Source organism: Moschus berezovskii, chromosome 13, assembly GCF_049115385.1.
Source record: "Moschus berezovskii isolate FMDL1 chromosome 13, NW_MosBer_1.0, whole genome shotgun sequence".
NCBI classification, from domain to species: Eukaryota; Metazoa; Chordata; class Mammalia; order Artiodactyla; family Moschidae; genus Moschus; species Moschus berezovskii.
In genome coordinates, this window is record NC_142472.1 from 17,192,768 (window position 1) to 17,336,946 (window position 144,179).

Sequence of the window (144,179 nt, forward strand, 5' to 3'; positions counted from 1 at the left end):
CCGCAGACCTCAGCCTCTTCCAACCCTAACTCCTCCGCACATCCCCCCACACACCCCCCACCGCTGGTTCACCCCAACTAAGACCAGAGACAGCCCGGTCGGGAAGGGAACGCTACGGGAGGCGATGATCGCGCGGGAAGGTTCCGCACCACCGAGGGTTCCGGACGCGGGGGGAGGATCCTGAAAGTCCTCTGGACTCGGGGACTTCTCTTGCAGCTGGAGCCACGTGAGAAAGAGGAGTCTTTAAAAGTGCGCCGGCCTCTCCCCCCATCATATTAACTCCTGCAAGTGAAAGTCGCCCAGTCGCGTCCGACTCCTTGTGACCCCATGGACTGTAGCCAGGCTCCTCTGCCCATGCGATTCTCCAGGCAAGAATACTGGAGTGGGTAGCCCGTTCCCGTCTCCAGGGGATCTTCCCAACCCAGGGATCGAACCCGGGTTTCCCTCATCGCAGGCGGATTCATTACCGTCTGAACCACCAGGGAAGCCCAAACCCACAGCGGAAAACAGGTTTTGTGCAGCCTGAAACTTACTTAAGAAAACTGCATCACAATTAGGGTAGGACTTTAGAAGAGGAGTCGGTGCCAGCGAGGGACTGTGAAACTGAAGCTCCTTTTTCTTCCCGGGAAATCTGCCCCAATAGACTCTCAGGACTTCCAGGGGAGCTAGCTCGTTCCCAGTTCCAGCAGTGAGACGAGAGCCAGGGGCAGAAAGGAGGCCCTTAGCTCACCGCCCAATCCCCGCCTCAGCTCGTGCCCCACTCCCACGTCTCGGCGGGACACAGGCGCCGACTGCCCTGCCCCAGACCAAGGCTTCCTTGCTCTTCTGGATCCCAACTTTTTCCAGGGACTCGTTTTTCTCCTGCAAACCTAGACTCAAATAAGTAGTTAGAGCGGCCGATTAATAAGTATTCAAACGGAATGTTTAAGAGCGAGTGAAGAAACATGAGCCCGCGGCTGCTCCGGCAGCACACACCAGCTCGCGCTCGCCTCTCCTGGGCGCGCGGAGCCAGAACAGGCTAAGCTCGCATTTCTGATCCAGAAATGGGACCGAGGTCGGCGGAGCCAACCCATCATTATGCGCCCCCACGCCCGGTTCGGAACTCTCCCCACCCCCCGCCCCGGGCGCCCAATGCACGGCGGATGGCAAGGCTCTGCGCGCACCCACTCCTTGGGAGAGGGGGGTGTCTTTGCATAAGGTTCCCTTTCTTTCTAGAAAGCTGCTTCGACTTCTGTTACCGAGGAGCACGCTTTGAGAACCTGGAGGTGGGGGCCGTGAAGAGGGCTCGACTCAGTCCCCACGCTTAGCCCGTTATCCAACGCGAATCTCTGCGAAAAACTGGGGCACCCGGAACTCGCCCTCGAGCGCTCCGGAGGGAGGCCTGACCCGCCTGCAGGAAGGAAAACAGCTGCGGATTCGAGGGAGGGGACCCGTAGCCGAAGAGACTGGATTTCTGGTGTTCGAGAGCGGATGCGCGGCCTACCCAGTGCACTTCCAAAGACCCGCCACCTCCCCTCTCGGAAAAGTCGCCCTTGGCCTCGTTGTTTCCCTGTAGCCAGGGTGTCTTGCTTTGGGCAACTATAAGTGATGGAGCGGAGTCTAGGCCTCGCAGCCCCTGGCCCCACATTCATGCCCTGCACGCACGGGGCCACAGGCCTGGGCCGGGTCCGAATCAGCGCCTGCAGCCCGGGGGCTTAGGAGGAGGTGGAGGTTGGGCGTGCCCCTGACCCAACGCCCTGGAATTTAGCTGAATCCAGGCCTCGGTGGGCCTGAGACCGTCCTCCAGTCTCAGGCTCGCGCAGCGGCGGACACTCCAGCACCCCACGTCGGACCCAGGCTGCCAGCTTCGCCCCGACTCCGTGTGTAAGCAACGCAAAATTGACTTCCGCACCCCCCAGGGCCACTCGCTCCGACGGTATCGCTGCGGGGCGCAGAGAAGCGCTGGAGAGCTAGTGGCGCGCTTCGCAGGAGAAGGATGCGCAGGTGGTTTCTGTGGGTGGGGAGAGTTCTCGCCCAGGACGACGGCGCTCCTAGTAGTCTTTTCTCCCTAGAGCTTGTCCGAGGTCAAGAGTATGAGGCCCGGATCATCCTGATAAAACTTTGCGGAGATTCAGCCCCAGCTCCGACCCGATGGCAAGGCTTTTTCGAAAAGCGTTCCCTGAAGATATTGAGTTGTACACTGCTAAAGCCTTGGGACATCTAGTCACCGCTCATCTCAGACTAGGTCCTGGCCACGTTCATCAGTGAAGTGGATGTAAAAGGCCGCTCTAGTCCGCGAGTGGAAGCGCCTTTTCTAAAGGAGGAACAGGGGCTGGTAGTTCTAGGAGGTACAGCAAGACTTGGAGGAGGTCTGGGGGATTCTGGATGGTTCTATTGGCTAAGGAATGCTCCCTGCTTGGAAAATCTCAGGAGAGCGTGTGGAGTGGGCGATAAGGCCCTTGAGATCCTGGCCTAAAAGATGGGCGAAACGCATCTGGGTAAGTTTCGACTATATAATAGAAAGACTGCTGCTGCTGCTGCTTCAGTCGTGTCCGACTCTTGTGCGACCCCAGAGACGGCAGCCCACCAGGCTCCCCCATCCCTGGGATTCTCCAGGCAAGAACACTGGAGTGGGTTGCCATTTCCTTCTCCAATGCATTAAAGTGAAAGTGAAAGTGAAGTCGCTCAGTCGTGTCCGACCCTCAACTACCCCATGGACTGCAGCCTTCCAGGCTCCTTCTTCCATGGGATTTTCCAGGCAAGAGTACTGGAGTAGGGTGCCATTGCCTTCTCTAATAGCAAGGCTGCTGCTACTGCTAAGTCACTTCAGTCATGTCCGACTCTGTGTGACCCCGTAGACGGAAGCCCACCAGGCTCCCCCATCCCTGGGATTCTCCAGGCAAGAACACTGGAGTGGGTTGCCATTTCCTTCTCCAATGTGTGAAAGTGAAAAGTGAAAGTGAAGTTGCTCGGTCGTGTCTGACCCTTAGCGACCCCACGGACTGCAGCCTACCAGGCTCCTCCATCCATGGGATTTTCTAGGCAAGAGAATCCTAAATCGTTCAGGGATGGCAATGGGCCCCTCAGTTCAGTTCAGTTAGTCCTGTCTGACTCTTTGCGACCTCATGGACTACAGCACACCAGGCCTCCCTGTCCATCACCAACTCCCAGAGTTTACTCAAACTTAGTATCCTAGCAACCGGGAGATGCAAAAGACATGGTTTTGATCCCTGGTTGGGAAGATTCCCTGGAGAAGGAAATGGCAACTCACTCCAATATTCTTGCCTAGGGAATCCCATGGACAGAGAAGCCTGGCGGGCTACAGTCCATAGGGTCGCAAAGAGTCGGACACGACTGAGCAGACACAGTAACCACTAGTAACCACTGCTCTTCCTAATCTGGTTTGTATCCCTGAGCCTCTCAGATGCCGGAGGCCAGGAAGCACCATCATCTGTGTGAATGGCGCCCCCTGGAAGCCATTTGCCTCATTTCTCTCTAACTTTCCAGACAAGAACTTCCTATTTACAGAAGGGGGAGTAGGGCTTTCCCAGGGTTAAGTGGGGTTCTAGACTGTATTTGCTAGCCCCAAAGCCCAAATTCATTCATTCACCTTGCTGCTACCCACTAAGGGAGCAAAATTCCACAGTCTTAGCAGCAATCAGTTTTCCTTCCCTGATGGTCTGGAAAATCACAACTGAAGTCCCTTGATAATTTGTTCTTTCTGGTGTATTCCACTCTCCAAGCGGAAATGCACTCTATCATGACTGCAGGCAGCTGGGTCTGGGGATGCTGTTACTGAAAAGAATATGTTTGTCTCACTTTTCTGCTTTAACAAAACAAATAATCAAAAAGCCTTTTCCCTTGAACCACAAGTGTTCAATGCCAAAGACTTCTGGTTTAATATGACTTTTGAAAAGTGAGAGAAACCCATGCATGAAAACCCAGATGAGGAGCAGATTCCTCAGGCGATGCGTCACCTTTTCTTTTCTCCCCACTTTCTTGTTTCCTTCTGCTCATGGTTCCTTGTGGGTTTTCTAAGTTCAGGTAAGTAAAACTGTTCGCAAGTCCTGGTGTGATGATTTAAATGCTTCCTTGTTAACGGTGTCAGAGGGGAGAGAGCTGTGTTGTGCTGGATTTAGAATCCTCTGGCTTTGCTGGAGGACCCAACAGAGGAACAAAGGAAATGAGCCCTGGTTCCTCAGGCTATCTCCCGCCATTTTCCGAGGTCTCGGGGCTCACGAGCAGATACTTCTACCTCCACCCTCACACAGCGGCCTACTTACTAGCTTCTGTGTGCCCTGAGACACTGCCTGTTCTCCTGGGACTGTGGGTGAACAGTCCCCGTTCCCGACTAGGGCCGGCTTCTCTACTTACACACATTCCCTCCGCTCTCTGGTAGGCAGTCTCTCAAATGCCCCCAGCAGTCCCCACTTCCTGGAATTCATGCCTCTGTGTAAACCTCTCCCTCTTGAAGTGGGCCAGAGCTAGTGACTTGCTCCTAACAAATAAAATGTGGCCAACTGATGGGATGGCACTTCCTGGTTAAGTTACAGAACAATGACTTCCCCCTCTTTCTTCCTCTCAGCTCTTGTTCTGTGGGAAGCCAGCTGCCATTTTGTGAGCGTCTGCCTGGAGAGGCTGGGGGGTATGTGCAGAACTGATGTCTCTGGCCAGAACCCAACAGGGTCCTGAAATCTGCCACCTGTAGAGTTGAATGACATGGAAATGGACCCTCACTCAGTTGAGCCTTGAGATGACAGCAGCCCCATTGACAGGGTGACTATAGCCTTGGGAGAGACACTTGAGCCGGAAATTTTCAACAAGGCGCTCCTGGAACCTTAACCCACAGAAATCATGAGATAATCAGCTCGTATTATTTTAAGCCATTAGGTTTGGGGATGATTTGTTATGCAGCATGAAGTAACTAATATACCACGTGAAAATTACTAGCTATGGCTCCAGAAAATCTCTCCCCTTTCCTCTTGTCAAAAATTTCTTTCTTTACTAAATCATTCTTGTCAGTACAAAAAAAAAAAATCCTATTCTCCCAGTAAAAAAAAAAAAAGCTTCATTTTTCCTCCAGCTACCACTTCTCTGCTCCCCTTTACAGTGAATTCGTTAAAAAACAAAAGATGTCTCTCTTCCTCATCTCTAATTCCCTGTTTCCTCCTTTCTCTTAAACCCCCTCTATTTGGGAGTTTGTCCCCCTCTGCCAACACCAAAATCTGCTCTTATCCAGATCCCCAGTACTTCCACCAAAATCTGCTCTTATCCAGGTCCCCAGTGCTTCCTGAATTGAACGGTCAGTTCTCATCTACCTTGATCTACAGCGTTTGACAGAACTGGTCACTCTCTCCTCCTAAAAGCTACTTGGCCGCAAGGATACCACACTCATGTGGATTTCGTACTTCCTCACAGGATGCTCTGCCATTTTCCCTCCTTGGTTCTACATCTCTCTAACCTCTTAATCAAGTTTTTTCAGGAAAGATAGGAACACAGTCATATTCTCTGCTGTAGACTGAATGTTGTGTCCCTCCCAGATTCATATCTGGGCTTCCCTGGTGGGTTAGCTGGTAAAAAATCTGACTGTAATGCGAGAGACGTGGGTTCGATCGCGAGATTGGGAAGATGCCCTGGAGAAGGGAAAGGCTACCCACTCCAGTATTCTGGCCTGGAGAGTTCCACGGACTGTATAGTCTATGGAGTTGCAAAGAGTTGGATATGACTGAGCACCTTTCACTTTCACTTTTCTTTCAGATTCATAGGTTAAATCTTAAGGCCCAGTGATAAGTGATTAGGTCATGAGGGTGGAGTCCCATGAATGTGATTAGTGCCAAGAGATTCCAGAGAGCTCCCTTACTGCCATGTGAGGACACAGCCAGAAGCTGGCTCTCAGTGAATCAGGAAGTGGAGTCTCAGCAGATACAGAATCTGCTGGCACCTTAATCTTTGCAGACTCCAAACTTCTCTTGTTTTTGTTTGTTTTTGCCATGTGACGTGTGGGATCTTAGTTCTCCGATCAGGGGTCAAACCCATGCCCTTGCATTGGAATTGTAGAGTCTTGACAACTGGATTGCCAGGGATGTCCCCAGCCACCTGATCTGTGAGAATAAATTTGTTATTTATAAGCCACCCAGGGTATGATATTTTGTTATAGCAGCTGCACCTGATTAAGACATTCTTCAATCTTCCAACAAACTGCAATTGTCTTCTGATATTACTGTAATAGTTTCAGTAGGAGACCATTATGATGTCAATTATATATCTTCTTAACTGAATATAGATTTATCAGTCATTATGAGCAAGAGTATATTTATCCCTGGTGGCTCAGACAATAAAGAATCTGCCTGCAATGCAGGAGACCCAGGTTCGATCCCTAGGTTGGAAAGATCCCCTAGAAAAGGAAATGGCTATTCACTCCAGTATTCTTTCCTGGAGAATTCCACAGACAGAGGAGCCTGGTGGGCTATAGTCCATGGGATCAAAAAGAGTCAGATACAACTAAGCGACTAGCACACACACACACACACACATATGAGCAGCAGTAGGCTGAAACAGCTTATAAATCCTTCATCTCAATGTCTTACCACAACAGAAGTTTATTGTGAGCTGTTACAACCACCAACTCCCAAATCTCAATGGCTTAACACAAAAAAAAGTTTATTTTTCATATGTGCCACAGTCCAAGGCAAGACATGGGGCCCCTCTCTAAGTAAATGTCTAAGGACCATCACCTAACAGTCTTCTAAATTCTCTGCATCTAGCTGGCTGAAAACCAAAGACCAGGGCTCTTGCAGAGGATATACAGCCATTCCTGGGATCAATGGCCATTCTTAGTCCCTATTTCCATAGCCAGTGTGTCAACATGATTATAAAGAATGCTTGGATATATAAATTATTGCTGTGCTAAAACAAAGAAAAGAAGGCTGGTAAACATCGAACTTGGTACTTCCAAAGGATGGAGGAAGTCATTTCTTCACTTCACAATATCCAAACACTGCTCCAGCACTTTTCTGAACAGACAGATACAAATCCATACACAGAAGGGATGGTGAGTTCACCTACAACAGTTAATCCTGGAGCTTCCCAGGTGGCTCAGTGGAAAAGAAACCACCTGCCAGACCAGAAGATGCTGGAGACACAGCTTTGATCCCTGGATCGGGAAGATCCCTTGGAGGAAGAAATGACAACCCCCTCCAGCATTCTTGCCTGGAAAATCGCATGGACAGTGGAGCCTGGCAGGCTATAGTCATGAGGTCACAAAGAGTCAGATACAACTGAGCACCTACATACCTACATCTGTCTATTTCCTACAAAACTCATAATTCACTCACTCTCCAGAAAAAAAAAAAAAAGAACTAGGTAGAGAGCCTCTTCCATCTGATATTAGTCTTCTCCCCTTGAGACTAATGCTGAGTTGCTTAGTTGTGTCTGACTCTTTCGTGAACTCACGGACTACAGCCCGAAAGTCTCAAGTCTCTTCTGTCCATGGGATTTCCCAAGCAAGAATATTGGAGTGGGTTGCCGTTTCCTTCTTCAGGGGATCTTCCTGACCCAAGGATCGAAACTGCATCTCTTGTGTCTTGGCATTGGCAGATGGATTCTTTACCACTGCACCACCAAGAAATATTGTAGAAGAATGTCTCTCTGTCCTATCAGAGCATCAGAATTGATGTGAGCTTTTGAACCATCAGGGGAATTCAAGGCTATCTGAAGATTTTGTTGTTCAGTCACTCAGTTGTGACTCTTTGTGACCCATGGACTGCAGCACACCAGGCTTCCCTGTCCTTCACCAACTCCTAGAGCTTCCTCAAACTCATGTCCATCGAGTCGGTGATGCCATCCAACCATCTCATCCTCTGTCATCCCCTTCTCCTGACTCCAATCTTTCCCAGCATCAGGCTCTTTTCCAATGAGTTGGCTCTTCACATCAGGTTGCCGGAGCTTCAGCATCAGTCCTTTCAATAAATATTCAGGGTTGGTTTCCTTTAGGATTGACTGGTTGGATCTCCTTGCAGTCCAACGGACTCTCAAGAGTCTTCTCCAGCACCACAATTCAAAAGCATTAATTCTTTGGTGCTCAGCTTTCTTTATGGTCCAATGCTCATATCCATACATGAAGATCTGCTGAGTTAGAACTTCCCAGAACTAGAGCTCAGGCATGTATATCTCTAAAATTTTCCCTTGGTCATCCAGTGTACACCCAGGATTGAAAACAACTGTTCAGACTTGAGAAAGAAGTGTCAGTTAAGACCCAGAGTCAGATCATTGTAATGTTTTATCCTGGAGTAAACATCTATAAATTTGTCTTGACAAATAAATAAACGAAACCCCAAATACGTTGCCTCTCAATTCAAAAGCTTTTTTTCTTTTTAGAAAAACAATATTGATGGGGACTTATGTTGTGGTTCAGCAGCTAAAACTCTGAGCTCCAATCCATAGGGCCTGGGTTCGATTCCTCCGTTTTTCTAGTGCCCTTCATTTCACCTATTGGGAAAACTTCTGGATTTATCCAAGGTCCAAACCAAGGACTTCCCTGGTGGTCTAGTGGTTAAGAATCCACCTTCCGATTCAGGGGACACAGGTTCAATCCCTGGTCGGGGAACTGGGATGCCACCTGCTGCAGTGGCCTGCAACTAAGGTGTGACACAGTCAAATAAATATTTAAACCCTCCCCCCACCCCAATAAAAGGTCCAAGCCATCAGCATCTCTCAGGTGAATTATGGCAACAGCCCCTGCTTTAATTTCTTAATGCTGCCCAATCATATCACCACAAATGTAGCAGCTTAAGACAACATCCACTTACTGTCTCACAGCTCTAGGTCAGAGTCCTAGTCAGTTCTAGGTCTAGTCGGTCAGAGTTCTCAGGGTTTGGCTGGGTTCTCTGTTCAGGGCCCCAAGAGGCTGGAATCAAGGTGTCACCTGGCTTGGGCTCTCACCTTCCAGCTTCCTTAAGACTCTGGTAGGATTCAGCTGCGTCTCATATGTTGATTTAGTCGCTCAGTCATGTCCGACTCTTGCGACCCCATGGACTGTAGCCCTCCAGGCTCCTCTGTCCATGGGATTCTCCAGGCAAGAATACTGGAGTGGCATTTCCTTCTCTGGGGATCTTCCTGACCCAGGAATCGAACTTGGGTCTCCTGCATTGCAGGCAGATTTTTTTTTACCGACTGAGCTACGAGGGAAGCCCAGGTTTCCCATCAGCGACAGATCAAGTCCCTCTCATGCACTGTTATCTCCCTGACTTCTCTGTTGTATTTCTCTGACTCCCACTTAAGAAAACTGCTTTTAAAGGCTCATGTGTTTAGACTGGCCCCATCTGGACCATCCAGGACCCGTCTCCCTATTTACTTTATTTATTTGGCTGTGTCGGCTCTTAGTGTGGTGCTTGGAATCTTCATTGCATCATTCAGCATCCTTCATTGAGGTGCGTGGACGCTCTTGAGGCACACGGTCTCAGGAGTTGCAGTGCGTAGGCTTAGTTGCTCCGAGGCCTGTAGGATCTCAGTTTCCGGACTAGGGATTGAATCCGAGTCCTCTGCATTGCAAGGTGGATTCTTAATCACAGGACCAACAGGGGAGTCCCACAGTCTTCCTATTTTAGAGTCCGTAACCTTAATTGCATCTGCCGAGTTCCTTCAGCCATGTAATATAACAGATTCTCACGTTCCAGGGATTAGGGCGTGAATGTGGCGGGCTCCTCCTACCTGTCCTGGCTCCTCAACTTCCTGCTTCACACCCTTCTTCCCTTCCAGCCTTCCAGCGGACAGACCTGCCAGGACGACCCGTCTGACTGAGAGCAAATCCACATTTTCACATGCCCCACCCGCCCTACACCGTTTGCATCCCCATGACCTTCCTGACCTGTCTCCCTCACACCCAGCAGGCTCCCCATTACAGACAATTGCCCTGGGCCTTCCTCTGCCCCAAGTTCTCTTTCCTGCAATAGCTGTGTGGCTCACCCTTCCTCTCCTGAATGTCACTGCCGAGACTCAAACTTAGTGAGGTCCCTCCTGACCCCTCCTGACTGCAGCCTCCAAATTCCCCAGGACTCCCTTAATCCCCTTCCAAGCTTCTTCATAGTACTTTTCACTTTTGAATATAGTACATATTTTATTTATTTATATTTGTTTATGGTAAATACCAAGGCATGCCCCATAAAATAGAGCGTTTGGGGTTTTTTTTTAAGTCCATTTTGTTCACTGCTTTATCTCTAATGCCTACAACAGTGCCTGACACACAGAAACCACCCAGTAAAATTGTCCAGTTGACTGAATACTGGAGTATAAAATGAGGAGAGTAGCCTGCCCTGCATAGAGTGTTGGGGGCTAGGAAAAAGGGCTTGGATCTTACATCCCAGGGTGTGCCCTCTGTCAGACAGAACAGTCATCTCCATGAAGATCAGACTGATGTCACATCAGAGGACCTGGCATAAAGCAGATTCACAGTAAATACTGGGTGCCTCATGCCAGTGTCCGCTTCTCAGGTGGCTCAGTGGTAAAGAACCTGCCTGCCAGTTCAGGAAACACAAGATGCAAGGGTTTGATCTCTGGGTCAGGAAGATTCCCCGGAGAAGGAAATTGGCAACCTACTCTGGTATCCTTGCCTGGAGAATCCCATGGACAGAGGAGCCTGGTGGGTTACAGTCCATGGGGTCGCAAAAGAGTTGGACACGACTTAGCAGCTAAACAACAACAATTTTGATGTTGCTGTGCTAGACTACAAGTACATTATTTCAAATGCCCCGCACACCTATGGATTATTATTCATTTCATCTTACCACTCTAACCCTCCTCATGCATGCTGTGGGCTAAGTCATGTCTGACTCTGTGACGCCATGGACTCTACCTGCCAGGTTCCTCTTTTCATGGAATTCTCCAGGCAAGAATACTGGAGTGAGTTGCCATTTCCTTTTCTAGGGTATCTTCCCGGCCCAGGGATCAAACCCACATCTCTTCCGTCTCCTGAATTGACAGGCAGGTTCTTTACCACTAGCGCCACCTGGGAAGCTCAACCCTCTTCACGTGAAGTGAAGTGAAGTGAAGAAGTCACTCAGTCGTGTCCAACTCTTTGTGACCCCATGGACTGTAGCTTACCAGGCTCCTCCATCCATGGGATTTTCCAGGCAAGAGTACTGGAGTGGGGTGCCATTGCCTTCTCCTTCCTTCTCCTAGGGTGAGCCAAATGAAACAGTACAAGAGTGTGTCATGAGGGGTCATTCAGTTCACCTCTGCATCATAGGAGGCCTCCCCTTCACAAATGTGCATGTTTTAAAAAGCATTAACTGTTGGGAAGAGAGCCTGGCAAGTTGCAAGAGTGTGGAGACAGCCAGGGAAAGGTCTGACCATAGCCTCCGCTGTTGACCAGCTGTGTGACCTTGCAGAGCTTTACACAACCTTGCTAAGCCTCCATTTCCACTTCTTTAAGTGGTGCTAATCACTGCACCTTGTAGGGATACTGTAGGGATTAAATGAGATAACACGGGTGAAATACCCAGTGAAGTGCCTGCTGTTCAGGAGGTGAACCTAAGGGAGCTTTCTCCCTTCCTCTCTGAGAGCCCAAATCCCCCTCCCTGTAGCATTTACCTCTGAGCCGAGTGCTGCTTCAGGGAGCAGTGGAGAATGAAACGGCTCTCTCCTCCAAACGGCTTTTGAAGCAGTTATCATGTTCTCCCTCAATCTTCTCTTTCTAAAGGTGAAAACGCTCAGTTCATTCAACCATTCCTTATGAAAACTGTTTTTGATTTCCAAACGTGCACAGGTTTGACGACATAGCTTCCAAAATGTGCTGTCTAGGCAAGACTTACATTAGAAGCTAAGTTCCATGGAGGCAGGACTCTTTTTGCCTGTTAAATATCATGATGTAGCCCCAGCACCGGGGAAAGTGTCTGGTACATAGTAGACCCTCAATACATATTCATTTATTTAAATGATGGATCTCCAGAGGTGGCCTCTATGACCATGTTCTGGGCATCATTCTGCTTTTACCTGGTGGCTCAGATTGTAAAGAATATGTCTGCAATGCGGGAGAACCAGGTTTGATCCCTGGGGCAGGAAGATCCCCTGGAGAAGTGAATGGCAACCCATTTCAGTATTCTTGCCTGGAGAATTCCGTGGCCGGAGGAACCTGGTGGGCTACAGTCCATGGGGGTCGCAAAAAATTGGACACAACTGAGTGACCAACACTTTTTTTGTCCTTGTCAAGTCTCAGTGGGTTCTAAGTAAGTAGAAATCCACTTTCTTAGACAATACCCTCAAGATTTCTCAATTAGAAAACATGAAATTTGTACAACATGATTCTTAAGGACACTACTAATTCTAGGTTTTTGTTTGTTGCCTCTTTTTAAAAAATTGAAATATAACCTCCATGACATAGAATTAATCAATTAAAGCATACAATTCAGCAGTATTTTGTATATTGATAACGTTGTGGACCCATCACCACTATCTAATTCCAGAACATTTCCATCATCTCACAAAAACTCATACCTATTAGCAGTTGATCTCAGTTCCCTCATCCTTCCATCCCTTGGGTACCATTAGTCCACTTTCTGTTTCTCTGGATTTGTTTCTTATGTCCATTTTATATAAATGAAATCATGTAATATGTAGCCTTTTGTGTCTGGCTTACTTAATCTAGCATAATGCTTTCAAGGTTTATCCCTGTCACATGTTTTCCTTTTTATGGCTCAATAATAACCCATCATATGCATATATCATATTTTATCTGCCCACTCCTCTGTTGATGGACATTTGGGTTGTTTCCACTTTCAGGCTATTGTGAATAATGCTTGTTTGAGCATGGATGTACAAGTTTTTGTATGAATTTATGTTTTAATTATCTTGGGTATCCAGAATGGAATTGATGAGTGCTAGCCTTGAAAATCCCATGGACAGAGGAGCCTGGTAGGCTGCAGTCCATGGGGTCACTAAGAGTCGGCACGACTGAATGACTTAACTTTCACTTTTCACTATCCTGCATTGGAGAAGGAAATGGCAACCCACTCCAGTGTTCTTGCCTGAAGAATCCCAGGGACGGAGGAGCCTGGTGGGCTTCCGTCTATGGGGTCGCACAGAATCGGACACAACTGAAGCGACTTAGCAGCAGCAGCAGGGTAACTATATGTTTAACCATTTGAGAACTTCCAAAATGCTTTCCGCAGTGACTGCACCATTTTCCTTTCTTGCCATCAATGTATGAAGGTTCCAATTTCTTCACAGCCTTGTCAACACTTTGTTATTTTCAGTTTCTTTGATTCTTGCTATGCTGAAAAAAGTGAAAGTGTTAGTTGCTTGGTCATGTCTGACTCTTTGCAGCCCCATGGACTGTAGCCCGCCAGGCTTCTCTGTCAGTAGGATTCCCCACGTAAGAATACTGGAGTGGGTTGCCATTTCCCTCTCTAAGGGATCTTTCTGACCCTGTGATAGAACCTGGGTCTCCTGCATTACGGACAGATTCTTTACTGTCTGAGCCACCAGGGAAGCTCTCTTGCAATTCTAGTGAGTGTGAAATGGTATATATGGCATTTGATTTGGTTGTCTCTTCTAAGTCAGGAAGTTTTAAGATACCCCCTTCAAATGTCCATGTCAACCTCTTTATCTTAGCACTAGTCACACATTTGTTAAACAGTTCTTAAAAGTAATTTGTTTTCAACTTGCACACACTTCTTAGAGTAACAAGTTTGTTAAATGTACTCTCTGCCTAAAATAATGTTTGCTTTTGTTATTAAAAAAAAAAAATTAGTTCAGCTTTCACCAGTTATTCCTTAGTCCCAACTATCCATTAGCTGAGGGTTTCCACACTCAACGCCTTACTCGTCAAGTTTCTGTGGCTTTAATATGTGTCACTCTAGGGTTTGTCTACCAAGAAATCTGAGTTTTTCAGTGTGCAATGCGCTCTGGCTTTGCGTCTTCTGAGATGCCAAGAGGGCAGAGAGGTGCCATGGTATCGTCATCCTTACACAACTTCTCCTAGAGATAAAGGCCAAGCCTCAGCCAGATAATCCTGGGCCACACATTCACAACAGGGAAAGATCAGCCAAGGACCACACACAATTAGTGTGACACAGTGGCTTTCAACTGGAACAACTCTGCCCCCCCAGGGAGCTTTTGGCAATGTCTGGAGACATTTTTGGTTGTCTACTGGCATCTAGTGGGTAAAAAACAGGAATCATTGAACATCCTGCAATGCACAAGACAGCTTCTGACAGCAAAGAACTATCTGGCCCCCACTGTCAAGAGTGTAAGGCTGAGGAACACTGGTGTAATAGGATATCAAATAGGACTCCCCCGAGCTTTGATTAGCAGCATATTTCGAAGGCTTTGGTTGACCTCTTTGGCTCAACTTCTGTAGTTGAGGCCCCAAGATGACAGTGGAGAAAAGATTTTTATACTCCTATGAACAAATAATACTCAAAATGCCACCAGTAAAATTAAAAGAAAAGAAAAATTACCCATCAGTGATTTTGCTGAACTCTAGCCATCTATGAAATAGTATTGATAGACACTAGAGGGTAAGTGAAGAGGTTGACCTGTATGTGTGTGTATGTGTATATTCTATATAAAAATCATTATCATATAAACAAGTGTATCTAGACCAAAAAAGAATGCAGAATATAGAGGTGCATCTAGTTTTTAATTTATAAAGATGTTATTTTTCTGTATTTTGTTGTATATGGGATTTGTCAGACTTTTCAAGTTTATAACTTATAATTTCTCATTCTAAATAGATATTTACAGTCACACCTACTTTGTATGAACTCTGGATGATTTTTCTTTTTTAAAAGAAATTGGTTTTTGTTTTTGGCTGCTCTGGGTTTTCATCGCTGCGTGGCCTTCTCTCATCTTGGTGGCAGGGCGTGGGCTTCTCACTGCAGTGGTTTCCACTGTTGCAGAACACGGGCTCTAGGTGTGTGGGCTTCAGTAGTTGCAGTTCTGGGGTTCAAGAGCACCGGCTCACAGTTGTGTTATGCACGGGCTTAGTTGCCCTTTGGAAGGTGGGATCTGCCTGGATCAGGGGTCGAATCCGTGTCTCCTGCATTGGCAGGCAGATTCTTTACCACTGAGCCACCAGAGAAGCCCTGTATGATTTTTCATGAAAAGAACCCCCTGTTGTAGAGCCTTTGTTCCCACAGTGATCTTTACCAACACCACGTTCTGCTTTTCCCCACTGGCCACAGACTTGCTTACAATTAGACCCGATCCTCTGCTGCCCCGGCCCACTGCACGCTAGCAGCCGTCCTCCCCGCTGACTGATGCTTCACCAGGGATTACCCACACTTCGATGTGGCACACCCAAGCAAAGGTCAGCTCCCTGTGCTGCTCAGCCCTCGGTGGCATTCTGCACCGTTGCCCGCTCTCTCCTCTGGGCTTTCAGACTCCGGGCCCTTCTGGTTTCTTCCCGCCCTCCCTTTCCATCCGTCTCCAGGCTGCTTCTCCTCCTCCCTCCCACCTCTCCCTCCTTATCTTCTCCCTCTGCAGCCCCTGTTCAGATGACCTCGTCCAGTCCCAAGCTGCAGGATTTCCACACAGACGCCTGCAGTCCTCAAGGCACCAGCCCAGATGAGTCCCCAGAACTCAGACTTGTGTATCCAGCGTTCTGCCCGATATTTCTGTCTCTTTGCACATCTAATAGGCATCTCAAGCGTCATGTTCCAACCAAATTTTTGATCCTCTCCCACCTTGACCTGCTCTTCCCTCCAGTCCTTCTCATTGCAATGAAAGACACTACCACCTACAGTACCTGGTTGCTCAGGCCCCCAGTCCTAGAAGGCACCCTGTCTCTCAGTCTCTAGCTCCAAATCCCTAACTTCTCTTTCCCCCAGACATATCCAGCATCTCCCCACTTCTCTCCAGCTCCTCTCCCCTCTTACCTAAGTCACTGCTGCAGGGTCCACACTAGGCTCTCTGCTTCCACTCTTGTCCTGCACACAGCACAGTCAGTGAAGATCAGATCATGGTTTCTACCACATTCAGACAGAAATATCATGTCATATTCATTCAAATGCCCTGATCTGCCAGCCACTAGCCTCCTGTTCTCTGGCCTGAGTTCCTCATCTCTCGTGCTTGCCCACGTGCTCCAGGAGCACTGGCCCTTCTCTAACCTGGACACACCAAGCTCATCCTGCATCAGAGTTAGTGGCTGCTGTTTCCTCTGCCTGGAAAGCTCTTCCCCATGATCTTCTCGTGGCTGACTTCTTACTCTGGTCATCTCTTCAGAGAGGACTTTGCTAAGCAGCCATGTGACACTATCCCATAAACCAATTTTAATTCTCTTCAATGCACTTATTACTGTCTGATACATCCTCATTTATTTGTTTATTGCCTTTCTCCCTACGATAATGCAAACTCCATGAGAGCAGAGACTTCATACGTTTTATTTACCCCTGTGCCTAGAATATTGAATAGTTCGTGTTAATTGCTCAGTCATGTCTGACACTTTGCGACTCCATGGACTGTAACCCGCCAGGCTCATCTGTCCATGGAATTTCCTAGGCAAGAAAACTGGAATGGGTAGCCACTCCCTTCTTTAGGGGATCTTCCTGATCCAGGGATTAAACCTGGGTCTCCTGCATTTCAGGCAGATTCTTTACTGTCTGAGCCACCAGGAAAGAATATTGAATAAACACTTATAAAAATGAATGAATGAATGAATCTGTTTTACAGATGGGAAAACCAAAGCACAGGGTTAAGTCCCGAGGCCAAGGTGCCATGACTCTAAGTCATAGAGCCAGGGTTAGAGCCCAGGCAGGCAGTCTTCAGGGTCCATGACCTTAACCACCGTAACATCCTGCTTTTCTCCACCCACTAGGCGCTGACCTGGTTATCAGAGACTACGAGGGCAGGAAGATGCAGGGTGGCTCTTCTGTCTTGGATCTAAGGGACACCCTTCCTGGAACACAAGGCGATAAAGCAACCTAGAGGAGTCTCTTAAATACTAGAGTGGGTAGCCATTTCCTTCTCCAGGAGATCTTCCCGACCCAGGGATTGAACATGGGTCTCCTGCATTGCAGGCATATTCTTTACCTCTTTACGGTCTGAGCCAGAAGGGAATCCCCCTTAAATACTAGAAAGTGGAACAGGGTGGGGAACTTCCAGAGCCATTTGCAATCCATTCCCATCCTGCTGGAACCTTCAAGCCTGCAGCTGACTCTGACCAACCTGCTCATCAAGGCTTCCCAAGGATTCCAAGCAGACAAGAAAATCACCCTCATCTTCATCAGACTCAAAGCAAACCAGGTCCACTTCACAGCAGCAGTATCTGAGTCGCCTTCGGGAGCCAGCGGGGCACGCCCAGAGGCTGCCAGTTTGGGATTTATGAGGTCCCCTCCCAAGGTGAGTGTGAGGGAGCCGGGAAGCCAGCCACCGCTCCTTGAGAAAGCAGTTTCCTTCCCCTTCAAGCAGCACACACTCTCAGAGAGTGGTCTCAGGGTTCCTGAGTCTGAGGTAATTTGTTTTTGCTGCATTTGATGAAATATTGTGGCCTATTCTTCCCAGTCCTAAGTCACTTCCTGAAGTTAAATTTGCCTGCGGAGCAGCTTTCTGATAGAGTTAATGGATGGGGGCACCACTGGGGAATTCATTTTGTTAATTTAAGCACTTAGTAGCTCCATCCCACCCCCACCCTGCACTCTTCTCCCCTTACCCCCAGTGACTAGCTGGTTGGTCTTTCCCCCCCCCTTTTCTTGATCCCTAGTAAAACAGGATGCGTTTCATGCATTATAGACATGCCCCCTTGTGTTTTCTGTTCCACGTGTGACAGGACTAAAGAAGAATGAAAGGGTTATATAGATCTCTGGAACTGAGTATTTACAAGCTCACCACTTGGAGAAATCACTAATCGTTTTAGCAAAGGTTATTCATTTGGAATCTTTTGATTTAAAGACACATGCCTCCCTTTCAGATGTAATTTCTGTGAAATGATCATAATTCAGCAGTTGGTAGAAAGAGCAGTAAACCCATATATCAAGATCACATTCCAGCCCTCTCCCATTTCTATTTCTGACACACAAAAAAGGGCAACCTATTAATAAAAGAGAAATTCAGAATTTATTTTCATTTGTAGTCGACACAACTAAGAGCTACTGTAAAAAAGATTATTTTTTTGACCTTTGTCTTTTTTTTTTTTTGCTGATGGGGAGCTAAGACCAAACCATCAACCTTAGCAAACCTGAATTAACCATGATTAGATTTCTTTACATAACGTCTTCTTAGGAATGATTAGGAATGCTTAGGAATGACTGTTAGCAAGCAAAAACATATACAGGTGTGTGTACTTTAATGCTGGAATATAAAAGTCATTGTTTAAATATGGAGAAAGATAAATCTTAGGGATATCAGAAAATTTGAGATCATCTGAGCTAAAATTTAAATTAAATGTGTGTGTTCGTGTATGTGCCTCCCCTATTTGTTTGAAAGTTGTAGCATCCAGCAGACATTTACTGATAAGGGCTTCCCCAAATCAAGGTCTGAGGTCATTACTGGGAAGGTCAAAGGCAATGTTCAGTTGAGTAGAGATCCATGGAATCATGCAGAATGTGCAACTATATTCATCTTAATCAAAAGACAACAGAAGATCTCAGCGTTGGAAGGGCCCTTAAAGTCATCTAATCTCACCACCTTGTATTTAAAACATGGCTCTACTGATAACTCATTATCTTATGAGGGTGGAGAAGGAAGGAGTGCCTCTCGAACTGACCCAGTCTGTCTGGGGTATGTGGTAAACTTCTTGATTACTTAATATTATCTATTATCTGCCAGTGAAAAGGTCTGACCACAAATAAAGCAGAATGCCTAGATGCGATCCCTTGTTAATTGCTGAGCGACTGAACTGAGCTGAACAATGCCTAAGATTGAGAAATCTGTTGTCCAGTCACTCAATCATGTCTGACTCTTTGCGACCACATGGACTGCAGCACGCCAGACTTCCCTGTCCCTCACTATCTGCCAGAGTTTGCTCAGACTCAGGTCCACTGAGTCGGTGATGCCATCCAACCATCCCATCTTCTGTCACTCCCTTCTTCTCCTGCCTTCAATCTTTCCCAACATCAGGGTCTTTTCCATTGAGTTGGCTCTTCACATCAGGTGGCCAAAGTATTGGAGCTTCGGCTTCAGCTTCAGTCCTTGCAATGAATATTCAGGACTGATTTCGTTTAGGATGGACTGTTTTGATGTTCTTGCTATCCAAGGGACTCTCAAGAGTCTTCTCCAGCACCACAGTTTGAAAGCATCGATTCTTTGGCACTCAGACTTCCTTATTTAAAGTCTGACTCTCTCATCTGTTGGAGAAGGCAATGGCAACCCACTCCAGTGTTCTTGCCTGGAAAATCCCATGGATGGAGGAGCCTGGTGGGCTGCAGGCCATGAGGTCACAGATTCGGACACGACCGGGCGACTTCACTCACTCACACACTCACTCTCTCATCTGTACATGACTACAGGAAAGCCATAGCTTTGAATATACAGACCTTTGTCAGCAAAGTGATGTCTCTGCCTTTTAATATGCTCTCTAGGTTTGTCATAGCTTACCTTCCAAGGAGAAAGCATCTTCTAATTTCGTGGCTGCAGTCACCATCCGCCGTGATTTTGGAGCCCAAGAAAATAAAATCTGTCACTGTTTCCATTTTCTTCCCATCTATTTGCCATGAAGTGATGGGACAGGATACCAGAGAAATCTGAGTTTCTGCTAAAGTCAGATGCTTCTTGAGTAAGGAGGGGTAGGGGTGAGGAAATGGTGATGCCTAAGAAATCTCAATATCCCCTGCCAGGTTTCTGGCAGGTCCTGGGCAGCTGCTTGGGCTTCAGTTAAAAATTCGTGTCATCATTGCCATGGTCTAACTAGAAATGACTCAAAATGCTGGCAAAGTCTCCCAGCACATCAGTGGAGCGTACCTCTGCACGAGGGCAGGAACGAGCTCCGATGGTAGAATCAAGGACAGTGGACAGGAGTTAAGCTCTTTGTGGCCAGATGACAACCAGACACGGTGATTATAACTCCATGGAGTTACAACTCAGGGGTCCCGCTCATAAGTGCCCCCATCTTAAAAAGAGCACGGGGCTCACAGATGGCAGCAGAGCCTTCAAATTACCCCTTGCAAGTCTCATGAAGTCTCGTGCAAGTGCTATTCAGATGCATTTGTGAACTAAGAGGAGCCATTCTTCTGGATCTGAAAACCAATTGTTTACCACTTATCAGGTTTTAAAAAGTTTTTCCCTTGATTTACAGAGAGTGACTGATTTGATTGACTTGTTCAGTGCCTTGAATGTCATAGCAAAACTCAAACAATGACCACTAAGGTCTGAGTTGTATGGGGAGGATTTTGGCAGCTGAGTCCACATACCCAAGGATGAAGTCCAAAGCTGTTTTATTTCTGCCCTGGTCACATTTTTTTTTTTTTTTGACTGCCCTGGGTCTGTTGTGGCGAGCGGGCTTTCTCTAGCAGCGGGGCACAGCCATAGTTGTCCGCAGACATGTGGAATCTTCCCAGACCAGGGATCAAACCTGTGTCCCCTGCTCAGACAGGTGGATTCTTAACCACTGGACCATGCCCTGGTCACATTTTTATCCAGAACATCCTACTTTTTGAAGGAAAGGGCTGGCTGGCATTTAGTCTGCTGGAACTCTGGGTGGCCACCTGCGCAGGTTGCACAGCTCATCTTAAAGGGCAGGCGTGCCTCTTCTGATTCCTTTTGCTAGAAGGATGCACTTTCCTGATACATGAAACCTGGGAACCTCTCTTCTCTCTAATTTGCATGAGAGAATTAGGCAGAGGGCCTACGAGGCTTACGGGCCTCTTGTACTGTTCATCTGGCGTCACAGAGCTGCTACACAGCTCCACGCAGATAGCGCAATCGCCTCCACGTTCAACATGGAAATTACTCCATAATTGAACTCTTAGACGCTAAGGTTGAGCCTCCCTGAAGGAAGAACTGTGAACATTTGGGAATATTATCTGGGAAATTTAGCTTTAAAAAAAATATTCATTTGAAATATTTGGGTGATTTATTTAAAAAGTGCTTTCCCAGAAGTTTAAAATATTCAAAGAATGACCTAATTCTTCCTTCCTATTGATATGTAGACACACATCCTATAAGACACACTGTCTATCCTAATTGCTTAGGCATTGAATTTCTGTGCTCTCTGGAGAAAGAAGTCAGATTGAATCAATAAAAGAGAAAAGTCAGGTCCCTAGCCTGGATGCTCTCCTGAGCCACCGTGTGTTGCATCTCCACCCACTTGCTGGACACCTGAACTTGGACGTTTGTAGATACCGCCAGGCTCGGCTAACTCAGTGCTCTAACATCCCCTCTACTACTAAATGGCTCCCCCTCCTGATTCCCTGATTTGGTGCTCACAGCCACCTTCCTTCCTTTTGTCCTGAAGACTCACGAGTCCTCAAGGTGCATTGGACATTCCCTTGCACTATCTCTCACACTCCACCCTTTCTTTCAATTCCCATTGCCTCCAGACCCCTGCTGCTTCAAGCCTGGGTGATTATAATAGCTTCTTAACTAATCGCCTACTTGTTTCTCCCCCTTCAATTCACCGCTGCCACAGTAATCTCCCTAAAACACCATTTAATCATGCCAAACCCTTAATTAAAAATCTTCATTATCTCTTCATTACCACCAGGATAAAGTCCAAGCGCCTTAGTTTCCTTCCACTATCTGGCCTCAATCCACGTTTCCAGTTTCTTGCTCACTATTTCCCCACAGTCTTTGTAGACACCACTAAAACCAGTCTGGTCACACCATTCATCCACCTGGAATGATTTTTCCAGCCTGTCACTGAGATCTGTGTTCATTTTTTGAGGCTCAGGCCAAGTTCTCCTGCCTTTTGTGAGGTTTCTTACCTGGGTAACTAAGTCTTCCTCAGAATTTCTAGAATACACAGTGTCTCAAGTCATAGCCTACCACAAGTCATTATTTAGTTCTGCTTTGTGTGCATGCTCACTTGTGTCCAACTCTTTGAGACTCCATGGACTGTAGCTTGCCAGGCTCCTTTGTCCATGGGGATTTCCAAACTGGAGTGGATTGCCATTTCCTTCTCCAGGGGATCTTCCCGACCCAGGGATCAAACCTGCGTCCCCTGCATCTTCTATATTGGCAGGCAGATTATTTAGAACTGAGCCATCTGGGAAGCCCCCTACATTGACAATATGTGTCTTAAGATCAGGAATAGTTCCAGATGCATGTTTACATCTCCCTCTCATTAGAAGTGGGCTTCCCTTGTGGCTCAGCTGGTAAAGAATCTGCCTGCAATGCGAGAGACCTGGGTTCGATTCCTGGGTTGGGAAGATCCCCTAGAGAAGGGAACAGCTACCCACTCCAGTATTCTGGACTGGAGAATCCATGGTCTGTGCAGTCCATGATCACAAACAGTCGGACATGACTGAGCGACTTTCACTTCCTTCATTAAAATCACACCACCACTTACTGCCTGTCATCCCCAGCAAACACCAATTATGATGGGATTTAGTTTTAAGATATTTGCAGTTTGATGGCCAAAGGAAATAACTGTTACAGTGTATCCATTTTGATCAATCCCTATGCATGCCTGGCATATTCGATTATAAAAGGGATTCACTTGGTGTGGATGAGTGCTCGGTTAAATTCAGCCAAGCCCAGAGAGATATAACGAGCGAAGAGAAATGATGGGAAAATCATTTGCAAGGAAAGACTGCACTCCTCTCCACCTATGAGGACTAGAGAATACAATGGAGGAGACCCTCAGGAGTAGTTGGAGAATGGAAGAGGTTGAAGCAGAAGCAGGCACAGTCGTGTTCAGAACTGTGTATCTCTGCCCTTCTTTGCTGCACTTGCCCGAGGAAGGCACAGTCTACCAGGCGTGGAGAAGCATCAGGTAGTTCTTTGGATCTTCTCTTGCATTTTAGCTCGGATTACAATATTGATACTTGTCCTGAAGAGGCTTTGTTGTCGTTCAGTCGCTAAGTCATGTCCGAGTCTTTGTGACCCCATGGATTGCGGCACGCCAGGCTTCGCTGCCCTTCACCATCTCCCAGGTCTTGCTCAAACTCATGTCCATTGAGTCAGTGATGCCATCCAACCATCTCATCCTCTCCTTCTCCCTTCTCTTTTTGCCTCCAGTCTTTCCCAGCATCAGGATCTTTTCCGATGAGTTGGCTCTTCGCATCAGGTGACCAAGGTATTGGAGCTTCAGCTTCAGCATCAGTCCTTCCAATGAATATTCTTCCCTTGAGAACCCCGTGAACAGTATGAAGAGGTTTTGGTGGTTTTAAAGAAAACTACCCTATAGTATTTTCCCTGCTCTCTGCAGCGAGGAGCGCATTTCATCTCAAGGGCTTTTTCCTCCAACACTTCACCTTGACTCATGGTATCCCCCAGGGATGAAGAGCTCTCCTTGACTCCACAGAGTCCCAAGAATAGGCACTCAGATCTCACCTGCCAGCATCACTGGAGGGAAAATTTTCCTTAGAATCATTTGAGAAGAGAATGCCTCTTTCCTGTCTTCTCTCACTTTCCTCCACTTTGGGGGAAGAACCATCAAACAAACAAATAAAAAACCCCAACAACTTCATAAGGAAAGCAGTACCAGATAGTTGAGGATGTTGGGTCTTCTTTTTCTTTTCCTTCTTCTATCTCCCCAACCCCCTTACTTCCCTTTAAACACATTTCACTGGGGAACAGGAATATGGGCCACTTGAGCATTAGCGTTACTTCTAAAAGCCAGAGGTGCAAATGATCACCTCTACAGTTGGCATGACCCGGGCACTAGCCTGAAGCCTTCCTATGTCATCCGTGTCCCACTGGACAGCTGTCCCTCGAAGGAGCCCCCAAGGATGAGATGATGCCCTCTGACCCACCAGTCTCATGTTCCCCAAAGGGTCTTACCATGCGGGCTTTTGTTTGTTTTTCCTAATAAAACATCAAAAATGGTATTCCAGTCAATGAGACCTGAGGTCATACTATGTGTGCAAGAGACCCAGAAGACATCGTTTTCAAGAGCTTGAAATCATTCTGAGCAGGTGAACTGACACTCACGTGACCTATCTCCAGGTTAAGGTGACATATACACACTTTTACAAGTGACAAATGCAATAGAGTATGTGGCTTAAGGAAGTAATCTGTGTTAGAATGTGTCTTGTGCTCAGTCATGTCCAAATCTTTGTGACCCCCAAGGACTGAAGCTGCCCCGCCCACCCCTCCAGGCTTCTCTGTCCATGGAGATTCTCCAGGCAAGAATACTGGAGTGGGTTGCCATGCCCTTCTCCAAGAAATCTTCCCAATGCAGGGATGGAACCTACGTCTCCTGCATTGCAGGTAGATTCTTAGAAGGTGTCATAAAAGAGGTAAATTTGAGTGAGATTTTGATGCAGATGAGAGAAAGTGAAAGAGAGTGGTGTATAAAATGACACATGGCTGAGTCAGAGTAATTCCTGTAAGGAAGACAGGAATTTGATTAAGAAAGGATTCTGGATGAAAGTTCACTTTCTCATTAGGCTTGAAACACAGTTTTATTCTATCTTTATGTGCATGGCAACAAGCACAGTGCCAGGCACAATAAATGGGCAACAAATGGCTGATAAATTAATGCCCAAGAAACTGCTTAATTGCAGGATCAAATACATCTAATAAAAAGGTAACTAGTGTAGGACTTCCCGGTGATCGAATGGCTGAGACTCTCTGCTACCACTCTCGGGTGCCCGGGTTCCATCCCTGGTCAGGGAACTAGATCCCACATGCCACAGCTAAGAGCTTGCATGTCCCAACTAAAGATCCCACACACTGGAACTAAGACCCTGGGTAGCCAAATAAATAAACATGTTTTAAAAGTTAATGAGTGTATTTCTAGCTTTCATCTATCTTAGCATAAGTTTCTTCTTTCCTTCTTCTATTGCCTGCTGCTTGTCTTTTTGACTTTGTGACAGGATTGAATGCAAATGGAAATGCCCAGATTACTATTACTATTATACACCCATCTATAAAGTTTTACTTGACTCATGGAGGGTGTGAAATCAGAATGCTTCATGCACGTTGATCCCTCCATAGCAGAGAGGCTATATCAATGCTTAAGAGAGATAATATCAGTAAAGCATGTTTAAAAGCTTTTGGTTATTGGATGGACATTAAGATCCTTAGAGACCTACCAGTCATGTTCCAGATCATTTTTGTTCTATAGGGAACTTCTCTATAAAAAAAATTCAACTCACCCAGGGTTTTTTCCCAGATCAAAATAACAGTTGTCATGACCCTGTCTCATCTGCATACAAACTTCATATAACATAACCTCCCAGTGTAAAGAGAAGACCACAACAATTTCACTCCACTTGGAAGGTCATCCATAGCTCTTAGAGCAGAAGTATGAGCAGGACACTCATTCTTTAGAGGGGAAAAAATAAGGAGGGCTTTCCCTCTGTGTGACCTTGGAAGTCTCCATAGTAACTGTGCTAATTAGCAGACTGTGTCTGAAGATGGGGTGGGTGGAGGGTAACTGCTCCCTGACCTCCAGGCACATGAGTGCCACCTAGTGGAAATCCCACTTCAATACTTTCCAAATAAAACAAGCCCAACTTGACTTATTTCACTTCCCTCTGAAAAGGATTACTTTAAGTTCACACAGGTATATAATTTTAAATATTTTAACAAAGAATTCTAACTTAGAAGTCAAAAGACTGAGTCAGGAAATTTAAAAATCCAACCAATACTTTGTATCACAATTTAAGATATCACATATTTTCAAAGCCTGCAATGCAAGAGACCAGGGTTCAATCCCCTGGGTGGGGAAGATCCCCTGGAGGAGGGAATGGCAACCCACTTCAGTATTCTTGCCAGGAAAATCCCATGGACAGAGGAGCCTGATGGGCTACAGTCTATGGGGTCGCAAACAGTCGGACACGACTGAGAGACTAACATATTTTTGAAAGTGCTGATATATTTTTCAAATATAAGGAACTCTTTAAAAACTCGGGAAGAAAAACAAAAGAGGCATGGATGAGAGGGTGAGAATTATACACTATGTTGTTTGTTTTCAAGCCATATGAATGTATTGTTAATCACTAAATAAGATTTTTGAAAGTCAGCATCTATTCATTTTGCAAGCAGCTGTGTCATTTCAGCAAAAACAGTAACATTTTTCACATTAAATATATTTGCTAACTGGCAAAGAAAAATGTGTCCTTGTCATGAGGTTAAAGAGTTTTCTCCATGTGAAAGTACTTGTCTGCCGAACATAGATGGCATACATAGAAACTTCATCTCAATCACAAACACACACACTCCCCTCCTCTGCATTGCTTACATCTTATGTGGACACACATCTCAACCGTTGTTTTTTTAGAAAACACTTATGTCAATGGTCCTCAGCTTCCTTGAACAAGCACTACCAAGTACTTCACCTAATTTGGTCCTTGGACTTGCTAACTAAAAAAGTAAATGGATGTTAAAAGTTACGAAGCAAAGCTCAAAGAACATGTCCTTCAGGTTGCACAATGGCTGAAAGAAGACTTACATTTATCTCTTGCAACTCGGAGAGAAAAGACGTGTGGAATCCTGAGCCCAAAGCCGCTTATTGTGGTGACAAAGATGGGAACCCAGAAATGTCAGGCTGACCTTGTCAATGTTCCTGTGATACCAGGCCACCGTCAGTGTGTTCAGGGTGGCAGACAGGGTAACGCCTTCCCTCACATCCCTAAAAGTATGATGATTTGCTTTGAGGTCATTTTATAAAAAGTTGAACTGTCTGGTTTTAGAAATGTGAAAAATATCGTGTAGTCCTGAAGACTTTCTGCCTTTATGTGTGATTTAAATTTTTCTGTCTCTAGAAACAACTTTGCTGTTGCTTGCTTGTTGTGATGTCTGATTCTTTTGCGACCCCATGGACTGTAGCCCACCAGGCTCCTCTGTCCATGGGATTCTCCAGGCAAGAATACTGGACTCGGTAGCCATTCCCTTCTCTAGGGGATCTTCCCCTCCCAGGGATCAAACCTGTGTCTCATGCTTGGCAGGCGGATTCTTTACCACTGAGCCACCTTGTAATTAAGTAAAAGGCCCTGGAGATTCCACAATTGTTTCCACAAAATTGAAATAAAGCATTACACATAAGCAAACTAGACAACTTCTGCTAAGCAAGTGGGTGCAATTTTTTCAAGTTCATTTTGGAATTTTGGACCAACTTGTTCAAGTGAATTAAAAAACACAGAACCACCATATCAATGTCAATGCATTTTGGATGAATATTTGGAAAAAATGTAATTCTGTCCTATTTAAAACATAATAATAGAAAGTCCTAAAGAAAATCAGTCCTGAATATTCATTAGAAGGACTGATGCTGAAGCTGAAACTCCAATATTTTGGCCACCTGATGTGAAGACTCATCTGAAAAGACCCTGATGCTGGGAAAGATTGAAGGCAGGAGGAGAAGGGGACAACAGAGATTAGATGGTTGGATGGCATTACCAACTCCACAGAGATGAGTTTGAGTAAACTCTGGGAGTTGGTGATGGATAGGGAGGCCTGGCGTGCTTCAGTCCACAGGGTTGTAAAGAGTTGGACGTGACTGAGCAACTGAAATGAACTGAATAGAAAATAAAAATACATGTTTGGGATTCTGCATATTTTAACTAGATGGATCACAGATTGTGGCCTAAACATGATCTAACCTTTTCCTTTTTTAAAATTAATTCTTATTGGTATATAGTTGATTTACACTGTTATGTTAGTTTCTGCTGTAATGCAAAGTGGATCAGTTCATAATCCAATCTTATTAGTACTTGCTGGTATATCTTATGTGCCATATACCATATATGTTGCATGCCAAGTATAGGTGCTATCTTTTGTATATATGGGTGTTGTATGTATATATATATGTATATATATAAAACACTACATAAAAATATTCAGCAATTATTTGTGACATATGTTCACAATTTTTCCTTACTCCTATTTCCTTCAAGAATTACACTGAATAGAGGTTGATAGCTTAAAAAAAAGTAAAGTAAATGTGTTTGGAAATTTTAGATACATGCATTTCTAGCTTTTACTGTATAAGTTTGTGATATTATAAAAAAACTATAAAATGGGTAGAGTCAGTGATGAAGTCATTATCCTGTAAAAATGGATTAAAATAAGAGATTTTTATTTAACTGACAGCTGGCTGTGGTATTATTTTAAAATGGAGGAATATGTAAATGGCAACTGTTGAATGATATCCAATTTACAGTCCTAGTCACATGGCTACAAAGCTAAGAAGAAGTGAAATTGAACCATCCTCCAGTAAATTAAACTCATGCCAATATCCCATCAAAACTATTGGTCCAACCATTCTCTTCATTTCCTCTGAGTTGATCCAACCCTAACCTGTCAGTTCTGAAACTGTTCTTCAAGCAACAACCGCAATCCAAAATTTAGTAACGAGTCATTAAGAAGGAAAAAACCCCACAAAACAGTCAGAACTTGATCTTGGACTCTTAATTAGAAAATATGCATCTTGCTAGAGCTATCGGCAGTATGAGAAAATCTTTGCTGTTTTTCTGTATACGTGATTTTGAAGCTATTTTCTCTAAAAGCATGAGCCATTTTGGTTACTTAGTTCTTATAGCGGAGGAGAAGCTGAGATTTTCCATGAAACATTACGGCTATTTTCTTTTTCAAAAATTCTTGTATAAGACACATTTTGCCACTTACTAGATGGGTTTACATGTCCAACTGAACAAGCTATTTGCAGCTCACTCTCCAATGTATGTATAGAAATGGTGATGGTTTCAATTTGACCATTTTCACAACTGAATTGGAGCTAATAACCTTTCTATTCAGAATTCTACCTTAGATCAAACAGCAGATCTATTAGCAAAATTATTTGAATGAGATGAAGCCCTGGTTCATATATAAGACTTCGAACATCTACTTTCTAACATGTAATTACACACGACATGATCTGCAGTACTTCAACACTACTCTCAGCATACTCTGTGAAAATTACATTTACTTCCTGAAGAATCTCATTTTTCCCTGTAAACCTGTTTAAACCATTAGCTATTCTGTTAAACAAATCAGAAGGAAGGCAAGACAAGGGCGTTGTCTCAGTTTAACTTTCCCTTCCCCGTTCATTTATCCATTCAGCCATTCAATGATTCAATATTTATTGTCTAATAAAGGCCAGGCACTGGACATCATTACAGCAGACAAGAGGCATAAATCCCTGCCTTCGTGGCGAAGACAGATTTGAATCCAATAAACACAAAAATAAAAATCTAGTTACGGAGCAATGTAGATGAGGTGAGGGTGAATTCGGTGGTCTGGAGGAGAATAATAGAATAACCAACCTTATCTGGTGCCTGGAGGGGGTATCTCTGAGGAAGTGACATTTAAATCACCTGAAGGATGAACCTGAAGCAGCCAGGTGATGAGTGAAGTGGGTTAGGCTTTCAATAAACAAGTACTTTTTTGACTAGAAGTTTGCAATATTTGGAACACATTTCCATAAAGAAAGTATTTGTTGCTTCTCTGAAATCTGAATTTGACTGGGTCTCTTATCTGGCAATCCCAGGTGGGCACCTGAGCCCAAAGCAGGGGGTGGGGGGGGCGCGGGAAGGCCTTGAGATGGGCCAGGCTGTCACCACCTGGGAGGAGAAGGTCCGGTGGCTGACAGGAGGCGACAGAAGGGCAGTGGATGAGTTGAGACAGGAGTGCCAAGAGCCCCAGGCCCCTGCGTGACCTGTAGGTATCATATTTCACGCCTTCTATTTTGCCTAAAGCAGTTTTTGCAGTACACTAACCAGAGGCTAAAATTCAATGCAATATCATTTTTCAATTACTATTTAAAAAAAAAAAGCCCAAGAAAGATTCTCAGGAAATATATGAGCTGTTAGTTCCAGAAAGATTTGCTTATTTTTTTTGAAAGACAAGCTTAAATAAGGCTTTGGCGGATAAAGCCTGTATATGTTCAATCTCTGCTTTCCTCTTGGCTATTTCAGCCTGAATCGGCCGGGCCTGTCATGTCACACGCAGGGGGTCCTGAAAGACGCTCTCTGGGGAAACCTATTGCACTGGCTAGCGAGGTGTCCCGTGGAGGCACGTGATTCAACTCTTGCCTGTTAAATGTTGTCAATTTTAGTCCCTTTAGGTAGTCTTCCATAAACCTCTCTGAGTAGTATGTGTAATTTGGCCTTCATAGATCTCTGAGTCAAGTAAACATGCTAGCTTCTGTCTTACACTTTTCTACCTGGTGTTAGAAATTACATCACTATACAACCCCCACTGCCATCTGTCCCTTACTCCCCTAAAAACATGTACGAGTGTCAAAAAGTTGATCCTATGTTCCCAATTCTTTAATATTTAGCGGGTAGCTTTTCTCCACATATAATTAAATAATATCACAAAGTCTTTGCGTCAACCCTGAAATATTCTAGAAAATAGCAGAAAACCTCTGCAAAGAAAACAACTGTCTCTACTCTGCAAAGGACTAAATTACAGTGATGTCCTCTCTGCTGCTGCTGCTGCTAAGTCACTTCAGTCGTGTCCGACTCTGTGTGACCCCATAGACGGAAGCCCACCAGGCTCCCCCGTCCCTGGGATTCTCCAGGCAAGAACACTGGAGTGGGTGGCCATTTCCTTCTCCAATGTGTGAAAGGGAAAAGTGAAAGTGAAGTCGCTCAGTCGTGTCCAACCCTTAGCGACCCCACGGACTGCAGCCTACCAGGCTCCTCCATCCATGGGATTTTCTAGGCAATAGTACTGGAGTGGCTTGCCATTGCCTTCTCCGGATGTCCTCTCTAGCCGCCACAAAGTCTCCTGGCCTGGCCTGCGTGTGCTTGTATGCCTCTTCCGTAATCCACTCACTTAGTATTAGACAAGCTTCCTGTGTGCCACACAAAGTGTTTTCTAGCACTTTAACACAGAAGGTCAAATAGAGCCTCATTAAGTGTACTAAGTAAATCAGGCACTGACAGTCTATCAAGTTCAAAACCAAGCACAGTGACGAATCCTAGGGATACTTAATGAATCCTATTTAGAAACAAAGAGGAAGTAATACTGGAAAGTCAAAGAATCCCTGAAGAATAGAGTTTAAATAGTTACAAACTAAGGGTTACAAATCTCATTTCCTTTTAAGATCACCAAGGACTGTTGTTCAGTAGCTAAGTCCCGTCTGACTCTTTTCCATCCCACGGACTGCAGCATGTTAGGCTCCCCTGTCCTTCACTATCTCCTGGAGTTTGCTCACATTCATGCCCATTGAGTCAGTGATGCTATCTGACCATCTCATCTTCTGCCACCCCCTTCTTCTTTTGTCTTAAATTCTCCCCAGCATCAGGGTGCTTTCCAATGAGTCAGGTCTTCGAATCAGGTGGCCAAGGTATTGGAGCTCCAGAATCAGCAGCAGTCCTTCCTATGAATATTCATGGTTGATTTCTTTAGCATTGATTGGTTTAATCTCCTTGCTATCCACAGGACTCTCATGAGTCTTCTCTAGTGCCACAACTCAAAAGCATCAATTTTTCAGCGCTCAGCCTTCTTCATGGTCCAACTCTCACATCCGTACTTTCACATCACACCAAGGGTGTCTAGGGTGCTTTTTTGCAAATACATTTAAGGCCAGTAACCTCAAGACTGCCTTCAGCAAAAGAAAAGACCAAACACATAAGAAGTAACCCACAAAAAGAAATCTGCATTTCATATTTCTTTTGGGAGATATATTAACTTCCTAAAGTTGCAACAACAGAGTTACAGACTGGGTGACTTGAACAATAGAAATATATTGTCTCACAGTCTGGAGGCTGGAAGCCTGAGATCAAGTTGTCAGCAGGTTTGGTTCCTCTGAGGCTGTGAGGCAGAATCTGTCCCAGGCCTGACCCCCTGACTTCTGGTGGTTTGCCAGACATCGCTGGCTTTACTTGGCGTGTAGATGCATCGTGCCAATCCTCTGTCTTAACTTGGCATCCTCCTTGTGTCCTCACACCCTCTTCCTGCCCAAAGTTCCCCCTTTTGGCCTAGAAAATCTCATGGACAGAGAAGCCTGACTGGCTACAGTCCATGCAGTCACAAAAAAGGTTGGACATGACTTGGTGCTAGGGAATAGTTGCACATGAAGCAAAAAAAAAAAAAAAGGAATAAAGCCCACCCTAATGACCTCATCTTGATAATCTGCAAAGAACCTATTTCCAAATAAGGCTACATTCACAGGTTCTGGGGACTAGGACTTCAGCATATTTTGGGGGAACACAATTCAACTCAGATTAAGGGGTACTGGACAACCATCCAAATACGTTTGGGTTTCACAAAAGGAAGCCATGATAAGCTGGTATGATTTCCTTAGCTTCAGTTTTGATTCATGAACAGTGGATGTTTAAATGCAAAAGCCTCTTCATCTAGACAGTGAGAGGAAGGCAAGTGCCACACCACAAGATGCTGTTAGATCAGACAGCTGGACGGGAGATGATTACAACTCATTTGCCTGACCCACTGACCAAACATACATTATCAAAAGCTTCAAAAAGATTGATTTCAAAAGCTACTCGCAAGGTCTGATTTTGATCAGTCATGATTCCTTATAAAGACAGGTTGCCTAGTCAGCTGGTGAAAAGAGACCCAGACAAAGTCAGAGTCCTGTTTTTCGGTCATGATCTCCCCAGGTAGCTAGTAGCTTCGCTGTCTTTAATATTCGTTTATTTGCATTTGGCTGCGCTGGGTCTCGGTTGCGGCAGTCAGGATCTTTTTCCCCATCGCAGCATGCGGAATCTTTAGTTATGGCCTGTGAACACATAGTTGCAGCACACGGCATCTAGTTCTCTGACCAGGGATGGAACGTGGGCCCCCTGCATTGGGAGTGTGGAGAGTTGGCCACTGGACCACCAAGTAAGTCGCTGACTGGTAGCTTTAGGAAGATAACTATAGCGGCTCTTATATCTGTGAGTTCAACCAACCATGGATAGAAAATACTCGGGAAAAAAATTTCAGAAAAGTTCCAGAAAGAAAAACTTGAATTTGCCACTTGCCAGTAACTATCGACATAGTATTTATATTGTATTCAGTTTTATAAATAATCTAGACAGGATTTAAAGTGTGCATAGGTTATGAGCAAACGCTATACATTTTCTATAAGGGACCTGGGCATCCACGGATATTGGTATATCTGCGGGGGGTGGGGGTGGCAGGGTGAGCTGGAACCAATCCCCTTTGGATATGGAAGATGATTGTAGCATTTATTAGTCCCAGCATCCTCACGAGGGGTTGGGCAAATGATCCTTAAATTCCTTCCCAGACTAATGTATCCGTCACCACTGCACACTGAACGACCTGGTGAGATACACCCATCATTCCTGAGATAGGACAGGAAGTAGCTCATTCCAGTGCTCCAAGGTGCGACCCTCAGTCCCTAATTCATGCTGTCTGCACACTGTATGCTCCATTGATTCAACTCTTACCCGCCAATAAATGCTACATTCACTCCCACACCCAGTGAAAGGCTGGGGTCCCGGAAATATCAAGGCACTGATCACAGGAAATGAGAAATTTAGAGGATCTCTTACTTGTCAGCATGGCAAGGTGCTCCTCTCCTCTCTTAGTAGCTTCCTCCCCACTCATCAGCATTGGAAGTTACTCTGTGGACAGTCCCACAGGGGCAATGGGAGCTGAGGGCTTTGCCTGTGACAGGTGGGCTGACCTATGTAGAAGGCTTAACAGGCAAAGGTATCTGAGAACTAAAAGGATCATGGACACATTAAGAATCGTCCACGGAAGTGCAGAGGAAGAGCCTATCTATAGAGTGGTTGTGTCTGGGGACACCAGTCACCTTCACCAGCATGATTCAGAAACGCCTGATGGCGAGGTTGAGAGACTGACTTTTGTCTTTTCAAAACTGGGATTCTATAGAGTAGTTGTTAACACATGCATGTTTTTGTGACCATGAACTCACTGTTGGCAACCTTAGCTGAGACACCACTTCAACTGGTTTTCACAAGGACTCCAGTTCATATTGACTGGAGAATGTCTTGAGAGCCTCAGAAAAGTACTGCAAATCTGGTTCCCACTTGAATCTTTGAACACTTCTTCAAAACACACAGAAGAGAACAGAAACCATGAGTATCTATGGATAAAGACTTGGCAAGAATGTCTTTCCAACATCGTGGCTAGGGTTTTTGTAAAATTGTCCAGGAAACTGTGTCTTTTCACCTTTATATCCCTTAACATCGTTTGCCGAGGAAGGACAAATCAGGCTTCTTGGTGGCAATTACTGCAGAGAAGTGGGAATGAAGTTAGGTTCGGTTTGGTGAATTTCTTGGAATTTTCATAGAGGTAATGTGAGAGCCCTGCTTTCCATTTGGCAATGTCTACTGGAAGACAGGTTCTTTGGAGCTGTCTCATATCAGAAGCAGTAGCTGCTGTTTTCCTATCTAGTACCACACTTTTTTTTTTAATTTATTTTATTGGAGGCAAATTACCTTACATTAATATATTGGTTGGTTTTGCCATACATTGACACGAATCTGCCCCGGGTGTACATGTGTTCCCTTTCTTGAACCCCCCTCCCACCTCCCTCTTCCCTATATCCTCCCTCCAGGTCATCCCCGTGCACCAGTCCCAAGCATCCTGTATCATGCGTCGAACCTGGACTGGTCACATATGATAATATACATGCTACAATGCCATTCTTCCCAATCATCCCACCTTCACCCTCTCCCACAGAGTCCCAAAGACTGTTCTATACACCTATGTCTCTTTTGCAGTCTCGTATACAGGGTTAAGGTTACCATCTTTCTAAATTCCATATATATGCGTTAGTATACTGTATTGATGTTTTTCTTTCTGGCTTACTTCACTCTGTATAATAGGCTCCAATTTCATCCACCTCATTAAAACTGATTCAAATGCATTCTTTTTGATGGCTGAAAAATACTCCATTGTGTATATGAAGTACCACACTTTTAAGCCAGCAGTCACAAAGCTTCCAGCATTCCATGAAGGGATATGAATCTTCTTTGGCTGGAAGTTTAGACTGGCTTCTTGGTTTACAAGCATGGAGCAGAGATATTTTTCTTTTTCTGAGAACGAGTTACTGGTTCCTGTTGAGTGAGAACACCAGAATGGAATGTCACTACTCAGACCAGTTAAGACTAAGATTGTCAAGTGATTTGTCCCCTGTCACTGAGATAGAGCATCAATACCACTGTCAGGACTTCTCCGGCATATGACACAAATCAGAGTTGCAGAAATCAGAGTGGTGAGCATATGTGTATCTTCACAAAAGCACACACCATGACGCGGATGGAAAGGTACATGGTGTATCACTTCCTGGTCTTTTGGCTAAGATCAAGTGTAGTATCTGTTCTTATCTGTTTAATATCTGATACGTCTTCTATCTGAGGACAGTGTACTCTATGGATTTTTGGAGCAGGGAGTTGGAATAGGAGCTTGCTCTGTCCACTCCATGCATCGAACTAGTATTGCAGTACCTCCAGCAACGCTGCAACAAAAAAGAAAGAAAGGCACATGGTGTAAGGGGACTCAGTGCAGTTTCTTCTCCTTGAAAATCTTGATTAGATGTTGAGCAATCCTGTGTCAGGCAGGCTTTCGGATTTGCGATGCAGCTCTAGGCTTCAGGGACAAAAGAACAGCCACACTGAGATACACAGGAGTCCTTTATGAATCTCTGCAAACACCAACCCCAGTCCTTCCTTCAGACCAAGCTGGCGATGTGCCTCCTCCTTTGGTTGTTCTAAATTACTTTCAGTTACACGTGTGTGCAAGTTACCATTTACACTTCCTTCCTCCCTCAGCTTGCCACAGCAGGGACAGTGATTATAAATGCAACTGAAGCGGGTGTTCGTACACAGAGACAGCAGTATCCTAAGTGTTGCTTTAGGGAGGAAGAATTCATGACCACTAATGGCAAAGCTAATAACAGTGGGTATAAGGAAAAGTTGGGGTGTGGGAGGACATAGTCCTTTATCACCCGCTGGTTTGCCCCATCAGGGGCCCCCAACCTCCAGGATCTAACGCCTGATGATCTGAAAGAGGAACTAATGTAATAATAAAAGAAATAAAGCATGCAACAATAATATGATGTGCTTGAATCATCCTGGAACCACACCCCTGCCCATCCCCGGTCCCGGAATAAACTGTCTTACACAAAACCAGTCCCTGGTGCCAAAAAGGTTGGGGGTCACTGATAAAGGGGGTCCTTTGGACTGGACGGTTACATCTGTCATAGTCTGGGCTGCAGCTCACCCCTTTCCTGGTCCCATTTATCTTTCACCCAATATTGTCTGTGGCTCAAAGACTCCCATCCACGATAAAGACTTCACATAGGTGGGGAGGAGAATTAGGAGCTTGTAGACATCTGGTGATAGGCAACTCGGATTTAGGCTTAGACGTTACAGGATCTTCATTTTAAAACATCAAAATGCTCATTTTGTGCAGCTTGAAACATGACTTTCAAAGATGACCCTAATCTCAGGGGAGTAGATAGTCTGTCCCACAGATGTGAATTTCGCTAGACAGCCCATTTTTGCTCCCCCGTGAGGAATTAAAGTAGATATGCTAAAAGGTTGTACCTCTTTCAAAGCTGATTCTCCCTGTAAGAAAGTGTTAAACCACAGAAGGCGATGGAAATGGCTGATGAGGCGTCTGGTCGCTGCCACCACCTCCGTGGGTGGCTGCTCTTTTGACGCATCTGAATTCGAAGCGGGATGGGGGGGCTGTTGGTAACAAAGTCTTATGTTCAAAATGTCCATGGTCAGAAAGGTTTGCAATATAACGAACACCCTTATCATCACTCGAATCTTTACAACAGCTCGGATGACTTTTTAATTGTGGCTTAATATAGTTAATTATGGCAAACCTTCCCTATTTTCCAGGATGATGAATTAATATTACAGATCATTAATGTTACTAAATTGGCATAATGACATAGTAGATTTAACGTCCCAGTTACGTTAAGACCTGCTTGATAATTTGGCTCTTTTGTTATTTGCCTTAAATAGGGAAAGCATGCAAGCGAGCCTTTTAACAGCAGGCTGCATGTAACTACTTGTGTCATTTTTCCTTAATAAATTATTGATATGGAAAATCCCAAACGGAGGACTTCTTCAGACTGTATGTGAAGCCAACATTTTCTTTCTAATATCCACTTCATCAGTATAAAAGTTAGAAAGCTGCAGCTCTTCAGCCAGGTTTTATAATTAGACAAGACTGCATTTTACATCTGCAAAAGACTCATGCTTAGTGGGGGAAAAATGAGAAACGTGATATGTTCCATTCTGTTGCAATGGTTATACCATTTTAATCTCTTAAGTTCAATATATATCCTCTAGCAGGCTATACTTCTAGGATTTCATTTTTAGATCCTTAAGGCTGCATATATCTGTCAAACCGACATAATGAATTTAAAGTGCTAATGCCTAGAAGACCAGAAAAACATTGAAATATATCCTTGGTTGATTAAATTACCACCTCCAGCTACTTTACATCCTTCTGTCCAAATAGATTTTCTTTTTTACTTACCAAGTGCTGGATCTGGAAGATGCTGAAGATGTAATTTTATGGTAAAAACATGCACATGTCTTTAGACAAGAGCATTTTATTTAAGCATCTTTTTAAAGTCTGTAGAGTATTTCTGTGATAGGGCTTACAATTTGATTACGGAGTCTTTCAATTACGCTCAACCTGCAGGTTAACTGGTGACTTTCCTTTTTGGAATGGAATTTATGTTAAACATCGGGAGTACTAATATTCAAATGCTGTGATAACAGTATCTAAAATAATGTGAACTTGTTTTGCAAAAATATAAAGCAACCCTGAATACTAATCTTCATGTTAAAAGTTGTTTCTTCAGGAATTGCTTAGATTGACAGACTGACAACTCAAAGTGGCAACAATGACTCAGACACATTCCTTTCTCTTAAATAGGGTGGCTTGGTCTAACTAATTCTTAGTCTGTTACAAAAATGAACCCAGGTGCCAAATCTTATTCCTCCTTGTAAAAGGGGCAGTCAAAATAATCCTAGAAATAAAACTGTTGAGGACCTTAGTGGGGAGAAAATATTGCTTTCTGCACTCAACTTTTACTGCTGGAATTTAAGGTAGAATCAGATCTGAAATATTAGTCATGTCTTTCTATATGTTTGTATTCAAAGACTTACAGTGTACTGCCTTAAACAATCTGTACATGCTTATCACATAGTCGAGTTTCAAACACACATAGGAACACACACGTACACACCTGATTACACAATCACAGAACTCAGATCTACACATATTTTAGTAATTGCCCTCACACAAAGGAAAAGTAGCAGCAAACACAGCTGCAGGAACTGGTGGGACTCATTTTCTATTGGAAGATGGCTCATTACAAGCATAGACTGCGGGATGCCTTGTCCTGGCCACCAGCCTCTGGGAGGACCATTCTGACCACACGTTCACCGTCTGCACCCTTGTGAACCTGAGCGAGGGTGTGAGTGAAGGGCTCTGCCATTTCAAGGGGAAGGTTCTAGAACCTTGCAATACGAACATACAGTGCAGAGACAGTGAGCATCAGTGGTTAGACACTGGGGTGCTGTGACGTCTGGGGGTGAAACTAAAGACTGAAATAAACGCGAAATAGAACAAGTATCAGAGGAAACGGGCAGAGATTGAAGGCAAGAGAGCAGATTTGTAGTGCTTTGAAATGAAACGTTATAATCCCTCCGACAATCCTGTTGACTATGAGCTAGAGCGCTAGGAGTACAACACAGGAAAAAAGATACATTGTAGGATAAACAGCTTCTTAGAAGGTAAAACTGAATGGTCAAAATAGATGAATAAGGACACACAATGGAGAGAAAAAAAGAAATGAGTCCATGGCAATATGAGCAAAAGGCAGGAGTGAACAGAGGACAGAAAGGCAGAAAAGAAAAAAAATGTAAATGGGTGAGACAAAAAAGCCAAAAGACGAAAAAGAAAAAAGAGAACAAGAGGGGGAAAGAAGTAATATTTTCCTTGATAAAAATGCACAAAAGGGAAGATGAACTTTGTTCTTTTTCTCTTTCTACTCTCCTCTCTTTTTCTGCTTTTCGCCTCGCAGCACGCCAGCCTAAGCTGAGAGCTGTAATGTCATTAAATTGCAAATGCTTTTTCATTTCCGACACACACTGTTTACTTATCTGGCAAAAACATATGTTGGAAGGAATCCGTTAAATTCTGCCCATTGCCTTGGGTAAAAGTGCAATGGAAACGGACCCACCGAGCGTCCTCTTTCTTCTTCTTTAGCACTCCCCTTATCTACAAGACGGCTTCGCAGAAAACTGGCTAGTTCAATGAAAAATGAAGATACAGCGGGAGATTAGGGAAGAACACTGAGCACAAAATTCCTGGAGAGAGGTCACTCCATTGCAAATGATTTCACTCCTCTAGATCTGCATAAATTACTATTTTTAAGGCATCTCCAAAGTCTGTATATTTTTCTCACTCTGTCAAACATTTAATTTCACGCCCCGTGTTCTGAATATGCTAAAATGCATATCTCTGATGCACCTTTAAGCCAGAAAAACGAATGCAAAATTGAAGATAAAATGATGTGATTTACACTACAAGCCTATTACTTGAGGTATTTACATATAGTTTACCTCTGCAGTTCTGAGGATGATTTATTAAAAAAAATCTGGATTAAGCTCATATAAATATGTATAAATCTTTGTTTAGAAAATAGATTTTGCAGCTGTTGTGTCAAAAAAGTTCTTTAAGATTCTGTGAAGAATTTTCCTTTTAGCATGCTTTGAGAGGGGGAAAAAAGGGGACAGAATTTGACATTCTGCTTGGTGGGGAGGGGGGAGGAAAAGCGTATTCCACCATCAGGTGCTTATAAAGACTCCTTTATTGCCCTTCTTGGCCCAAAGCAGGTTGGCCCCTCCTCGATCTTTTCTTATACTTATTTAATTTTCTTTTTTCCTCCCCCCCCCCGTTTTTTTCTTTTTTTTTGCTTGAGTCCAGATAATAGTGCCCCGGATTACTGAACTGAAATTAAATATCGGTGTTTAATGACTGAAACAATCGTGAGTCTTTTGCATGTACCCCCTCGTGTCCCTTGGCGCCTTCTGGCACCTTTTCCTAATTCGCTCTCTTCCAAAACATCTTCCCAGCGTCTCCGCATTGACACCAAACCGGGGACTTGCCACCTGCCGAGAGCCACTTTCAGCTACCGATTTGAAAACGATTATTAACACGCTGCAAGCAAGATATCTTACCCTATGGGAAAGCAAGTCTAAAACCATGGTATTTCCTATAAACTATCCCCACAAGTGGGTTTTTGCCTCTTTCTGTCTCTCTCCATCTCTCTCATCTAGAGTTTTGCCTCTTTGTCTGAAAAATGCTTTCTTCAGTCCAGCCTCTTCCATACCCCCTGATCCCCATCCCTCTGTAATCATTGTGGGGGAATTACTCTCTGCTAGTTTCTTGTTAGGCTTTGGGTTTAGGAGAATTTAGATAACAAAGTTGACTAATTCAGAGCTGAACGCACACTGGACTCTGCAAATATACCTTCTGCCACATGATAAGGGCAGGGCCAGCTTCTGGGCTGCACCTGCCGAGATGCTGTGGGAACAGCTGCTTCTGGAAGCAGGTACTGGGGACAGCTATTTCTTCAAAGCCTGCATTAATCCTTTCGCAATTAAACAAGAAAGGGATGTTCACAGGCATTCGATCGCTTTCGGGGGTGGTGGTTGTGGAGTGGGGGGAGATATAAGTTTGCTTCCTGAGATTGAATTCCAGTTTTGGTGTGTGGCGCCTGCTTAAAGTTGACTAAAGACAATTTAAAAGAAACTGCCGTCATTTTCAAAAGTTAAGAGTCATTCTTTTTTGCACAAAATGGCCTAACAATCCCCCCTAGTGGTCCGTTTCCTGTTCCTGTGATTTATGAACATTCTCCTTTTCAAAACTGCCCACTTGGTGTGTTTATAGGCTCATAGCAAAGAAACTGGAAGAAAAAAATAAAAAACAAAGTCAGACTATTTAGAGTTGAGATGAGCTTTCCCTGAATTCCTCCTTTCCTATGCTCAGACAGAGCCTCATTTCTCAAAAAGTGATGGGACTAAATCCTACCATAAAGCCAGCTTTCTTTTTCAAGGATTTTCTCAAAACTGACAAATAACCAGAGAGTTCTGGTGTTTACAATTCCCCTCGCTGAAATCAAGGAATAGACCAGGGGTGTGATGCACTCAAAATACTGGATTTGGGTTTCTGAAGGAAGAGGAGTAAATCATGGAAATGGCCTGCACCCTTCTTTCAAGCAGGTTTGGCCCAAACTGGATTATTTCAATCCTTTAGGACAGAATTACTTTTATATGATGAAAGAACCCTGACTCTCAAGTGTAACCACTAAGAAAACGCCTGGTCATCTTTGCCATCCAGTGTCCAATCCTTTTCTTGACTCTGCACAAAGAATCCTCCTTCCTTCAGCGTTTGAAGGTGAGATGAATTGCCTAACATCCTCCGCAGCTTCCTTCTAGGTTCCGCCTACACAGGAAGCCTGCTCTCCCTGGGCTGAGGAAAACCAAGCATTTCAAGCCTTGAACACTGAGAGGAGACACCCTACTCCCCTGAGTGCCGGCTTCCTTCCCTCAGCTGTGTTCCCAGTCCTGCTCCTTTTACAGACCAGACAGAAATGGAATCTAGCACATCCACTGATGATGGAAGAGGCTCTACAGCATCGCCCTGGACGGCTTAGATGGGGAGAGTATCAAGATTTCTTACATTACCGGATGTCCCAGTCTGTTCAGGCTGCGACAACAAAATACTTCAGGCTGGTGCCTTAGAAACAGCAGAAATTTACTCATCATCCCTCATGGTTGGGTTCTGGCGAAGGCCCTCTTCAGACTGCTGACATCTTGCTGTGTCCTCACAGGGTGGAAGGGGAGGGAGGCCTCAAGTGTCTTTGAGAAAACTAGTCCCATTCATGGGGACAGAGCTGACCACCTCCCAAAGGCCCCAATTCCTAATACCATCACATGGTGGGGGGGGGTGGGGGCGCTGGGATTTCAACATATGCATTTGTCGGGGTTGGCAGGAGGGGCACACAAATGTTCAGAGCACAGCAGTGGAACGTGGAAGAAGAAGAATTTTAGATCTTTGCTAAACATGCATCTACCAAAAACAGCACAAAACAATTCTAAAACCCTAAGGCTTGACTCACAGGAAGCTTATGACATTAGGAAATAGTGACATCACGAATTCCTTTGGGACTTACCTGGTGGTCCCGTGGCTAAGATGCTATGCTCCTGATGCAGGGGGCACAGGTTCAGTCCCTGGTGAGGGAAGTAAGACCCTGCATGCCACACGGCATGGCCAAAAACAAGATAACCCATTGCCAAACTCCTTGCACTTTAGCCTTGAAAGCTTGGACTTAAGTCTGGGTTTCTCCCAAATGTCTAGACTATTTTTTCAATAACACTTGGACTTGGCTTCATTTCCTTCCTTTCTGTTTCTGCAGTCTTCATCCTGGTTTACGAAATCATCATTTCTTGCCAGAAACATCTCTGGGAGCCCCAGGGCCCCTTTTTATTTATTAACTAATTCATCCTAACTCCAGTGGCAAGAAAGATCTACCTAAACATGCAACTTCCCTTCTCAGAAGTGGGCTCTAGTTCCCAATGACATTACCCTGAAATTTCATCTCCTGAGCTTTGAGGCCCCCCCAAAGGTACTGTGTGACCTTTTCAATCATTCAGTAATGCAACTGTCACATTCCTCTATCTGCTAGACCATACTTGGATAAACCAGTTTGCTCTTCCTTGAACCAGGACTTCGATTTTTACATGTACACACACCCCTCCTGCACAGACAAATTCACCATCAATCTGATGAAGCCTAGACCTCAGGACCTATCGCATGGGTCATTTCTAAGAACTTACACCTAATTTTGCCTGTGTTTCTTAAAGAGGACTCCCTCTCTACCAAATTAGATAAGTTTCAGGCTCCACAAAATTGGCACCTGCCCCCAGTCTCTTCCCACTGAACCTGGATGCGAGCATTCACTCAGTCCAGAACCTTCTTAGGACCTAGGCCAGCCTCTCCTGTTTCTGAGCTATGTGTCTTCCTTCTGCACATTGCTGGTTTTAGGGGCTCAAGGGCTTTCCCTGTGATAATGTTCTCTTTTCCATCAGATGGCCCAGTGAACAACCCCACGGTAGAGACAGTCTCTTCCTTACATTCTGTACCAGAATATCAATGTGTTGGTTCGCTATTTGTAATGTGCGTGCATGCATGCTAAGTTTCTTCAGTCGTATCTGACTCTTTGCAACCCTATGGACTGTGGCCCGCCAGGCTCCTCTGTCCATGGGGATTCTCCAGGCAAGAATACTGGAGTGGGTTGCCACGCCCTCCTCCAGGGGATATTCCCAATCCAGGGATCGAACCCTGGTCTCCTGCATTGCAGGCGGATTCTTCACCATCTGAGCCATCAGAGAAGCCCATTTGTAATGTATTGAATGAATATTTGACTGTTTTTGAGGAAGTCGGCAACTGTTCATTTATAGGTATCTACATTAAAGATCATTAGAGGCTAAAACTGTAACTTTCCAATCCCAAGGTCATTCAAATCAAAATCAAAATAAGCAAACATTTATGGAGCATGTTCATTGCTGCATCTTTAAACCTAGCATGGGTGGGTAATCAATACTTCTCGATTAAGTCATTTGTAAGTCAGGACTATGGGTGAAGGTGAAGACTGTTACTCATTGGTTTATCACTGAAGAAGCCAGGGGAATTTAACTGGTTTCTGGCATGGGCTGGACCTGGACATCAACCTCTTCCTCCACTGCTTCTACTATCTTCTGTGTTGGATTCTCTCTCAGGCAGGTCTAATCCATGTGCTAGCCTTCAGAGCCTCTAAGCATATACACTGTTGGCTCAGAAGCCCTATAGTAAAAACAAAACAAGACAAAAAAAAAAAAATACAAACCAACAATGGTGAAACTCCTTTTCCCCCCAAATTGCCAGTAAAACTTGTGAAATCAAGTGTCATTGGGCCAACCTGAAGCACAGCTGAGTCACCTCTTCAGGTAGTGAGTTTTTTATGTTAACTACACACTTTAACAGCTTGTCTTTGAAGTATATGCCTAAGTTAGATCATAAATCCAAGAACCAAGTTTGCCCTCCAGTCTTGAACCTTGTTTAATTCTCAGCTTGTGCTCAAGAAATAGTAAATTATGATCATAATGTTACAGGAAACAAAGTGAACAATTCAAAATCAAAGGTCATGTTCATGTCTAGAAAAAAATTAAACTGGCCATTTATGGAAAAGCAACAGTCATTGTGATCCTAACTTTCCTAACCAAAATAGACTATAAGAAAAAAGAACAATGCTCCAAGTAGATTACACTACAGGAAGTGGACTGATTTCTGAAATCCTTACACATGTAGATGTTTAATGGTGCAAAATCTGGCCCCTGAGGTAGGGTGGGGCAATTTCATTTTAGCCTTTCAACCATAACTTTAAATTTCTCAGAATTCAAAAATATACATTTTTTAAATTAAGAAGAAAAATCTACTTCTAGGCAAACCTACTGTGCTGTGTGTGCTGTGCTAAGTCGATTCAGATTGTCTGACTCTTTGAAACCTGGTGGACTATAGCCCATAGCCCACCAGGCTCCTCTGTCCATGTGATTCTCCAGACAAGAATACTGGAGTGGGTTGTCATGCCCTCCTCCAGAGGATCTTCCCAACTGAGGGATGGAACCTTCGTCTCTTTATCTTTTGCATTGGCAGGCGAGGTTTTACCACTAATGCCAACCGTGAAGCCCTGGCAAACCTATTAGTTTTTGCAATAAATTAGACCTCACACCTAGTAAATGTGAATACTCATTTGTTACAACCAGGGAAAAGCAAATGGTATCATATTTTGTGTCTCTTGGTGGATGCAAGGAAAGTGAACTAAACTGTATGCTTCCAACGTGGCATCCCACAAATGTGGAATCCAGTGAGTGAATACAGAAAAAAATGAAATGAGACATATCCAAAAAGCAGCGGCTGTGCTTACGTGCTAATCACACCTCAAAGAGTAACACTGTTTGTTTGTTTCTTTTAAATAACAGAAGCAATAAAATCCTATTATGGATTAATCTTGTGCCAAATTTTGTTTTTTAATCAAATCTATTTTGAGCTAGAGAAAATACAAAAATGCAAATGAAGGGCCTCATCCTCCAGATCTCGTGAACATGTAAGGGCTGATACACTTCAAAGATTTTTTTTTTAAACTAAAAAATTAAAGTCATCATGCAACACAGCAAAACATGCTTATTGGTAAACATTTTAATTTTATATTCCATGTGAAGTTTCACCCTAATAAAAATCTTTAGGAGGGAGGGTTTTAAAACCCTGAAATTAGATGTTTACTAAACAAATATTGCTCTCATTTAATGTCTCATGTATGTTACCACACTTGGAGACTGCAAGTGAGAATTCAGTTGTTTCACATGGCGAATCAAGCCAAACAGCAAGAAAATCACGTTGGAAAAGAGTCAGCGCTCCTCTCCAGATACCCACACCACCTGAACACAAAGTGTGGGTGAGTTCACGGTAGGGGTGCTTGCGTGGCATTCCCCAGTGTGTTCCCTCCACTGGGGTTGAAATATTCATTAGTAGACCGAAACAAACGCTTCAGAACATTTTTATCTCAAGGTGAGAAAACGCTTTTCAAACAGGCTGCTAATGAAGCCATCCGCCATCTTGTTTGATGTTGTGCTTGTAGTTAAAAGGAGCTCTGAAAGGCCTCGGGCGGTGCCTACTCTCAGTTGGCAGCTGTTTCAAATTCTGTGGGGCCACTGTGTAGCTGTAACACAGACTCTCCCATAAAATGCCAACCCACACGCTGTAAGTGCAAAATACAACAATATTCATGGACATCAACTGTGTAATATCAGGTATCACATAAACTACATTTTATTGCATGAGATCACACCCTGCAGAAGGACATAATAACATATTATTATAAGGATGCTTCTTAGAATTCAAAGCTCAAGAGAGAATGTGTTTTGGTTTCTATCCTAAAGCCAGAGAACCCAGGAAATATTAGAAAATAAATTATACTATCGATGGAATACATGAAACAGGTGGTTTGGGTAGCCATCTTTCATAGGAATATCTCACACTGCTTAGAAGCACATATATCATGGGAAAGAACTTATGTTATTTCAAGATATGTGTGTGCAAACACGTGTGCACAAAACTAGAAAGTGTATAAAATTGAAAATTTACATCAAGGCTGTAATGACACAGTCAAAAGAAATTTTAAGGTGTTCTTATCAGTCACGCAAGTACTACTTCTGTTCCACTACTGTGTACTCTGCTTAGTCACTCAGTTGTGTCTGACTCTGCGACTCCATGAACTGTAGCCCACCAGACTCCTCTGTCCATGGGGATTCTCCAAGCAAGAACACTGGAGTGGGTTGCCATGCCCTCCTCCAGGGGATCATCCCAACCCAGGGATCGAACCTGCAGTGTCCTACATTTCCTGCATTTCAGGCAGACTCTTTACCCTCTGAGCCACCAGGGAAGCCCTCTGTCCCTTTGGATGGATACAGTTATTCAGAAGATGATTTTGCAGTATTTGTGCTGGAGTGGAATGGTTACCAAAGCCCATAGGTGCGGTGGGGAATGTCACCAAACACAGTATTCTACACCCAGGTAACACAGGCATTTCAAACTCAACCCCTCCAATATTAAACTCAACATTTAACACCAATAAAAACTGCCCATCTTCATGTATTTTCTATTTCAACTCATGACACATCATCAGTGGTAGACAGAACCCTAAGGTCACCCCAATAACCACCCCCCCTCACTGTGGCCAAGACCTATGAGGATGGTGGGACAGCCGGAGTTATGTCACACTGAGTGGCAAAGGTGAAGGGATTTTGCAGATGTAATTAAAGCCCCTAATTGGTTTACCTTGACTTCATCAAAGAGAGAGAGAGAAAAAAAAAGAGAGATGAAACTGAATGGACCTGATTGAATCAGGTGAGTCCTTTAAAAGAGGTCTAGAAGTCAGAGAGGTTCTCCTGCTAGCTCTGCAGAAGGAAGTTTCTATTTTGGGAGAGGACCTGTGGGAGGACCATATGCAGATGTCCTCTAGGAGACGAGAGTGACCCCTGGGCAGCAAGAGAATGGGGATGCAAGTCAGTCCTACAGATGCAAAGGACTGCCTGCAACCACATGAGCTTGTAAGACCTTGGGCTGCAGGAAGGAAGGCAAGCCAGCTGATTCCTAACTGTAGCTTTTTAAGACTCTGGGCAGAGGACACGGCTAAGTCACACTTGGTCTGCCAACCCATGGAAACTGACATGATAAATGTATGTTGTTTTTAGGCCACTAAGTTAATGCTAATGTGAGAACTGGAAAATTTGATACAGTATACTATGGGAGAACCCAGAAGCATGAGCATAAAGGGGGAACATCTAACACAGCCCAGGAGAAGGGTGAACCAGAGGGGCTTCCCATAGGGAAGTTGACGTCATGCTGCTGCTGCTACTGCTGCTAAGTTGCTTCAGTTGTGTCTGACTCTATGCGACCCCATAGACGGCAGCCCACCAGGCTCCGCTCTCCTCGGGATTCTCCAGGCAAGAACACTGGAGTGGGTTAGTTGACGTCATAGGAGCTGACATTTTGGCTGAGTCCCAAAGATCAAAAGTCGGGGGATTCTTCTTAATGAAAAATGTTAAAAACACCTTCCTTTATTCCATAGCTCATGAGAACTGAAATGAATGAGGATGTGTACTGGCTTAGGGGTTTCCTTTGACGGAGCCCAGATGTCCTGAGTTCTCCAGTTCAGGGCCGAGAGGGCCTCTCCACTTGCAGGTAGTTTTCCATGAGCTTGCAGGCAGCACCAACAGTGAACTTTCAAGGCTCCAGTGTCTGATCTTTGGCCGGTGCGAGCTTCTTCAATCACGAATTTCTTTCTAAAAGTCTAAACTAAATTGCTCTTATGATAGTTTTGAATTATTACATATAATGTCAGCTGTGAAATAAAAAGAGGTATTTCTTCCACATGCTCCTTTATTCACATTTGTTTGCTTTTTAAAGAGCCCTTTCTGCCTTTTTTTGAATCCTGTAACTGTCACTCATTTCAGATTTTCTCATAGAGTCTATCTCACCTTGCTTTGTCTTCTATCCTCTTCAATACATCTGTGCTGCTGCTCAGTTGCTTAGTTTGTGTCCGACTCTTTGCAACCCCAAGGACCTGTCCCACCAGGCTCCTCTGATCATGGAATTCTCCAGACAAGAATACTAGAGTGGGTTGCCATTTCCTATTCCAGGGGATCTTCCCAATCCAGGGATTAAACCTGCATTTCCTATGTCTCCCACATTGGCAGGCAGATTCTTTACCACTGAGCCACTTGGGATGCCCCAATATATCCAGTCCTCTCAAAATACTACAATCCAATCAAACCTGTTTCAGTAACAAATAACGCATTTCCAGCTCTTCCGTGTGATGTTTCTATTTAGTACATACAGGTTTTGTAGAGTAAAATATACTCCATTGCTTAGTAATATTCAGTAGCAGTCCGATACGAATTTTTCTTCTATACCCTGTGTATACTTAACTATGCCCCCATTTTATGAGAAACAATTTTGTTAGCTACCTTCATAACTATGAATACAATGGCCTCTTTTAAAAATACTTTTTGGTAAAATTTATACAGACTAGAATGCATGGATCTTAAGTGTACAATTTGGTGAATTTTGATAAACCTGCATATCCATGTAACAAACATCCAATCAAAATAAGGATATGTCTTGTGCTCAGCTGCTAAGTTGTGTCCAGCTCTTTGCAACCCCATGGACTGTAGCCTGCCATGGGGTTTTCCAGGCAAGACTACTGGAGTGGGTTTCCATTTTCTTCTCCAGGGGATCTCTCCCACCCAGAGATGGAAGCTGATTGGCAGGTGGATTCTTTACTACTGTATTTGGGAAGTACAAGGCTATGTCTGCTGCTGCTGCTGCTAAGTCACTTCAGTCGTGTCTGACTCTGTGTGACCCCATAGACGGAAGCCCACCAGGCTCCCCCGTCCCTGGGATTCTCCAGGCTAGAACACTGGAGTGGGTTGCCATTTCCTTCTCCAATGTGTGAAAGTGAAAAGTGAAAGTGAAGTCGCTCAGTCGTGTCCGACCCTTAGCGACCCCACAGACTGCAGCCTACCAGGCTCCTCCATCCATGGGATTTTCTAGGCAAGAGGACTGGAGTGGCTACGTCTAGTACCCTACAAAGTTCTCGTTGTCTCCTTCTAATCAGTTCTCACTGTTTATGTTTCCATCACCATGCATTAGCTTCGCCTGCTCTAAAACTTCATATGAATGTGGGCATACTCCTGCATCTATGGCTTCTTTTGTTTAATCTAATGCTTTAGTGATTCATCCATGTTGCTGCATATGTCATAGTCCATTCTCTTTTACTGCTGCGTGATATTTGATTACACGAATCTAGCACTATTTATTAATTCATTCGCCTATTTACAGATATTTGGGTTGTTCCCAGGATTTGGCCATTCTGAACATTCATACTTAAACCAAATGTCTTGTGGACATGTATTTTTTCTTCAAGATAAAGACCTAGGAGTGGAATTGCTGGAAGAAAGCTGATCGCTGAAGAATTGATGCTTTTGAACTGTGGTGTTGGAGAAGACTCTGGAGAGTCCCTTGGACTGCAAGGAGATCCAACCAGTCCATTCTAAAGGAGATCAGTCCTGGGTGTTCATTGGAAGGACTGATGCTAAAGCTGAAACTGCAATACTTTGGCCACCTCATGCAACGAGTTGACTCACTGGAAAAGACTCTGATGCTGGGAAAGGTTGGGGGCTGGAGGAGAAGGGGACGACAGAAAATGAGACAGCTGGATGGCATCACCGACTTGATGGACATGAGTTTGAGTGAACTCTGAGAGTGATGGACAGGGAGGCCTGGCGTGCTGTGATTCATGGGGTCGCAAAGAGTCAGACACGACTGAGCGACTGAACTAAACTGAACTGAGGATCAATGTATGTTTGTTTAACCATATAAGAAACTGGCAATAAATGTTCCAAAGTGAGTTTATCAGTTTACACTCCTAATAGTAATTTAATGTATATGAATTTGAACTGTTCCACAGCCTTATTGTTCGGAAAGAGCCTTATTAATTTCAGACATTCTAGAGGGTGTGAAGTGGTATTCAGCTTTGACTTGCATTAATATTTCTCTGATGATAATGATGTTGAACATATTTCCATGGGCTTATTAATCATTCATTTATCTTTTTTGTGTTCAAGATTTTTGCCCATTTTTACAAACTAGGTTGTGCTTTTCTTATTTGATTTTAAGGCTTCTTTAGTCTGGATAAAGTCCTTTTTTGGCTGCATGCATTGTGAATATTTTCTACTGATCTACGTCTTCCATTCATTTTCTCATGATATCTTTGGAAAAGCAAAAGTTTTGATTTTGACAAAGTCACTCTCTCTGATGCTTAGTCCTTTTTGTGTGTTAAGAAATTTTTTCCTGCCCCAAAGTCATAATGTTTTCTTCTAGAAGTTTTATAATTTTAGTTTTTATATCTTAGACCGATTATTCCTCTCAAATTAATTTTTGAGGTTTGGTATGAGGTAGGGGGTTAAAGTTTCATTAGTTCATTATTATTTACAGTCATTTTGGTATCATTTGTTGCAAAGACTTTCCTTTCCTCATTTAATTGCCTTGACATGATTGTTGTAAAACATTTGATTATGTAAGTGTGGGTCAATTTGGGGTTTTATATTCTGTTCCATTGATCTGTATCTTCACACCAAAACCAACTCATCTTGATTATTGTTAACTATATAGAAGATCTTAAAATCAAGTCATGTGAGTCTAATTTTACTCTTATTTTTCAAGAATATTTTGACTACATCCTTTTTGTTTGTGATTTTAAAAAAATATTTATTTTATTTATTTATTTATTTGGCTGCTCTGGGTCTTAGCTGCAGCATGCAGGATCTTTCTGGTCTCAGCATGTGTTTACTTAGACACTCAGTCATGTCCGACTCTTTGTGAACCCACAGAGTGCAGCCCACCAGGCTCCTCTGTTCGTGGGATTTCCCAGGCAAGAATACTGGAGTGGGTTGCCTTTTCCCTCTCCAGGGGATCTTCATGGCTTAGGGATCGAACCTGTGTATCTGGAGTCTCCCGCATTCTTTAGGTGAGCTCTTTACAACTAGCACCGCCTGGGAAGCCTTTACTTTCAATATAAGCGATCTTTAGTTGAGTAGTTGAGGCATGTGAACTTTTAGTTGTGGCATCTAGTTTCCTGACCAGGGGTCTAACCCAGGTCCCCTGCACTGGGACTGTGGAGTCTTAGCCCCTGAACCACCAGCGAAGTCCCCTCTGCCTTTTTTGTTTGTTTGTTTGTTCAAGATTTTTGATGTGTACCATTTTTAAAATCTTCATTGGAATTTGTTACAATATTGCTTCTGTTTCATGTTTTGGTTATTTGGCCATGAGGCATGTAGGATGCTAACTCCTTGTACCTTTAAAATTATATAGAGTTTAATATTAATAAATATAACTTTTGGAAAAAGTCAATTTTTTAAAAACATTTCAAGACGGATCTTTTGGTCAACAAAACAATAGCCAACACAATCCCTCTTTGTCATGAGGGTCTTGACAAGTCTGTTTAGATTGCGAGCTAAGTCACTTCACTCATGTCTGACTCTTTGCGACCCCATGGATTATAGCCCACCAAGCTCCTCTGTCCATGGGATTCTCTAAGCAAGAATACTGGAGTGGATTTCCATGCCCTCCTCCAGGGGATCTACCTGACCCAGGGATCCAACCTGCATCTCTTACATCTCCCGCATTGGCAGGTGGGTTCTTTACCACTAGCATCACCTGGGAAGCCCCTTAAATAGATTAGTAGTCTTATAGGCTATGTTGACATGTGTACATAAAATCAGTCAAGGAGACATTTCTGTATCTCCATATTCACAGCATGAACATGGCTTTATTTACAACAGCCAAGACATAGAAACAGCCTAAGTGTTCATCAATAGATGAAGGGCAATTATATATATATATAGTTCAGCTATAAAAAAGAAGGAAATCTTGCTATTTACAAAAAACAAGGATTGACCTTGAGGGCATTATGCTAAGTGAAATAAATCAGAGAAAGACAAACACTGTATGATTTTATTTATATGTGAAATCTAAAACAATAGCAAGACAATAAAACCAAAGTCACAAAAAAAAGAGATCAGATTTGTGGTTATCAGAGGTGGGGGATGGAGAGACAGGGAACTGGAGGTCAAAAGACACAAACTTGCAGTTTTAAGACAGGTAAGTACTGAGGATGTAACATACAACATGATGACCACTGTTAATACTGCTGCTGCTGTTGTTGCTGCTGCTGCTGCTAAGTCGCTTCAGTCGAGTCTGACTCTGTGTGACCCCATAGACGGCAGCCCACCAGGCTCCCCCATCCCTGGGATTCTCCAGGCAAGAACACTGGAGTGGGTTGCCATTTCCTTCTCCAATGCATGAAAGTGAAAAGTGAAAGTGAAGTCGCTCAGTTGTGTCTGACTCTTCGCGACCCCATGGACTGCAGCCTACCAGGCTCCTCCATCCATGGAATTTTCCAGGCAAGAGTACTGGAGTGGGGTGCCATTGCCTTCTCCTACTGTTAACACTGCTCTACGCTATATTTGAGAATTGTTGAGAGTACCTCCTAAGAGCTCTCTTCAACATTTTACTGTTTTCATCAGCAAAAAATGATTTTTTTCATTTGCCATCTTGCTTTTTCTTTTGTATCTATGGAGGTTAATTAAACTTATTATGACAATGATAATCATTTCACAGTATATGTAAGTCAAATTATTATGCTGTACGCCTTAAGCTTATACAGTGTTACATGTCAATTCTATCTCAATAAACCAAGAAAAAAAATCACTCAGGAATGTGTGTGAAGAGAACAAACTTGGACTCAAATTTTAGAATTTCATTAAAAAATTTTTTTTGAAGAAAACGTTGTGATGAGAGAGCAATGTGTTAATGCTACTACTATTCCTGAAGAAAGCATTTTACAGCTCTTACAAAGGACACACCTATTTTTGAGGTCATGCTTAATACTTTTTTATGGCATATATTTGCAAAGGGATAAAAAATGCTTAAAAATTACACTTAATAATGGGATAAGCAAATTTACAATTTATAATAAAAAAATAAAAGATTTTTATTTTCTTTAACACACCTCAGTAAATCCATATTATTTAATAAAAATGAGTGATAATCTGGTTGATGAGAAAGATGCTATGCTACCAATAAAAATCAGCTTATCAGTCTGATTGATCTGGGAGATCTGAAGGCCTTTTGTTTCCCCTCCCTGCAAATATAACACAACAGCATCATGAAAGTTTCCTCCCAACAGAAGCCATCCTTCCTACTCCTCTTCCAGCTGGGGCTATGAATGTTCTGGCAAATCTGTCAAAGTATCCTCTGCAAACATAAGAGGCTCAGGGTGTCCATCTTCTGTGCAGTATAAAATACTTCACTTGAAGTTTGACTTCATCAAAAGAAGGGAGTTGAGTGTAGCAGTTAATAAGCTTTAGAACCTGATACACTCTCAGTTCTGTCACTTAACTGTGTAACTTTGGGTAAATTACTTTATCTATTTGAACTCATTCCCTCTCAAGGTTGTTGAAAGGATTATATTAGACAAAGTACTTGGCCCTGCCTTGAATTCTGTGAGTGATAAATAAGTCATCACAGCCAGTTTCCTTTTTGGATTTTCCCAAAGTAGATGAAAGAAACACTTACAAAACAAAGATGCCAAAATCAGCACATAGTTTATAAATTCAGTGTGCTTAAAATTACTTAAAACCCACCATCTTCATATCCTTGAATATGGGGACTGTGTAACAGTGGAAAGGGCGTATCAGACGGGGAGCCTGGGGCCTGGATTCCAGGCTTGGCTCTGCCTCCATGTGACCATGTGATCTTGAGCAAATTATTAAAACCCCCTCGCTTCTGCCCAGAGCCTCTAGATTCCTTTCTTCAAAATGAGGGGACCATTTTAGGAGAATCTCTAAGATTCCTTTTCAAAGTTGTAACTGTAAAATTTGACTGAGTCATGTAATTGCCACTCTGCTCAGATCTAACTAGTTAAATACTTATGCATCCCCTCATTCACCTCTAGCACTTAGGGAAGATGCCAAAGCTATAGCAAAGTAGGGCCTGAATCATTTAGCTAATTAGAAAACTTGTGTAGAAGAACTCTCACTAGCCATAAGATATCACACTTCATATGGCAGAAATCCAGTGTCACTTGGATTGGTAGGAAGATGTGGTTTCTGATCCTTCTTAGGTTGACCTCCCACAATAATACTTTTATCACTTGGACTAAATACATCTCCTCAAAAAATGATCATACACATCCTTTCTTCACTAATCTGTTATAACATCTACAGATTAATTTTCTGTATGGTACAGAACATTCGAATATTAAAGTTTAAATCCTGGATGTATTGGAAAAGAAAGTCTCCTCATCTTACTGTATTCTCATTTAAAGAGAAAAATGCCTGTGTTTCGATTCTAAGATGCATATGTGTTTCAGATTTTAAGATCCTGAAATTGAGTGCATTTAATAGTCAATGTGATTGGAAAACATTTTGTTATAATTTGCTTCCTGGTAAAATTAATGGTAAATCTTAAAAGCAATGAAACCCTAGATTCGATTACACACAGTAAAATCCCACCAACTGAATACAAGAACTTTTGTAAGGCTCCAGTGAAGTAAATGGCCTTCAAACTGTCTTGTCACTTGTCAACATAAACAACAAGGACCTCTGTATAGCAAAGGGAACTCTAACCCATATCTTGTGATAACCTATAATGGAAAAGAATCTGAAAAACTCAATCACTTTGCTGTATACTTGCAGCTAACACAATATTGCAAGTCAACTACACTTCAATTTTAAAAATATTGTTTTTGTCATCAGGAGAATGGACTGAATATGGTCTAAAGTTCTTAGTTTCTAATGTCTACAGAAGTCCTACATGAATGCAAGATCTTAGTATTAAATTGAACCTCTCCTGCAGAATGAGGAAATGTGCTAACACAAGCTAAGATAAAACCATACTGGCCACTGTGATTTCCTTACTAGACAAAGAAATCAGATGCTGAACTCTACAGATTATTTTTATCAGTCTTTCCAAAATTGTGTTTTATTCTCAGAGATAAATTAATGCTAAAAAAGCAAACATTTCATAAACTAAAAATCGGTTATAATTTAAATCAGTATGTCTATAAAATAAACATGTTTTTGTTTATAAAATAAAAGCAGCAAACAGTAAAACCTAGGTATGCAAGTGCAACGTCCTCATCTTACAAGCCACAGATCTAATCTAATGAAAACTGTCACAGCCGAAACATCTCCCATACTCTTTGATGTACTGTTTAAAAAGAACGACTAGAAATTAATCTTTTAAAAAAGTAAAGTCCTTCTGCAACTGATTTTTCTTATGATAATTCTCCTCGTAGAGAATTTGGAAAATGCAGAAAAGAATAAGTAAGAACATTTGAATTCTACCACTCTGAGACAATCGTCAGAGATTTAAATCTCTGATTTAGATGTATTTAAAGATTTAAATGTATTTTCTCAGTATTTTGTATAATGTTATATACATTAGTGTAAAGTTGGAATCAGGGGGTATTGGTTTATTCGACACACATGTATAAAGTTTATGTCATTTTTTTCACTTACGCACATTTTATCATCACCATTTTCATATTTGCAAATAGTCTTCAAAAACATTTTTGTAAAGCATATTGAAACAATATGGAAAACAAGACGTTGCATCCATACCTGATTCTTTAAACAGTGTTTCTTGACCCTGGTTATAAATCACAAATCACTTGCAGAAATTCTAAGAAAATACAATGGCCAGACCCCACCCTCAGAAAGTCTAAATGAATTAGTCTGGACGGCATCTAGCTAGACACACAAATGTTTTTCTCACGTAATTCTAACGCACAGCCCCGGATGAGAACTATTGTTTTACACCAAGATAAACTCCAAGTAGATAAGAAATTGACTGCAACAAAACAAAACAAACCATGGAATTAGTGAATAAAAAATAACTGTATATATAATCCTTAGGGTACTAAAGAACACTAGAGGTAGAAACATCAAAGGGAAACTATTCACATATTTAACTATATGAAACCTACATTTCTGAATGCCAAGAAAATCACAAACTAAATGGAAAAGCAAACCACAAACAAGGAAAAATTTCCAATATGCATTATAGGCAAAGCTCTTAGAAAGTATAAAGGGAATGATGAAGAACTAAATAGAAAAGGTCAGGTATAGGTAAATCACACAGCAAAAAAAAAAAAAAAAAAAGTCACTACACATATGGAGATAAAAAGCATTTCCTTTTTAAATGAAAAATAAACTGATCTTCACTTCAGACTATATTCTTCCTCAGACTCCTCTCCTGCCACTCATAACTCAGAGGCGTTTACATTTATACCCTGAAGCTTCACCTCATTAAAAAAAATCAAACTCTAAGCAAATATATTAAAACTAAAATACGAATACATAAAGAGGAGAGTAGCACCGACACTTAAAGGTCTCATAAAATCAGATGTAAAGGAACGTAACACCGCGTTATTGCTGCCTGAGCCCGGCTCTGCACAGGTTCTACTCGCAATAAAAGGAAGTCTTTTCAATCTGCTGCGGTGACTTTACCTTCATTAGAATGCATACTCATTATTTTCTGATTACTCCTTTACATAAAACATACCATTTTTGTACCTTGGTTTCCACACCCCTTGTACAGTATTCATATTTTATCTCTAAAGACTGTAATCAATCACTTCAAACACAATAACCCATTTAAGAATGGATTTTATAGGCAAAGAGGCACACCTTTGGTGATGTGATTGCAAATCATCAGATGCTCCGACTCTCCTCAAGCACGCATTATACGGTGTGGACATAAATGATGCAGCAAGGCTAGGAGAGGCGATTACAGGAGGAATGAGTCAACTCAGCCCAATGGGTACTTCCCGGTTTCAGGGTGTATCCATAGGAACACTTTGAAATATTTTGTTTTATTAATTTGGCTCCTTTCTATTTTTCACTGGTGCCAACACTTTCAAGATAATGCGGTTTAGACATGTCACAGCTGTTGAAACTCATAGCGTGCGCTTGAGCTGACAGTGGTGTATCATCAAGAACTAGAAACACCAAAACAACATTATGATAAAGAGTAGAAGCATGAGAAATGAGAAGACAAAGGGCAGGAAATATTGCCTTACCGACTTAAAGCCGAGCCCTGGGGGGAAACATCTGGTTCGGAGCAAAGGGATTCTCTCAGCACAAGGAAGGGGTCCTACGGGATAGAGTGAGAGAGACAGGATCTTGGAAGCTGAAGGGCAGGCAGTGAAATGTTGTTCTCTGGAAAGGAATTTATATTTTAAAAGGCGAGATTCCTATGACCTTGAAATCTACATAGCAGCCGTAATTCATGACTTTTGATACTGTTCGTAAAACCTAACTCTACTACATATAGAATGCCTTCCATTCTGAATTCTCAGATTAAGCGTATGAACCACTCTCTATGCCTTTGGGAACAAAGATAGAATTTACAGGGGTTTAAGAAGATTGTTAGTTTGGAAATACTAAACTTTAACAAACTATGGAATGTCATTTATTTCTACAGAACCTGATGTCTTCACAAAAGGAACAAAAGAATACTATAATTTACTAAAGTGATAAGGAACTTTGGTCACAGAAATTGGCGTATCTGAGAAGAAACCACTTTGCACTTCAACACCTCTCTGCCTTCCCCCCCTCCACCACCAAATCTTTTACAAATGCTTTAACTTCTGGGTAAGTCTTAAAAGCTAATCTTCTGAAAGATCTTTAAGGCTCACAGGCTAGGCAAGAGATTTAAAAGTTTATTTTGTGTGGGTGTATGTTGGAATGTAGTCGTGTGTGAATTAGATAGAATCTTGAATATATTCCAATCACACCTACTCTCTGTTCTAACCACATATGTACCATTATTTAAAACACACACTTTCATCTCATGGACATTTAAATATTATCTCTGTGAGTGAACAGATTAGGAAGAACTTCTGGTTCACTGAAAGTTTTGCACACAACCTTCAAGCCTATAAATAAAGCACACTGCCCTGTGCAGGCGCAAGCACCATACATAAACTTTACACCAGTCCCATGAGTCAGTAACATCAGAACCCATCTCTCACATCTGAACACCCCTCGCTTTGTTCAGTATGACCCCTTTGCCATGCTAAAGGAATCACTTCATTCGAAAACAAGATTACATATGAGAAAATGATTGAAAAATGGCAAAGCCAAGATTTGAAATCTTGACTGTCTTGTTAAAAAGTCTCTGCTCTTCCTAGTAGATAATAATACTTTCTAAATATGACAGATTTTGGCACCTTTTACAACTAACCAGCTCTATAAATAATCTAGTGGCAAAACCCCTGAAATATAAGTGATGCATAAAGCAAAAAATCAAAATAAATCAACTGATTATAAATGCACTTTTCAGAACAAACATATATGAGTCTTGTCTTTCAAAAACATCCTCAAAGAATAAGAGAATCTGAATATTTTCATTCTTCAAACTGCTCAAGTTTATAGCCTGTTGATTATCCCAGTTTTAAAAATCTCATTGGTTTGGGATGGTAAAACTTCAAAAATGTACTGAATGATGGTTCTTCTTCAGGAAATCTGTTAATACTACTCACTATTTAATAGAACAAAAGAGAAAATCATATCATGCTGAAAGGCATTAGACAACATCTAACATCCACTTTGTAAAATTTATTTTCATCTCTAAATTATGACCCAATAAAATTGACCTTTTCAGTGTGCAGCTCTTGGAATTTTAACTCATGTACAGACTGATGTAGCCACAACCACAACTGGAATACAGAAAGGTTCCATCACGTCCAAATAACTCCTTCGTGTTACCCCTTCACAGTCATACCCTTCTCCCACCTGTAACACTGATCTTTTCTCTGTGACTACAAGCAGATTCTTTACCAACTGAGCCACTAGGGAATCCCTATTTGAAAATGCCATCTAAATGGGATCATATAGTATATAACCTTTTAACACTGGAACGCTTCTGTGACTCATCCAAGTTGTATGAATCAATAGTTTGTTTCTTTTTATTACCAACATTATTCCTTTGCATGGATATATCCTACTTTGTAAATTCAGGGCATGTGGGTTGTTTCCAGTTTTTTATGATTGTGAATAGAGCTACTATCAACATTTGTGCACAGATTTTTTGTTTGTGGCTGTGCTGTATAACATATGGGATCTTAGTTCCCTCACTAGGGATAGAACCTGTGCTCCCTGCAGTGGAAGGGTGGAGTTTTAACCACTGGACTGCCAGGGAAGTCTGTGTACAGATTTTTATGCAAGTACAAGTTTTCCCTTCTCTAGGGTTAATACTCAGAGGTAGGATTGCTGTGTGATACAGTAATTTATTTAACATTACAAGCAATTGCAAAACTTTTTCTAGAATGGCTGTGCCATTTTGCATTTCCACTAGCAATATAGAAGAGTTACAGACACTCCACATCCCTGGTAGGACTTGTTATTTTCATTATTTTCATTTTAGCATTTTAATAGGTATCAAGTGGTATTTCTCACCATAATTTTAATTTGCATATGTGGTGTGCACTCTCATGCTCAGCTGTGTCCAACTCTTTGTTACCCCATGGCCTGCAGCCTGCTGGGCACCCCGTCCATGGGATTCTCCAGGGACAGAGGATCTTCCTGACCCAGGGATCAAACCCACGTCTCCTGCATTGGCAGGCAGATTCTTTTATCACTGTGCCCTTTATATTTCCCAAATGGCTAAATGGGCTTCCCAGGTGGCGCTAAGGGTAAAGAACCCGTCTGCCAATGCAGGAGACCTAGGAGACCGTGAGTTAGATCCCTGGGTCAGGAAGATCCCCTGGAGGAGGGCATGGCAGCCCACTCCAGTATTCTTGCCTGGAGAATCCCTTGGACAGAGGAGCCTGGCAGGCTACAGTCCATAGGGTTGAAAAGAGGGGTTATTTTTCACTTCTTTTTTAATTTCTTCAGTTGGAAGCTGAAGTTATTACTTTGAGACTTTTCTTCTTTTATGCACAAGCTTTTGATAGTATAAACTTTCTTCTAAGAAACACACTTGCTTCTTCCCACAAATTTTCATATGCTGTATTTTCATTTTCTGTCAATTCAAAATATATTTGGTAAGCCATGGTTCATTTAAAAAGTGTTTAGTTTTCAAGTGTTGGTAGATTTTCCAGTTATCTGTTCCTGATTATGATCAGAGAGTATATTTTGTATAAATTCAATTCTTTCAGATTTGTTATGGTTTGTGAACCATGGTTTGTGTCTGTCTTAATGAATGGTCCATGTGCACCTGAAAAGAATGTATATTTTTCTGCTGTTGGGTTGAGTGATCTATAAATATCAACTAGATCTGCTTGATTGCTGGTGGTGTTCATTTCTATATTCTAGCTGATTATTTTATTTTTTACTAGTTCTGTTGATCACTGAGAGAAGAGTGTTGAAGTCTCCAAATTGAGCTTGCCTATTTCTCCTTTCAGTTCTACCAGTTTTTGAAACATGCATTTTGAAGATCTATTGTTTGATGTATACATTTAAGACTGCAATGCTGTCTTAGTGAACTGACCCTTTTATCTTTTCATCCTTTCTTTATCCCTGGTAATTTTCATTACTCTGAAGGCTACTTTGATCTTAATATAGTAATTCAGTGGACTTGAATGAATTTGAGCAAACTTGGGGAGATAGTGGAGGACAGGGGAGTCAGACAAGCTGCATACAGCCTGAAGAAGTGAAGTCGCTCAGTCGTGCCTGACTCTTTGTGACCTCACGGACTGTAGCCCACCAGGCACCTCCGTCCACAGGATTTTCCAGGCAAGAATACTGGAGTGGGTTGCCATTTCCTTCTCCAGGAGATCTTTCTGACCCAGGGATTGAACCCAGGTCTCCCACACTGTGGGCAGAGGCTTTACCGTCTGAGCAACCAGGGAAGTCCAATACAGTCTATACCGTCGCAAAGAGACAACTTAGTGACTGAACAACAACAATAGTAATTCCAGTTTTCAATTGATTGCTGCTTGCATGTGTGTAACTTTCCTATTGTTGTGCATGGCAACCCACTCCAGTATTCTTGCCTGGAAAAGTCCATGGAGAGAGGAGCCTGGCAGGTGACATCCATGGGGTTGCAAAGAGTCGGCCATTACTGAAGTGACTGAGCATGCACACACACACACCTATATCATACTTGAAGTGTGTTTCTTATAGATAGCATATAGTTGGGACATTTTTAAAAAGTCTATTCTATCTCTTTTAATTGGTGTATTCTAAACATTTACATTTAATGTAATTATTGGTGTGTCTGTATTTAGGTCTATCATTTTGTTGTTTTCTGCTTTTCTCTTTTGCTGTCTTTAATTTCTTTGTTTCCTCTTTCTTCTCTTTTTTTTGAACATTTTTTACTATTTTACTTGAATTTTCCTATTGCATTTTGATAAAATATATAACTTGGTTTTTTTCTTAGTTGTTATTCTAGGCATTACAGTATACATATTTAATTTTTCAAAGTCTCTTGAGACCACCTAATGTGGAATGTAGGAATAGTAACACCATGTTACCAAAACTAATTACTCTTGTTCTGGAGATACTAGTAATAAGGAGTGAAAATGAGGGGTGAAAAGGGGAAAGAGAATTTAAATGATCATTCTTTGCAGATATCATGATTGTTTATCTAGAAAGCACCAGAGAGCCAACTAAAAAGTTATTACAACTGTTAGGAGATTTCAGCTGGGTGACTGAAAGCAAAATTAAAATATAGAAACCAACAGTCTTCACATATAAAACAACAGTCATATGCAACATAAAGTGAAAGAAAACATTAAAATATCTAGAGATTATCAAGAAACGTTCAAGTTCTATATAACAAAGGCTTTAAAAAGTGATGATAAATAATGCTCACATTAGAAAGAAACAGAAAGGTATTTCATACCAGTTTCTTGGATCATTACGGAAGCAACCACAATTCGGACAGTTGATGACATGCTTGGCTAGGGAGCCAAAAGGACGACTTACCATCTGTGAAATCAACATCCAACATGTTAAGTAAGTCAAATCTCCCTAAATTAATATAGAAATTTAATTCACTCCACTAAAAACAGAAAGCAGATTTGCTTTTCTTTTGAAAAAAGTCAGAAAAAAAATTGATTCTAAAGCTCATATGAAAAAAATGGCAAGAATAATAAAAAATCGTGAAAAACGAGTGTACCAGCAAGAAATTATCCCAACTAGACAGTAAGGCATATGTTAAAGCTACAATAATTAAAACAGTGTGGTATTAGACCATGAATCAAGTTTACTGTAAGGCCTAAAAGTTTCAAAATAGACTAGCTACAAATCAATAAATAAAAGGTGGATTACACAATAAATGATGTTGCAATAAGTGGGCAACCATCTAAAAAAAATTAAGTTGTATCCCTAGTTCATATTTTACAGCAAAATTAATTTCAAGTTGACCAAAACTTTAAACATAAAAAAATAAGACTGCTAGAGGAAAATATAGGGGTTTAAACATAATCTCCAAGAGGTAAGGCTTTTCTACCTATGACACAGGTAGAACACAGTGGCCATTAAACAAATGTTTTTTAAATGTTGTATTTTAAAAAATCTATAAGCTCATCTGAGCTTCAGTGTGCAAAGTTTTTGTTGGGATTTCACTAGATGGGCATGATAGATTGGCTCACTGACCACAAGGCTGAACTTAATCCTCATTGCCTCTTCCCTCGTTGGAGATCAGGCTGAAATTTTCATGACTCAAAGCCCCAACCCTCTAATCACATGTTTGGTCTTTCTGGTGTGGTCAACCCTCATACTGAGTCATCTCATTAGCACAAAATATCAGTTTCCACCATGAATAACAAAAACACTTCTATCACTCCGGAAATTTCAATGATTTAGATCCTGGAAAGTGAGACAGGGAGGGCAGGGAGGGTCTGGGAATAGGGGAAGAGGGCCAGGCAAATTTTTTATTCCAAAAGTTTAGGGGGCTACCTGTAATAGCAAAAGGCTTGAAACCAACAGTTCCAGTAACAGAGGACTATTTTTAAAAATTCGTTTAATTTAAAATCACTAATTGAGTCACTAATTTAAAAATGATTCATTCATATAATGAAATTCTAAGCAATCAGTGAAAAGATGGGGTGATGTATTAAGTAGGGATACAAAACAAACTGCTGAATGTCCATAACAATCTGTATGGGGTGCTCCAATTTACGTTTCACATATGTTTACATATACATAGGGCCATCTCTAGAAAAATACATAAGAAACTGGTAGTAGAGGCTGAATCCAGGGGAGGGAAATAAGTGGTCATAGGGACTTAATTTCTTAATTTTTTACTCTTTTCAAACTTCTAATTTTTGTACAATCAATGTACATGTATTACCAATTTAACAAGGATAAAACATTAACAGTGTACTTGAACATTACTATTAGACTACTGAACATTATTTAATCTTTGAATATTAAGGATTATTACCATGATAAATGTGTGTGTTTGTATATATATATGTACATATATATATATATATTTATATATAGGCCAGGCCACACAACTTGTGACATCTTAGCTCCTTGACCAGGGATCAAGTGAAGGCCCTTGGCAGAGAGAGCACAGAGTCCTAACCACTGGACCACTAGGGAATTCCTATCATGAGCTATATTGAACAATAAAGTCCTAAGTGTCTATCAAGGCATGCAGGGCTGTTTTCACCCACACTAAATGACCCCAGGCTGCTGGAATTTGAGTGCTAGGGTCATTTATAGTTTTTCTGTCTTCTCCCAGATGCTTCAGACTACTGTCAACATTCCTTCCTCTAGCTAACTTAAACATCTTTTAAATCGATTCTTTTAGTTGTGGTGGGCTAAGATGCTGGTCACATGGTCTCTCTATTTAAAAGAGGGAGAAACAGACTCTCTGATAACTTGAAAAATTTTTTTACAATTGGTGAATTTTAGAGATTAGACTTTATTAATAGTTACTTAACTACTCAAGATTTTTACACATTCTCAGTTCCATATTTTAATAACTTAATAAAGAACAGCACGTTGGCTTCCCTGGTAGCTCAGCTGGTAAAGAATCTGCCTGCAATGCAGAAGACCCCAGTTCCATTCCTGGGTCAGGAAGATCTGCTGGAGAAAGGATAGGCTACCCACTCTAGTATTCTGGCCTGGAGAATCCCGTAGACTGTACAGTTCATGGGGTCACAGAGTTTGGACACAACTGAGGGACTTTCACAGAATAGCACAGCATTGTTGAAGTCACTATATAGGAGATATTGTTAAATATATGTCTAAAACATTTTCAGAATTTCTTTTCTCCATTCATTCAAAAGTATTTTTGAGCATCTAGAGTACACCAATCAGAGAATGTTCTAGGTCCTAGGGATACAGCAATAAACAATACAATGGGCCAAACTCGCTCAGAATTTACAATCTAATTGAGGAGAGAGGCAATGGCAAAGAGAAAGCAGTACTATAAAAAGGAAACAATGTAATAGATATTAGGATGGGGAACAGCATTAAGTAAGATGGTGTGTCTGTAGGGTCTGATCACAAAAGGAATACCACTAGGACACCCCCCCCCATTCCATTGTTAATATACAAAATAAGGTATTTATTATAGGGATTTTCTTATAGGAGGCCGTTCCAATCCCAAAGAAAGACAATGCCAAAGAATGCTCAAACTACCACACAACTGTACACATCTCACACGCTAGTAAAATCATGCTCAAAATTCCCCAAGCCGGGCTTCAACAGTACTTGAACCGTGAACTTCCAGATGTTCAAGTTGGTTTTAGAAAAGGCAGAGGAACCAGAGATCAAATTGCCAATATCCACTGGATCATTGAAAAAGCAAGAGAGTTCCAGAAAAATATTTATTTCTGCTTTATTGACTATGCCAAAGCCTTTGACTATGTGGATCACAATAAACTGTGGAAAATTCTGAAAGAGATGGGAATACCAGACCACCTGACCTGCCTCTTGAGAAACCTGTATGCAGGTCAGGAAGCAACAGTTAGAACTGGACATGGAACAACAGACTGGTTCCAAATAGGAAAAGGAGTATGTCAAGGCTATATATTGTCATATTGCTTATTTAACTTATATGCAGAGTACATCACTAGAAATACTGGGCTGGATGAAGCACAAGCTGGAATCCCAGATTGCTGGGAGAAATATCAATAACCTCAAATATGCAGATGACACCACCCTTATGGCAGAAAGCGACGAAGAACTAAAGAGCCTCTTGATGAAAGTGAAAGGAGAGTGAAAAAGTTGGCTTAAAACTCAACATTCAGAAAACAAAGATCATGGCACCTGATCCCATCAGTTCATGGCAAATAGATGGGGAAACAGTGGAAACAGTGGCAGACTTTATTTTGGGGGGCTTCAAAATCACTGCAGATGGTGACTGCAGCCATGACATTAAAAGATGCTTACTCCTTGGAAGAAAAGTTATGACCAACCTAGACAGCATATTAAAAAGGAGAGACATTACTTTGCCAACAAATGTCTGTCTAGTCAAGGCTGTGTTTTTTCTAGTAGTCATGTATGGATTTGAGAGTTGGACTATAAAGAAAGCTCAGCGCAGGAGAATTGATGCTTTTGAATTGTGGTGTTGGAGAAGACTCTTGAGAGTCCCTTGGACTGCAAGAAGATCCAACCAGTCCATCCTAAAGGAAACCAGTCCTGAATATTCATTGGAAGGACTGATGCTGAAGCTGAAACTCCAATACTTTGGCCACCTGATGCAAAGAACTGACTCATTTGAAAAGACCCTGATGCTGGGAAAGATTGAAGGTGGGAGAAGGGGATGACAGAGGATGAGATGGTTAGATGGCATCACTGACTCAATGGACATGAGTTTGAGCAAACTCTGGGAGATAGCAAAGGACAGGGAAGCCTGGTATGCTGCAGTACATGGGGTCGCAAAAAGCTGGACACAGCTGAGCGACTGAACAGAACAGAACTGAACTGAACTGAACTGAGAAGGGAAGACGGATATAAAGTGGGGAAAGTAAGGATGCACGGGGACCTGCCAGGAGAAGAAGACCCAAAAGAAGTGAGTGGAACTCATGAGGGTGCACTGGAACCCAGGCCAGTCTCATTGCCTTTAAGTCTCCAACCTCGATGATGGGGTTGTCCTGCAGAACCCAGCACCCTTTGTCACAGAGCAATACACACATTGGCCCAGAAGTCAAAGAAGCTGAAGGAGGTGACCCAGCTGGAGCTGGTGTTCTGTGGGCCTGGCTGTTGGTCCTCAAACCAAGAAGGTGAACCAGCACATAAGCAATAAACCGGGTGACAGCAACAGTGCATGACTTGTTTGCACCTTTCAATTATCAAAAGAATCTGGATCTGGTTACTTTCCCTTAGTCCTCTAATTCTCATGCCAAACATCTCTTTGACCCACACTATTCTGGAATTATGCAGACATAATTCAGAGGAACCAATGAGCAGCTTAGCTATATTGGCACAGAGCCAAACACAACTGAAGGGACTTAGCACCCACTCATATCACTCCTAGAGTGCAATGCCCTTGGAGTTGTGCAGAGAAGGTGCCCAAGTGTTGAAGCAGCACTATTAGAAAACCATTGCATGAGCTCATGCACTAGTTTTCAGATCTCATGGGAAAATCAGTGTCATTATTTTAGTCTCAATTTATTTATTGAAACAAAAACTGGTGCTACCCCTTCAGATCTAGTCTCAAACTGATTGGCTATATCATATCACTTCTCAGAAACAATCTCAAAGATTTGACACTGAAGCTATTTAAAATGAATGTTTCACAAACAATTTCAGATTTCCAAAGAATTTTCAGAGAACATGCACAGCTTCCTGAGGGAAACGTTGAAGGGGCCAATGTTCATGCTGATATATAGATATATATATTCCTTACGTTAAAATTGGCCTTAGACTCGTATATCTCCCATTTTCATCAGACATGCTTACTTTACTTGAGATCATGAAAATTTTTTTCCTAAAGCAAGTTCTTCTGCCTGGATTATCTCTCCCTGCTAGCAACACTACCTGGCTGAAAGCCAAGGTTCAAATATTCAAGTGAGCTCAGGTATACAGAGATATTCAAGCTCATTTCTAACTTTCAGCACAATTTCATGTTTACTATTAAAAACCAACAGCAAAAGTTAACTATGGCTAGCCATTCTTTCTCACTAAAATTTAACACAATGTCTAATAGGTGCTCATTAAATCATGAGGGTAAAGTAAGAAAGCGAAAGAGAAGTCAGGTGACTATGGGGCATCATTTATTCTGTTTCATACTCAGTTACAGGGGAGCGTGATTACCACACTAGTGCTTAGGGTGATATGTATTGATTATACATATCAATAAAAACACCTTCATAGTGCTTCCTATATAGTGCTTCCTACATAGTGCTTCCCAGGTGGTGCTAGAGGAAAAGAATCTGCCTGCCAATGCAGGAGACTGGAGACACAGGTTCGATCCCTGAGTTAGGAAGAGCCCCGGGAGAAGGAAATGGCAACCCACTCCACTATTCTTGCCTGGAGAATCCCCATGGACAGAGGAGCCTGGCAGGCTACAGTCCATGGGGTCACAAAGAGTCAGGTACAACTGAGCATCTGAGCACACGTACCTTCCGACATGAAGAAAGAAAATGCTTCTGGGGAAAAAAAAGCTGTGGAAAGACCATTCAACTTCCCCAAGAAAAAATGTAAACATAGATTTAAAAAAAAAGCATTATCTGACAAATAAAGAAAAGTAGCAAAGTTCTGATCTTTAATTAGAGTTTGTAGTATACACTTATCTTTCTGTAATCTGTGGTAACAAATCTCCATGTAAACATTCAGGAAGAGAAAAAACAGGGGATACCATATCATGACTTATGAACTATGAATTCTGAACTCGGATTACTAAACTTTATTCACAGCTGTTTTACACATTTATTAACAAACTGTCTTCTTTCATTTAACAATGGCTCTTGAATAACAAAATAAATTATCAGTAAATTCAACCATAAATTAAAAAATAAAAGTAAAAAATAAATTGCTCAAGCCTCATAAATGCAAGCACAGTAATATATTTCATACATGTTGATTACAGTTTCCATGTTCTTTGTGTAGGCAACACAAAGATTATTCTCTTCCCATTGTTGCAAGTTAACAAAACTTTTGAAAAGGCTTCAGTCTTTTTTTTCAGCTCAATTAACTGCACTTCAGTTGAATACAACAGACAATAACTGGGGTTATTAGTGAGATGTGGTAAAAGAAAAGGTCATAACCACTCAGAAGATCACATAAACCTGAAATATACTGTCGACTTTCCAGTCTCAACCTGTAGCTCTCATTTATTAAATAATTTACAAAGAGCTGTTGATGATTTAATAAGCAGGTTGAACTTTGTCACTCTGCCATTTTGCTAGTCACGAACACATGTATTTTGCCTTTAAAATGAAGCAGAATACTATCCACTTTCAATGAGACTAGATGCAAAGGAAAAATAAAGACAAAATCATAGACATTTTTTAAGTTCTGCTGTGCTACTTTATTTAATTAAAAAGGTTAATTACCAGATCAGTGCACCATTTCTTGCTTAAAAACGTAACACCTTTGAAAGCAGGTTTAAAAAAAAAAATCTTTAAAATAAGCCAGAGGTAAAAATGAAAAGGCCTGAAGGACTTGCAAGACAGAATAATTTCTGATCAGTGACTCTTAATGGGAATAGTCATTTTATACTGCAAGTACCAACAACCATTTAGCAATTTTTTAAACAGGCACTTGATAGAGTATTTGTATACTCAATACCAGGGCATCATTCGCAAAAAATATGGCTTTATTACAAAGGATTCAAGATGGCAACCACTTAGAATCCAGTGCCAACACGGATTATAACAAATCCAGTGAGTATTTTGTTTTTCAATTATTCATAGAAAATTTAATCCTGATTAAGTATCCTTGGGCAGGAATTCATGGGTAGTTGATGACTGAAACCAACATTTATGTGAAATGCTTTCTGTTAATTTAATCTGTGTATACAGCTTAATTATGATTGGGGATTCAATGTAAGAGAAATGAATTATATCAGGATTAAAATTTTAGTAACCATATCATAGAGTACTTTTTCCTTTTTTCTTTTTAAACATGTTAACCTGCTTGTCCCGTCACCTAAGTGCTCAGATTTTAAAATCCTTTGTACAACCGCTGCAACGTATGTAAGTTTTCATAAATTATCTGTCAAAAACCCTTTGCTAATCAAGCTAAATCCTAACTAGAGAGCCAAAAGTAATAGAAAAAAATGGAGAATAACCCCATCCACAAATAAACAAAAGCTTATTCACTTAACTACAAATATATTTTATATTAATTTTCTGAAGTAACTTATTTTTCAATATCTTTAAGCTCCAATATGAAATGCATTTTCCTTAAAGCATAAAAAGAAGAAGTTTTTAACCAGTGTATTACACTGATTCCATAACTGGACTTAGTTTAGATACATATAAGTAAGCAATCATTTAACTGATCACTTTTTTTGGACTATCGAACCTGAGTTAACTCCTGATGGAGGACGAGGCATTGTAAGTGGTGAGCCTCTTGTAAAAATGTCATACAATTCTTTTCAGCTTTATTTCCATATGGAGATTGCATAGATCACCTTATAACAACGCTCTTTCTTGAAAGTTTATTAAGTATATTTCAAAACATTTGTTACCTTTTTTTCAGTTTTCAGTTTGGTACTGCTTAAATGCAGTTATATATATATCACATGCTCTGCTTTCTCTGTTCAATTTTTCATACCACAAGTATGAAAAAAAAGTCACTGTATTTGGATCCTTATTGCACTCTGGTGAATCAATTCACTTTTCCTTAGAGAAAAGCAAGTATCAGAAGTGAGGCCGAGTTTTGTGTCCAGATGATATGGTCAGTGGTAGTGTTACTGAGGAAAGTGAAGAAACTTCCCAGTACAGACTGTGAGACAGAAAGAGTCTGTAGAGAACGACCATGGCAACAGACTGGCAAAGGATAACACCTATTGTAATGACCTGAAAAGAAAAGAAAGGGAATGCTTTACTGCATGCAAAAACAGAGAAATTATATTCAATTTATCATGAACCTATATATACTTTATACATACATAAACATCATACATAAACTTGTATATACTTTAAGTAAGTATATATAAATAAAAATTATATCTTTCCCATCTTTACTGAGGGTAAATTTTTAAAAATAAATTTTCAATAGAAAAGTACAACTAATGTTCAGGACTGTAATTGTTCAAAAGTAAAATTCTTTTAGCAGTTTATGGATATCAAAATAAGACCCAAAAGAATAATTTACTAAACCATTCTCTCCTCAGGATGCATGCACTGAAGAAAGTAGTAAGTAATAAGAAAGTAAAAAGAAAAATCAGGCTCCTGGCTAAGTAAATAGGAATAAAGAATGCCCCTACCTGAATCTTGATGAGTACTCTAAAAGCCCTTTCAGAAATTCTCAGGTTGCGTCTCTGTCTTTGGAGACTACCTTCCTATCTATTTACCCTCTGTAAATACCTCAGGTTCAAGAAACATTTCTGTGTTCAAGCACGTATGGCATTGCTTGTAAAGCGCTCCTGGCAGAACTCCACTTTGAAATGATGGAGCCATTCACTTAAGACGGTAGGTATCAACGCAACCAAAATTTGACATACTTGAGCATGGCACTCCAGAATGCAGGGTGTTAAAGCAACTGGACTGATTTTTTAAAAAGCAATCTTGATATTTAACATTATGTAGTGAACATTTTTAAACATTTTTTCTTAACAAAACTGAGTTTATAAATTCTACAATTTAATTTATAAAATAGTACTATGAGATAGGTTAAAATAGGAATAACAAAAGCTATTTTTCCATCATTTTTCTTATAAACTAAATTGAAATACTCACTGGTTTAATATTTTGTTTCCAAGTTTTATTTCACAGAATCCAAAGAAACTACTGAGTGGATAAATAGGTTTTTCCTACTTAATTTCCCAAAAAAGACTACAAGTAAAACTATTTGATCATGTATATTATTTACCTTATCTCTTTGGTAGTCATCAAAAATGATAGAAATGCACGCGAGACCTGGATGGCACAAAAACCACAAGATGCAGCCCTGAAACGAATGAAAAATACGTTGAATAAGTGCAGCTGTGCCTCTGTTTTCATAATGTACCAGACAGAAAACATTAGGCCTTGACTGATCTCAATTGGCCTGTACAGTAGAAACTGCAATAAAAGATAGAAATAAGTTTGCTATTGTTGTGACAATGATAGTTTGTTTCTAATCAAATGGGTGTTTTTTTTAGGAGTATTTAGAATCTTCCATCTTTCACATATACACATTTTGATATACTACAAAGATGTTTGCTGTGGCTGCTGCTAAGTCACTTCAGTCGTGTCCGACTCTGTGTGACCCCATAGACGGAAGCCCACCAGGCTCCCCGGTCCCTGGGATTCTCCAGGCAAGAACACTGGAGTGGGTTGCCATTTCCTTCTCCAATGTGTGAAAGTGAAAAGTGAAAGTGAAGTCGCTCAGTCGTGTCCGACCCTTAGCGACCCCACGGACTACAGCCTACCAGGCTCCTCCATCCATGGGATTCTCTAGGCAATAGTACTGGAGTGGCTTGCCATTGCCTTCTCCACAAAGATGTCTAAACAAGTAACAAATCGATAATTGAGAAAAGCAAGATACAAATGTGCAATATTTCTATAAAAAACATAAGAATATTCATTCATAGTTTCGTATAGATACACAAAGAAATTCTCTAAGAATAACACAAAAAATTGATTAACAGTGGTTACTTGTTTGAGATTTAGTACAAAAAACACTGGAATTAGGAAAGTAGGAATGGGAAACTTTTTAACACTTTTATTTTCAAATATATATTTTCTATTTTTCCTAGAACATGGCAAAATATCCTTTTCCAAAATTAAATTTGAAATAAAATAATAAGTTAATACTACTAACTCTTGACATAGTTAGTACCTTGATGTTGTAAGAAAAATAAACAAGATGTATAAATATGTGTTTAGCATGTTACTGTCTATATAAATGCAAAGGGAAATATAAAATATTTAATAATATATATTTTTAATTCTCTGAAAAATAAATTAGGAATTAATAGTCGTGATTATATAAGGAGTTGATAACTGCATAGATGGGAGAGAGGTGAGAAGGCGTTTGCTACTCTTTAGATGCTTCTGGATGTCTGAGCCTACTCAAATAGTTATATGAAAACATATAAAAATAAAAATTTCAGTTTAAGAAAAATTTTGGTACCGTTTAAAACACTGAAAAGAAAAAATTTAGTTTTTGTACAACCGAATTATATACTAACATTTCAGACAATAGGCACTGCTGTGTCTGTGAAGAATTCCAAAGAGAAAGGCATATTCTTGCCTGTTTGATACACGAGAGGCCTGCGGCAGCAGCTTGACAAAACTCCACATCAGGAATAAAGAAGGAATCCTGGCCCTCTGTCCACAGCAGCCTCACTCTTCTGAGACTGTGGACTAGGGTGGGTGACCAAACAGCTTGTCAGAATGCTATTTAGAGTTGCCGAGAGGAGGGGTTATGGATTCTCTCCATCTGTATACCAAAAGTATTACCTTCCAGGGAGGGAGGCTTCTGTAACGTGACTTGCCCCAACCTCTCTCCTGATTTTTTCCTTTATTAAATGGGTACAGAAAAAACAAAAAAATCTGTCTGCCTTTAGCTCTCACTGGCATAGGAAGGACATGGAAAGGGGGGCATGAAGTCAACGTGATCTCGTATGGATGCCATGAAATGGCTGAAGTGTAGCGTGTACTCAGTCTCCTGGTTCCCTCTGTTTACACTGAAGGACGGCTCTTCATGGTTCGTTATAAAACATTGCATAATTCTGGGAGTAAACAGTTCATAGTCAATTAAAAACTGCTTTTTGAGAAACGCAAAAGTAATCTATTTTTTTATTAAAAGTTCTGATACTATAGAAAAGAATGTAAAATCCCTATAATAGAGAAATTACAATTCAAGCAAAACTGACCTGCCAAAGATTACATGGAAACTACTGTTCCATGGGCTCTGTAACATGGGGATAGTGTCATCTGCAGCTCATAAATTGTGAAGATTAAATAAGCTGAAGCACATAAAGGGCTGAAGAATGGTGCCTGGCCCATAATAAATGTTTATGAAGTTTTAGCATAGGGTTGCGTACTAACTTCCCAGTAATGCAAAATGAAGTTGACAAGGCAAAGAAGTCATTTTCTAAGCAAACCCATACTTTGGCAAAGGTGATGTAGAACTCCCTTTTGAGTGTACTTCTCTCCACTATGATGATCTGGTAGAGTCCACAGCCTAAGGACAATGCTAGGCAAATTCTTAAAACGATAAGAAGGATCCCTGCTAAGCTGTGGTGCGAATGGTGGCTGTGAGAACTGGTTTCTTCAAACTGTTCCCAAAGTAGCAAAATACTCTGCAAAAAAAATAAAATAATAATAATAAATACATATTTTTAGAGAAAAAAGTCTTATCTACTTACAATAAAGTACTTTATTCAACTCTTTTATATATCCCCCTGAACAGTACATTCATTCCTAAGAGGTTCTAAGATTTATCAAACTATATAAGGTATTGATAAAGTATGGGCAGATTTTCCCCTCACTGACACCCCTAAGCTGGAGGAAGAGGCTTGTTATCAAATGAGACCATGTATCAGAGATAAAAAAAGACTACTGCTCCCACCATTCAAGTAGTACATCATGAAGATAAGTTGAAAAGACAAAGAGAACAGGCACAAACTTTCTTCTAAATCAATCTCTTTCTTACTTCAACACCTTACTATGAATCAAATTGTTCTGCATTCAAGCCTGTTATCTCAGGATACAGTTTCAAATACCTCAGTATCTTTTATGATCCACAAGCTAGCAAGTCTGAATTGTTGATTTCACTCTGTTTTTTCCATGTTAACCTCTCTGGTTAAAGGAGAGTAGTTTTTTTTTTTTTTGATGTGGACCATTTTTAAAGTCTTTACTGAATTTGATACACTATTGTTTCTGTTCTATATTTTGATTTTTCGGTCCAGAGGCACGTGGGATCTTAGCTCTCTGACCAGAGATTGAAGGCGTACTCCTTGCATTGGAAGGTGAGTGCTAACCACTGGACTACCAAGGAAGTCCCAAGGAGAGTGGATTTTTAATATCCATTATGGCACCCAGGGCAGAGTTACTTTCCTTATGTGTTTGTTCACCTTTTCTCCCCCGTGGTTACTATGCCAGTGAAGAGCTCAGCAAGTTCCTGATTAAGCTGTTCTGTTTATTGCTATTCAGTAGAAATCAGAGCCCACATTCCCTCCATCTTTACTAAACATCAATCGCTTAAATGATGATACTTTTTACCATCACACAAGACATTGGTCCTCTGTGCTCCCTTCATCTACCAACTAAGCCCTCAGAAATGAGTCTTCAGGGGCTTCCCTAGGATTTAGATGAAAACTCCATTACTAAATCTAATTTTAGGCTTTATGGGGTTTACCAGCAACCACCTCCTTTCCTCATTCTTGAATCTTCCACCCTAATTTTACTCCTGCTATGTTCTCGCTAGGTGAACTCCTTTCTCCTCTTGCACAGATGAATTTCCTTCTTGGACCAAATATTCGATCTCTTTTTTACTGAAAGTTATTCCTTTACCCCACCAAATTATACCCATCTGATTCCTCAACATGCATTTCTAAACTTGACTTTTTACCACAAAAAAGTGCTATCATAGAACTATTATCTCCTGCTACATGAGGTGATGGATATTAACTGGCTAGGTTTTGGTGACCATTTCACAATGTATATATATCAAAACATCAACTTATGTAGCTTAAATCTATACAATTTCTGATTTTCTATTATAAGCCAACAAAGCATAAAAAAATAACCATTTCCCATGATTCACGTTTTTACATATTCAGTTTAGTTCAGTTCAGTTCAGTTGCTCAGTCGTGTCCAGCTCTTTGCGACCCCGTAAATCGCAGCACACCAGGCCTCCCTGTCCATCACCAACTCCCAGAGTTCACTCAGAATCATGTCCATCGAGCTGGTGATGCCATCCAGCCATCTCATTCTCTGTTGTCCCCTTCTCCTCCTGCCCCCAATTCCTCGCAGCATCAGAGTCTTTTCCAGTGAGTCAACTCTCGCATGAGGTGGCCAAAGTATTGGAGTTTCAGCTTTAGCATCAGTCCTTCCAATGAACACCCAGGACTGATCTCCTTTAGAATGGACTGGTTGGATCTCCTTGCAGTCCAAGGGACTCTCAAGAGTCTTCTCCAACACCACAGTTCAAAAGCATCAATTCTTTGGCACTCAGCTTTCTTTACAGTCCAACTCTCATATCCATACATGACCACTGGAAAAACCACAGCCTTGACTAGACAGACCTTTGTTAGCAAACTAATGTCTCTGCTTTTTAATATGCTATCTATTCACACTCCCATATTTTCACATACGTATGCTAAGGTATGATCTGTGGAATACAGTGTACATATTTACGTGATCTCTCTTTGCCTGTCTTGTCCACCTAATCTGGCTGTTGTTGAGGATCAGTGCCATGTCTAACACATTGTTCACAAATGCTTTCCTGGTGTCTTAGGCAGTAAAGAATCTGCCTGCAGTGTGGGAGACCTAAGTTCAATCTCTGGGTTGCGAAGATCCTCTGGAGGAGGGCATGGCAACCCACTCCAGTATTCTTGCCTGGAATCCCCATGGACAGAGAAGCCTGGCGGGCTGCAGTCCATGGGGTGGCAAAGAGTCAGACACAACTGAAGCAACTAAGCACAGCACTCCCATATTTTCACATACATATGCTAATGTGTGACCTGTGGAATATGGTGTACATATTTACATGATCTCTGTTTGCCTGTCTCATCCACCTAGTCTGGTTGTTGTTGAGGACCGGTGCCAGGTCTAACACAGTCTTTACAGATGCTCACAGAAAGTCTAATATAGAGTTATAATCTCAATTTTTATATTTATGATAATGAATTTAAATTACAATGAAATAATGAAAATTCAGTTCTTAAAAAAAGCTACTGAGAAATGACACTTGAACTTGATGTAACATTACTCTCCATAAACCCTGGATCAGAAATGTTAAGTTGGTAGGATCCTGCCCTTATTTTAATCACCTCCAATTCAGTTCTTTCTCATTAGCTCTCCCTTCCTGGCATTATCTTCTTTTTAAATGTAAATACCTATGATATGGTCCCTTTCTAAATCAATCATGTAAATTCAATAGATTGGCACTCAGCACTTACAGTACTAAATAAGTACTAGAGGTACAGAGATGAATAAAGCACAGGCTTTACCCTCCACTACTGAGTTTTTCAATTTAATGCATTAAAACAGATTATAATGTCCTATATAGAACCCAAGTGTATATTTCATTTTCATCTGTAACTTATACTGGTCACACATTCAGTACACATTTTTATATCTTTCATCTAAATTTTTATAAATCCATTGCATATAAGCATACAGAGATCCTAGAATGTCTACATATCACAACAGAGGAAAACAAAACAAGAGCAGAGCGGACCCTTCTAAAAGACCAAATTTATTTTGGGTGCATTTGCTTTCAAAAACAAGATCCCCGTCTTTTTTATTCTACATTTTGGTTTTTTCTTTAATCTGATATTCACTTGAATTCTTTCATGTATAGATTCCTGCCAATGAATGAATCCCAGATTCATTAACTGACTGATTTAATACTGAGTACTTACAAAGTGTTAGAAAATATGAAAGAAAACTCTTATTAGAAAATGAGAATCTAACTGAATATTAAACACACTGTGCTTAAATAAGCTGATAGGAAGCTCAGATTCAGGTAAATTAAAATGAAATTTTACAATCTACATATACTAGCACTCAGAAAATTAACAGGTTATTTGATCTATCACTCTTTTTTCCCATGTTTTTAAAAACTGAACTATAAGTGATTTACAATGTTGTGTTAATTTTTGATGTGCAACAAAGTGATTCAGTTACACATACATACACATTCTTTCTCATATTCTTTTCCATTGTGGTTTATTTCAGGATTGTGAATATAGTTCCCAGTGCTATACAGTAGGACCTTGCTGTTTATCTATTTAATACATAGCAGTGTGTACCAGCTAATCCCAAGCTCCTAATTTATCGCTCCTCCACCCTCTCTTCCCTTTGGTAACCATAAATTTGTTTTCTATGTCTGAGAACAAACTCTGCTTCATAGATAATTTCACTTGTGTCATATTTTAGATTCCACCATGTAAGTGATACTGTATAGTAAATGTCTTTTTCTTTCTGACTTACTTCACTTATGATCTATCACACTTTAAACTCATAGTTTAAAACGACACAAATTTCTGATGGGTCCCGGGGTTCAATTTTGACAGGAGATGTGTTCAAGTCTGCATTTTTGAATAGCATAGAACAGAAATATTTGGTTTTACTACTCACCTGTGTTATGACCATGAATACGGCAATACCAGTGGATGCAGGAGTAGAGTCCCACTGGAGAGGTCTGCTCTGAGACTTCTTCATTCTGACTATTGTCCAACCCATGCACAGACTCAGAAGTAGGTACAGCATTTGAATTTGGGAAGCGATGTCAAAAACTAATGGGAAACGAAAACCAAAGTCAGATGAGCTTTCCCAATACAACAAATCTCCTCCTTCTTTTTTCTGTGGCCATGCCGCACAGTTTGCGGGATCTTAGTTCCCCAGCTGAAGAATGAACCCGCACTCTGGGCAGTGAAAGCTCAGAGTCCTAACCACAGGACCGCCAGGGAATTTCCAAATTTTATCCTTTTTGCATTGAGAACATAATTTATTTTATTAAGCACAAAAGACAGGCACTTTCAAAAAGAAACTACCAAAATTCAATAATAAATCTAAAGAATTAAAGTTCTGCCACCATTACACTGAAACATGTATATTATCATATGTGAAATGAATCGCCAGTCCAGGTTCGATGCATGATACAGGATGCTCGGGGCTGGTGCACTGGGATGACCCAGAGGGATGGGATGGGGAGGGAGGTGGGAGGGGGGTTCAAGATGGGGAACACATGTACACCCGTGGTGGATCCGTGTCAACGTATGGCAAAACCAATACTGTAAAGTAATTAGCCTCCAATTAAAATTTAAAAAATAAAGTTCTGCCATTAAATTTGTAAACATTTCTGAAAATAGCTAACACAATGGCAAAACTCCTATTTTTAAAAATATATATGTACCTGTATGTATTTTTAAGGCCAGCTTTAAATCTGTTTGTGTTCCTTATTTTTCTTAGTTTTTCTAACTACAATCTATAACTCACTACTTATGAAAACAAGTTTTAAATATAACTTCTGCAGTGTGGAGAACACTACGTATTTCTGGGTTGTTAATGTTTCGATGGCTGAATCACAATGTGAAGAATAGTTTCTAAAACTATTAGTAAGAAATAGCATGACAATAAAGAAATGCAGAGCCTCTGTAACATCCAATTATGCTGGCCTTAGTGTCACAGTCCTGAAGACAGATGAAGTGCTCCATGCATTAGTGTGAAGCGCCACCAGGTGGCCATCACTCACATTTCAGGGGAAGTCCACTGCTGTGGAAAGAACGCAACAAAACCCCCTGCGTCCAGTTCAGCGCTACCTCCACTGACACATGTATTTATTTTGGAAGTTCTATTTATTGATTTTTTAAAAAATTATAACCTTTCATCAAAATGTATTTTGATGTGGATTTTGGAATAAACGTTTGATCACAATTTAACAAAATAAAACTTCCTTCAAATTGCCATTTATGACTTTGATGTCTACAACTTTTACTTCTTTTATACAAAGATATTCTTAGAGAAACAGATAAAACTAGTTGAAGTATAATACTTATATTAAAAGTCACAAGCCAAAAACCTATTAATAATAGATCTTCTCTCAAATTTATTTTGACATATTTTTCTAACCCTAACCCCACTGGAAAAGACTCTGATGCTGGGAGGGATTGGGGGCGGGAGGAGAAGGGGACGACAGAGAATGAGATGGCTGGATGGCATCACCGACTTGATGGACATGAGTTTGAGTGAACTATGGGAGTGATGGACAGGGAGACCTGGCGTGCTGTGATTCATGGGGTCGCAAAGAGTCGGACATGACTGAGCAACTGAACTGAACTGAACCCCAATTAGAACTAGATACTTTACATTTAGGCTTACTTATCTGTAATAGTGAATTCTAATAATGAACTGTCACCACATTTCAATGATATGAAACATCATGGCCTTTCAGATCAAGGATAATTTACTTTCATGGAGATTTTAAATGACTGTGATGCTAATTATTTTTATTAAACATTTTACAAATACATATTCAATTACTTAAAGAAGTCAGCCAAAGGAATATACCTACATAAGTTGCTACTTAGCTTTTGCTATTTGTTTTCACAAATACAGGGTAGGGGGTACATTGATTTTCTGGTTCATTTCTATGTGTACTAACTAATGCACATATTGATATAATACACTGTAACTGTGAAGACAGGCAGAACACGGCTTATCTGTTCTTGGAAAAGTAACTAATTATAGACAAACTACACAGATCACACAAAAATCCCATCCTGTGGAATTTAATTAAAAATCTTGAAATTTTAGGGGCTTCTCTGGTGGTCTTGTGGTTAAGACTCCACACTTCGACTTCAGGGGGCACAGGTTTGATCCCTGGTTTGGGAACTATTAATAAGATCCCACATGCCGTGTGGTGCAGCCAAAAAATTTTTTTTAAAAAGGAATTTATCATTTAATAAACCTGTTGTCAGAACTACCAAAAACGATCAATGTTGATTTACTGTCGTTTTTTTAAAAGACTTTTGCTTTTAACCTACCATGAAGATGCCAGACAGCCTGAAACTGTTTTGTATATAGCAGACACTCACAAAACTTCAAAAGTCCTTGATTTTAGTAATAGCTTTGCTACTGATGGGCCTCTGTATGCTTTGCCTTTCTGGACCACAATTTCCTCATCTAAAATGCATGAGCTAAATTATTTCTATGTTCTGTCCAGCTTTAAAACTCTAGGACTCTATTATAAACACCCTGAGTCATCTAAGAGAAAACAGGGGGACAATGCAGGGTTCTGGTAATGTCAAAGAGAATCAACTTTTGCTCATGCCCAAGAGGTGAACAGTATATACATCTTCTTCACAAGGAAAAGGAGAGGTTATAGAAGTTTTAGAATCTTAAAATAGGCAGCAAGATCAGGATAAGCAGGTCCTGAGATGATTACAGAGACACTATAAGATACCCTATTAAAGAGTAAGGAGACTAGAAGAGAAACATGGAAAATATAAGGAAAGTAAATCCTAGAATGGTTGTGTATTCAGGACCTGCTTTTTTAGAGCAAATCTTAACTTGTTTTTCAGAACTGAGAATGGCATATGACCTGATGGACCGCTGAAGCTCTCTTTTAAAAGTTATGATTATAGGAAATTTTATTTTTTCACCAGCATGCTTAATTGAAAAATTACCTCATAAGAGTTCCTCTTATAAATCAAAGAACAAAGCTGAGAAGTCAGCTCAATTATAGGTTTATAGGTTTATTCTATGGCTCCAGGTTAGAAATAGAAAAAGTCAAAAAAGGGATGATAAAAGGGAAAAAAAAAACCCTTTAGCTTTGTGGTCAGAAAATTAGGTCTAAGTCTTGGCTCTACCATCTACCAGATGACTGACATTTGGAAATGCACTTTTTGTCACTGAGCCCAGATTCTTTATCTGCAAAATAGGGATAAGCGTACCTACTTCACTGAGTCTTTACTGAGGATAAAAATGACAGAAAGGGCATAAATATGCTCTAAAGACAATGAAGAGCTAAACACATTACCTATCCCTACAGAAACTAAACAGGATATGTGGAAACTAAATCTGTAATCTTATTTCCAGTTGAGCCAAATCTAATCAACCTCAGATTAAAAAAACACTGTATTATGACAGAAAATAACTGACGAGAAAGGAAAACATACAAGAAGCAGATAGGATAGCAAGTTTATGTTTTAAAGAAATGCTTAGTAAGATACTCACATTCCGCCAAACTTCCCATAAAAGGTACCCCTATTCCATCTTTGGAGTAACTGAGGAATTGAAGAGGAGAATATTAGCATAAATTACAAATGTGAACAAAATTATTCATAATCAAAGCAAACATAACTTTGGTGGACTAATTAGGATTAATTAGACATAATGATGAACACAGTTTTAATGGTTTTGAGTTACCTGGAGAAATGAATGTAATTAGCGAAAGCTGAACCAGCTTGTAACAGCAATGCAGTTGTCAGAACCTTTAAAACCATGTGCATGGGTCCTCCTTTCTTAATAGCCTGCCACAGTGACTGAGCATAAATGCAAGCAGTCACAAAGTATACTAGGATTAGGAGGAAAAAGAACTCATGTAACCCTGTGAAGAGAAGAGAGGAACAAGCCGGTTACAGAGTCGGGGTGCTTTCAAATCTTCCCATCAACATGTTTTCAGAACTTGTTTTTTAAGTGGAGTCATTGCCTTTATTTACTTTTGCAAGAGAAAAAAAGGAAAACTGCTGAAACTTAAATAATCTTCTATTCTGGAATAAAGTCTTAACTGTAAGAGCACAGCTTAAACTAAGGTCAATCTATTAAAAAAAAAATACTGGTCAGGAAATAAGCCCACAGAGTAACCACAAAATAATAGTTTTGTTTGAAAAAACAATGATTTCAACATTCAGTTACATATGTTTCTTACCCCCAAGACGGGCTTCTTCTATAAGACGTTTAAAAATAGACTTAGTCAGTCAATAATAGTTTACATACCCTGACAATGCTTCTCGAAGTGTGAGCCCTGGCCAGCAGCAGCACCAGCACCAGGGACCTAGTTAGAAATGCACATTTGGGACTCATCCTGTATTTAGGATCTCAGAGACCCTGGGAGTGGGGACCAGCACTCTGGGTTTAAAAAGATCCTTCAGTGACTCTGATGCAGCTAAAACCTGAGAGCCACAGCTCTGGGATGGATGGAAGCCTTAAATTCCCACTTGGACAAAGTGTCACAATATGTGTCCTTCTTTCTGAAGGAAAGGGCTTTCATTCTGTCAAAGAGGAAAACCTATGGAGACCACGTGATTCCACTCCACAGGTGACTGAAACTAAAGCACGTGACCAAATGGCTACCAATCCAAAGACTAGTCATTGGTCAATAGCATCACTTGGTTCTCAAAGATAAGAGGCTAAGCATGTTCTCTTGGGACATCAAACCACAAAACACAGAAAGGATGAAGCAAGAAAAGAAGTTGGAAAAGAACTGATGCTCGGACAGGTCACAAAACACAGAAAGGATGAAGCAAGAAAAGAAGTTGGAAAGAACTGATGCTCGGACAGGTCACAGGAGTCAAGCCAGGCCATACTGAAATAAAAATTCTGAGTGAGCAGAAAGTTTGAATGAGCAAAGGGAGTTGGCTGGTGAAGACGAGAACAAAGCAAATGTGCAGAATTTTCATAATGGTGCTAGGCATTTAGCGACCTCTAGCAACCCACTCCAGTGTTCTTGCCTGGAGAATCTCAGGGACGGGGGAGCCTGGTTGGGCTTCCGTCTGTGGGGTCACACAGAGTCGGACACGACTGAAGTGACTTAGCAGCAGCAGCAGCAGCTTCTACCAGCAACTTTTCAGGATGGTCTTCACACATTCTCAAGATAAACACCCTCTTTTCTGCGTTAAGTGGAATCTTTTGACTGTGTCTTCACTCTTCAGAACTTTCAGAAAATTTTTATAACAAACCAGGGCAAGCTCTGAGTTTAACAGTTTACATTTACTCCGTTACATTGAAAGTTAGTCCCTAACATTAGGGCTTTTATATTCTATCTAAATAACACTGGACACACTGATAGCAGCTATGAAGACAGCTGTCTCTATTGAATTTGTGAATGAATAGTCTAAACTGCACTCACTTTCATCCAACTGTGACCCCTGAACGTGCTCCAATTTCCCATGTGGGATAAACTTGAAAAACCAGAAGGAAATGTTTCCATTATATGGAAAATCATTTTGGAAAAGTAATTCAGGACATACAAAGAGTAGGAAAAATACTCAGTAAACACTTCAATCTCAGTCATGTTTTAGGCATGGTTAGGAGAAAACAGAAAGTCTTTCAGCCACTGGGTGTCTCTCCTGCTCTTCATACCTAAATGCTGATCGTCCACTTCGCTAGTCCAGGTGAGAAAGCACGTTCAGACTTCAGGAAGAGAATATCAAATAACAGAATGGGTGTATGTTCTTTTAAAATTCCTGACATAGAGAAGTAGAGTATTCTAGTTTTAGAAATAATAGGACCATAAGCCTGCGATTGTTAGAGTAATAGAACAAAGCAGAAAATAAGCTAAACATGTTATAACTGTGGGCTGCCCTGGTAGCTCATTTGGTAAAGAATCCACCTGCAATGCAGGAGACCTGGGTTCGATCCCTGGGTTGGGACGATCCCCTGGAGGGCACGGCAACCCATCCAGTGTTCTTGCCTGGAGAATCCCCATCCCCATGGACATGGTGGGCTATAGTCCATGGGGCTGCAAATAGTCAGACATGATTGAGCAACTAAGCACACCATTATAACGTGGGTCAGTAAAAGTCTTGATGCGATCCTGTGTTCAGAATCTGTTTTTGTCTTTCTTTCTTAGTATAAAGAATTAAATATGGTATTCTACTTAAATTTTTATTTATATATAATACTTAACAGAATATTCATTACAAGTTAAGGTTCCAGACTCTGTCAGGTTAGAAATGCACTAGGAAAAGAAAATTCTCAGACTATTTATTGAGTCACCAGAATAGTGAGTCTCCCAGGTGGCTCAGTGGAAAAGAATCTGCCTGCCACGCAGGAGATACAAGTTCAATCCCTGGGTTGGGAAGATCCCCAGTGAAGGAAATGGCAACCCACTCCAGTAGTCTTGCCTGGAGAATCCCATGGGGTTTCCCAGGCAAGAATGGGAAATCTTGCCTGAGAAAGATGGACTGGTGGGCTACAGTCCATGGGGTCACAAAAAAGTTGGACACGACTCAGAGACTAAACAACAACCATGACCAGAATAATAGAGGAAAGGACTTTTGAAAATAAGACATATGTCACTAGCAAAAAACGTTTTCAGATTATTCAAGACTAAATGTATTTTCCATAAAAAGCTAAGACTGTAACCAACAAATTACTTCACTGAGATAATATATTAAGTAACCTGAACAAGGACATTTGTCCTATACTTTGCTCATTGCATTTTGCATAGATTATTTAACTTGACTCTGATTCTTTAAAGATAAAACTCTGCTTTTGTACTCAGGGTTCTTTTAAACAAACCACCTCTAGGAAAAAAGTCTGTTTCTTTCCTCTTCAACTTTACTTTGTTCTGCCAACATCCCTCAGAGGAGAGCAATCTATGTTCACCTTGAAACTAAAATCTAATTTTAAAACAGGTGGATACTAGGTATTAAGTCTTCTCTATACAAAAGAAGAAAAACACTCTTAAATCACCATGCAATGGGTGACAAAGACTTATAAGGGAATAAGTAGATTTTAAGGCAAACTTAATGGGAAGAAGCATTAGTAAAACTCAGTGGGAAGAAAACGTTTAGGAGAGCTTTAAAAATATTTACCTCCAGCTAAATGATGGGAGATGGGAGAAAGAGGGTAAGAGAGGGAGACAGTCAATAGGTCACGGGGCAGCCCCTGGAAAAGTCTGGCCTACCAGTGATGTCTGCGGTCTCAGAACCCAAGGTCCACCCTACCCGCAGGTGTCTCAAGATACCTCCTGATCAGTCAACCAATTAGAGAAATTCCAATACTCTCTTTGCCCAAAGATGGACGCCTAACCCTAACCGTTTACTTTGACTTGTTGGTTTACCTTTATCTCCTTTCTGATACCTTCACTTTACATTTCTCTTACCATGTTAGATAACAAGGTCATGTGTGGAGTTCTGGCCAATGAAATGTGATGAGGGACCTTCTGGGAAAAGTTTCCTTGCTCTTAACAAAGAGACACTGAATTTGGCCATTGTCCAGATACAAGGACCAGATAACTGCAGTTAACTGTGAATATGAGGGACAGTCAGAGGATATGAGGGTAGAGAAAAGCTAAATAAACTGTCTTGAATAAGTCTCAGATGTTATTGTTATGTAGGAGAATTAATTTCCTTACTGTCTATACTACTTGCAGGAGAGTTTTCCATTAAAGTTACAGAGCTAAAGGTAAGATCGATAACAGAGAGAAAAAAAGGAACAAGAGAAAATAATAAACGTATCTGGAGTCTTAAAGACAGTGAGATGGCAGATGTGGAAGAGCCTGTAATATTATTCCAAGAAAAATCAAGTCTACTTTAGACAATGATGCTTTAACTCTCAGGATTCTGTGCACTTCTTTTGGTCTCTACCAACTACAAGTAATTAACAAGGATTCTAATTTTTTAAGAGGCGATTTTATTTTATTCTACCTTGAGGCACGATATTCCTATGTAGTGTTTGGTCAAATAGCATCAAACTTGCCTTAGTCAATATTCAAAAAAAATCTTAAGTTCCTATGTCTATAAAATATAGGAGTAACTGAAGTCTGGTAGATATATAAAATACCTAATTGGTTTGAAAGGAAACTATAAAATTTAATCAGAGTAACATGCAACATTAATTGCAGCTTTTTGCACCAGGTTATTCTAATTTGAACCTCTAAGATACATGGTTTAACAGTCTATTCTGAGTAAAAAGCATAGCAAATCAATTTTCTCCACTCAGGGCAGAAAATTAGTCAAATGAGGAAAAGTTTCAAAACCAAACTAATTGGGAATTATTCCCTGGAAACAAATTCTATACCTGAGGCTATAGATTAGGAAGAATCCTTCTGAAGGATTTATGTTAAAACCAACACATTTCTAAAGCAACATGGACTTCTAGATAAGTGGGTCTACACATTAGAATTAGCTAAATGCCTCACTTCCACTCCAAAACCAAGTCTATCTCAGTCTCTGGCGGCGGACATCTGTATTTTTCCCAAAGCTCTCCAGATACATACACAGCGGTGGGTTGAGAATTAATGAATTAATCCCTCAATGTAGAATTAATCAGATTTTAAGGCATCTAGATATTTAAAGAAAGAAATGATGAGATCCTTGGAAGTTACACCAGCTACCTGGCAACGAATACTTCTGAGTACTTAAAGCACTTTTAAAAATCAACCCCCACATCAGAGCCTCGCAAAGAATCCCATACTCAGTGCAAATCCGTACTATAGTGAGATTTTCTCCCTTCATTTAAATACTCTCGGTGCCATGACCAAAGTAACATTCCCCACTTGAGTGAAAGAAAGACAGATTTTAAACACACTGTAAGTATCAAATCAAAATCGGTCACAGGAGAAGGTAGATCAGAAGGAGTCAGGACGAAGAACTGTCGGACTTCAAATTCTGTCAATCTAAAATTGTGACGGAATATTTTACGGGAGTAGATTTGATTTCAGAAAACTTCATCAATTTTGATCCTTCCTAAAACGGTTGCAAGCTCCAATGAAGGCAATCCTAAAAATATTCAAATACCCTAGTGAAGGACAGCTATTTGAAGTACTGGAGTTTCTATCCTACTTAATCACTGGGTTGCCAATTTAGACTGCTCAGTTTATCAACATACTTCTGTTCATAAAAATTAAGCTAGCTTATCATAAAAACAGATTTCAGAATGCAGAAACTATAAACTATCCATAATCCTACCAGCCAATGTATGGAAACAATCTGTTCATATTTTTGTACTTCTTTCTGTTGATTCTCTGCATTTTGTAACATAATTGAAATCATACAACATAAAATTTCCAGTTCTGCTTTTAAACTTAATAGTACAGCTGTTACAATTCTATAAGAAGGTTTATTTAACCATTTCTCTACTGTGGGATACAAGTTGTTTATTATTTTTCAGTATTCGAATAACACAACATGAAGATTCTTGGGCATAAATCTTTTTCTACACTTAGGACATCTAAATATATATTCTTACCAGATTCTCCAGCACTGAAATGGTCAAATGGGTTCCCTTCAGCATCCGGGTTTAGTAACATCATTTCAAATGGGATCTCTTCCACCTGAGAATCCTCATTGCCCTCTCTGCATGTGTACTTATCCGCATAGAACACATGCCACTTTTGTGGATAAGGAATCTGGGACACTGTCAGGTTATGTTCCGTCTGATTCACGGCCACTTCAAAGGAAAAAAAAAAAAGCACTTTCAAAGCAAAACTCTCAAATGTATTCATTGTTTTAGTCACACAATCAATTTGAAATTAGAATTCTTTCGTTTAGTTCTTATTGCCTCAGCAATCCAAACCCTGATATAGTACTGGAATAAGTTCTGTAAGTCAGAAAGCAGGTAAAAATATTGTATCTAACCAACCAAAGGAATCACTGTAAAAGTTCTATGAAAATATGTACACTGCTGTGCACCCGAAATGATCACAACGTTGTTAATCGGCTATACTCCAAAACAAAATAGTTTTTAAAAAGTTCTGTGAAACACCACAAATGACTAGAAAGGTTTCATTGAAATTTTGAATTTCAATTAAATATTTCCAAAGTTTTCAAGTAAGTGAGCAATACTAAAAATTTTTTTGTTGCAGTGGTAAAACATGTATAGCACAAAAGTTATCATTTTTAGGTGTACAGCTCTGTATTAAGTACATTCACAATGCTGTGTGAACCACCATGGTGACATTTCTGAAAATTACTTATTTGAGTTATATGGAGCATTCAACTTTGGAAACTATTATATCTAAAAACTATGGCTGACAAACACCTTCAAAAGATTGTCCAAAATCTCTTCCTGATTGGTTATTCCTTTAAAAGGTACTCAAAACAGAAATTACAGGAATATAAGAGTTGTTACACTGGGTCAGATCTACATAATGTATTGAGGGGTGGAAACTGTTGGCCTCAAACAGACCTGTGCTTGAATCTTGGCTCCAATATTTACCTTCTATATGACTTTGGGCAAGTTACATAAGCAATGACACTCACTTTCTTCATCCGTAAAATGAAGATAATACTTAGAGCAAAGAGCCAATGCAAGCACTAAGTTATACACTCAGCATGGTTGCTGAATACAAGTTGTCCTTTTCCTTTCTTTAAAATAAGGTGATTACACTAATCAATGGTTCTCAATGCAGGGTAATTCTATTCCCCTGTAGAGCATTTGTGGAGAAGGGAATGGCAACCCACTCCAGTATCCTTGCCTGGAGAATCCCATGGACAGAGGAGCCTGGCGGGCTACAGTCCATGGGGTCGGAAAGAGTCAGACACGACTGAGCGCCTAACTCTTGCACTCTCTTGTAGAGCATTTGAAAATGTATAGGGACAGTTTTGCTGTCATAACAGTTGAGAACATACTCGAAGCGAGGCAGTGCTAAACCTCACGCAACCCAACATAGCATCCCATGATAAAGACCTGTTCCTATGCAAAATGCCAATAGCACTCCCTCTGAGAAACACTAAATGATGTCCGAGATCCCTTCTTGATCTAAATCTATGATTCTGATCTAAGAGAAACTCACTACCACCATAAGTGTGGTAGGAGAGCGAAGTCTCAAACAACATGTGTAATAAAGACAGTAGGAGAGTTAGAGGAGCGAGTCTTATAACCTTGGGACTCATCATATAAATACAATACTTAACCTCTCTACGTGTATTTCTTTAGTAGTAAACTTAAGACACTTGCCCTGTCTGATTCAGAATCCTTGTGAGGAGTAAAGGAGACGGTATATGAAAATCCTAAGTGATGAGTCTGATTCTATACAAAGTGTTCTTAAAATATAGGATTATGATGGGCCCAATTCCCAAGTCCAGACTGCTCCCACTGCATGCCAGCTACTCTTGATCTTTTCCTCAATTGAAAACACAAAACTTTTTAATAAATAAAAGACATTTCTTGAGATAACTGTGGAAATTTGCATATGGAAAAGATTTTAGAGGATACTATGAAATCGTTCATTTTCTTAGATGCAGTGATGGTATGGTTATGGTAATATTTATGGAGAAGAATGTCCTTACTCTTATGAGATGTCTGCTGAAATATGGTGAATTGCTCAACACACCCACAGCTTATTTTCATTTCGGTTCAAAACAAAAAACACACACACACAAACATAAAGCAAATGTAACAAAATATTAACATTATTAAACCTAAGCCAAGAATATTCAGATGCTGGTTGCACTCTGCTTTCAACTTGTATGGATAACTGAAAATTTTCCTAATAAAAAGTTGGAAAAACATTAATTGTAAGTTGTCTTTATCACTGAGACAGGGATTTATCTAGACAGGATTCAAATTTGGAGGACTTAAAACTTTACATCTGGGAATTTCATTAATAGTAGTTAAAATGGACAAGATGATTTTGTTAAGAATGCCACAGCATTGGTTTTTTTTTTGCTGTCTTAATTTAGCTGACATTTATACTGTTTTTCTTAAGGCACAGCTTCTGGGAAAAAGTAGCAAGGACTCAAGTTTCTGTTAAATATTTGAAGATCTTTAATAAGAATTCAATATATGATCAATAAGCAGTTCAGAAATAAGGCTTTTGAAATGTGCAGCTTGCAATTATATAATCTGGGCTTATTATATAAAAGCTCTGCTGTGTTGAGGTTTTATCACTTCCACTTTTTCTCTTAGATAAAATAATATAAGAATTTAACCATTATATTTTCAATACACTTTTTGAAACGCTTCATTTTAAATTACCACATCATAAAGAGATACTGGCTTGAGTTTTTGTCTTGCTGCCTTTTTCAGTAAGCCTAGGAAATAAGCCTTTTGACAAAACTGCATGTTCATTGTTTTTGAAACAAAAGACTACAGCACATCATGCTTATTGTATGCTGATGCAATTAGTACCTCAAATATTAACAAAACTTGATTTGCAGAGAATGGTGTTGAATGGCTAATTGCCCAATAGAATTATAAAATGAAATGAATACTGTTAACAAAATTACTCAAAATAATGAGATACTAACACTTTTAAGCAATTAATAAAATATACCAAATGTACAAAAGGAAATATATGCGTATGATATAAAAAGACAATACTGAAAATGTTTTATATACAAAATTAATTTAATTATTGTTATCTGACAGCAAATTTCTTTTGCATAGAAACTCATTTTCTGTGCTTAAATATCTTCTTTGTTTGCTCTAAAAAAAAACCCTACAAAATAGTTTTCACCATTTAAAAAAATCTGGTTTATGTCATTACTGAAAGAGAAAAAAGGAAGACTGAAAAATAATTCTTCAAACATTACTTTGGGGAGTGTAAGGTCGCGGAAACGGGCGTCTCAAGCTGTAAGGAAATAACCCAGACACCAAGGGAAAGTAACAGGCTTTATTGGCAGTGCGCTCCCGGGCAGAACCCACTGACTGCAAGAATGGCCACGAGGAGTTCTGCCCCGAACAAAGGCAGGGTGTGATTTTTATGCCTTCGGGGCAGGAAGTGGCATCATATAACCTGGACAGGCCTAAGATAAGGTAAAGCTCGGGAACGCAAGATTGTGAACGGTCAGCTAGTCGAGGTGGTGAGAGCGGGTTGGTCACTCTGGAGGTCAGGAAGGGGGGTAGATCTCGGCAGAGGGTTATCACGTCAGAGATTCCTCAGCGGTTTGGTGGGACTTTTTCCCTCCAGCGGGGGATGGCAAGGGGAAGAAGTAGCCAAGATAGCCACGGGGAAGGGGAAGCCAAGAAGGCCACCAGGGTCCAACCTTACAGGGAGAACGTATAATCACAAGCAACGTTCAACACTGAGATTTTTCAAATCTACTAATCTTTTCTTAATTCATGGCAGCAATAAGGTTTTACATAGGAATCAGGCACAGTTAATGAGCTCTGAAAGGCTATTAATACTTTTAAGTCTCATTAATGGTCAGGAAATGAGAATTTTTTTTTACAAGGAATTATTTTCAAATATATGGTACTACTACACTGTCATGAATTTAAGGATACGCTTTTTGTTTCAATACATTAAAGCTTCTAGATAACAATATACTATAAATATGAAAATAATATGCAAAAGTTAGAGAATACAGATTTTGTTAAGACTTGGCTTTTGTTACTGGAAAAAGAACTGATTAAACATGTAGAAAGGGATATATATGCCATCAGTACTTAATTTATTTCAGACCTTCAACTTTAACAAAACAATCTTCATTCCTCAAAAATTCCTGTTTCCTGCGATCTTCCGTTCCAACAATTTCAAAGAATACCCTTCACATAACAGAGAAGGAAGAGGAAGGGAGAATAGAAAAAGAAACAGCAGCAAGAGGTTTTATAAATTATAGCTCTCTATACATTCAACTCCACCTAAAGGGTCATAATTAGAATCACAGCATTTTAGACTTTTAGCAACCTTGGAGAAAACCAGTCCAACTTCCATGTTGCACAGATAGGTAAAATGCAGGTGAAAGGTAACAAGATCTTATTACAAGTTACTAACAGTGATTCTCAGTTTAGCGGTCTTTCCAGTGCACCAAGTCTCTCCATATACATAGGTTCTGTGACTGAAGGTATTTGACTGATATAAAAATTATGTTTTCGCAAGTGTATATGCAATATGGTATAACACTGACCATGTAATATAAGAAAATAAATAGATTCCTATAGCTCAAAACTTTGAACAGTCCAATCAATTTTTAACAGAGAAGCAAAAAGACTTTAAGGTGCCAAATACAAAGGAAATGACCTACTACAAATACTTAGCCAGTGCTTAACTGAGCACTGTGGTGATTATAAATTCTCACTCTCTCTCATTCACAAGTGTAATTAACGCTCATACTTCTTATCACAACCTCAGTTTGGCACTTACTCACGGTGACCTGATCCATACGCTTAGCAGGCTTAAGCACTGTGGATGGTGTCAGTGTTCTGGTCGCTTGGTTTATCACCAGCGCCTAGCACAGTATGGGAAGCATTGCGCATGAATGAACGAATGGGTCAAAGAGCCTTTCTGCTCTGGCTGACTGATTTTACACCAAATAGACATAAACTTGTAACTATAACAAGTGCTGCGGAAGAAAACACGCTTTAAAACCTCAAGTGTTAACTTAGTGGACGGAAGAGTCAGAGAGGAACAACAGAGGAAAAGCCTGTGCAAAGGCCCTGGGGAGCTCTGAAACAAAACCAGCACTACAAACAAAATGAGGCCAAAGTGGGCAATCCTGTGAGATGAAGCTGAGGGGTAGGGGGGTTAGCAATCAGCCAGACTCGGATGGCTTTCCTGATCAGGTTAGGAGGGCCGTCTCTGTTTCTGAGCAGCAGGAACCCACTGCAGTATTTAAGGGTGTGGTGAGGGTGTAAAGGGGAGATGATCAAACCTGCTCTTCTGTAACTCTGGTTACACAGGGGGAACAACAGAGCTGCAGTGGCCAGGCAGGAGGTATTGCAATAGTACAGGCAAGAGACTATGGCCTCCTGGAATAACATGATGGGGGTAAGATGAAGAAAAGTAGATGAATTCAAGAGATATTTAGAGGAAACTCACTAGACAGGAAGGGGATAGAGAGGTTAAAGAGAGGAGTCTTAGAAGACTCCTTGGTTTCTAGCTTATTCACTAGATAGGTGGTGGTGCCAGTCCCTCAAACAGGGAACACTGGAAGAGGACCAGGTTTGGATGGGCATGGTGGCGGACATTCAAGAACTGGGAACTGAAGGTCAGAACTTCTTATACTTGTGTGGAACACTTAGCTAAGCAAATTGGTGTAGAAAGGCAAAGAAAACTGACAATGACCTTTTGTGTGAATTTCCCAGACAAGTTCTACAATTCAGGGTTGGGGTAAATAAGTAACTGTCTCTTTGATATCTGAATCTGGTCATTCAGGATTCTTCAGCAGACTGTCAATGTCATTTCAGAAACCTAGACAAGAGATCCCCACAATAGGGGGCGATGATATGGGACTCTATACTCTCATCCTACTCAGGCTATGAGGGAACCTAACAGCTGCTAAGACAAAGAATGGATGTTTAGAAATGGCAGTGCTTGACTGACTAGACTAAAAGAAGACTCAGAGACTCATCAATATGTAGAACATGGTAGGGAAAATAAAGGGCAAACGGGGAGAAAGAGAATTCCCAGTTTTTCTCATGGATATTTCACATTCCTAATTAATAACACTGAAGCTCAACATTCAGAAAACAAAGATCATGGCATCTGGTCCCATCACGTCATGGGAAATAGATGGAAAAACAGTGGAAACAGTGTCAGACTTTATTTTTGGGGGGCTCCAAAATCACTGCAGATGCTGACTGCAGCCAGGAAATTAAAAGACGTTTACTCCTTGGAAGGAAAGTTATGATCAATCTTGATAGTATATTAAAAAGCAAAGACATTACTTTGCCAACAAAGGTCCGTCTAGTCAAGGCTATGGTTTTTCCCGTGGTCATGTATGGATGTGAGAGTTGGACTGTGAAGAAAGCTGATCACCGAAGAATTGATGCTTTTGAACTGTGGTGTTGGAGAAGACTCTTGAGAGTCCCTTGGACTGCAAGGAGATCCAACCAGTCCATTCTAAAGGAGATCAATCCTGGGTGTTCACTGGAAGGACTGATGCTAAAGCTGAAACTGCAATACTTTGGCCACCTCATGCGACGAGTTGACTCACTGGAAAAGACTCTGATGCTGGGAAAGGTTGGGGGCGGGAGGAGAAGGGGACGACCGAGAATGAGATGGCTGGATGGTATCACCGACTCTGTGGACATGAGTTTGAGTGAACTCCGGGAGTTGGTGATGGACAGGGAGGCCTGGCGTGCTGTGATTCATGGGGTCGCGGAGAGTCAGACACGACTGAGTGACTGAACTGAACTGAATTGAATTAATAACAAGTTAACTTCCAAGGGGTAGGATGGGTAGCATGGCATAGCAGGCTCTTCATTTCTGCATTAAAAATACCTGCACTCACTCTGGATGGCAAACACCCTAATGCATGGGACAATGTTGATGACAACAGAAGAGATCAAGGATTCAGGCAACCAGAATAATAAAAGCAGAGCCTCTCCAGAGGTGAACCTGCTGCTGCTACTAAGTCGCTTCAGTCGTGTCCAACTCTGTGCGACCCCATAGATGGCAGGCACCAAGCTCCCCCGTCCCTGGGATTCTCCAGGCAAGAACACTGGAGTGGGTTGCCATTTCCTTCTCCAATGCGTGAAAGTGAAAGTGAAGTCGCTCAGTCGTGTTCGACTCTTCGAGACTCCATGGACTGCAGTCCTAGGAGGCTCCTCCGTCCATGGGATTTTCCAGGCAAGAGTACTGGACTGGGATGCCATCGCCTTCTCCGAGAGGTGAACCTGGCGGTTTACAAATGATGTGGTCCTGGGATAGTCCAAAATGACACACTGTGGTACCATATGACTAGGTCCCAAGTGTGCCAACAGCATATTGCAAAACAGCATCACTTGGGGTAAATTATACAATTAACTGAGATAATGCATGCTTAATGTTTAGCTCAGTGCTACCAGATAATAAGCATTCAACAAATATAATCATGCTGCCACTGGGTCAAAATACATCTGTCATATTGGTAGGAATTATGTGGCCTGTAAGAAGTCTGAATGAAGGAAAATATATCTTCATAAATTATCTGCATATTTTTTTCAAAGATTTTGAATAAGAGGGGAAAAAGGCATTCTACCTTTTGATCAAAGAGAAGATTAGTTTCCTTAAAATTTAGCTTAAAATGTACTAGGCAGAGTGTGGTGTGTGCTGTGCCATGAAACATCTTGATATGTAAAAACTATACTCCTAACATTAAGGAGGAAAAAAAGCACATAATTATCAAAGGAAAGGGGAAATACTCACTTGTCAACTGAGCTTTGGATAATTTTTCACTACAGCTATACTCAGGACCACCTTCCTGAAGCTTTAGCCATTCCTGGGCTTGGAACAAGTAGAGTTTAGCTTCCTTTCCAACAGCTACTGCTATGTTGTTGATTCTGACACATAAAAGAGCGTGGTCACCTGGGACATTAAAACAAAAATTATCAACTTGTTTGATCTTGTATGGAACTGAAATAGTAGGACAATTCAATAACTCTATTTATCAAAATGGGAATTGAAAGAGCACAATTTTTCTTAGACCTCATCTTAACTAGGTACTTCATATTAGAAGGACCAGCCCATTCAGAGGCAAGTCGAGTGATTATTCACATTAATTATGCAAAACAATGTGTTGTGTTTCCTTATACTTCAGCTGATAACTGATCGCTTTTCACTGAATAAACAGCAACATCTGCTGTAGGTAGACATGCACCATGATAGAATTTCGCCTCATTTTACAACTACTCCAAATTTTTAACACTTGTTTATAAATTATCCTATAGATAATTTATAACTGGCAGAAATGTCCTGTCAGTTTCTTTTGGTTTTTAATATAACATGGATGCTAATATTTAATTATTCTTTTACTATAAAAAGCAAACATATATAATATAGCAAGAAAGTTTAAATAAATGAATTTCAGATACATTTCACATCTGCAACTTTTACATAGGAATTTTCAGAACAATATATGTTGTAAGACAACTATACAATGAGCCTTGCTGCATAATGCAACTACATTTAAGGCCTAGAAGAGAAGTGGCAAAAAGTAGGTCCCTCTAGGGAAAGTAACTGAGTAAGGAAAAGTGAAACAATGGACAGTTTTTTCATCTTAAGATCTTTTAATTCTCTTGTTATTGTTTTATACTATTATCACTTTGACAAAACATTTTAAACAAATTTATATGTACAGTGTGTATCAAAAAATCATTTAAGTCTCTGACATAAACTAATCATATTATAAATTATCAACAGCCTTAAAAGTGATTCTATCCCCTATTAACATTTTGAATCATGTTCTGAGTTACAATTCCTATTTCAGTACTTACGAAAGTATAGTCTTGGTACTATTATTTTACTGAATTTGAATTCACTGAAAACTGATAATAGTAAAAACACACACAAAAAGAGAAAGTGTGTATGTTAATATACTTGGAACACTCTATTCCTCAATCTTTCCTCAGAAATCTCGATTTATTACTTGTTTTTCCTCTATATCTATCAGGTAATCATCAATGAAATGTCTGGGCTGTCTATGCCTGTTTGCAAATCATGAATAAGCCATGTCACAGCTTCCATACATGCCAGATTTTCCAACACTGTCCAGATTGTGCCATTTATCGTAGTGACATTATTATCACTTGCACATGCCGCACACAGCACAGCCAAAAAATAAATAAAAAAATAAGGGTCCTAACCTCATCAGAGCAAATCATTATTTGAAATATAGTAGTAGTCAAATTAAGAGTACTAAGAGTAAGTGTTATCAAGGAAAACACTCAAACTTTGAGGGTGTAAATGAAGCGAAAATTAGAATGAAAGCAGATTAATTCATTTAAAAATTATGGATTTTTGAGGGAGGCCAGAAGTGAAGAATCAAATGCAATCTCATTTTAGAAGGGTAACACAGGATACAAACCAAGAAGCTTCCAGGACGCACTCGCAGGCACGTCTGTCAAGTTCATTCTAGGCCTCGTGGTCCACAGTATAAAGCTAGGGGAGCAACCAAACTATTCCCACAATTGTGACAACTAAATTACAAGACGTGGTGAGGAGGGGAAACTCAAATTTCTGTGCTGCAAGCAGGTTTTAGCAAACTGATCCTACAACAGAAAGGACAAACCCCAGGAAATCTCAGTTCTGGAACTTATGTTCACATGTAATTACGGTGTCTTAGTGTATACAGTCAAGCTGACAGGAGTGAATAAACGATACTTCTTTGAGCGAAGGATCTCGAAACTTGCAGCAGGAGAGAGAACAGCACAGTCGTTAGCACGAGAGGATTGGGGAAACGGTCTTTTAGGTGCAGGGTACAATCCCTCATGGGGGAGGGAGCTGACGAGGATCTGGGGAGCAGCAACAGAGGGGCTGGCCATAAACGCACGCCACGATTCCGGGAAGCCGCGGCTGGGGAGACACCCGGCGACAGGGGAAGCGCAGGTGAGCTGGCTGACGTCCCCAGCCTTGCCGCTGCCAGCTCCAGGCTCCCCAAGCGAGGCGGGGAGGGAAGGGCCCGCAGGATGGGCCCACGCGCCTTCATCCCTCTCCGCGGCCCCGAACCTACCGTGGAACTCGAAGTGGCCGATGCTCTGGCCCTGAGCGTCTCGGGCCGCGGCGCTACTGAAGCTGCCCCGCAGCGTCTTCCCCTGACAGCCTGGCGGCCACCAGCAGCAGGTGAGGGCCACTGCCAGCAGCCGCAACCCCCCCATCCCCGCCTCCTGCTCGGTACCCACACCCCAACCCCTAACCGCCTGCGGCCGCGGCCCCACGTCGACGGCTTGAGATGCGGGGGAGGGGGATGTTGGGAGCAGGACCGGCATCGCGGGCCCGCCCCCAGGAGACTGGCAGCCAATGAGGTGGCCTCCTCCGCCACGAGCCACGGATGTCCACCAATCAGAGGCTGATATGGGCGGGCCTGCAGATACGGGAGTCCCGTCACTCCCGGGCCTGATGGCTAGTTCCCGCCTTTTTTATGGAGACTCAGGAGGATGTTGCTTCTGGTTACGGAAAAATTATTGCCAGCCTCTCTGCCGCGCGCGCGCGTGTGGTGCCACTGCGCATGCGCCTGCGCGTGGCCTAGTCCCCAAAGGTTTTCCCGTGATGTGTGGGTTTCGGAAAGAAGAAACACACAACAGCACCATTTCTGGTGAGGTGAGGAATGCTCCACCCAAGAAAGTCCTGTGTGCCCAATTTGATGTCTCAGAGGCAGTCCCTGTCCACAGCTTGACGCCTGGCCACTCGGCACCTCCAACTGACTTTTCCCTCCTAGGCTTCATGTCTTCTTATGTTATGCCATTTTCCAGCAGGCCAGACAGCTGAGAATTGTAACAACCCCTCACCCCGACCCTAACCTCCACCCCTAAGCTCCTTACATCCAATCAGTTCAAAGAAACAGTTTAATAGCGCATCTTCTGGACGATTAAGTTAAGAAGTACTAGCCACTGTACTACCCTGGCCACCACCTTACCATCATTTACTTGGCCTATGACAACTGATCTGACACCAGTTTTCTTCAAGTGGTTACACACAGTCCATCTCTACCCTAGAACCACAGAAAGCTTTGGGAAACACTGTATGACTGCATCACTTGCCTTCAGAGGCTGTCTGCCTTAGCACACAACTCAAACTCTTCAGAATATGACTTTCAAGCCTCTCAGATTTCCACCTCTCAGTGTTTGATGTCCATCCTTATACGGAGCCACTGTCAGTATGCCAGACACACTCCAAATGCTCCCCTCTGGGCCTATAGGATTTGCAGATCCCTCTGGCTGCAATACTTCACATATTCTACTATTTAACCCCCACTTCATCTCATTTTCCTACTCTACTTACCCAAGGCACGTTAAGAAGCCATTCTTAAGCCTTCAGATCTGTGTTAGATACCCCAAGAACCAGAATCTCTTACTACCTTACCTGGATACTTAACCGTACTATACTGTAAATATCTACTGATTTATCTGAATATCTTAATATATTGAAAGCTCCAGCTGGTCAGACACTATATCTTGAGAGTAGAAGCTCAAAATCATTTCATGAATAAAGGTATATAAATTATTTTCATTTGACATCAAGCTTTTATTACATATAAGCAAGTTCTCACAACAGACCTCATAACTTAGAAAAGGAAACCTTGAGGGGAAACTTCATATCATGTATCCAGCATTTTCTATAACTCTGGCTGACTAGTAATAAACTGGAGATATTAATATTATGAGGTTTTAAAAAATAACTTTATTTTTAATTATAAAAATAATTCATGCAGCTTAGAAAAAATTTAGTCAAAAAGTATAAGATAAAAATGGAAGGTCTCATTTCCTCATTTCCCTGCTCATACTGATACCAAATGTAACTCCTTGTTACTAGTTCAGGGTGGATCCTTTAAGACTTACATTTACAAATTGGTGGTGTTCGAAAACCAAGGACAGGAATAAAATTGGTCCTGAAAAAAATCTGAACATGGGCCTTGAATACTGTGAAGATTTCTTCTTTTTCTAATCTTCACGATCAATTTCATTTCTCTCTCTCATTGAAGTCAGGCTTCTTGCTTCCTCATTTCATTTGAATGAGTATAGCTAACAAGTCACAAATTTTTATAGGTCCTCAGAGTTCAATAAGAGCAACCAGACTATGCTTAAACCTTAGCCCAATTCCAAATCCCAGGAAGAGAACTCAGTTAGCCTATGGTGAGTCAGACGCACATTCTATGGTCTGCCTGGGTGAGTAACTTGGGGAGATGATAAAAGGTAGGGAAGTCTGGTCAGATAAAACCATAAGTATTCACTGCAGTATATTTTGGCCTTCATTCCATGTTGGAACATCCTTTTTAAAGGCCATTATCATTCAGTTGCATTAAATTAAATTTTATGAGCCCATTGCATTAAATTTTATCAGCCCATTACATTTAAAAAGAGACAATACTAGTAGGCATATACATTGTAGCCAGATTTTCGTTATTGTAAGCAACGTAAAAGTGAACATATGTTTTTTTGCAATATCTATATTATACATCACGAAATTTGGGGATCATAGAGTGGTCTGTCAAAGCTTTGGTTTTTCCAGTAGTCATGTTTGGATGTGAGAATTGGACTGTGAAGAAGGCTGAGCGCCGAAGAATTGATGCTTTTGAACTGTGGTGTTGGAGAAGACTCTTGAGAGTCCCTTGGACTGCAAGGAGATCCAACCAGTCTATCCTAAAGGAAATCAGTCCTGAATATTCATTGGAAGAACTGATGCTGAAGCTGAAGCTCCAGTACTTTGGCCACCTGATGTGAAGAACTGACTCATTGGAAAAGACCCTGATGCTGGGAAAGGTTGAAGGCGGGCAGAGGAGGGGACGACGGAGGATGAGATGGCTGGATGGCATCACCGACTGGATGGACATGAATTTGAGTAAGCTTCCGGGAATTGGTGATGGACAGGGAAGCCTGGCGTGCTGCAGTCCAGCAGCAGAGTCGGACACGACTGAGCGACTGAACTGAACTGAGAGTGGTCTCTGCGTTTGAAATTTTCATATATGTTACTACTTGTTCCCCCCCAAAAGGCTGTAACAAAAAGACACTTCCACGTATACTGAGTATTTCCATTCTTCTTGCGTGCGTGCTGAGTCGCTTCAGTCCTGTCCGACTCTGTGCGACCCTATGGACTGCAGACTGCCAGGCTCCTCTGTTCCTAGGATTCTCGGCTGTTCTGGGCGCGCACACAGGAGGGCCCCGCCCAGCCCTCGGTGGGCGGGGACAAGTCGGCCTAAGCTCCGGAAGCGGCAGCTGTCTGCTCCTTTAACGTGTCGCGGGGAGTGGGACGCGTCGCAAAAAGTCGCGGTGGAACTTCCCTGCGATCTACAGACCTGGCACTTTACGGTGCCAAACCCTGCTGAGCTGGGAGATGTCGGCTGCGGGCCGCGCCGAGTCCTTGGGTCCTCCCGGCAGCTTTGCGAAGCGGGTCCTGGTGACCGGGGGTGCTGGTTTCATGTAGGTAACGGCGCCGCTGGCCGAGGAGTGGGTCCCCAGAAACCCCAGCCTTTTCCTGCACCTCTGCTTGCCCTTGGCAACTTGGGACCAGCTTTGGGGATCTGATTGACAGGGGGAGGGTCTTAACGCACGACCTGGATCGTTCCACCTTCTCCCCATTTCCCGGCCTGCGAAGACGTGGCTCCTTTGAAACTACGACTTCTTTTAAACGTCTCCCAATCAAAGCAGAAGTGCCGTGGTACTGTCCCCCTTTCTACCTGGCCCGAGATGTACCTGTCACTCTTGTGAGCAATCCCGCTTTGCAGAAAGCCTCTCATCAACTGCTCCAACCCCGGTCCAGTTCCCACCCCACCTTCACCCCCTCGAAACACAGGCCTTGTACGTGTAGGCTTCATGAAATGGTTTTTGGATTATGAGGGCGGTTTCATTTATGCAGCCGACTTAAAAAAAAAAAAATCCTCTGCCGGTGTTTTGACCTATACTAGTCGTCTGAAAGCCTCTCTTTCCATCTCACACCCATATTTATTCAGCAAGTCCTCTCTCTACTTCCTAAGCGACCACATCTCACCTTCCTCCCCATTTGACCCTAAACCTTGTTACTGCCTGCTTTTGCCTAGACTACTACTGTAACCTCCTGATGAGTCATACCACTTTCACCCTTGTTCCCTTCGAGTTTGTTCTCACGCACAGAGTCTGTGTTTGTTAAGTAAACAGGTGTCTCATTTCACTTCGAAGGTCCCTTTTGGGCTTAAAGTAATATCCATACTCTTAGCCACATCTCGAAGACTCTCAGGGGCCCAAGCTGGAACCTGATCTCCTGTCTTTCTTCCTCTTGCTTTTCTGTGCCTGCCACCCTTACCCCCTGAAACATAGAAGGCTAGTTCCTCCCCTTTTGAGGCCTTGGTCCTTGCTTCCTCTTTGCTGACACTGTTTGTTTTTGCATCACTCAGTTCAGATGTTTACTTAGACATCACCTCCTCCTGGCCCACCCTATCTGAGTAGACCCTGTCCCAACTAACACACTTAGCACCACCTGAAATAATATTGCATATTTGTGTTTACTTGCTTAGTGCCTGCATTCGCACCCCAGGATGTAAACTGATGAGGGCAGAGACTATGGTTCCCTCAACACCTGGCGGAATGCTCCCACCCCATTCGTACATTAGATCACCTCTTCTGATGGGACAGTGACTTGGAGGAGGGTACTAGAAGGGTGGTAAAGTGCTGGCCCAGGAAAGGTACATCCTAGAAAATTCTGTGACAGAGCTGTCAGGTACAAACTCTGGATTCATAATTTGTTCCTAGGAGCCCAATGTTTTGGTGCATATGATAAAATCTAGTGGATTATCTCACAGAGAGATGCCTCTGTCTCCACTTCAGGGTCCTCTGATACCCATGATGCCACTCTGGATATTCACCTCAGGATGGTTTCAGCAGTTCTTAGCCTTGGAAACCAAGGTTTACTCTAGAACTTCTCTAGGACCTTCCTTTCTCCCCAACCCCAGGATTCTACTTTACACCACCAAATTCTATATCAAGAAATAGGGTTTCTGTAGACATGCAGAAATTGCAATAAGATTACAGTAAACATGGACAATTTCCATGCTCATAAGAGCTTAATTTTTACATAGTTATGCCTACAGTCTCTGCAAAAGCACATTATAGTTTTAAGTCCATTTGCACTGACCATCACCTGTTGTATTTATGATATTGCTTTACTCCCATACTCAAAGCATGCATGGATAGGATCTTTTGGCTAATTATTTTCTTATATCCAGGACCAATGAATTCTCTCTTCACCGTAGTGTAAAAGGGAAGATAAGACCTTGTATATCAATACTGTTGAGAAAATTAATGAAAAGTGTGGATCGTATATTCAGCGTCGTTATTCTTTCTGTTCTCTTGCAATAATTTGATGGCATCTTTGAATAGTTTTCTAATACTCAATAGTTTAGGGTAACATTTGAAAATTTAAGGAAAAGGTTAAATTTCTACTAACAAGATATGCTTTTTTCTCTAGAGCGTCACATATGATTGTCTCTTTAGTAGAAGATTATCCAAATTATATGATCATAAATCTAGACAAGGTAAGTTTGACAAAAACGAGCTCCATGTAAGAAGAAAATGAACTCTGTCTACTGAAACTTATTTATATTTTTAAAAAGTATTAGAATCCTGTCATGCTGATATTTTAGTTTTGTATATAGTCATTTTTATCAACTTATAAGCCTACCTAGTCATGTGACCATACAGGTTTTTAATCTTACATAAAGTCTTGATACTTTTAAATTTGTTATGATAGCCCATAATGTAAAGGTTTTAAGTATGGTATTTTTGCTGTAAGAAAGTCTTCACTCTAAATTCAATATTTGGTGTAATATTTAGTGTAATGTTGTGATTGTTAACCTTTTTTATCATTGAGGTATTCTGATTATTTTATTATATGGTTTTTATAACTGCCACCTCCTGAAAATTGTGTATTTATTTTAAAAACTAAAGTGTAGTTAATTTAGTTTTGAGAATATTTCTATAATAATTGTAATCTCCCTGGATATTCTGAAAGCCATGATTCATAATTTTTGCATTGTTTATTTTAAGCACAAGATACAATTAGTTACCATAATTTCATAAAGCATAATAGTAAAAAAAATAGACAAAAATAATCTTTAAGTCTTAATTATTTTTACCTGCCCACCACAGACAGTAAGTTTTCCCCCACTGATATACATTGATTTGATAATAATGTTATAGTTAGAAGATCTATAGTATTTAAAATAAATTGATATTTTATAAGAAAAGCTATTTATTATCACTTTTTGTGTTGTTTTTGTCCCTCTTACTTATTTTAAGTTGGATTACTGTGCAAGCTTGAAGAATCTTGAAACCATTTCTAATAAACAAAATTATAAATTTGTACAGGTATGAAAGTATTCTTATAACTATATAATTATGTTGTACTGTGCCTCTTAGTCATTCAGACATTATTATAGCTTTCTACTTTATAAACCTGTGTGATATAGGCTTGGAAAGCATGCTCATTAATGACCTTTTTGATTTCAGAAGCGCATGTGCTGTAGAGAATATTACTGATACTTGTAGATTGATACTGCATTGTAGTTACATTTGATTTTTGGTGCCTTGGCAGATCTATGAGTAGCTGATTGAACTTCCATGGTATGTAATTTTTAGGTCCTCCCTAGCCTTCTAAATAAGGTCTTGCTAGGATTTAAAGAGACTGGTACAAAGTAGGGTGTTACTCAGTCCAGTCAGTCATCAAAAGCCCAGCTTACAGCCCATGGTAGTTTTTTCCCATGAGGTTGATGAACTGGCCCTGGAAGGCTGATTCTTATTAGCCGCTCTTCGAAGAGTCCAAAGAATAAACCAGGTCACTAATTCAGAAAGGGAAATTTTAATGTCAAATGGAACTACCTTGTGATTTATGTTTTTTAAGTAATTGTACAAACTCTCTTTTTAACATCTGATCGTAAAGATTATACTAGGCAAACATTTCATAATTTTTTTCTTCTGTGTGAAAGTCTTTCCTTCAGTTACTGAAGAATTAAGAATACATATTTTTAGAAGAACTAGTATGTACATATAACATTAAAAATATTTACTTAGTTGTGGTGAAATCCATAATTCCAGTTGTTACACTTACTTTAAATATACTTCAGTAATGGTTATCTCAAACTTTTAAAAATATGTTTAAATTTTTTCCTGCTGACATAGTTGCAACTAACAGGTTGGCAAGAATATTAAGAATATTAAATAAGGAAAAAAAACTAGCACAGTCCATAGTAGTAGTTGGTGCTCAAAAAATACTGTTTTAGATACTTATTTACAAAAACATATTTTGAATTGAATATACTGTATACTAGAATGCAGGAGAAATACCCCATTACTGTACTTTACCCCTCAATTGAATTTTCGAGATATTCTTTTCTATACCTGGTGTGGGGATTAACTTTTTTCTTATCATTTTTTTTTGTTCATGAAATAAAATGGTTATTATGATTGAGAGTGCTCAATGAGAGTTAGTTTTTTCATGTTTGCTTTTTAATATAGGGTGACATATGTGATTCTCACTTCGTGAAACTACTTTTTGAAACAGAGAAAATAGACATAGTACTACATTTTGCCGCACAAACACATGTAGGTAAGCATTGTCTTATGTTGCAGCTATGACAGGCAAAGTTTTTTTCCAGTGTTTAGCTAAAATCAAGGTCCAGTAATGGGGTCGAACAAATAGGTACTTAATGTATGTGAAAGAATATATACCATGTTTTATCAGAAAAGCCCATGGTCACTCTGTCATCAAGATACTTCGTGCTTTTCAGATTACTTGTGTTAGTGTAGAGTAAAATGTAACCATGAACATTATCTGAAAACTGAGTTTAACCAAATCCAGAATAGTGATTCCTTCTGGGGAAATGGGCCTTCAGCTGTATTTTTATATTGTTTTTCTTAAGGTGGATGGTTGATACACAGTTAAACCTTATATTATTATAAGATATCGTGAGATATCTTCTAATAATTTGTCTAGCATTTTATATTGTGAAATATAGCATATATTCAGACGAATTTAGAAGTAAGGTTAAATAAATGATGGTAATAAAATACGCAGGTAGCCATCACCTAAACAAAAGGTAGAATGTTGCTGAACCCTCTTTGGAAGTATTCTTACTGCCTTAGTACTTGATTTTTAAGTTACAATTTCCCTTGGTGTTCTCTACAGCTTTATGGTCTCTGTTTATCTCTAAATATCTCTGTATTTATCTCTAAAGAGCTTAGGTTAGTTTTGCCTGTTTTTAGATTTTATAAAAAGGCATACATAAAATAACATGTAGGTGTGTTTGGTCTTGATTTTCCATGCTGGTAGATTCATCCGTGCAGTTGGGTGGAGGTATAATTTCTTCATTGTCAGTGACATACAGTATTCATCTCTTTAAGTGTATAACACTTCCTGTGTCTGTTTTACTCTTGTTGGACATTTGGATTATTTGCACTTGGGGGAATTTTGAACAGCACTTCCATTAAAACATTCTTACACATGCATCTTGGTACACATTAATACACATTTCTCTCAGCATAGCACTGGCATCATAAGATCTGCACACTTCAATGTAGAGATAATTTCCAATTAGTTCCCAAAGCAGCAGTACGAATTTCTTCTCCTTCAGGAGTGTAGGAAACCTCCTGTTATTCCAGATGTCACCAAATCTTAGTTTTGTTTGTTTTTTCTATTTTTGTCAATCTGAGTAGTGTGCAGAGTGATATCTCATTACGGTTTTAATTTGTATTTCCGTGATTACTAACGAAGCTGTGTACCTTGGTTTCTTAATAATTTAAATTTCTTGCTTTGTGAAATCTTATTGAAATCTTTTGCCTGTTTTTAAATTAGGTTAGTTGCCTTTTTCTCAGTGATTTGTAGGAGTATATTCATATATATACGTATATACACATATGCACGTATGTATAGATGGGATACTAGTCCTCTGTTGGATGTATTGCAGATATCTTCTTCTCCCACTCTGTGGCTTATCTTTTCATTTTTTGGCTAGTGTGTTTTGATGAACAGATGTTCTTACATAAATTCTTAATTAATTTATGTATCTTTTATGTTATTGTTAATGTTTTTGGAGTCTTAAGAAATTCTCTTTCACCCCAAGGTCTTGAAGATATTCTCCTATATTATTTTTGAAAAGGTTTGCAGTTTCACCTTTCACATTTCGATTTGTAATCCATCTGAAATAGATTTTTATATGCAGTGTAAGATGAGGATCCAGTTTTATTTTTGAATACTAATTGGACCGCTTCTGCTTATGGGAAAGCTCACCAGTTTTCACTGCTCTGTCGTATATCAAGTATCTTTACATAAGGAACTGTTTCTCAACTCCCCGTTTGTCTGTTTGTGGCTGTGCTGATTACACAATATATCAACTAATCTTTCATATCTGTTAGAACAAATTCTTTTACTTGATTAATGACAAAGCAGTTTTTCTTCCAGCAGTTTATGAGATGCTTACCAGTACTTCCTGTTGTCAGCCTTTGGTGACTTTATTATATTTTTCCCTGATTTATGAATGAAGTTAAAAACCCTTGCATTTCTTTATTGGCGTATTCTCCTCCCTTTCCTATTTGTATATGTCTTTAGGAAGTTTCTGTGTAAGTAAGTCTCTATGCCATTTTCTAAAGGATTGGCAGTTTTTTTCATTACAGATTTTCATTAGTCATTTATTTATTTATTTACTTTTGACCTCGCCACATGGCTTACGGGATCTTAGTTCCCTGACCAGGGAGCGACTCCTGGGGCCACAGCAGTGAAAACACCTAGCGCTAACCACTGTACCACCAGGGAATTCTTCTATAAGTCCTTTATAGACTCTGAATTCAAGCCTTTTGCCACTACTGTTGTTCAATCTGTGATTGGCCTGTTCACTTTCTTAAAGGTATCTTTTGACCAGTTGAAATTCTTCACTTCAGTGTAGTCCAATTTGTCTACCTTTTCCTATAGGGTTAGTTCTCTTTGATATCTGTGTAAGAATTCTTTTCATACCTCCAAGGTCATGGAGATATTCTCTTATATTCTTTTCATAAAAGTTATTGTTTTGCCTCCTACATTCAGATTTTTTTCCACATGTCAATATTGGTTTGATCCAACACAGTTTATTGAAAAGATTCAGCCTTTTCCCACTGCCCCTTTATTGAAGATCAGTTCAATTCAGTCGCTCAGTCATGTCTGACTCTTTGCGACCCCATGAACTGCAGCACTCCAGGCCTCCCTGTCCATCACCAACTCCTGGAGTCCACCCAAACCCATGTCCATTGAGTCGGTGATGCCATCCAGCCATCTCATTCTCTGTCGTCCCCTTCTCCTGCCCCCAATCCCTCCCAGCATCAGGTCTTTTCAAATGAGTCATCTCTTCTCATCAGGTGGCCAAAGTATTGGAGTTTCAGCTTCAACATCAGTCCTTCCAATAAACATCCAGGACTGATTTCCTTTAGGATGGACTGGTTGGATCTCCTTGAAGTCCAAGGGACTCTCAAGAGTCTTCTCCAACACCACAGTTCAAAAGCATCAATTCTTCGGCGATCAGCTTTCTTCACAGTCCAACTCTCACATCCATACATGACCACGGGAAAAACCATAGCCTTGACTAGATGGACCTTTGTTGGCAAAGTAATGTCTCTGCTTTTTAATATGCTGTCTAGGTTGGTCATAACTTTCCTTCCAAGGAGTAAGTGTCTTTTAATTTCCTGGCTGCAGTCACCATCTGCAGTGATTTTGGAGCCCAGAAAAATGAAGTCAGCCACTGTTTCCACTGTTTCCCCATCCATTTGCCATGAAGTGATGGAACCGGATGCCATGATCTTAGTTTTCTCAACGTTGAGCTTTAAGCAAACTTTTTCACTCTCCTCTTTCACTTTCATCAAGAGGCTCTTTAGTTCTTCTTTACTTTCTTCCATAATGGTGGTGTCATCTGCATATCTGAGGTTATTGATGTTTCACCCCTCAATCTTGATTCCAGCTTGTGCTTCTTCCAGCCCAGCGTTCCTCATGATGTACTCTGCATACAAGTTAAATAAGCAGGGTGATAATATACAGCCTTGACACACTCCTTTTCCTATTTGGAACCAGTCTGTTGTTCCATGTCCAGTTCTAACTGTTGCTTCCTGACCTGCATACAGGTTTCTCAAGGGACAGGTCAGGTGGTCTGGTATTCCCGTCTGTTTCAGAATTTTCCACAGTTTATTGTGATCCACACAGTCAAAAGCTTTGGCATAGTCAAGAAAACAGAAATAGATGTTTTTCTGGAACTCTCTTGCTTTTTCCATGATCCAGCAGATGTTGGCAATTTGATCTCTGGTTCCTCTGCCTTTTCTAAAATCAGCTTCAAGAACCCATATACACATGGTTCTGTTTCTGGGCTCCTGTTCTGTTTCACTTCTCTTTGTCTATCCTTATGCCATTCAGTTCAGTTCAGTTCAGTCACTCAGTCATGTCCGACTATCCGCGACCCCATGAATCATAGCACGCCAGGCCTCCCTGTCCATCACCAACTCCCGGAGTACACTCAAACTCATGTCCACAGAGTCGGTGATGCCATCCAGCCATCTCATTCTCTGTCGTCCCCTTCTCCTCCCGCCCCCAACCTTTCCCAGCATCAGAGTCTTTTCCAGTGAGTCAACTCGTCGCATGAGGTGGCCAAAGTATTGCAGTTTCAGCTTTAGCATCAGTCCCTCCAATGAACATCCAGGATTGATCTCCTTTAGAATGGACTGGTTGGATCTCCTTGCAGTATAAGGGACTCTCAAGAGTCTTCTCCAACACCACAGTTCAAAAGCATCGATTCTTCGGCGATCAGCTTTCTTCACAGTCCAACTCTCACATCCATACATGACCACGGGAAAAACCATAGCCTTGACTAGACGGACCTTTGTTGGCAAAGTAATGTCTCTGCTTTTTAATATACTATCAAGGTTGGTCATAACTTTCCTTCCAAGGAGCAAGCGCCATTACCACACTCTAATTACTGTAACTTTATAATAATTCTGGATACCAGCAAAGCAAACCCTCCTTCCTTTTAGTTGTTCCAAAACTTTTAAAATTTAAGAGCACTTAAATTTTTAGCTATATCATTTCTTCTTTTTCTTCTTAGAATTAAAGAAAAAAAAAGTGTTTCCTGTAAATATAGCACTGATAGTTTTCTAGGTTCTAAGAATGTACATGTAATATGTAATTTGAGCTTGAAGAAATCATAAATAGCGTTGCATCTTTATGTTAGTTTTAACACTGTTGGCAGTTGTGGTAAATGAAAAAAAGTAAATAGAGCTCTTCTTTGAGACCCCATGGACTATAGCCCCCCAGGTTCCTCTGTCTATGGGATTCTCCAGGCAAGAATACTGGAGTGGGTTGCCATGCCTTCCTGCAGGGGATCTTCCCAACCCAGGGATTGAACCCAAGTCTCCCGCATTGCAGGCGGATTCTTTACCATCTGAGCCACCAGGGAAGCCCACACCTGAGTCTACTGGTTGCTATTTCTTTTGTCCTTTGAAAGGAACTGTTCTGGATTTTTCTTCTTTTTTTAGACCTTTCATTTGTCCGTGCCTTTGAGTTTACCTACGTTAATGTTTACGGTACTCATGTGTTGGTAAGTGCTGCTCATGAAGCCAGAGTGGAGAAGTTTATTTATGTCAGCACAGACGAGGTCTATGGAGGCAGTCTTGATAAGGTGAGCTTAGAAAATGTCTGTTTCAACTACTTACCCTGTACCACCGTACAAACTTGCCTGATGAAAATACTCTAGACTTTTGTTTAATCCTCTGATTTTACACACTTGTGGGACTCTTCAGACTGTTATTCCATTGTTTAAATCAAGTAATACCACCCCACATGGGAAACAACAGCCTAGTCTGGTACAGATTTCATGTAATTTGACTGACAGTATTTTGAAAATGAGCTCTTACTAACCACCCAGTCTTACATCATGAATGTCATTCCCATGGGCCAGCACATGCATAAGTTAGGCTGCAGCGTAAGGCCTGTCTTCCTTATCTTCTGCTCAGAAAAGCACATTGCACTGTCAAGGAGTGGATGTGAAATTGTTATAGAAGCTGGAATCGGTTCTCCTTTGTTAATCATTTGTAAACGTTACACTTTTACACAAAAAGTAGCTCCATTGGTCAGTCTTTATTTTTGATAGTGTTTACAGTGACCTCATTTTATTTTTAAAATATATTTATTTACCAAAACACATATAGAATGGGGGAATAAAAAAGTAGCTTGAAAAGACTTACAGTGAGAAAAAGCAGACCTGACCGTTTCTCTTTAATGCCCCATCCCACTTCTGAGAATCAACCATTTGGAAAATCTCTCTGCAATTTTTATCAAGCAAGCCTCTTCCTTCTTATATTCTCGTCGACCTACATCAGATCTGACACAGTAGCCAGGATGTTTTTTAAAACCTAAGTCAGATCTTGACGTTATTCTGATCAAAAACCCGTCAGTGTTTTGACAGAGGCTTTCAAGGTTCCACATGCTCTGGCCTCTAGCTTTCCAACCTCATTTTGCATTTCCCTTCCCTCACACCAGCCTCCTTATTTTTCCACTGGATGCAGTTCTGTCTCAGGGACTTTGCACTTGCTGTCCTGCCTGCCTTGTAGGGTTGTTGTGAACTATAAAAATGTTACTACATGTAAAGAAAGCGCTTAGAAGAGTGCCAGGCACATAGCTGGGTTTCAGTAAATGTCTTTTAAATGTAAGTGGTTAACATTTCAAGTTTGTAATTTGTTCTCTGATTTTTCAACTTCGGAAGTATACATAGTACCTACTTTTTGAATATATCTTTAAAATTAGGAATTTGATGAATCTTCACCCAAACAACCTACAAATCCTTATGCATCATCTAAAGCAGCTGCTGAGTGTTTTGTACAGTCTTATTGGGAACAGTATAAGGTAAGAATTGGCTTCAGAAACTGGAATCTTTTTTTTTTTTTGAGTTAGGTATTAAAACTGCAGGTTATCATTAGCCAGTATTTTATTTTGAGAGTAGAAGACATAGGCTGAGAAAAGTTATATATTAAGGAATCTAGAAAGCTACTTTTCAACATTTTGTGGACAAAGCACTGACCTTTCTTCTTATCCAGTCTATCATTTAAAGGAACAATTTCTGGGAATTTCCCTGGCAGTCCAGCGGTTAGGACTTGGCACTTTCACTGCCATGGGCCTTGGTTCAGTCCCTGGTCTGGGAACCAAGATCCTAAAAGCCACACAGTATGGCCAAAACAGTAAATAAAGGAGCAATTTATATATATGTTGTTTCTACTTTGCTAATAGGTAGAGTGTGACAGCTAGAGTGAAAAGCCCTGTTGGAAAATCCTGATTCCAAGGAGTCCTCAGAGTGAAGGGAGACAGAGGGAGAGGAGATTCCCTTACCTGCCACTGCTCCTCTCGGCCCCTCATGATCGGAGCTGGATTTGTCCCCGTGGCGTTGTCAGTGTCCCTGCGGGAGCCTTGCCCACTGTGAATCAGCAGCTCGAATCCCTGCACTTCACTTCCCACTGATCTTCCAGTTATTCAGGACTGGGTCAGAAAGGAGAAGGTTCTCTAGCCTCTTATGTTCCAGTAGCATGGGTCTCGTAGCTCTTTTCATTTGTAGGGGTTGGTCCAACAGAGAAAGCCAACTTGGAAGTTTAACATCTGAGATGGTCTTTGAAATAATCAGGTGGAAATTTCCTGCAATCAGACCTACAAACCTGCCTCCATCTGTTTTCATCCTTCCCTTGTCCCAGTAAAGAGACTCATCTTCTTTCTCTTGGAGCCTCTGTCTTTTTCTGAATCTCATCCTCTCCTGTCTTTCAGGAACCTTACATTAGAAAAAAAATCCCTTCGCTTCTGTCCTAAAAGTGTGTGGAATTATTTAGCCAAAACTGCCCATATTTTAAAACTGCTTATCTTTAGATAATCAATTATTGGACCTTTCCATGACCTTAATGGCAAATACTCTTTAAGTTTCCAGTTGTCATCACACGAAGCAGTAATGTTTATGGACCACATCAATATCCAGAAAAGGTACATTTTACTTTGAATTCACATTGTGTTTTAGTGATTGTAACTTCTCATGATTTAAAATAATCTCACTTCAGTTATTTGTACAAAATAATTTATGTTGTAATTAACCATCATTATAAATGCTATATAGGCCACATGCAAATCTCGATAGGTTTGGAGTTTGACAACTTGATTTAAGTCTCAGCTTGATACTTACAAGCTGGAATGGCCTTAGTTAGGCCCTTTGAGCATCATCTTTAACTTGATGGGTAATGATAATATTTAGGAAGAATTTTGAAAGATCCAGTGAGATGATGTATGGGAAGATGCCTTGTACGTTGCAGGATTCTAAAGCACTGTAGAATACTCCTATCATTAATATCTTGCCGGTGAAGACTCCTTCCCAGTTTGCAGTCAGGCCATATGTCAGGCTGTAAAGAAAGGCAGATACTAGTTAGAGAGTGATACAGGAAGCTTGTACATAAATTTGTCTTACAGTCCACTGATTAACTGTTCCCCAACTCCTCTGTATTATGCAGGCCTGAGTATCTTCCAGAAAGTAGTTTAGCAAATACGATGTGGTCTTAAAAGGCTGAAAATGTGTGTATGGTTGATTCTGTACCATAAAGCCCAATGTTAAGTAACTACTAGTCTTACTGCTAAACTTTCAAGCTGGGTTTTCTTACTTCTTAGCTATTGCATTGACGTGTCTGCCCAAAGAAAAGGGCATGATCTGCTGATATTAATATATACGTGGCTTAATTTTTAGAATATTCTTAACATGTTTATTATAAATTTAATAATTTCTTGTTTCACCATGTTTAACGTGAATTTTCTTTGAATACAGTGGCACTGGAATTGCTTTATATTAATTTCACAATAACTTATTGTGTAGATACTGTATGTAAAGTAAGAAGTAAGCTATGATTCATGCCGATAGAAAACCAACAGAAAAGTGAGCTTATAGTGAGAATAAACTGTTCATGAAGACTTAACCTTAACTCTTTTTCACTATTTATATCATTTTATCTTCATTTTGATATAGCAATAACTGGTTTTATGAAATAGGAAATAATCTTAGAGTTCTTTTACTTATCAAAATTACAATAGGTATTTTGTGAACTGATAAGAATTAAAATCTATCCTTAAATGTGTTTCTTAACAGTAATAATCTTTTAATGTTATGATGAGTTCAAGTTTATAGTTATGAATGAATTTCCAAAGTCTGAAATGATATTTAAATATTCTTTTAGGTTATTCCAAAATTTATATCTTTACTACAACACAACAGGAAATGGTATGTTATTTATCTTTATATGCATGTTTTTCTGGTATGTTAGAGTATTTAGTGTCAGTCTTTCTTGAAAATCATAAAAAGTTAGAGTTGGAGGCCTTAGAGTTTAGTGTCACAACAAATTTAAGAATGCCTTCTACAATTAGTAGTAATAGTTTTTAAAATAATTGTAATAGTTAATTCATCTTTATAATTTGATTACTAAGATAATTTTAATCCTTAAATAATCTACCTTAAAACTTTGAGTTATGGCATTACAATTTGTCGTCTATCTTTATGTAATTTTATTTTTGAAAAAGATGTATTTAATTCCTAGAACTATAGTCTTCAAAATGAACTTAAGGTATAGAATTGATGAATAACTATTTCTTCAGGGGTCACTTAGGTGTTTGCCACTTTCCTAATGAGTAACCACAGACGGTTTAGAGATGTATTAAGAATTATGGATAAAATTTAGAAGTCATGAGAATTTGTATTTTCAGTAAGAGATATCTAGGATATGGGAATTGGCTTCTCTGAAATTGTACTGTCATTGCATTACCCAGATTTGGGAGAGCTTACTTTTTTACACTTTATGATTCTCTCTTTCATTTCATCTTTTTAGCTGCATTCATGGGTCAGGGCTTCAAACAAGAAATTTCCTTTATGCTACTGATGTAGTAGAAGCATTTCTCACTGTCCTCAAAAAGGGAAAACCAGGTGAAATTTATAACATTGGAACCAATTTTGAAATGTCAGTTCTCCAGCTTGCCAAAGAACTAATACAGCTGGTATGTATATATTATAAAAGGGTAATATTTTCAAAATAGTCACTGAATTAGTTACAGTAATCACAAATTTTGTCAAAATCAGCAATTTACCATTTACTCACTGGAAAAGTGAACAGGTAAGAGAAAGAACTTCATAATTATGCGCTGAGATGTGTCATTTTTCGAAAGTGTATCACTTATTCAATCACAGCTCTCCAGGAAAAAAAATTCCACTATATTAAATGTACATACCCATTATAAGACATAATCAAGTTCAAGAAATCAAATGTTAAATCGTGTGCCCTAGAATCAAGAAACAATGATATATAAATAATAGTTCTGTACGTATTAGTGAGCATCAATTATAAATCTCAGGATACAGTAGAAAGAGTGACTGAGCAAATGGAAAAGCGTGTTTTCCTTTGCACTACTCACAGAACATTTCTATACTCCAAATGTGTGGGTTTTCCACACCCAGCAATTCTCGGACACCAGCTTAGTAGGGTCCTACAGTTTAACTCAGTTCTGACATTATCTACCTGGAGATGGTGTCAGATCCCATAGGTCCGGGTTCAGTCCCACAAGACTGCCCTCATTTCACACATCAGTCCCGAGACCTGACTGTCACCTGTGCTTGCTTCTGATCAGCCAGGTATAAGTCTGAGATAATCTGCTAAAGGAAGTCACAGAACTCAGGAAAAGAGTTTGCCCACTAGATTACCGGTTTATTACAAAGGATAGAGGAGATCCTCAGGGCACACAATACGAGGGAAAGGAGCTGGAGCTTCCTGCCCTCTCCGTGTGTGCCACCCTCCCAGCACCTGGAAGCTTTCCTCTTGGGGTCTTTATGGAGGCTTCATAAAGTAGGCATGATGGATTAAATCATGGCCACTGATGATTAGTTCAACTTCTAGTCTCCCCTCCCCGGAGGTGGGAGCAGGGAGGCTGAGTTCCATCCTCTAATTGCTGGGTTGGTTCCCTTGGCAACCAGTCTTCATTCTTAGGGACTTTCCAAAAATCACTCATTAACATAAACTGTGATGTAGTTGAAAGGGACTTGTTATAAATAGCAAACAACACCTTTATCTCTCATCACTTAGGAATTTTTAGGAGCTTTGTGCCAGGAACAGGGATGAACATTAAATAGACGTTTCTGATTTTAAATCATAATATCACACTCAGTAATAATCAAAAGCCAAAATATTCATTTTTTCCTATAGTTTTTATAATGTGTAATCTTTCTGAGCTTCAGCTAGAATTTAAAGTATAGAAAGTGTTAATAAAAATGTTATTTACCTTAGCTGCCTTCCCCACTTGGAGAAGGCTGTTTTTCTTGTCGTTTGAATCAGTTGAATGCCATTTTTATTCACTGATCTCATTTTATAATTTGACTTAAATGTCTTCTCCTTTTTGACAGATCAAAGAGACCAGTTCAGAGTCTGAAATGGAAAACTGGGTTGATTATGTTGATGATAGGTGAGTAACAAGTTAAAAAATTGGGGGAAAGTTTTGAAGTCTTAGGTACTTATAAGATTATAAATGTATGTCCTTACCCAGGAAAGTTTTTCTCTTCAGTTCTCTGCTAAAATATTTTTCCTAATTATAAATGTAACAAGAATAAAGTATAACATTATTACTTACTACTAGTATGACTTAAAGAAAGTTTATTGACCCTTTCCAAGTCTGAGATTTCCTTGAATGTGACATAGGGATAATAACATCTTGCTATGGAAGTATTTTAAAATATAATTTCTAATGTCTATAAACTACCAGACCCAGGACATGTAACATAAAGAGTCCTAACAAGTTTATATGTGGTTGAAATAAATAAAGGATAAGCCACAGAGGGTTAGGCATCTGAATTATAGGTGGTTTTAACATATGCTTTATTTTATACATTTTCTATAATGGGGTTATCAGGGGAAAATTTTTGAGAAAAAAATGTGAATTATGGACTCATTATTTCTCTTAGGTATTTAAATTTGTGAGTATATATCCACAGTGTCATTTTAAATCTGTTTTGTTTTCTAAGACCTACCAATGACATGAGATATCCAATGAAGTCAGAAAAAATACATGGCTTAGGATGGAGACCTAAAGTACCTTGGAAAGAAGGAATAAAAAGAACAAGTATGTTATGAATTGATCCCTTGAGGGTGGGGGGAGATTCAGAAAAATTTTAAGGCACAATAATTTGTTGTTTAGGACACTACAAATCTGGCAGAATGTTATGGTAAATCACTTTTGCTTTTCAAATTTTTGCATTTAATATATTTCTAACATTAGTAATTAAGTGTCTTGAACTTCATAGACTAACTTCTGATCAGGCCTCGTCTTATTAGCATTTGTCAGATACCTATTTCATTGATTCTCAGACTCACATTTTTCGAATTTTTCATCTCCTTCAGAGGTATGTGTTTTACAGTCACTAGTGTCTGATAATTCTTGTTTCAACTTTTTTTCTTTCTTACCAATCTATAAAGTAATGGTTCATCTTAAGATCAGGCATCTGAGATTTGGTAAAATAGAGACAGTTGCAGTCTTTGAGTCTCTTGAGTCTTTTTATACTGAAACAAACAAATAGGAAACAAATTTAATATGTGCAGCAGAAATATATTAAAATAAGTCTATATAAAATCTGTGTATATGTTTCTATATCTGTTAAATTCTGTTTAGAAATATACTCATGAGAAAAGATACTCAAGTGTAGGAAAAAAGTCTTGGTTCAGAACTGGACATACAAAATACTTTTATTGAGTTCTAAAAAGCAAATTCAAAGATAATGTATCATTTTTTCAACTGAAAAACTTTATTAATAGGATAGCAGCATAAAGTAATTTTACATATTAACAGAAGGAAGTTCACATCATCTCACTATGCCTATCATGCAAGATTGTGACATTTATTTACATGAACAAAACACTACACTTTTTTCCTATGACTTGAAAACCAGCACAAGTGACTTAGTTACCTTTTCCCCTGAATTGTCTAAAATCAGAATGTTTTAACACTTATACCAGCAAATTCAGTATTGAAGGACTTTTGAAGTTAAAGAGAAAAAGAAATGTTGATTCTTTTTTTTCTCTTTTATTTAAACTTTTTATTTTGTGTGGTACAGCTGATTAACCATGTTGTGAAAGTTTCAGGTGAACAGCGAAGGGACTCAGCCATACATATTCATATATCCATTCTCGCCCTAAAATTGTTGATTCTTAAATCTAAGTTTTCAGGTGATGAAACATCTCCTGATTAACATCGTTGGTTCAAAATCAAATTGTTTTCATCATTAGGCAGTCTTTACCTACATATTAGTTTATGGGCAAGACTTTTCTTATTTAGTAGGAACTCAGTAAATATTGATTAACTGATGTTTAGATTTTTTTAATTTTTTTGTCTTTTGTCTTATCAGTTGAGTGGTACAGAGAGAATTTTCACAACTGGAAGAATGCAGAAAAAGCATTAGAACCCTTTCCGGTACAACCACCGTTTGTATAGCAGGGACAGTTTTCAGAGAAAGAAGAAAATTATCCTACCTACCTCGACAAGTGATGTGAAATCAAGTGACCAAATGAAGCATCTTCTTTTTCATTTGGAATTAGATTATGACTTTGTGTATAAAATTCAAATGTAAAATGCCTCAGTTTTCAGAAGAGGTTCAGTATCAGCATAGGATTTAAATAATCATAATTCTCTCAGAAATGTTTTATCCTGAAAATTAGGACCCAGCATGCGTAGAAAGACTCCTTGGTAGATGTGGGTCAGGAAGGATGAATCTCCTGTTTCTGAGAACAAGGACAGGTAATAGCTCTGGGCAGATGACAGCCTTCGCTGACATTGAACTCTCCAGCTTTTCCCACTGCCTAGAACGTCTCTAAAGTCTTTTAGGCAATAGAGGATGAGCCTTATGCCCTAATTTATCTTTTGAAGGTCAGATGTCGTGCTACAATTGCTTTAAAAGTAGAACAAATGGAAGCATATCTAGCACTTTTTAACTTTTGATAATTTTTATAAAATTAAGTTATAAAAGAGGTCGTTTTTATATTTTCAAAATCGATCATGGAACAATATAAGTCATCTTATATCAGAGAAATTTTGTCATGTATTTACTGTTTAAAATGATTTTATTTATAAAATTATCAATATTTTCATGTGTTTAATGTATCATGTGGCTTTTTAAAAAGTATGTCTTTGTTTTGCTGTACAAAATTTTTTAAAGTATTTGATTATCATGAATGTTTAATTCCTCTCTCCCCTAAAGTCTTTAAGATGATTTGAAAAGGTAACTGATTGGATATCACACTGAGAAAAGGAAAAGAGTCAAAGGCTACGCCCAGCTTTCTGGCTTCAGTGTATGAGTGGTAGTTTGTTTCCTCTGTGGAGTAGAAGGTGAGGTTATTAACTCAGAAGTGGTTGAGGATGGGTGATAGAGTGGAGAGAATGTGAAGCTTGGGAAAAGAGTAGTAAGCAGATCCAAAATTAGTAAGGGGACTTGCCAAACAAGAATGAAACATAAACTGAAGTTAAAGCACTGTCATTTCAGAATTCTTATAGCTGTAAGAATAGACTGAGCCAGAGTTGGGCATAGTATGAGGCGCAAGGAATAGAGAGTTGAGTGAGAGCAGCTGACATGATGGTCCTGTGGTCTTAGCTGTGTAGGGAAGGAGTGCTTCTTGGAGCTCTGGAGAAAATGGAGTTGGGGTCAGAGCTCAGGGAAGCAGCTGTAGGACGTTACAGGCAGAAAATGGAACAAACTGAGAGCAAATCGTCTCCGATGGAGTTTGTTCGTTAAGGGTGGATGACAAAATAAAGACAAACTCTGTGTCCTTTGTCCTGTGTCCTTTGTTCTCACACGTATGTTTGTGATCTTTTCTTTCAGTGAAAATACCCTCTATGATGATATGATGTCCATATGTCAATTTATATCTATTCAAGGGCTTCCCTCATAGCTCAGTTGATAAAGAATCTGCCTTCAGTGCAGGAGACCTGGGTTCGATCCCTGGGTTGGGAAGGTCCCCTGAAGAGGGAAAGGCTACCCACTCCACTATTCTGGCCGGGAGAATTCCATGGGTTGTATAGTCCCTGGGGTCACAAAGAGTTGGACTCCACAGATCGACTTTCACTTTCAAAGCCAGAGAATGTATAAGAGCCAGAGTGAACCTTAAGATAAACTATGTACTTAGGGTGATTTCTATATGTCAATTTGGATCCATCCTTTGTTAAAAAAAAATAGAAGCACCATTCTGATGAATGATGTTGATAATAAGGGAGCTATGCAGAAAAACGTCTATTTCTGCTTTATTGACTATGCCAAAGCCTTTGACTGTGTGGATCACAATAAACTGTGGAAAATTCTGAAAGAGATGGGAATACCAGACCAACTGACCTGCCTCTTGAGAAACCTGTATGCAGGTCAGGAAGCTATAGTTAAAACTGGACATGGAACAACAGACTGGTTCCAAATAGGAAAAGGAGTCCATCAAGGCAATATATTGTCACCCTGCTTATTTAACTTATATGCAGAGTACATCATGAGGAACGCTGGGCTGGAAGAAGCACAAGCTGGAATCAAGACTGCCGGGAGAAATATCAATAACCTCAGATATGCAGATGACACCACCCTTATGGCAGAAAGTGAAGAGGAACGCAAAAGCCTCTGGATGAAAGTGAAAGAGGAGAGTGAAAAGTTGGCTTAAACCTCAACATTCAGAAAAACAAAGATCATGGCCTCTGGTCCCATCACTTCATGGGAAATGGATGGGGAAACAGTGGAAACAGTGGCTGACTTTATTTTTCTGGGCTCCAAAATCACTGCAGATGGTGACTGCAGTCATGAAATTAAAAGACTCTTACTCCTTGGAAGGAAAGTTATGACCAACCTAGACAGCATATTAAAAAGCAGAGACATTACTTTGCCAACAAAGGTCCATCTAGTCAAGGCTATGGTTTTTCCTGTGGTCACGTATGGATGTGAGAGTTGGACTGTGAAGAAAGCTGAGCGCTGAAGAATTGATGCTTTTGAACTGTGGTGTTGGAGAAGACTCGAGAGTCCCTTGGACTTCAAGGATATCCAATCAGTCCATCCTAAAGGAGATCAGTCCTGGGTGTTCATTGGAAGGACTGATGTTGAAGCTGAAACTCCACTACTTTGGCCACCTGATGCGAAAAGTCAACGCATTTGAAAGACCCTGATGCTGGGAAAGATTGAAGGCAGGGATGACAGAGGATGAGATGGTTGGATGGCATCACCAATTCAATGGTTATGACTTTGGGTAAACTCTGGGAGTTGGTGATGGCAAGGGAGGCCTGGCATGCTGCAGTCCATGAGGTCAGAAAGAGTTGGACAGGACTGAGCGACTGAACTGATCTCCAGTTTGAAATAAATTTGATTAAGAGCTCAAAAACTTGAACATAGAATTACCATATGATCCAGCAATTTCACTCCTAGGTATATTTCCTAAAGAGTTGAAAACAGGATCTCAAACAGGTGATTGTATACCAATGTTCTAATGAGCATTCTAGAAGCTGGAACCTACCCAAGTGTACATCTACAAAAGAATGAAAAGATGTGGTCAATACAAACAAGGGAATGGTATGATTCTACTTAATTGAAGTACCTAAAGTAGGCAAATTCATAGACACAGAAAGTAGAGCAGAGATTGAGCAGAGGCGGGGAGAAGAGGGGAATTATTGCTTATTGGGTCCAGAGTTACTATTTGGTATGATGAAAAAGTTCTGAATGTGGATGATGGTTGCATCCAGAATGTACTTAATGCCACTGAATTGTACACTTAACAATAATTAACATAGTAAATTTTTTGCTATGTAAATTTTAGCACAATAATAAAAATCTTTTTAATATGTACCCAGACCAACAGATTTTTATCTGTTGTTAGAACTGCAGATTCCTGGGCTCCATCCCAGACTTACAGAATCTGAAACTTTGGGGATGGGGCCCAGTGATTCTGATCACTAATGTTTCAGAACCTCTTCTCTATGACATGAGACAGGGAGAGGAGGCCAGAAAGCAACTTGACTGGGCCATGGAGGGGCTTGTCTGCCATGAAAAAAGTGCTTTTACCTCATTTTTCTGGGTTTCCCTGGTGGCTCAGCAGTGAAGGATCTACCTGCAATGCAGGAGACCTCTCAGGAGATGGAGGTTCAATCCCTGGAAAGGAAGATTCCCTGGAGAAGGATAATGGAAGCTCACTCCAGTATTCTTGCCTGGACAATTCCATGGACAGAGGAGCCTCATGGGCTACATTCTATGGGATCGTAAAGAATCGGATATGACTGAGCACTCACTCATACCTCATTATTCCAGCACCAGCAGAGAGTTAATTCAGGATTTGAAGGAAGAAATCAACATCATTGGATTTGTGAGATTTATCTAATTCTTAATTTCAAACTAGTATGTGCTCATTGCAGAACACTCAGAAAACTAAATCAATAAAAAACGCAAACCACTCAAGGTCTACCACTGGACAAAGACTCTGGCTAATATTCAGATGTATGTTCTCCATTTCATTTCTTGGAACGTATATACACGTTTTAAAAGACAAAAATGGGATCAGAATGAACCTACTGTTTGGGAGCCTGCTTTTATTTTTTCATTAAGTGATATATCACGAACATTTTTACATATGATGAGATCTTTTGCCATTTTTATTGACTGCAAAATTACTTTTTTGATAGCTCATTCTGGCAATAGGAGGAAAGATGAATTTAAAGGAAAGCAAGATTGAGCTCCTGCAGGGATCCAAGTTATGAAGCCGTGGCAGTAAATCAGGCCAGTGATGATAAGGCCTGAAGCACCACACCCCAAACACGTTTCTTCGGTGACAGCAGTGAGAACCCTTTAGATTAAAAAGCTCATTGATTGATTATATGTGGGAGGTGCACTTTCTTGGGTAGTATTTTAAGGTTTTGAATGTTGAATTGGAAAGAGTGGAGAATGGTAAATTCTATTTTGCAGATGGTGAGCTTTAGGGAAGCTCCGGTGACTCAGAGGTAAAGAATCCCCGTGCAGTAAAGGAGACGAAAGAGACATGGGTTTGATCCCTGGGTCGGGTAGATCCCCTGGAGGAGGAAATGACTACCCACTCTAGTATTCTTGCCTGAAAAATCTCATGGACAGAGGAGCCTGTCAGTCTATAGTCCATGGGGTTGCAAAAGAGTCGGACACGACTGAGCACACATGCATGAGTTTTAGGGATCTGTGGGATATCCAGGGACATGGACTCCAGCCCTCCAGGCTCCTCTGTCCATGGAATTCTCCAGGCAAGAATACAGGAGTGGGTAGCCATTTCCTTCTCCAGGGGATCTTCCTGACCCAGGGATCAAACCCAGGTTTTCCGCATGGCAGGCAGATTCTTTATGGCCTGAGCCACCTTGAGTTGGGGATATCTAGCGAACAGTCAAACATGAACCTGATGTTCGAACTGGTGGGCAGGGTTTGAGATCTACATAAACATATTTAGGAGTTAAACGGTAAATCCACACAAGAAGAATATACAAAATAACAAAGTTGATGGTGGCTGATTCACAGACAAGCCATGAGAAATACCAAGGTTTTAACTGAAGGCAGGAAAGTCGGGGAGATTGAGGAGGAGTGGTTAAAAAAATAAATAAAAATGAAAGAGTGGAAGAGAACAAGAGGAAATTATACCACAGATGCCAACGGGACAGATATATAACAACAAGCAGGTGGCGAGTCGAAGTTCAGTAAGGCAAAGACTTAAAAAGTGCCCACCGGTTTCAGCCATGTACAGGCAAATTTTCTAGAGTCATTTTAGTGGAGTGTGGGGTTGAGGGAGGATGAGAGCATGAGGATAATAAAGAACTGAGTAGTGATTAGGCTTGGAGAAATAGAGAAATGGAATTCCAGACCAGTTTTCCAAGGAGGTGAGTAAAGCCAGGTTAGGGCCAACCCTAAGGACCATCTGGGCTCCTGGTGTCTCAGATAGTAAAGAGTCTGCCTGCAACGCAGGAGACCTGGGTTTGATCCCTGGGTCAGGAAGATTCCCCCGGAGAAGGAAATGGCTACCCACTCCAGTAATCTTGCCAAGAAAAATCCAATGGACGGAGGAGCCTGGCAGGCTACAGTCCATGGAGTCCCAAAGAGTTGGATATGACTGAGTGCCTTTCACATACTTAAGGATGATCCAGGTCCAGGAAGCCTTAAGTGGGAAAATAAGGAATATATTTGATAAAAAGAGAAATAAAGAAATATATCTGGTCTGTGTCCCAGGCTCCTGGCACAGGCTCCAAAAACCCTTGGTATTTCTTGAATGACAGGAGTGTCTTTGTTTTTCTTAAGGAGCTTTTGATCAACTTTTGATCATAGTTGTTTATGCTACTTAAGTGACTTAGGGTGGCGCTTTTAGTCCAGGAATGGGGCGGGTCCTAGAAAGACCACATGATTAGAGACTGGGATCTTTCAGCCCTGCCCACTGACCTACTGGAAGAGAGGGAACCTGGAGATTGTTCTTGCTCAGTCTTGCAGTCGTGTCTGACTCTTTTGCGGCCCCATGGACTGCAGCACGCCAGGCTTCCCTGTCCTTCACCATCTCCCAGGGTATGCTCAAACTCATGTGCATTGAATCAGTGATGTCATCCAATCATCTCATCCTCTGTCGTCCCCTTCTCTATAAAAACTTGAACGGCAAGGCTTGCTGAGCTTCCGGGTAGGTGAACAAGCAGAGGTGTTGGGAGGAAGATACACCTGCCAAAGGCAGGCCCTTCCCCCATTCCTTGCTCTAGGCTTCTCTTCCTTCGGGTGGTTCCTGAGTAATATCGTTTATACTAAACTGGTAAGCATAGGTAAAGAGTTTCCCTGAGTGTTGTGAGCCATTCTAGCAAATTCTTGAACTCAAGGTGGGGGGGGGGGGCGGTGGTGGTGGTCACAGGAACCTGAGATCTTTACAGCCAATTGGTCAGAAGAACAGGTGGTAACCTGGACTTGCAATTGATGTGTGAATTGGGGGCTGTCTTCTGGGACTGAGCCTTTCACCAATGGAACTGCTGAGTGGCAGTTCTATTTTTAATCTTGGGGGCGAACCTCTATACTGTTTCCTATAGAGGCTGTGCAGCAAACCAACAAACTCTGGAGAGAGTCATCACTCGGTGTCCCATGTTCTCACCTCCTGATCACCCCTGCCCCCCGTTATAATCTGATTTTTGCTCCCATTACCTTACTGAGTCTGTTTGCACTTGACTATCGTCACTCATAACCTCTTAACTTAGAATGACCAATGTCTTCCTCGTTCTCGGCAGCACGCGGCCCTATTCATACCCTGATTGTTCAAAAGCATTTTTCCTTTGCCTCCAGCAGCATCCCTCAAACCCACCCCACTTGCCGTTTAGACTCTGCTCTCTTTCTTGCTGTGCTTTTATTCTGCTGCCCATTCCCTTGATCGTGCGGCTGCCCTGTGGACAGAAGGAGAATTAACAACGTCCTGGCCTCTACTGGCTCCCCCTAGTTGTGACAACCAAAGAGCATCCAAACTGCCAAATGTCCCCTAGGGACCAAAAACACCCCGACTTGAGAAGCACTTCCCCAAGGGTGATGTTCCCACCTCCTTACGCCCTTTAGTCACTCCTGTTCCCTTGTCCTCATGATGACCACGATTCGCACATTTCATTTCCCAGCACCTCTTTGTTTCCATATGGGTTTTCCAGGCTCAGAGTGCCTCTTGCATCCTGGACCTACCCAAATGGAGTTCAGAAGATGCCTAAGCTTTTATAGCTACATTGTTGAACAGCTCCACAGCCCCAAATTGCACTTCCTGCGTTCTCAGTCTTGAAAAAAGATGTCATCAGTGGCCTTTTCCAAATCTGGCAAATTTGATGCCATTGTTGACTCTCACCACCCATCTCCAGTCACTAAATCCTGTAGACTCCTCCTTAACGAGCTTTGAGATCTGGCATCTCCTCTTCAGCTCTTACTCATCACCATTGCCTTAGTATTTAGATGACACCCTCCCCCCTGGTTTCCCAGCTTCCAGACCCTGTCCACTCAGATCTTTCCTTCATACTTCCCCACACTTGTATTTTTATCAATCAAACCAGTCTCCGATGCAGAAAATATGTTTGGGTTCCCTGTTGCCCAATGCAGGAATCTCCGAAGAGTGGCCCATCCCCAGGCTGCCTCCTGCCTTTCAGCTTCATCCACAGCTGCCCTTACACTTGGCCATGCTGGTCTTCTTTGGATGCAAGGCCCTTTCAGGCCCTGTGCCTTAACACAGCTGTCCATGCTGCCAGAATGCAACTTCCTCTCCATCTGAAGGACTTCTGGTCAACCCTGAAAACCTCATTTAAAGGTCAGCCACTCACCAAGGTTGGCCTCACCTGCAGATGGTGAGGTTCTGTCCTCTGTATTACCATCACGCATTACTTGGTTGAGTCATCTTTTTATAAGTTTGTGTTCGTGTGCCCCGCTAGATCTGTGGTGCAATTGTTTCTGTATTCCATGACCTGGACATGCAGCTTCTCTATTCAACTGTGGGCGTTTTAAAGGAGCAGGCTCTTCATCGCTGTCTCTTTCTTGGATTCTCTCTGCCGCTCTTTCCACACACACATCCCCACTCCACTCAGAACCCCTTGCTTTTTCACATGCCACTTACCACCTAAAGCTCACATTTTCCTTGAAACCTCACACTTGAAGAAAGTGGTAAGTCAGTTTTGTGTCTTGTGGCTGCTACAGATTTCACTTATGCTTTGTTGTTGTCTAGAAGGACTTCTCTTTAAACCTCACTTTGGTCCTTCACTGTAGAAACTTATATCTTTGAATAATTCTTCTTTGATCTCTTCTTAGTTTTACTAGCCAGTTTTGCTAATATTGTTGTGTTTATAGCCAAACTCATTATGTTCAAATTGACACACTCCTAAAAAGGCGAGTTTTACCCAAGGGCAGAAAATATTGTACTTTACCAACAGAATCCTTCTATCCCACATGCAGAAAGGAGGAAAGTTCCTTTTCATCATCCTGACAATAGGTCAATTTTGAGGTGCAAAGGAAGCAATTCTAATTCATGATCTCTTTCTTGACTCCAAACTGATGGAAAACCCTCCAATCAAAAGTCTGATAACAACATTTCTGGGACTGTGCTTCCATTGCAGGGGTCATGGGTTCCATCCCTGGTCAGGGAGCTAAGATACATATGCCAAGCGGCAGCCAAAAAAAAAAAAAAGTCTAATAACAGTTCTATATTTTGCTTGGCCCCTCATCTATTGACTTGGAGTGAAAACACTGCTCCCTTACTAGCAACAGTTGTGAGAATTAGCTGCTATAGGGGTAGAACGGAAGGGAAAGCACACTTTCAGGGTAAAATGCTGAATAAAATGTACAGATAGAAGAAATTTAAAATAAGAGAGGCCAAATAAGCCTCTTGAGAAGCATCTTCCTATTTCTAGCAAATTTTTAAACTTTGATTAATGGCTCTGGAGCTCAGCCCTTCACATATTTTTCAACAGAATAAACCTAAGTGAAGCAATTTTTCTTTGTCCAGAAAAAAGCTTCCAAAGTAAAATCATGTTAGCTATTTGAGTGTTACATATCAAGCAAAAATTCTATGTACTACTGTTTAGAAACTACACATTTCCCTTTACCTAGTCAGCTATTCTGCAGGTTTTCCTTTTGCCCTCCTAACTTTCTAAGTAAGTGTGCTACCTCAGACTTACTCTACAAATGTTTCAGCTATCAAAAAAAAAAAAAAAAGGGATAATGTACCACATAGCTAAAATTAAATCAGTTTAAAATTCTCAGGAGTTGAAATTGTGGTTGTGGAAGTTAATGGACTAATCAAACCATATTTTTAGATGATGTTTCTGCAATATTCTAATTACTGCAATCTGATTTTCCTTAGTAATTATGAAGGTCAAAACTGAAAACCTGATTCAAAAAGGAAATTAAAAGGGAAGAATAAAAGACAAGGAAGACATTTTAATCCCCAACATATGTCATGATAAATTATTAAGTTGACCTTGTAAAGTTAAAGATTTTGCTGTAAATCACATTGAAGTTGACTACAAGGTATGCAACTGTTTTCTAAGTCTTGAAACAGCATAATTTCACTTAACTGTGCTATTTTTCTTTTTCCAGAAAGGAGATTCACTATACATTAAATAAACTAAATCATGTCTACACATGTTTTGATTTTTATACCTTTGTAAGGCTTTCATTGGAGAAGGCAATGGCAACCCACTCCAGTACTCGTCTGGAAAATCCCATGGATGGCGGAGCCTGGTGGACTGCCATCTATGGGGTCGCACAGAGTCGGACACGACTGAATCGACTTAGCAGCAGCAGCAGCAGCAACAAGGCTTTCATGTGTGTAAAAGCAGAAGTGGGAGGGGAAATTCTTTGTAAGACCATACGTCCCAATTTGGTGATTCTAAAAATGTGTTCCTGAAATACATAGGACAAGCGCCAGCACTAGATGGACCAACATGCTACTTAAACTAATCGTGTATTTTGGAAACGGCTTCTCTGTTCTCACAAAATAGATTTTTAGCAATATTCTGATGCCTAAGATTCCATTAATAAGTTCTTACATCTTTAGTAAAAAATAGCATTAGAATTTGGAAATTTCTAGGGTATATAAGATAAGACTAATATTTATCTTTTTCAAAATTACACTATGGAAAATGTAAAACATACAGAAAAATTGGGAGATAAATTTCTCCACTTAGAATTCAACAATCATTAACATTTTGCCATTTGATTTTATCTATATATGCGTATTTTTGAGACATAAAAGTAAGGTATAGACGTCGGTGATATTTCAACCCTAAATACCTCAGCATAAATCTCCTAAAACCATAGCATTCTCCTGCATAATAACAATACCATTTTCTAACCACTCTTTTCTTTTTAAAATATTTATTTATTTATTTGGCTTTAGTTGTGGCACATTAGATGTTTACTTGTGGCATGTGGGATCTAGTTCCCTAACCAGGGATCAAACCCCAGGACTCCTGCTCTGGGCATGCAGAATCTTAGCCACTGGACCACCAGGGAAGTGCCTCTAATCACTTTTTAAAGTTACTCATCACTGGGGGCTTCCATGAGTATGTGCAATGCACAGGTTAATAAACAAAATGTTGTTTTTCTCTTGTTAATCTACCTTTTGTCAGAAAAATTTACAGGACTCCATCTAGGAAACCTAAAATGAGTAGAAAGGAAACAGATTTTTTTTCCTCTATATCCCCCAAATTCTCCAAAAAAAGTCCGCACATTACTTTTGGTTATGTCCTTTTATTAATAGTCTCATATCAGGGCTTCCCTGGTGGCTCAGAGGTTAAAGCGTCTGCCTCCAATGCGGGAGACCCAGGTTCGATCCCTGGGTCGGGAAGATCCCCTGGAGAGGGAAATGGTAACCCACTCCAGTGTTCTTGCCTGGAGAATCCCATGGACGGAGAAGCCTGGTAGGCTACAGTCCACAGGGTCGCAAAGAGTCGGACACGACTGAGCGACTGAACGGAACGGAAGTGTGGTCCTCATATAACTGTTTCAGGCTGTGATTTAACCAGCATATAAAGACATTAATTAATGCAGTTTAAGACACTAATAACTTCCTAAGAACATTCACATTAAGATTAAAGTAACCTAATATCCCTAAGTTTCTTGTATACTTGATACAAAAAGTAGTGAAAGTGTTAGTTGCTCAGTCACGTCTGACTCTTTGGGACCCCATGGATTGTAGCTTGCCAGGCTCCTTCATCCATGGAATTCTCCAGGCAAAAATACTGGAGTGGGTTGCCATTCCCTTCTCCAGGTCATCTTCCTGACCCAGAGATCAAACCTGGGTCTCTTGCATTGCAGGCAGATTCTTTACCATCTGAGCCACCAGGGAATACATGTTCCATTTGCATGCTATGGTTTCACAACTGGCTTTTTAGTCCCAAGTGCAATACCTTACTTCAGTCCTGATTTTGGCCTGTCCAAATTTCTCTGGAGAGTGGAATGCTGACTATCCTATTTACCATTCTTCCCATCATCATGACATTTGTAAATCTGATGTTTCCTTAAGTTCACTAAAAAAAAAAAAGTACAGAGTGGACAGAAATGAAGACAGAACCACCTGTTGGGTCACTAAAGACTACCTATGAGATTTGCATCTGAGTCTGCAAACTTGCCTAACATGCTATTGTCCAATCCATACTCCTACATTTCTTCTACAAGGAAAGGAAGTGAAGTGAAGCAGCTCAGTTGTGTCTGATGCTTTGTGACCCCGTGGACCGTAGCCCACCAGGTTCCTCCCTCCATGGGATTCTCCAGGCAGGAGTATTGGAGTGGGTTGCCATTTCCTTCTACAAGGGTACCATCAAATGGTGACATCCCTGTGCCTCATTTCTCCTCGTCATCAATCTGATTTCTTACTAACTCCAGCATACTTTCATCATGAGGGTTTCTTAACATTCCGTGCTTCCCACCTGCTACTCTGGCTTTGAATAAACTCTTGAGCAGTAGCTCAGTCTTATTTGCAGTCACTTTCTCTGTGATCAAAAATACATTTGCCAAAAAGCAGCAGGTCTTAGTCTGAAATCCCCTGCATATTAGGAACTGAAATAGATACAGTGAAAGCCACAAACTGCTGGTAGACTGACTTCTGTATAAACTGGACAAGTAGAATATTAGTGATTTTGAGAAAACAAAATTTCTGTGTAAGTAGTAGATGATGTATGATCCAGGAATCATACAGCTGCAGCAAGACACATCTTAGAGCAGAGTTACTCAATGTGTTGTCCACAATAAGAAAGTACAGAAATGAAGAGTAAATGTTTAGAGATGTTTATACCAATTTGATATAAAATTTGATATTTCATGTCATTTGAATATTATTGCTTTTATCTGTTGAATTTGCATTCTTGGCATTGTGTTACACCTTATGTCGCCAATCAAAAAAATAAATGGCTCAAAATTGGTTTCCTAAAGCTCAAGGTACTAACAAAAACAGTAACATAAATAACTCCGAATAAATGTTAAGCCTAAATCAAGAACAATACTCTAAAGCAAACTCACTACAAATCTGTGGGTGTGACAATACCACACAAAACCATAAAAGCAAAAATATTACTAAACCATACAACAGTGACCATCTAAAAAGTGGATTTTTTTTTTTTAGACTGCATGTTATCTACTTTGAAACTTTTATGGCAGTCACGCAAAATGTGAAGCCTTTTTGGTAAACCAGTAGAACTTTTCCAGAACAATTACATAAAGCTTTCTTATATGAAACTGAAGATTTCTGTTTCTAAAATAGAAGTGACATAAACTGGAGAAGGAAATGGCAACCTGCTCCAGTGTTCTTGCCTGGAGAATCCCAGGGATGGGGGAGCCTGGTGGGCTTCCGTCTATGGGGTCACACAGAGTCGGACACGACTGAAGTGACTTAGCAGCAGCAGCAGCAGCAGCATAGAGCTCTATCCCCATCTTTTTGATGTTTTGTTTTTTCATAATGCTGGTATCTTGAAGACAGCAAACCAGAAGTCTTAGAGATATCCTCCAGATTTGTCTAGTTATTTTTTCATGTGTCATCTTACTTATTTCTCCATTTTCTGAATTTCTTGTAAACTGGAGTTAGGTCTACCTAGATACCTGAGTAGTTTCAGGTCAAACATTTTTCAGCACGAAGCCTTTATAGGCCGTCCATGGGACCGCAAAGCATCAGACACGACTGAGTGACTGAACTGAACTGAACTTCATAGATGATGCCTAGGCACAGTTATATTGCAGGAATAGGAAGCCCATAAAAATGGGCTGAAGGGCTTCTATTTACACTGAGGTATAAACGTTATGACCAATCTAGACAGCATATTAAAAAGCAGAGACATTACTTTGCCAACAAAAGTCCGTCTAGTCAAGGCTATGGTTTTTCCCATGGTCATGTATGGATGTGAGAGTTGGACTGTGAAGAAAGCTGATCGCCAAAGAATTGATGCTTTTGAACTGTGGTGCTGGAGAAGACTCTTGAGAGTCCCTTGGACTGCAAGGAGATCCAACCAGTCCATCCTAAAGGAGATCGATCGATCCTGGGTGTTCATTGGAAGGACTGATGCTAAAGCTGAAACTCCTCATGCGACGAGTTGACTCACTGGAAAAGAGTCTGATGCTGGGAGGGATTGGGGGCGGGAGGAGATGGGGACAACAGAGAATGAGATGGCTGGATGGCATCACTGACTTGATGGACATGAGTTTGAGTGAACTCCGGGAGTTGGTGATGGACAGGGAGGCCGAGCGTGCTGTGATTCATGGGGTCGCAAAGAGTCAGACACGACTGAGCGACTGAACTGAACTGAATAAATGATTCCTAGCAGGTCCTTTTCTGAGTCCAGAGTTTCATCAGAGGACTGTGAATCGAAAGCAATTAGGCCTCAAGATTCTCAGAGCAACATCAGCATAAAGTGCTCCTGCACTTGGGGAAGTGAGCCAGGTTCACGTAAACAGCAAGATTCCTCACTAAGGTCAAGAAGACCACTTGTCTCAAAACCTAATGTCCCCAAAGTGCATGTGGACCATGGATTTAAATCAAATGCCATATTTCAGTAAAGCTGGTCTAATACAGGGACAGACATTGTGCAGTGTGACCATCCTGGCCTGGGGCTCAGAACTGAGTTCTAGTCCCAGCTCTGTCACCAAACGACTGTATGACTCAGGGAATCATTAACCTCTGGGGCTTTTAATGACTCACTCACAAAGTAGAGGCCACTGTCCCAGCTCATCAATGTGAGATCACCTGTAAATATTACACAAGCACTGGTGTGATTGCATGTCAGTGTTTACTTCTCACGGAGACAGGAAAAAACACTTTGATTTTACACCTCCCATTCCTTATGCGGCAGCAGGGAAGTCTGAGTCATTCCCAAGTTGAAGCATTCTCCTTTTTCCAGCCAACCAGTCATCAAGAGGGCAATAAACTAACCGTCTGAATACTTCTGTCTGTGATGTGATGATGGCTTCCTTCCTGTCCCTCGAGGAAGCTCTGTACAGATGACCATCTATGGGAAAACGCATGGAGCTGCAGCCCTTTCTGAACCCTATGCAGCCTTTGGTGGCTGAAGAAAACTGAGTGCAATGTTTCCCAACTGCTAATGATGGGAAGGTGCTGGATTGCCGAGTGGGAGAGTCTGGGATCAGGGCCCTGCTTACTGTCCCTGTAACCTGAAAAAAGTGAAAATGTGAGTCGCTCAGTCGTGTCTCACTCTTCGAGACCCCGTGGACTGCGGCCCTCCAGGCTCCTCTGTCCATGGGATTCTCTGGGCAAGAATGGGTAGCCACTCCCTTCTCCAGGGGATCTTCCTGACCCAGGGATCCCGGTTCTCTTGCAATGCAGGCAGATCTTTACCTTCTGAGTTACCTAGGAGCGCCCTGGACACCTGCCCTGACAGCTCCCCCTGCAGGACAGAGGAGACCACGTTCCAGGAGGCTTCTGCCTCCCACTGCAGATCCTGAGCACAGAACTGAGCACAGCAAGCAGCAAAGCTAGCTCCGCAGTCCGTCTCACCCCATCCCTCCAACCAAAAATGTCCTCCAGAGGAACTCTGGCCTGTGTGTGCAAGGAGGACAGGGAGCAAGGGTAGAGAAGCACTGACTCATCGCCAAGAGTCCCGAGGAAAAGTGAGGTGGGTCAGGAAGTGGCCAGCGGAGGGACACAGAGTTGGGGGTGTAAGGATACAGCAGACAGTGCTAGAGAGTGGTGGGTGAAAGCAGAGGCTGGAGAAGCGTCAGGACCAAATAGCACAGGTGCTTCTGTGTCCTCCTTTTCTGAGCCTCTGGTCATTTAACACTGCCTTGTGCATCTTTAGCTTCCCTTGTGCCTCAGATGATAAAGAATCTACCTGTCATTCAAGAGATCTGGGTTCAATCCCCGGACTGGGAAGATCCCTTGAAGAAGGGAATGGCAACCTACTCTAGTATTCTGCCTAGAGAATACCATAGACGGAGCAGCCTGGTCTGTTACCATCCACGACTAAGTAACAAACATTTTCACTTTGTGCATCTTCAGTGAGGCAAAGGAAGAGACAGATTTATTTCTTGTTTCTGTTTTTTTTTTTTTTTTTAACTAACAAGGGATTTAGGGAAGTCCTGACTTAAGTTTATTCTGCCTTATTTCTTTGGGTGAATAATCAGGTCTTACTCCTTAATTGCTGGTTAGGGTGGAGTAGGGAGATGAAGCAGGGACGCAGGTGGGAGGCTGGCCCAGTTCATCAAGAAAGGAGACAAAACAAGCCAACAATTATTTAAAGCATGGCCAAGCATCTGAAGTTCAAGCTCTGGAGTCCAAGTTTTCTGGCCTTTAAAGCACTGTGCAAAATCCACATGGCTAGTTATGTGTTTGCTTGATGGATGTGGGAGGATTATGTTAGAACATAGCAAAAGCTCAGTTGGTTGTTCTTAAGTATAATTTACTTAATTGTTTCTGGCCTTGTAAGTATACCCTAAGGCTTAATATTGATGTCTGTGATTCAACAAAAACAAAAAAACCCAATAAGGTCTTTATAGACTTGTGGTTTAATGGCTTTAAATAAATTAACTTCTTTTGGATCAATTCAGCACACTCATGATATCTGCAATCTACTAACTTTTTTATACTTCTCCCCTAAGTTACAACTTTAATGTATAAGTTTTGGAGAAATCACTTTCTATCCATCAAGAAAAAAATTCTTTCTACATATAGAGAATTTCAAAAGGTATAGTGATACCCATAAAAAAAAGCATCTGCAAGAAAAGCTGAGTCCTAGCCCCAGATTCCAGATACAGATTTAGACTCATGCCAATTTTTCATTAAAATGGGGTCTTTTTTAAAAAAAAGAAAATTAAGAGCATTTGGTAGAAGCTGTAGAATATGCTTTGTGGATCAGTAGTCAGTTCTGCACCAAATTAACTGTGTAACTGGCATGAACTGAACTGTCCTCTTCCAGTTCATACTGAAGCCTAGCTGCCTTTGAGACTGTATTTGGAGAGGGAACTTTTAGGAGGTACTTAAGGTTAGTTCAGTTCAGTTCATTTCAGTCTCTCAGTCGTGTCCGACTCTTTGCGACCCCATGAATCACAGCACGCCACGCCTCCCTGTCCATCACCAACTCCCGGAGTTCACTCAAACTCATGTCCATCGAGTCGGTGATGCCATCCAGCCATCTCATCCTCTCTGTCGTCCCCTTCTCCTCCCGCCCCCAATCCCTCCCAGCATCAGTCTTTTCCAGTGAGTCAACTCTTCACGTGAGGTGGCCAAAGTATTGGAGTTTCAGCTTTAGCATCAGTCCTAAGGAGGTCCTAAAAGTAGGGACCTAACCAGAGAGGATTAGTGGCTTTAGAAGACAAGGAAGACAATGAGACAGAGACAGAAGAAGAGAAAAAGAGACACAGAGAGATCTCCGTGAACACGCACCAGGGAAAGTCCATGTGAGCACACAGTGAGCACACAGCCATCTGCAAGCCAGGAAGAGCGCTCTCAAGAGGAACCTACTCTGTTATCACCTTGATCTTGGACTTCCCAGCCTCCAAACCTTGAGAAAATAAATTTCTGCTGTTAAAGTGCCTCATTCCATCCTCGCAACGTCTATGGTACTTTGTTCTGGCAGCCCAGGCCAACTAAGACGGTACCCTTAAGCAAGCTGTCTATAGCATCTCTGGGTCTCCGTTTCCTGATATGTAAATTCGTGGATCAGGCTAAATAAACCCCATGGTCTCTGCCATATCTAGCATTACCACGATTCTAATGGAAATTTTTTGGCTTCAGAAGAGCAGCAATCTTAAAAATCCTTTTTAATTCTGAGTTTCCAATTTTCATAAAAGTTACAAAATGGTACAGAGAAGTCCCAAGTATCTTTTACCTATGTTCACCAACTTTCACTATTTTCCCCTATTTACATTTTCATATTCCCTCTCTGCGTCTCTCTCTCTCTGTATTTGCCCACACATCATTGTTTTATTTTTTTGAACCATTTGAGGGTAAGCTGCAGCTGTGATATTTCTTTATACCTGAATACTTCGCTATGTGTTTCCTAAAACAAGGATATTTTCTCACCTAGCTATGGTTTTTTAACATTGACATGACACTTTTATGTAATCTACAGCCCATGTTCTAATTTCTTTAATTGCTCTACTACGATCCTTAAAGCATTTTCCGTCTTGAATAGAAACCAGTCTGGCATCACATATTACATTTAGTTGTCATGTCTCTGTTGCCTCCTTCCATCTGGAACAATGGCTCAGCTCTTCTTTGCTCTCATCACCTTAACAGTTCTGAAGCATACAGGCCAGTCACTTACTTGATTGACTTTATATTGCGATTTGTTTAATGTTGCTTCATGATTCCATTCAGGTTATGCATCCCTGACTGGACCATGATTTAAGTGGCAAGCTCTGTCCTTTTGAAGGACTCATATTAGAAGGCACGTGATGTCTCAGTGTCCTTCACTGGTGAGGTTCAACTTGATGACCAGATCAAGGAATTGTCCAGTTTCCCTACTGTATACTTTCTATTTCCCCTTTGCAACTATTAAGGAATCTACAAAGAGACACGTTGAGACCATGCCATGATCTTGCTCACTGTATAACTTTCCCTGAAGACATAGCGTCCACTGATGATTCTTGACCCAACCAGTCTTTACCATCATGCTTGGAAGATGGAGATTTTCAATGCCACCACTCCATCCATATTTTTCAGTCAAAAGTGAAAGTGAAGTTGCTCAGTCGTGTGCGACACTTTGCGACCCCATGGACTGTATTCTGCAGGTTTCTCTGTCCATGGGATTTTCCAGGAAAGAGTACTGGAGTGTGTTGCCATTTCCTTCTCCAGGGGATTTTCCTGAGTGAGGGATCGAACCCAGGTCTCAGGACAAAACCCAGGTCTTCAAACTTGTAGGCAGACATTTTACCCTCTGAGCCATTTTTCAGTCATTGCAAATTATTTATCTGTTGGCCAGAACCCTCAATCTCATTCTCTCTGCATTATTATACTCATGGATTCTTATTTTATTCAAAGGGTAAATAATCTATCACCTTCCTTATTTATTTTGAAGCATAGATTTCCCCAGATTTGGCCAGTAAGAGTCCCTTCAAACTGGCTCTTATGTTCTTTTGATATACTCCCTTCTTTCTAACATTTTTGAGAAATACTGACTAAAATCAGAGGCAAATAAAAATAAGTGCTGCTTTTTTGGACTGTGAGGTCCCAGGAGCAAAGTTCAGGACAGATTATCAATCGACAGTTGTTCAAAAATCTATTAGACACTATAACTATATACAACATATTCTCTTCAGTTTTGTTATTCTTAGATCTTCTAGTTAGTTCCCATAATTAGTCTTCATGGTTATCATAGGTAATTAGACTGGAGTTGGCCAGAATCCTTGGACTAATTTGGGAGACAAGACTGCAGCCAAAGTTTCTTTTCAACATGGAGTCCTTTCACTGATTGAGATGCCAACTTCTTTATCATCAATTCCTTCCGACTGTGAGCACGTCCATAGACTTTTCCTTTCACTCTAGCCCTTGGCATTTGGTCTCTGCAGAAGCCTGATGGTTCTTCTAGCTTCTATAATCTTGAGAACAAAGCAGATTTTTCTCCCAAACTCAGCAGTAATTTTCATTCAAACTGCTATCAACATCAAGGCACTAAGCTAGAGGCTTCCAAACCTTCTCTGTATATAATGCTCCTCCTGTCTCAGTACATTTTTCCAATGCCCCCAGACCAAAAGAAATACCAAACAGTTCCTTTCATGAAGTACTCAGGCCCAAATAATTTATTAAGTATTTGTATCTAACACCTTTGTAACTGTTTGGAAAAAATGGTAACACACAAATTGAAAAAAAGGTATATATATATATTTTTTTTTTTCATAACAAAGTTTTATATAAGCCATCTCCTGCCATAAAGAAACTGAAGACCAGCATAAACGTCATCACTAGATACAAGAAGGTGAGCTTAAGGTCCCTGGTCCCTAATACAAACTTTTCTGGTCCATGTGTGCCGAATAATGGTCGAAATCAGTGCTGTGGTCTCCACTGGGTAGTGGTCCAGATTCTCTTCATTCATCTCTAGAGATAATTGGAAGTGGATTCACATGAGGGTATTGAATAGGGCATGTTTACCATCTCCCCAGGGAAAGGGCTTGGACCTGATGCAAAGATTGGGGTAGGTATGAACTCCGACTTTTTGCTCATCCCTACACCCACTCCTTTTGATCATTTTGCCTTTTGATACTGTTCATGGGGTTCTCAAGGCAAGTATACTGAAGTGGTTTGCCATTCCCTTCTCCAGTGGACCACATTCTGTCAGACCTCTCCACCATGACCCGTCCGTCTTGGGTGGCCCCACACGGCATGGCTTAGCTTCATTGAGTTAGACAGGACTGTGGTCCATATGATCAGATCAACTAGTTTTTTGTGATTATGATTTCAATGTGTCTGCCCTCTAATGCCCCCTCCCAATACCTACCCTCTTATTTGGGTTTCACTTACCTTGGTCGTGGAGTACCTCTTCACAGCTGCTCCAGCAAAGTGCAGCTGCTGTACCTTACCTTGGACGAGGGGTATCTCCTCAAGGCCGCCGCTCCTGACCTTGAATGTGGAGTAGCTCCTCTCGGCCCTCCTGTGCCCAAGCAGCGACCGCCTCTTGGATGTGGGACAGCTCCTCTCGGCCACCGCCCTAACCTTGGGCGTGGGGTAGCTCCTCTTGGCCACGATTCTGCACATGGTCGGTTGCGCCAGAGCCGGCGTCTCTCATATGCCAGCAAATTTGGAAAACTCAGCAATGGCCACAGGATTGGAAAAGGTCAGTCTTCATTCCAATCCCAAAGAAAGGCAATGCCAAAGAATGCTCAAACTACCACACAATTGCACTCATCTCACACGCTAGTAAAGTCATGCTCAAAATTCTCCAAGCCAGGCTTCAGCAATATGTGAATCGTGAACTTCCAGATGTTCAAGCAGGTTTTAGAAAAGGCAGAGGCACCAGAGATCAAATTGCCAACATCCGCTGGATTATGGAGAAAGCAAGAGAGTTCCAGAAAAACATCTATTTCTGCTTCATTGACTATGCCAAGGCCTTTGACTGTGTGGATCACAATAAACTGTGGAACATTCTGAAAGAGATACCAGACCACCTGACTTGCCTCTTGAGAAACCTGTATGCAGGTCAGGAAGCAACATTTAGAACTCGCCGTGGAACAACGGACTGGTTTCAAATAGGAAAAGGTGTATGTCAAGGTTGTATATTGTCACCCTGCTTATTTAACTTATATGCAGAGTACATCATGAGGAACGCTGGGCTGGAAGAAGCACAAGCTGGAATCAAGATTGCCGGGAGAAATATCAATAACCTCAGATATGCAGATGACACCACCCTTATGGCAGAAAGTGAAGAGGAACTCAAAAGCCTCTTGATGAAAGTGAAAGAGGAGAGTGAAAAGGTTGGCTTGAAGCTCAACATTCAGAAAACGAAGTTCATGGCATCTGGTCCCATCACTTCTTGGGAAATAGATGGGGAAACAGTGGAAACCGTGTCAGACTTTATTTTTTTGGGCTCCAAAATCACTGCGGATGCTGATTGCAGCCATGAAATTAAAAGACGCTTGCTCCTTGAAAGGAAAGTTATGACCAGCCTAGATAGCATATTAAAGAGCAGAGACATTACTTTGCCAACCAAGGTCCGCCTAGTCAAGGCTATGGTTTTTCCCGTGGTCATGTATGGATGTGAGAGTTGGACTGTGAAGAAAGCTGATTGCCGAAGAATCGATGCTTTTGAACTGTGGTGTTGGAGAAGACTCTTGAGAGTCCCTTATACTGCAAGGAGATCCAACCAGTCCATTCTAGAGGAGATCAATCCTGGGTGTTCATTGGAAGGACTGATGCTAAAGCTGAAACTCCAATACTTTGGCCACCTCATGCGACAAGTTGACTCACTGGAAAATACTCTGATGCTGGGAGCGATTGGGGGTAGGAGGAGACGGGGACGACAGAGAATGAGGTGGCTGGATGGCATCACCGACTCTGTGGACATGAGTTTGAGTGAACTCCGGGAGTTGGTGATGGACAGGGAGGCCTGGCGTGCTGTGGTTCATGGGGTCGCTAATAGTCGGACACGACTGAGCGACTGAACTGAACTGAATTGAACACCCACTCCAAGTCCCATTAAAACTTACCTGTCACTTTCCTAGTCGCCCAGGTTCAAGCCTTCCCTACAGTCTTTGGAGGAGAATGTGAAAGATAGCCACATTCATGACATTCAAGAAAAACCCTCTTTCACCACCTCTTTATGTTTGACCTGCGCAAGGAAGCTGCTCCAAAATTTTCTTTCTTCCACTCCAACCTCTCCTAAGCCTACACAGATCTCTATCCATCCCCAAGCTCGCTTTGGTCTCTTCCCTTCCTTAACCAATGATTTCTGATAAATCCCAAGCTCGTCTGTTTGGATTTACAACAAAGGAACTCAGAAAGCGACTTTAGAGATGGCTATCACTCCCCATATTCAAACATTATTTTCTTTCATATTCATATGTATACATACATCTATCCCTCAAAATTGGCTGTGAAGCTTCCACTTAAGTGGGTAAAACGGCTGTGATAATCAACCCTGCCTTTGGAGAATTACAATTTAATTGGAGAGGGGAAAAAAAGCAAAACAAAACAAACAGGGCGTTTGGTGGGGGGGGTGCAGAATGTCTGTGCTTGACACGTAGCTGGTGCTTCAGAAATATTTAGTATTGATACTGGGTGACCGTGGTCAATGAACTCGCCAAGCTAGATGTACCTGGTTGAGTCCGTGCAGGTAAAACCAGCAGGGCGAGGACCCGGGATCGTGGAGACTGCAGCCCTGCCTCCATGCCCTGGTCCATTTCTTGTCTATACCAATAGTGAAAAGTGTGCGGTCACAGCTGGAAGGGGCTACTCCTAGGGCAGGGGGCTTGCCAAAGGGACCGCCCTCCATCGGGACCGCTGGAACCAGCTATGGGCGGGCTGAGCCCGCGTGCGGAGGAGCCGCGGGGCCCTGGGTGCGCGGGGGCGCGCAGCGATCGCTGCTTTGGACCCCGCTCCGCCCGGCTGCGGGCCAGCCCGACCCCCGAATCCTGCAGCCGAGACACCGGCTCGTTCACGCTGCCGACGATTAAACCAGAGGTTCGGATTATACTGGAAAAAGTTAAGTAACGTATACTTAGCTATTTAGTCATGGCTCATAAAAAGGCAGCCTTCTAGGTATAGCCATTAAAAAAAGAAAACCACTTAATTTGACAAGGAAGAAACACTTTTGAGTGATTACTGAGAAAAGGCGGAAGAAGCCAACGCCAGAAGTTCTGAGATAGTTTACTCGGAGGGCGGCGCAAGGGGCGCCGAAATAGCTCAGTTGGGAGAGCGTTAGACTGAAGATCTAAAGGTCCCTGGTTCGATCCCGGGTTTCGGCAGACCCTTCCTTTTTCCAATACGGACATTCCAATTCCGTTAATTCCCTTGTGCAGAGTAGCCTGACTCATTAATTCCGGCCCAGGTAAAGCCTGAGACTTGAAGGGCGAGCGAGAAGTGGAAATAGCCGTCCAGGGGCAGCCCTAAGCGGCTTCTCCCCCCGGCCACTTCCGGAGCGTCTCCGGGTCTGGCGGCGGAGGCGCTGCGGCGCGTGCGCAGTGCGGCGCGTGGGGGCCGCAGCCACCCTGCTCCCGCCGAGAGCGGGAAGGGCGGCGATCCGGTGACCGCAGCGCCCCCGGGTGGTGAGAGGCGGATGCGCGCTGGTCGCCGTGAGAAAAGAGCAGATCCTTCTGCCCGGGCGCGGGCGCGGCCAAAAGGAAAAGCTCGTCCTAAGTTTCATCCGCGCGCGTGCTAAGCTGCTTCAGTCGTGTCCAAGTCTGTGCGACCCTGTGGACTGTAGCCCGTCAGGTTCTTCTGTCCGTGGGATTCTCCAGGCTGGAGGGGGTTGCTGTGCCCTTCTCCAAATTTCATCCGCAAAGCTTCCCAATTTGAAAAGCGAAATCCCTACTGTTGAATCAAATGGCCTTCCTCTGATCTTGCCCAGGGAGGGAGTCGGACGGCTGGGTGTTTCTGGTGAAAATGCACCAAACGCGGCTCTGGGATGCCACGGTCAGGGTTACTTGTCCAATAGGTAAAAGCGTGGCAGCTTTACATCTCCGTGAAATTTATCAGTTCTACGTCGCAACAACTTTATTTACAGTCTAGATCAGAGGTTCGCAAAGTGGTCCCAGGGCTAGCAGCCACAACTTCACCTGGTAACTACTTAGAGATGCAAGTTCTCGGCCGCGCTTGACACCTAATGAATGGGAAACTGGGGTGGGCCCATCGCTAGTTATTTTAACAAGTATTCAGGGGGTATAAAAATCGCGGGTTCTATCCGTGGGCCAGGAAGATCCCCTGGAGGAGGGCATAGCAACCCACTCCAGTATTCTTGCCTGGCGAATCCCCATGGACAGTGGAGCCTGGCGGGCTACAGTCCAGGGAGTCCCAAAGAGTCCGAAACGACTGAAGCAACCCGGCACAGGGGATTCTGAAGCAGCTAAAGTTCGAGAGCCGCTTATCTAGATATTACAGTTTTTAAAACAGCCCTTTCCTAAGACAGTTTTTGTGGACAGACTTTTCCCTTGTGCTGCCTTTTTCCTTGCAAGTTTGAAATAAAACTTTGGCATCTGCTCAGAATTAATTTTTCTGAGAATTTTTGCTTTCATGGTGAATGTGTGTGTTGGTGGTGGGATGTGCTGGGGGCACGGACCCTGGTCTGTGGGACCCACTCCAAGGCTAATGTAGGTGCTTCTGAGTAAAGAAAAGGGAGCCTGGGGACCTGATATATTGTGCGGGGTCCTGGGAGCTGAGCCAGTATCCGAAGGTAGTTTTAAGGATGCATATTTTAACTGAAGGAAGAAGAAGTGAAGTGAAAGTCACTCAGTCGTGTCCAACTCTTTGGGACCCCATGGACTGTACAGTCCATGGAATTCTCCCGGCCAGAATACTCGAATGGGTATCCTTTCCCCTCTCCAGGGCTCGTAACCCAGGTCTTTACCATCTGAGCCACCATAACATTGAAGTCGCTCAGTCGTGTCCGACTCTTTGCAACCCCGTGCATTGTAGCCTACCAGGCTCCTCCGTCCAAGCGTACTGGAGTGGGATGCCATTTCCTTCTCCAGGAGATCCTCCCGACCCAGGGATCGAACCCAGTTCTCCCACATTGTGGGTAGACGCTTTACCATCTGAGCCACCAGGGACACCCAAGGAAGAACAGTTGCAGGAGTAAACTAAAAGCTTTGCTGGTTAATCAGGAATGGCTCTCCGGGCAAGTAGGTCTTGATTGGCCCTCAGAGGAAGGTTTCTTCGTTAGGGAAACCCCAAACTGGAGTGCACCCAGACATCCGCCTGGTCATATGGGAGGAGAATGGTGTGGGCGCCAGGCAGTGACAGTGACTGTTCATTTCAGGCAGCCTGAGGCCCGATTACCTTGTGGGCAGACACATTAAGACCTTGTATCTGCTGCAGGAGCACCAACATTTGTATGGGAGGTGGGTTTGAGGCACACACTAGGTTAGAAGTCTGAAGACGTGTTGGAAAACACATTTTAACTGAGTAACTTTTAAAGGTCACATGGCTTTCTTCAGCGATTCAGGAACCAGGCAGTGTCCCTGCTAGGAAATAAAAAGTGGTCTGAGGAGCTGTTCAGAAGGCAGAAGGAGGCAGGACAGGAAGTTATTCTAGCAGAGATCTGATTGTTTCAGGCAAGGCCACCTTCCTTTCGGAGGGCCAGCAGAGGTCTATCAGATGCATTGAGGGCTTCCCTTGTTGATTCAGCTGATGAAGACTCTGCCTGCGATGTGGGAGACCTAGGTTTGACCCCTGGGTTGGGAAGATCCCCTGGAGAATACTCCAGTCTTCTGGCCTGGAGACATGACTGAGGTGGCTTTCACTTCCCTTCACCTCTGTTGGAGATGGAGAATTTCCCTCCTACCCCTCCTGAGTTCTTGTGGCTGGACTAATGATAAAATTGACACAAGACAGATTAACAAGAGAAAAAGAGACAAGTTTTAATACACGCTTATGAAAATCTCAGAGAAATGAGACCTAAGAAATGGACAAAGCGGGCAGCTTTTTTAGTCTTTAGATGAAGAAACTATCTGTGAGGAATTGACAGGGCGAAGAAATTAAGGCTTTGGGTGCTTAATTAGCGAAGAATCTAAGCAGAGTTTGGCCTTGGGGTGTAAACTGAAACAGTGGCCAGGTTTGTCCACATAGGCTTCTGGGCTGAACTCCCCCTCTCTGGTGATCAGGGTGTCCTCCTCCTCCAGATGCAGAGAGAACACCATTCACAGGGGAGATTATTTTCCTGCTTTCAGGGAGATTTAGGAGGGTTCGGGGTCCCTCTAGCATTGGCCATTAAAAACAAATTAATTATTTTTGACTACACTGGATCTTTGTTGCTGTGTGTGGGCTTTCTCTAGTTGTGGAGATCAGGGGCTACTGTCTAGTTGCAATGTGTGGACTTATCGTGGCCTCTCTTGCCCCAGGGGCTTAATTGCTCTTTGGTGTGTGATATCTTCCTAGACCAGGGATTGAACCCATGTCCCCTGCTTTGGCAGGCAGATTCTTAACCACTGAACCACCTGGGAAAGTCCCAGGCCATTTCTTAAGTAGCTCTGATTCAAAATAATCAATATGCCATTGAGGCACATTTTGGGGTGACCTACCTGGGTACTGGCACCTCACTAGTGCTGACCAGGTAATGCCAGACTGACTAGAAGAGGGCGTTCCTGGGAGAGGAGGAAGCTACCATTTGGTTAGGTATTAATTCTTCACCCCAGTACTAATCAGGTCCAACCCTGCTTAGATTCCAAGATCAGATGAGATGGGGTGCGTCCAGGGTGGTTTAGCCATGGACAAGTTAGGTATTAAGTCTCAGTTTGGTGACCTTGGGCTTAGCATAAGTGGCTACATTTTGAGCCTGATAGCTAATTTTTTTTTTGCTTTTATATTACAT

General features: G+C 41.3%; 2 protein-coding genes and 2 non-coding genes across 8 annotated transcripts; 3 read left to right on the forward strand and 1 right to left on the reverse strand.

The window, feature by feature from the left end:
- The first annotated feature begins 35,236 nt into the window (after window positions 1-35,236).
- On the forward strand, window positions 35,237-35,427 carry LOC129556653 (U2 spliceosomal RNA). The gene has a single exon (XR_008686059.2). It is a non-coding gene; the product is annotated as a U2 spliceosomal RNA (small nuclear RNA).
- A 32,384-nt stretch (window positions 35,428-67,811) lies between these two features.
- Window positions 67,812-97,381, reverse strand: GPR180 (G protein-coupled receptor 180). The gene is made up of 9 exons (XM_055426558.2): window positions 97,222-97,381; window positions 94,920-95,078; window positions 87,095-87,295; window positions 81,326-81,506; window positions 81,134-81,183; window positions 77,534-77,691; window positions 73,336-73,527; window positions 71,109-71,186; window positions 67,812-70,093 (listed from the first exon to the last, which is right to left on the reverse strand). Exons 1-9 carry the CDS (start codon window positions 97,364-97,366, stop codon window positions 69,935-69,937), a joined length of 1,323 nt encoding a protein of 440 aa, XP_055282533.2. The 5' UTR covers window positions 97,367-97,381; the 3' UTR covers window positions 67,812-69,934.
- TGDS (TDP-glucose 4,6-dehydratase) lies at window positions 97,325-118,364 on the forward strand. 5 transcript variants are annotated; one of them, XM_055426555.2, is made up of 12 exons: window positions 100,401-100,624; window positions 102,645-102,711; window positions 103,475-103,543; window positions 104,690-104,780; window positions 109,715-109,857; window positions 110,982-111,080; window positions 112,137-112,196; window positions 113,429-113,472; window positions 114,074-114,239; window positions 115,636-115,694; window positions 116,251-116,348; window positions 117,628-118,364. In XM_055426555.2, the coding sequence occupies exons 1-12, from the start codon at window positions 100,539-100,541 to the stop codon at window positions 117,711-117,713; spliced, it is 1,068 nt and encodes a 355-aa protein (XP_055282530.2). In that variant the 5' UTR covers window positions 100,401-100,538; the 3' UTR covers window positions 117,714-118,364. The 5 variants fall into 5 exon arrangements, with proteins under 5 accessions (XP_088698781.1, XP_055282530.2, XP_055282531.2 ...); XM_088842654.1 differs by having other exon boundaries at window positions 100,496-100,628; XM_055426557.2 differs by having other exon boundaries at window positions 100,503-100,862.
- A 22,182-nt stretch (window positions 118,365-140,546) lies between these two features.
- On the forward strand, window positions 140,547-140,619 carry TRNAF-GAA (transfer RNA phenylalanine (anticodon GAA)). The gene has a single exon. It is a non-coding gene; the product is annotated as a tRNA-Phe (tRNA).
- Window positions 140,620-144,179: the final 3,560 nt, after the last annotated feature.

Coding starts and splice junctions, on each gene's coding strand:
- TGDS (XM_055426555.2), top strand. CDS start 100,539: ATGTCGGCTGCGGGCCGCGCCGAGTCCTTGGGTCCTCCCGGCAGCTTT. Junction 100,625..102,644: donor ACCGGGGGTGCTGGTTTCAT/GTAGGTAACGGC, acceptor TTTTTTCTCTAG/AGCGTCACATATGATTGTCT. Junction 114,240..115,635: donor CCAAAGAACTAATACAGCTG/GTATGTATATAT, acceptor CCTTTTTGACAG/ATCAAAGAGACCAGTTCAGA.
- GPR180 (XM_055426558.2), bottom strand. CDS start 97,366: ATGGGGGGGTTGCGGCTGCTGGCAGTGGCCCTCACCTGCTGCTGGTGG. Junction 87,296..94,919: donor ATCCAAAGCTCAGTTGACAA/GTGAGTATTTCC, acceptor TTTCCTTTGAAG/TGGCCGTGAATCAGACGGAA. Junction 81,184..81,325: donor AATTACATTCATTTCTCCAG/GTAACTCAAAAC, acceptor TCAATTCCTCAG/TTACTCCAAAGATGGAATAG.